This window comes from Nannobrachium achirus (genome assembly GCF_963921795.1).
Source record: "Nannobrachium achirus genome assembly, chromosome: 14".
Lineage (NCBI taxonomy): Eukaryota > Metazoa > Chordata > Actinopteri > Myctophiformes > Myctophidae > Nannobrachium > Nannobrachium achirus.
The window spans coordinates 54,602,836-54,747,014 of NC_137821.1; the positions used below are offsets into that span (position 1 = coordinate 54,602,836).

General features: G+C 42.2%; 4 protein-coding genes across 4 annotated transcripts; 1 reads left to right on the forward strand and 3 right to left on the reverse strand.

The window, feature by feature from the left end:
• Positions 1-19,548: 19,548 nt before the first annotated feature.
• LOC308298454 (ras-related protein Rab-38) lies at positions 19,549-51,583 on the reverse strand. The gene is made up of 5 exons (XM_080742049.1): positions 51,374-51,583; positions 48,860-49,082; positions 34,968-35,098; positions 31,185-31,334; positions 19,549-23,664 (listed from the first exon to the last, which is right to left on the reverse strand). The coding sequence occupies exons 1-5, from the start codon at positions 51,374-51,376 to the stop codon at positions 23,437-23,439; spliced, it is 735 nt and encodes a 244-aa protein (XP_080598175.1). The 5' UTR covers positions 51,377-51,583; the 3' UTR covers positions 19,549-23,436.
• A 5,923-nt stretch (positions 51,584-57,506) lies between these two features.
• On the forward strand, positions 57,507-70,791 carry LOC308298278 (ras-related protein Rab-39B; the record flags this gene model as incomplete). Its single annotated transcript, XM_080741848.1, has 3 exons — positions 57,507-57,721; positions 66,563-66,743; positions 70,546-70,791. 3 exons carry the CDS (start codon positions 57,507-57,509, stop codon positions 70,789-70,791), a joined length of 642 nt encoding a protein of 213 aa, XP_080597974.1.
• Positions 70,792-86,503: 15,712 nt separating this feature from the next.
• On the reverse strand, positions 86,504-95,419 carry vbp1 (von Hippel-Lindau binding protein 1). Its single transcript, XM_080741987.1, has 6 exons — positions 95,305-95,419; positions 91,613-91,737; positions 90,040-90,106; positions 89,285-89,383; positions 88,401-88,539; positions 86,504-87,420 (listed from the first exon to the last, which is right to left on the reverse strand). Exons 1-6 carry the CDS (start codon positions 95,383-95,385, stop codon positions 87,344-87,346), a joined length of 588 nt encoding a protein of 195 aa, XP_080598113.1. The 5' UTR covers positions 95,386-95,419; the 3' UTR covers positions 86,504-87,343.
• A 16,290-nt stretch (positions 95,420-111,709) lies between these two features.
• Positions 111,710-124,832, reverse strand: LOC308298145 (E3 ubiquitin-protein ligase TRIM39-like; the record flags this gene model as incomplete). The annotated part of the gene is made up of 9 exons (XM_080741701.1): positions 111,710-112,087; positions 114,297-114,472; positions 115,789-115,815; positions 118,377-118,524; positions 120,684-120,917; positions 121,665-121,760; positions 122,281-122,395; positions 123,450-123,654; positions 124,499-124,832. 9 exons carry the CDS (start codon positions 124,830-124,832, stop codon positions 111,710-111,712), a joined length of 1,713 nt encoding a protein of 570 aa, XP_080597827.1.
• Between the last annotated feature and the right edge of the window lie 19,347 nt (positions 124,833-144,179).

A 144,179-nucleotide genomic window follows, 5' to 3' on the forward strand; every position in this document is an offset into this window, starting at 1 on the left:
TCATAACTATCTGGGTGCTAGATTTCAATCTGTTAAAGTTGGGAGATCGCATGTCTCTTCGGAAGTCCCGCAAGGATCAGTCCCAGTGCTTTTTACTTTGTACATTTATTTATCAACAATATTATGTCCACATTGACTAACTGTCAGTTTGATCTTTATGCTGACGTCACAACACCGTTTTATATTGTGTTGCCGATTCAGTTGAGCTTGCTGTAGAGAATTTACAGCTGGCCTTCAATTCTCTACAGAATGCCCTGGTCAATCTAAGGCTTGAGCTTAATACAAGTAAAACTACATTTATGTTGTTCTCTAGAGCTATTAACATTGATTTTAATAGTCTACTTCTAAAATCTACTAGTGGTTCCACGATTGGGAGGGTATCTGAATATAAATATCTTGGCATCTGGCTTGATGATAAACTTTCCTTTAAATTCCGTATAGCCGATCTTGTTACTAGACTTAGACAAAAACTTGTTTTTTTTGTACAGCAAAAATCTTATTTTCCTATTTCTAGTAAAAACTAGACCAGGTCAACCTGGTTGTGCCAGACCCCCTGTCTGTCATCATCATTTATGACATCATACCTTTTGTAGGCATGTCATCATCATGTCATCATCATATATACCCTTTATATAGAAAACCCGGACCGACATTTGCTTATGTAGGCCTACCCATTTCATGGGTCTGGCAAAGATATTATCGAAGCCACATTCCTCTCAGTTCTGGATTATGGTGACACTATTTATAGATTTGCTGCTCCATTACTCTTAAAGAGCCTAGACACTGTCTACCACTCTGTCTTAAGGTGGATTACTGGTGATTCCTTTGGTACCCACCACTGTGCACTCTATGAGAATGCAGGCTTATACTCTCTGACCGAGAGGCGGGACAAACACTGTTACTTGTTTTTATTTAAAGGTATTTCAGGTATGCTCCCCTCATATATTTGTTCCATGCTAGAACCGAGTGAAAGCACATATCACACCCGCTCCAGTCATCTCCTTATGTTAAAGGCTCCTTTAGCGCACACAATACTGGGCGAGGCAGCTTTCTCCAACAACCTGGAACTTACTTAAAAAATCAAACCTCAGTTTGAAGTGAAGCGGTGAACTTTTATTCTAAAAAATCAAACCTCGGTTCGAAGTGAAGCGGTGAACTTTTATTCTATGTGTTCTAGAGTTATGAACTCTGTGATCTATACATTCTTTATATTCTGAATGAATGAATGATCTTATCTGGAGGGCCGAATTGTCATGTGAAGCTTGACCAATCCTCAAAGTATCCAATCATCAGACCGGGACGGACACTACACATATATTCTGGACGTATGGGACAGATAAAACCTGTTCCTTCTGGACTGAAATGACCATATATGGACATGAGGTTACAGATATTTTGTTTTTGATAAAACCTGTTCATTCTGGACTGAAATGACCATATATGGACATGGGACACACATTTTGTTTTTGATAAAACCTGTTCATTCTGGACTGAAATGACCATATATGGACATGGGACACACAAAGCCACTCCTTGGGAGCGGCTTTCACCACTTCAAAAATCGTTAAAACTGTCCTCCCATCTCTTTGCAGGTTCAAAGGATTGATCCTTATCACCTTTAATCATGATTGCACATATTTCACTTGATTTATTAGTTGCTGTTCTTTTGTAAATTACTCTGGTTTACTTATAATGTTTTAATATTGTGTTTTTATTGTTTTGTATTGTAACCTCGGCTACATTGAAAATGAGGGCTTGCCCTCAACTATACTTCGAGTATAATTAAAGGTGATGATGATGATGATGATGATATCCACATACCCCACTGTTAGCCGGATAGAGACAGCACCTATCACAGTATACTTGCACTCTCCGCTGGCGCACAAGTAAGCCATATTTGGACACGAGTGCTCAAAGCGCAAGTTGGCACGCTAGATTGATTAAGCTCAATTTCAGCTCTTATCACACTGCCTACAAAATGTGTCTTTCCTGTTTCCTTCCCAGCTGATGCGTCTTAACTTTGCCCTGTTAAATTGAGGTACAGTGACAACAATTATTCTAAATGTTTTACACAAAAGAAAAAAGAAAAAAGTCTTGTTTCCATTGGGTTTCATCTGTGCCTCCTTGTATCTTGCTGGTTATAGGCTGCTGAGGTGATCTAATCATTCCCACATTGCACTGGGGCAGTGGGTGAGTAAGCTAGGTAAAGTAAAAACGGGGAAAGCCCCTGGTACAGCATGTTAGAACAGTGGTACTCAAATTGTCTTTCTGGACCTGGCCTGTCAGTCCACCCTTGGTCTGATCTATTGTGTTGACTCACTTGGTTTTGGGCTCCCGTCCTTTTTCTCTGCATTCAGCCTGCACTTTGACTCCAGTGTGGATACGCTGGTGTCTCTTCAGATTACCTAAATCACTGAAACGCTTTTCACACTGTTGACAGACGTATGGTTTTTCTCCAGTGTGGACACGCTGGTGTGTCTGTAGAGAACCTAACCGACTGAAGCTCTTGCCACATTGTGGACAGCAATAAGGTTTTTCTCCAGTGTGGACACGCTGATGTGTCTTCAGGTTACCATATACACTGAAACCTTTTTGACACAGTTGACACACGTATGGTTTTTCTCCAGTGTGGATACGCTGGTGTTTCTGTAGAGAACCTGACTGACTGAAACTCTTGTCACACTGTTTACAGAGGAAAGGTTTTTCTCCAGTGTGGATACGCTGGTGTGTCTTCAGATTACCTAAGGTACTGAAACTCTTGTCACATTGTTTACAGGCGTGGGTTTTCTTTCCTCTGTAAGTCAGATCAGGTGTCTTAAATTCTTGTGGTTGAGTTAAAGTCTTGGTAGGCTGCTGACAACTGTGTTCTATTGGTTCCTCGGTGTGTCCTTGTTTCTGGCTGGTTCCAGAGCTGGTCCTCTGCTGAGGGGCTTCTGCTATCTGTCCATTCATCAGCATTTGGAAGTGGAGGTCTTTCTGGCTCCTGTTCACGTGTTTATGGAGGAAGACCTGCGACTTGAAGGAGGAGCATGGATCCTCAGAGCAGAAGACCTGAGTGTGGGGAGACTGGGAGCTCACTACTCCTTCCAGGAGTGGAGGTTCATCATCAAAGCTGCTGGTATACATTGTATGCGTGTGTATATCTACCGGGGGATGGAAAACCTTGTTCTCTCTCTCGCTCTCACTCTCTCTCTTTCTGGGAGAACTAGGTGAGTATCTTGAGATAGTTGGATGTGATGATAAGCTATAAGCTTAGGTGATCCTGGGGATAACGTCTGAGTCGAGGAATGATTCTGCTTCTTTGGTGCCAAAGGCTCCTATTTATAGGGCTCATTTGTGTACGAGGTGACATCAGCGTGATGTCATCTTGATGAGGTCAGTAGCTAGACATCTCCATATATGGGCCGCTCATTTGTGTACGATGTGACATCAGCGTGATGTCATCCTGATGAGGACAGCAGCTAGACATCTCCATGTGGAGACATCCAACGTGAGATGAGGTGAGATACGTCAGTCATCTCCATATATGGAGATTCAACTTCAATGCGCAATCATGTCAACTGTCAACTGCCGGTATGACGTGACAGCAATTGAGAGCCTTCGCAACAGCCACCCCAGATTTCCCGTGGAAATCGATACAATATTAAGAAGGCTCGAAGGTGTCTTTCATTCGGTCAGGGCCTCCTTATACAAAATACTGCTCAAATGGACTGGTTGTCCTAGATTAGGACCCTCCTCAGTGGTGTCCGGTAGGAACTTAACCGAGATGTCTTGACTCGTATGGAAGACTCTGGGTTCTCGCTGTGTGAACTAGCTAAAGGCCTTGTGATTTGGAGATGTGACTTGGAGATGTAACAAGTAGGGTATTCTGACTGCCTCTGAGCTCAAGGGATAATATCCACCCTTTATATGGTGCTTGGCCGTGTACGTGTGACATCAGAGACCGTCAGACTTATGTCAGCAGCTAGATGTCTTTGTCTCCATATATGGAGTAATAGGTCCAAATATGGAGCTTGTAAGGTCAGACCTAGTGAGATTTGTCAGGTATCTATTATGGAGTTTCAACATTCAGTGAGTAACTATGGCAACCTTTCCACTGCCCGTATGACGTTTCAGCTGCTCCGGTCCGTGAGGACAGTCGTATTAGTAAACTCAGATGAAGTGGGAGGTCTAAAGGTATTTTCACATTTTATAAATGGTTGTCCAGAGCTCTTGTGTGATGTCATGCACAACACAAACTGTTGCATGCAGGTTAAACAATGTTGATTTGTGCAGGTAGTGTTTCAGTTTGTACATGCATGTCCTGAACTTTTACACTTTCTTAATGGACTCCATCACCATATTTGGAGACAGCCCATTCATTAGAGCCTGACCCATTACATGTTTTGGAGGTTGTGCTCCTGGAAGGAGATCCTTATCCCTATAGGGTCACAATACTCAATGCCACATTTCACACTTGCATGTATATTATGTAATTTTAGTGAATTAGGCTAATATTTGCCTTTGCACAATTTTGTATACAAAAAGGGTCTTTGAGGCCCCTAAGACCAAACAGAGGGGGTGTTCAGTATGAACTTGTTATGGCCTAAGGTATATGATAACAGGAAATAATAGTGGAAAAAAAGGAAGCAGAAAAGATCCTAAGGGCTAGGCCTATCTCCTATCTAACAGGGCAACCAGACTATAGTACTTTACGACTTTCTTTCTTTCTTTCCATCTTTCTGGATACATTTTATTTTTCCACTCTACTCCTCCTAGTTTTTTTGGCACGCACTTGGGCCATATGTCGAATCGAGTGGGTTCATCGGGACTCGTCTGCTTGCATTTTTCTAAGAGATATGTTACTGTATATGTATATAGTTTAATTTATATACATTTATTTGTGAATGTTTTTTTCCATTGCCTTGAATGTGAAAATGTAAACAAACAAAAAAATCCCCAAATATGGAGATGACTGACATCATAGATGTCTGATGTCATAAACCACATGAGACTGACAAAGTATGTCCATATATGGGCATTCCAAGATATGGGCTTAATATTGATGACATTCGGGATCTCCATTCATGGGCATAAAAGGGACAAGGCCGGAATGGCTAGCACTGCTCAAATAGGGACAAGGACTGACAGATAAAGAGATATCCATATATGGGCATGAAAGGGATAAATGGTAAGTCAGGGCAACCACATGTTTTATCCAGAATTCCATCTTTCTAGTCATCTTTGTGAATGTTTGACTACATTGTTTATGATGCCAGTCGTCTATGAAGTATCTTTGAAATTCAACTCCATATTTGGCCAAGGTCCTTAGCGCTGTTTGACCTTCATTTGTTTCCTTTTGGAAGGCTTGGTACTGAAAGAGTAGGCTACAGCCGATGATGTCATCTGTGCCAAAATTTGGCGAATCCGAGTAAAAGCTATTACTTGCGCCAGCAGAGCGCGCAAGTAGTTTCATCTTTATGCTGATGACAACGTTTTATATTGTGTTGCCAATTCAGTTGAGCTTGCTGTCGAGAATTTACAGCTGGCCTTCAATTCCCTACAGAATGCCCTGGTCAATCTCAGGCTTGTGCTTAATACAAGTAAAACCAAATTTACGTTGTTCTCTAGAGCTATTAACATTGATTTTAATAGTCTACTTCTAAAATCTACAAGTGGTTCCACGATTGAGAGAATATAAATATCTTGGCATCTGGCTTGATGATAAACTTTCCTTTAAATTCCATATGGCTGATCTTGTTACTAAACTTAGACAAAAACTTGTTTTTTTGTACAGCAAAAAATCTTATTTTCCTATTTCTAGTTAAAAAGATATTATTGAAGCCACATTCCTCTCAGTTCTGGATTATGGTGACACTATTTATAGATTTGCTGCTCCTTCACTCTTAAAGAGCCTAGACACTGTCTACCACTCTGTCTTAAGGTGGATTACTGGTGATTCCTTTGGTACCCACCACTGTGCACTCTATGAGAATGCAGGCTTATACTCTCTGACCGAGAGGCGGGACAAACACTGTTACTTGTTTTTATTTAAAGGTATTTCAGGTATGCTCCCCTCATATATTTGTTCCATGCTAGAACCGAGTGAAAGCACATATCACACCCGCTCCAGTGATCTCCTTATGTTAAAGGCTCCTTTAGCGCACACAATACTGGGCGAGGCAGCTTTCTCCAACAACCTGGAACTTACTTCAAAAATCATTAAAACTGTCCTCCCATCTCCTGGCAGGTCCAAAGGATTGATCCTTATCACATTTTAATCATGATTGCACATGTTTCACTTGATTTATTAGTTGCTGTTCTTTTGTAAATTACTCTGGTTTACTTATAATGTTTTAATATTGTGTTTTTATTGTTCTGTATTGTAACCTCGGCTACATTGAAAATGAGGGCTTGCCCTCAACTATACTTTGAGTATAATTAAAGTTGGCCCACTGTCAGCCGGAGAGAGACAGCACCGATCACAGTATACTTGCACTCTCTGCTGGCGCACAAGTAAGCCATATGTGGACACGAGTGCTCAAAGCGCAAGTTGGCACGCTAGATTGATTAAGTTCAATTTCAGCTCTTATCACACTGCCTACAAAATGTGTCTTTCCTGATTCCTTCCCAGCTGATGCGTCTTAACTTTGCCCTGTTAAATTGAAGTACAGTAACAACAATTATTCTAATGTTCATCTGTGCCTCCTTGTATCTTGCTGGTTATAGGCTGCTGAGGTGATCTAATCATTCCCACATTTCACTGGGGCAGTGGGTGAGTAAGCTAGGTAAAGTAAAAACAGGGGAAAGCCCCTGGTACAGCATGTTAGAACAGTGGTACTCAACTTGTCTTTCTGGACCTGGCCTGTCAGTCCACCCTTGGTCTGATCTATTGTGTTGAATCACTTGGTTTTGGGCTCCCGTCCTTTTTCTCTGCATTCAGCCTGCACTTTGACTCCAGTGTGGATACGCTGGTGTCTCTTCAGATCACCTAATCCACTGAAACCTTTTTCACACTGTTGACATACATATGGTTTTTCCCCAGTGTGGATACGCTGGTGTATCTTTAGATTACCAGATTTACTGAAACTTTTTTCACACTGTTTACAGACATATGGTTTTTCCCCAGTGTGGACACGTTGGTGTGTCTTCAGATGACCTAATACAATGAAACCTTTTTCACACTGTTGACAGACATAGGGTTTTTCTCCAGTGTGGACACGCTGATGTGTCTTCAGGTTATCTAATACACTGAAACCTTTTTCACACAGTTGACACACGTATGGTTTTTCCCCAGTGTGGATACGCTGGTGTATCTGTAGAGAAGCTAAAACACTGAAACCTTTTTCACACTGTTGACAGACATAGGGTTTTTCTCCAGTGTGGACACGCTGATGTGTCTTCAGGTTACCTAATACACTGAAACCTTTTTCACACAGTTGACACACGTATGGTTTTTCTCCAGTGTGAACGTGCCGGTGTATCTCCAGATGATCAAACCGACTGAAACTCTTGTCACATTGTTGACAGTGGAAAGGTTTTTCTCCTGTGTGAACACGCTGGTGTCTCCCCAGGGCTGCTAAGTGACTGAAACTCTTGTCACACTGTTTACAGGCGTGGGTTTTCTTTCCTCTGTAAGTCAGATCAAGTGTCTTAAATTCTTGTGGTCGAGTTAAAGTCTTGGTAGACTGCTGACAACTGTGTTCTATTGGTTCCTCTGTGTGTCCTTGTTTCTGGCTGGTTCCAGAGCTGGTCCTTTGCTGAGAGGCTGCTGCTATCTGTCCATTCATCAGCATTTGGCAGTGGCGGTCTTTCTGGCTTCTGTTCACGTGTTTATGGAGGAAGACCTGCGACGTGAAGGAGGAGCATGGATCCTCAGAGCAGAAGACCTGAGTGTGGGGAGACTGGGAGCTCACTACTCCTTCCAGGAGTGGAGGTTCATCATCAAAGGTGCTGGTATACATTGTACGCGTGCGTGCGTATATCAACCGGGTGCTGGAAAACCGGCCGTTCTCTTTCTTGCTCTCACTCTCTGTGTCTCTCACACCACTCTCTCTGACTCTTTCTATCCGTCTCTCCTCTCAATGAGTAACTACGGCAACCGTTCCACTGCCCGTATGACGTGAGAGCAAGTGAGACCCTTCATTTCAGCCGCACCAGTCAGTGTGGACAGTCGTATTACAGTAGTAAACTCAGATGAAGTGGGAGGTCTATGGGTATTTTCACGTCTTATAAATGGTTGACCAGAGCTCTTGTGTGATGTCATGCCCAACACAAACTGTTGCATGCAGGTTAAACCATGTTGATTTGCGCAGGTAGTGTTGCAGTTTGTACATGCGTGTCCTGAACTTGTACGTTTCTTATTAATGGACTCCATCACCATATTTGGAGAGAGGAGAGAGATTTATGTTCTTTAGAGCCTGACCCATTACATGTTTTGGAGCGGTGCTCCTGGAATGAGCTCCCTATCCCTAGTTTCAGAATACTACATGCCAAGTTTCACACTTCCATGTCTATTATGTAATTTTAGTGACTTAATATTTGCCTTTGCACGATTTTGTATACAAAAAAGGGGTTTTGAGGCCCCTAAGACCAAACAGAGGTGAGTTGGGGTTGTTCAGTATGAACTTGTTATGGCCCAAGGTATACCGGTATGATAACAGGAAATAATAGTGGGAAAAAAGGAAGCAGAAAAGATCCTAAGGGCTGGGCTTATATCCCGGACTAATGTGGTTGCCCTACACTATAGTACTTTACGACTTTCTTTCTTTCTTTCCATCTTTCCAAATACATTATATTTTTCCGCTCTACTCCTCCCAATTTTTTTGGCACGCACTTGGGCCATAATTATGTCAAATCGAGTGGGTTCATCGGGACTCGTCTGCTTGCATTTTTCTAAGAGATATGTTACTGTATATGTATATAGTTTAATTTATATACATTTATTTGTGAATGTTTTTTTTCCATTGCCTTGAATGTGAAAATGTAAAAAAAAAAAAGAAACTTTCCCCATATATGGAGATGACTGACATCAAAGATGTCAGATGTCAAAGACCAACCACATGAGACTGACACAGTATGTCCATATATGGGCATTCCAAGATATGGGCTTAATATTGATTACATTAGGGATCTCCAAATATGTGCATAAAAGGATGGAATGGTTAGCACCACTCAAATAGGGACAAGGACTGACAGATAGAGATATCCATATATGGGCATGGAAGGGATAATTGGCAAGGCGGAATACATTTCCCAGTGGATTCCTCGTGACTCACGTCAGGGCAACCACAATTATTATCTAGATTCCATCTTTCTAGTTAGATTTGTGAATGTACGACTACAACGTCTATGATGCAAGTCGTCTATGACGTATCTATGAAGTGCAACTCTATATTTGGCCAAGGTCTCAGCGCTGTTTGACCTTCATTCGTGTCCTTATAGAAGGCTTGGAACTGAAAGAGTACAGCCGATGATGTCATCTGTGCCCACATTTGGAGAATCCGAGTTAAAGTTATTACTTCCGCCAGGAGAGTGTGCAAGTACTGAGTTCAGCGCTGTCTGTATCTGGCTGACACCACAAAGGCAGGCCATGTAGCCAATGAGGGAGCAGACGTCACCACCAACCAACAAGTGTTGTCACATACTCACATATCCACATACCCCACTGTAAATACAGACAGCACAGTACTTGCACTCTGCTGGCGCACAAGTAGGCAATATATGGCCAAAAGTGCACAGTCGCAAGTTGGCACTCTAGATTGATTAAGCTCAGTTTCAGCTGTTATCACACTGACTAGAACATGTGTCTTTCCTGTTTCGTTCCCAGTGATGAGTCTTAACTTATTCCTGTTGAATTGAAGTATCGGTAAACTGCTGACCACAGTAAGATATTGGTTGACTGATTGATTGATTGAATATTTCATTAGACAGAAATGTAAAACAGCACAAGTTCAGTCAAAACACTTTTGTCCATGCTATACCCCTTATCCCTAAACTTTGTTTTACTATTGCAGATCTACATCGATGCGTTGTGAGCTTGTAGATCAGCTATTTGAAATATTTAAAACTGTTTTTCAAAGTAGTCAAAAATTTCAAAAGAGTTTGGGGAAAAGTAGTCTTGGAGGATTCGCCTCGATACGTGAGCTGCAGAGGCGTTGCCACTGTTTTTTTTATTTTTTATATGGGTAACCTCTGACGGCATCTTTGCCTTCAGTTACCCATACTCAGATTCTGTGCTTGGCTGACTTTCGGCCCAGAGATATAATGGTTTCTTCCCAGAAGTTCTTTAAAAGAACATCGACAAAGGCATCAACAAAAATAGGGCCCTTAGTCTAAAAAGATTACACCAAAAAAAGTCCTTGCAGTCTTGCTTCCATTGGGTTTCATCTGTGCCTACCTTGTATCTTGCTGGTTATAGAGGTGATCCTTCCATTCCCACAAGGCACTGGGGCAGTGGGTGAGTAAGCTAGGTAAAGTAACAACGGGGAAAGACCCTGGTACAGCATGTTAGAACAGTGGTACTCAACATGTCTTTCTGGACCTGGCCAGTTCACCCTTGGTCTGATCTATTATGTTGACTAACTTGGTTTTGGGCTTCCATCCTTTCTCTCTGCATTCAACCTGCACTTTGACTCCAGTGTGGATACGCTGGTGTGTCTTCAGATTACTTAAATCACTGAAACTCTTTTAACACTGTTGACAGACGTAAAGTTTTTCTCCAGTGTTGATACGCTTGTGATACTGTAGAGCACCTAACTGACTGAAGCTCTTGCCACATTTTGGACAGCAATAAGGTTTTTCTCCAGTGTGGATACGCTGGTGTGTCTTCAGACCACCTAATGCACTGAAACCTTTTTCACACTGTTGACAGACGTAAGGTTTTTCTCCAGTGTGGATACGCTGGTGTATCTGTAGAGAACCTGACTGACTGAAACTCTTGTCACATTGTTTACAGAGGAAAGGTTTTTCTCCAGTGTGGATACGCTGGTGTGACTTCAGATTACCTAAGGTACTGAAACTCTTGTCACATTGTTTACAGTGGAAAGGTTTTTCTCCTGTGTGAATGCGCTGGTGTGTCTTCAGATTACCTAAGTGACTGAAACTCTTGTCACATTGTTTACAGGCGTGGGTTTTCTTTCCTCTGTAAGTCAGATCAGGTGTCTTAAATTCTTGTGGTTGAGTTAAAGTCTTGGTAGGCTGCTGACAACTGCGTTCTATTGGTTCCTCGGTGTGTCCTTGTTTCTGGCTGGTTCCAGAGCTGGTCCTCTGCTGAGGGGCTTCTGCTATCTGTCCATTCATCAGCATTTGGAAGTGGAGGTCTTTCTGGCTCCTGTTCACGTGTTTATGGAGGAAGACCTGAGAGGTGAAGGAGGAGCACGGATCCTCAGAGCAGAAGACCTGAGTGTGGGGAGACTGGGAGCACACTACTCCTTCCAGGAGTGGAGGTTCATCATCAAAGCTGCTGGTATACATTGTATGCGTGCGTATATCTACCGGGGGATGGAAAACCTGTCGTTCTCTCTCGCTCTCACTCTCTCTCTCTTGCTGGGAGAACTAGGTGAGTATCTTGAGATAGTTGGATGTGATGATAAGCTATAAGCTTAGGTGATCCTGGCGATAACGTCTGTGTCGAGGAATGATTCTGCTTCTTTGGTGCCAAAGGCTCCTATTTATAGGGCTCATTTGTGTACGAGGTGACATCAGTGTGATGTCATCTTGATGAGGTCAGTAGCTAGACATCTCCATATATGGGCCGCTCTTGTGTACGATGTGACATCAGCGTGATGTCATCCTGATGAGGACAGCAGCTAGACATCTCCATATATGGAGACATCCAACGTGAGATGAGGTGATATACGTCAGTCATCTCCATATATGGAGATTCAACTTCAATGCGCAATCATGTCAACTATCAACAGCCGGTATAAGGTATGGCACCAACATGACTGGTGTCTTGCATGTGCGCCCTCACAAGACACCAGTCATTTTGCCATACCTTAGCAACAGGCACGATTACAGTACAGTTTATTAATTCCTCCTGTAGCCAAGGTATGGCAGCTGCCATAGCTTGCCATACCCAATTGACGCCTCTGTTTCCACATTTTATAAATGGTTGACCAGAGCTCTTGTGTGATGTCATGCAGAACAGAAACGGTTGCATGCAGGTTAAACAATGTTGATTTGCACAGGTAGTGTTGCAGTTTGTACATGCCATGTGTGTCCTGTATTACGTTTCTTATTAATGGACTCCATCACCATATTTGACCATTTATGTTCATTAGAGCCTGACCCATTACATGTTTTGGAGGTTGTGCTCCTGGAAGGAGATCCTTATCCCTATAGGGTCACAATACTCCATGCCACATTTCACACTTGCATGTCTATTATGTCATTTTAGAGAATTAGGCTAATATTTGCCTTTGCACAATTTGTATACAAAAAAGGGTCTTTGATGCCCCTAAGACCAAACAGAGGTGAGTTGGGGGTGTTCAGTATGAACTTGTTATGGCCCAAGGTATATGATAACAGGAAATAATAGTGGGGAAAAAAGGAAGCAGAAAAGATCCTAAGGGCTGGGCTTGTATCCCGGACTAATTAGTGTGGTTGCCCTAACAACCACACTATAGTACTTTATGACTTACTTTCTTTCTTTCCATCTTTCCGGATACATTTTATTTTTCCGCTCTACTCCTCCCAGTTTTTTTGGCACGCACTTGGGCCATATTTCAAATCGAGCGGGTTCATTGGGACTCGTCTGCTTGCATTTTTCTAATAGATATGTTACTGTATATATAGTTTAATTTATATTAATTTATTTGTGAATGTTTTTTTTTTCATTGCCTTGCATGTGGACATGTAAAAAAATAAAAACACTTTCCCCAAACATCGAGATGACTGACATCATAGATGTCTGATGTCATAGACCACATGAGACTGACAAAGTATGTCCATATATGGGCATTCCAAGATATGGGCTTAATATTGTTGACATTAGGGATCTCCATTTATGGGCATAAAAGGGACAAGGCCGGAATGGTTGGCACCGCTCAAATAGGGACAAGGACTGACAGATAAAGAGATATCCATATATGGGCATGAAAGGGATAAATGGTAAGGCAGGGCAACCACATGTTTTATCCAGAATTGCATCTTTCTAGTTAGCTTTGTGAATGTTTGACTACATTGTTTATGATGCTAGTCGTTTATGAAGTATCTTTGAAGTTCAACTCCATATTTGGCCAAGGTCCGTAGCACTATTTGATGTTCATTTGTTTCATTTTGGAAGCCTTGGTACTGAAAGAGTAGGCTACAGCCGATGATGTTATCTGTGCCCAAATTTGGAGAATCCGAGTTAAAGTTATTACTTGCGCCAGCAGAGCGTGCAAGTAGTTTCATCTTTATGCTGAGGACAACGTTTTATATTGTGTTGCCAATTCAGTTGAGCTTGCTGTCGAGAATTTACAGCTGGCCTTCAATTGTCTACAGAATGCCCTGGTCAATCTCAGGCTTGTGCTTAATACAAGTAAAACCACATTTATGTTGTTCTCTAGAGCTATTAACATTGATTTTAATAGTCTACTTCTAAAATCTACAAGTGGTTCCACGATTGAGAGAATATAAATATCTTGGCATCTGGCTTGATGATAAACTTTCCTTTAAATTCCATATGGCTGATCTTGTTACTAAACTTAGACAAAAACTTGTTTTTTCGTACAGCAAAAAATCGTATTTTCCTATTTCTAGTTATTATTGAAGCCACATTCCTCTCAGTTCTGGATTATGGTGACACTATTTATAGATTCTTAAAGAGCCTAGACACTGTCTACCACTCTGCCTTAAGGTGGATTACTGTTGATTCCTTTGGTACCCACCACTGTGCACTCTATGAGAATGCAGGCTTATACTCTCTGACCGAGAGGCGGGACAAACACTGTTACTTGTTTTCATTTAAAGGTATTTCAGGTATGCTCCCCTCATATATTTGTTCCATAATAGAACCGACTGAAAGCACATATCACACCCGCTCCAGTGATCTCCTTGTTAAAGGCTCCTTTAGCGCACACAATACTGGGCGAGGCAGCTTTCTCCAACAACCTGGAACTTACTTCAAAAATCATTAAAACTGTCCTCCCATCTCCTGGCAGGTCCAAAGGATTGATCCTTATCACATTTTAATCATGATTGCACATGTTTCACTTGATTTATTAGTTGCTGTTCTTTTGTAAATTACTCTGGTTTACTTATAATGTTTTAATATTGTGTTTTTATTGTTCTGTATTGTAACCTCGGCTACATTGAAAATGAGGGCTTGCCCTCAACTATACTTTGAGTATAATTAAAGTTGATGATGATGATGATGATATCCACATACCCCACTGTCAGCCGGAGAGAGACAGCACCGATCACAGTATACTTGCACTCTCTGCTGGCGCACAAGTAAGCCATATTTGGACACGAGTGCTCAAATCGCAAGTTGGCACGCTAGATTGATTAAGCTCAATTTCAGCTCTTATCACACTGCCTACAAAATGTGTCTTTCCTGATTCCTTCCCAGCTGATGCGTCTTAACTTTGCCCTGTTAAATTGAAGTACAGTAACAACAATTATTCTAATGTTCATCTGTGCCTCCTTGTATCTTGCTGGTTATAGGCTGCTGAGGTGATCTAATCATTCCCACATTTCACTGGGGCAGTGGGTGAGTAAGCTAGGTAAAGTAAAAACGGGGAAAGCCCCTGGTACAGCATGTTAGAACAGTGGTACTGAACTTGTCTTTCTGGACCTGGCCTGTCAGTCCACCCTTGGTCTGATCTATTGTGTTGAATCACTTGGTTTTGGGCTCCCGTCCTTTTTCTCTGCATTCAGCCTGCACTTTGACTCCAGTGTGGATACGCTGGTGTCTCTTCAGATCACCTAATCCACTGAAACCTTTTTCACACTGTTGACAGACGTATGGTTTTTCCCCAGTGTGGATACGCTGGTGTATCTTTAGATTACCAGATTTACTGAAACTTTTTTCACACTGTTTACAGACATATGGTTTTTCCCCAGTGTGGACACGTTGGTGTGTCTTCAGATGACCTAATACAATGAAACCTTTTTCACACTGTTGACAGACATAGGGTTTTTCTCCAGTGTGGACACGCTGATGTGTCTTCAGGTTACCTAATACACTGAAACCTTTTTCACACAGTTGACACACGTATGGTTTTTCCCCAGTGTGGATACGCTGGTGTATCTGTAGAGAAGCTAAAACACTGAAACCTTTTTCACACTGTTGACAGACATAGGGTTTTTCTCCAGTGTGGACACGCTGATGTGTCTTCAGGTTACCTAATAGACTGAAACCTTTTTCACACAGTTGACACACGTATGGTTTTTCTCCAGTGTGAACGTGCCGGTGTATCTCCAGATGATCAAACCGACTGAAACTCTTGTCACATTGTTGACAGTGGAAAGGTTTTTCTCCTGTGTGAACACGCTGGTGTCTCCCCAGGGCTGCTAAGTGACTGAAACTCTTGTCACACTGTTTACAGGGGTCGGTTTTCTTTCCTCTGTAAGTCAGACCAGAAGTCTTAAATTCTTGTGGTTGAGTTAAATTCTTGGTAGGCTGCTGACAACTGCGTTCTATTGGTTCCTCTGTGTGTCCTTGTTCCTGGCTGGTTCCAGAGCTGGTCCTTTGCTGAGAGGCTGCTGCTATCTGTCCATTCATCAGCATTTGGCAGTGGAGGTCTTTCTGGCTTCTGTTCACGTGTTTATGGAGGAAGACCTGAGACGTGAAGGAGGAGCATGGATCCTCAGAGCAGAAGACCTGAGTGTGGGGAGACTGGGAGCTCACTACTCCTTCCAGGAGGTGAGGTTCATCATCAAAGCTGCTGGAATACATTGTATGCGTGCGTATACCTACCGGGTGCTGGAAAACCTGTCGTTCTCTCTCTCACTCTCACCACTCTCTCTGATTCTCTTTCTATCCGTTGCTCCTTATACTCATGTATACGCCTTGCTTCTACGCTGTTCCAAGATGCAGTGATAAGATGACAATCATTTGACAATAGACTTTAATAATAATGGTGATCAGCTTAACCGCAGGTCGCATTTAGTATGAGAACCTGAAGATCATGAATGGAATACATGAATGGTAACGTATCAGAGAACCAAATATTCTTGCAGTAGTCTAGACCAGGGGTCTTCAACAGGGGGTCCAGGACCCCTAGGGGGTCCCCAGAGTTAATACAGGGGGTCCTCCAAATCTTTGTGTGATAAAAACTTTTTTCTTCTTTTTTTATATTAACCACTGAACCCTAGTGTCCTTATTCTGAGAACTTTTGCCAAAATAGCAGATCTACAAGCTCACAACGCCTCGCGCTGCGAGGCGTTGTGAGCTTGTAGATCGGTTATTTTTGGTAAAGACCTTTGGTGTAGAGGGGAAAAAGAGCAGACTAAGTACAGAGTGAAAGGTCAAGTTTATTAAGTATTGACGGTTCACGTGGTTGAATATCTGAAAACACGTGACATGAATCCAAAATACGCTGATGATTGTGCTGTCAAACAATGAAACTATAAGGAATCTACGAAAAGGTTGTGGGGGTCCCTGCTTCATCTCTCTCTCACCTAAGGGGTCCTTGGCCTGAAGACGTTGAAGACCCCTGGTCTAGACTATTATGGACATTCCCTATTGATGTTCATCAAGAGAGAGGGAGATGTAGAGTGAGAGAGAGAGGGAGATTTACTTGTGGCAAAACTGAAAAGGCTCCAAACAGATACTGTCATTAATTTTACATATTTACCCTGGGTTCACATGAATGACAGTAAAGGACTTGTGAGAAACTGTGTGCTATTGTGCATTCTTAAAGAGGTGGTGCCATGATTCCCCCCCCCCCCCCCCTCTAAAACGTGATTATCAGGTATTATGATTATACTAGGAGGAAGATATTTTCCAAAAAAGTATACAGAAAGAGTTAAAATTGGGTTTTTATGACACCCCCAGTTCATTAAGTATGCATGGATGGCATGGTGGGTGGTGAACATGTAGGAGGAGGAGGATGGATCGCACACAGTGGCAAGAGTTGTCTTTTCTTTATTATTGCATTTGCAGATGAGAAACAAACGTTTCGGCTGTAAGCCTTCTTCAGTGTATCTGATACTGCAGGGTGTCTGTGGTCTATTTATATAACCTATGACAGGTGCCCAGGTGGACACCATCACTGCCAATCACCCTGTGAGGAGGATGACACCTTGCACCTGAATGGTGATTGCTATCAATGGTTAATGTGTAATAAGTCAACTCTTCTTTTCATTAAATAAACAATAACAATACATGCATTTTTCTTTAACAATGTACACAAATACATAATCAAACCATCTCATATTAAACCAATATTTGTCGCTGAGGACATCGGGCAGCAGATTGCCTTTCATAAATCAGCTTCAACCATTAGGATAACAAATGTAATTGCAATTAAACAGCAACTATAACCATGTGACCGGCGGTAAGGAAATAATGACGATGCCCAGTTGTCTTTTTAGACTATAATGTGTATATCCATTGTGCCACATTTTGTGCACCAAAGTATTGTGTCAAGGGCTAAAGAGCCACGTTATCTTTTAATATCGGAAAGTGGGCGGTGTCAATGTTTCAACAGCCGATCACAGAAAAGGAGACATGTTACATTCTTCATTCATGCCCAGGGGAAATAGTGTTTTTAAATGGTGAATCCAATAACATTCCCTTTGTAGGAGTAGTTTCTCATGATTACCACCTCTACGGTTAAGCCATACTTTTTCGATACCAATGCATTTGAGATCATCCACTTTGTGGTTCTGTTCACAGAAGTGACGCGCCACGGGTGATGTCACGTCAGCTCTTTTAATGTTGCTTCTGTGTTCATTCAGCCTTATTTTCAGCTTTCGGGATGTTTGGCCTATGTAATATTTGTTACATGGGCAGTATAGCAAATAGATTACATGAGTTGTGTTACACGTTATCAAAGACTTGATGTTAAACTCTTTATTGGATCGTGGATCATGGAAAGTGTTTGTTTTCACCATATTAGCACATGAAGTGCAGGACCTACAAGGGAAGTTACCTAAAATTATTGGTTTAGATCTGTTAGAATAACAATCAGCCTTCACTAAACGGTCTCTCAGACTGGTTGCTCTTTTGAAAGTAAACATTGGAGGGTGTTGAAAAACATTATTTAGTGATTTGTCCGACGACAGTATATACCAATGTTTAGCTACTGTGTCTTTTATCACTGAACTCAGAGGGTTATACGTAAGCACATAATTCACAGAATGAGGTTTCTTGAATTTGGTTCGCTTAGTAAATAATTCTTTTCTTTCGACTTTATTTACAGTCTCAACCGCTGTGTGAAGGCATGACTGTGGGTAACCTTTTTCTATAAACCGATTCAACATGTTATCACTCTGAGATGTATAATCTCCTTCTGAGCTACAAATACGTTTCAATCTATACAATTGACTAACAGGTAGACTGCGCTTCAAAGGCGTTGGGTGGTGGCTATCAAATAGTAACAAATTGTTCTTGTCGGTCGGTTTTCTATATATAGTGGTTTTCAATTCATTCCCCGCCTTTATGATTTCTACATCAAGGAAATGTATTGATTTCACACTCGTTTCCATTGTAAAGGAAATAGAATCTACACAAGAGTTTAAATGTTGGTGAAAGTTATGGAGTGTCTCCATGTCACCAGACCACACCATAAAAATGTCGTCTATGTACCTTGAATATTGTTTAATGTATTGGCTGTACATATTGCCATAAACGTAATCCAATTCAAATTTGCCCATGAAAAGGCACGCATATGCGCACGCTGAAGGGGATCCCATTGCAGAGCCATATAATTGTTGATAATGACTGTTTTCAAACACAAATACGTTTTTGTTGAGAATGAATTGCATCAATTCAATGATAAATTCATTCGGTGGTCTCTGCTGGTGGGTGGTGACCCAGCTGATATAGCCACACCCCACAGTGTTGGGTGAATGGTAAATAGGGGAGGAGTTGATACTGTGACACACTTAGTATCTGTGTTTTTTAACTGACACTTTTGAACACAAGGTGGCAGCCTCCAAGAGAAAACAAACAAATACTAAGAGAATACATAATTTCTCCAAAAAAACACACCAGGGGGTCTAATGAAGTACTTTCAACCTCCTAGACACATGAAAAACAGAAAAAGTACAAAACTATGGCACTTTAAAATGACATGTGGTCACTGACCCTGAGCTACACGCCCACCCTGATGAACCCATATAAAAAATTTAAAAGAATGTATTATAGAGAGTATGCGCATGCATAAAGTGAGTGGCAAATCGAGTGGCAAAGTGAGTTTAACATCACCTAATGTCGTTTAATGCAATAAGATAGGACTTTTCTGTTTGGATGTATGGGCTGTCAAGGCCAGAAAGTCGTTTTTTGCCACTCAGTAGGCGTTCCCGAGAGAGAGAGAGAGAGAGAGAGAGAGAGAGAGAGAGAGAGAGAGAGAGAGAGAGAGAGAGAGAGAGAGCGAGCATCAAAAGTGCTTCAAAAGGGCTTCAAACACAACATCTCAATTTATTTATTTATTTATTATTTTTACACAAGATAAGAAGCCTGGTAACTTAAAAAATAACCTTGTTAGCATAGGCCCGCTCTGTGGTAACAGATTCTTACAAACTCTACACTTTCACTCTGTAAACACATTAGCAGGTATGAAGCAAACCCAAATCTCATTAAACACAAAACCAGCAACGTTGAAAATAACTTTGGAACATTTCTTATAAATTGTGCCAAACTGTTAAAGTAGAATGTATTACATTTTATCAGATGACAAAACAAATCAAACCAAGCTAATTAAAACAGAATGTTAACACAAATAGAAGCCTGTTAAGAACACTCATTATACTTGCATTATTACACAAAATAATGTAATAAACATTGTAAAATAACCCCCATTGTAAATCTTGGCTGCTGCTGTTTAAGAAATAACACTTTGGGCCCTATTTTTGTCGATCTTTGTGCCATGTTTTACTATTTTGATAAACATTTTCAAATATTTCAAATAGCTGATCTACAAGCTCACGACGTGTCTATGCATATCGACCGACGTATCCTATTTATTTATTTATTTTTTTTTTCAAAATAGGCAAAAAAGTTTAGGAATATGGGGTAAGGCATGGATGAAAATATAGCTGATAATGTCTACAATGCACACAGAAAAAATAATGGTTCGTTAAAAGGATATATGGTTCCACGAAGGACCATCACCTACTGAAAGAACCATTTTGTTTAGTGAAATGGTTCTTCATGTTTATATGAAGGTCCTCCTCGTATGGTTCAGGAGAACGTTTCGTTGTAATCAAAGTTCTTTGAGGAACCAGAAATGACATCCCGATCCCTTAATAGGTGAACATTTTGGGAAAATAGCAGACATACCGGTACAAGCTCAGCTATTTCTGATGAATAGATTTGGTGTAGAGGTGGTGGTGTAGAAGTATAGAGCCCTGGGAGACATCAGTCGAGTTGTCCTTGTATTACTTATGATTGTAACTGTAACTGTATGATACCACAAAATTGACTGAAATAAACTAAACTAAACTAAGAGCCCGTTCTCACCGGGTTTTTGCAACAAGAATTCTGCAAAAGGAAAAGTCAGATGTGACTTCCTTGAAAGTAGGGATGGAGCTTGTTCATTTGTATTGATAATGAGCACCTTAACGATCCTGCTTATTGAGTCAGGCTTTTATCGAGCCCACTATTTCTAATATTTTGTGGAAAGATGTGAGACAAATTCTGAACAGAACTGGTATCATTTTTAATTAGCCAGTTGTTGTGATTGCCAGTTTGTGGCTGACCGCCACCCGTGAAGATGACAATTGACAAAAGTAAAACATGTTAAATATTGTTAAAACAATTATTCATTAGTGTGCAATGTGAGTTAAATGGCTTTATTATGAATAGTACTGTAATAACTTCTTGATCGCCTCTTGTCTTGATTGTTTAAACATGACGGCTGCTCTGCTTGATAACAAGCGTGATAAGCCCAAAGCTTATTGATACCGGGTACTCAATACATTTGTTATTGGGTTTGTAGCGGGCCCTTGATTCGAGCTCCATCCCTACTTGTAAGCGAAGCGAGACCGCCGTTCTTTTGCGGATTAGAATTGGATTTGTTTCTAGCCACACCAGAATACGCACAAGCCTTCACACTGGCCCAAAAGATGCGCACTTTCCGACAATACGCTCCAGACTTTGTTTTAATCGCAGTAAAACATTGTGGTGCGAATAATCCCCTAAAACTAAATCAAAACTAGACAGATGCAATTGGCAATTGCAAGTGTGGTTGCCGTTGACTCTAATGGGGAGCCAGTCCAGAGAGGGGGAAAGGGGTGACATCACAATATCAAGGTATCGTGATTGAGTTACAGCAGATGATGAGTAACACGGACAAGCACTTGGGTTAAACCCTTATAGCAGGGGTGGGCAACTTTGATAATGGCGAGGGCCACTATATTTCCACCTTCACTCCAGAGGGAAGGTGGAAAAAAATAAAAATAGCAGATCTACAAGATCTCGTAGATCCGCTATTTTTGCTTCTTTTGAATTGTAATCCTGAATTGTAACGTTTTTATCTAATTTCAAATGCATTTAGTTATATAGTCATGTTAACTTTATGAACCTAAAAACATACATTGGACATAAAAAAAACCTGCTAAAAAATACTACTATACTAGTCATTAAGCTACTAATATTGACTGACGGAATTAAAGCAGGTCATGTTTGGAATTGTAACAGCTGAAATCAGTAATATATCAGTATTCCGGTATTAACCTGCGGGCCGCATTAAGTGAAGGTGGGGGCCGCATGTGGCCCCCGGGGCCGCCAGTTGCCCATGCCTTAGAGGAAAAGATGATGAGATAGCCAAACAAGAACTACCCCGCGAGGTAACCACACTAATAATACAAAGATGCAATTCTGGGAAATTGCGAGTGTGCTTGCCGTGAAGCTAGTCATGTGGAATCCATCGGGGAAATGTATTCCGTCTTTGTGATGTCAAGTGAAGCAGGACTAAAAGCTTCACTTTTCTGTTGTGCAGCCGTCCAACCCGGATAACGTTACTCAACAAAGCTTACACCAGTAAGACGCCAGGGGGTCTCGACCTGCAGGCTGACTGCCGCTCACGGCTTGCTCACGTTACCATGAAATGCTTATAGCCTGGTCCTCTCCAAAGACAAAACAGTGATGCGCGACACATTGTTTTTAGATCGTTATTCACACAAGCATAAATCATGCTAAGACAATCCCAGTTTGTAGAAAACAGCAGAGCGCTTCAAAAAGACTAGCGCAACAAATATCTCTGTTCCATCTATTCTCTTCCCCCTTCCACGGGAGCCGGGAGGTTCTTGTCAATCTGTGAGTCAAGACCCCCACAGAGGTCTCGAAACGTAAGACTGACGGTCGCCTCTTGCCACGTGTGCGTGTGTGTGTGTGTGTGTGTGTGTGTGTGTGTGTGTGTGTGTGTGTGTGTGTGTGTGTGTGCGTGCGTGCGTGCGTGCGTGCGTGCGTGCGTGCGTGCGTGCGTGCGTGCGTGCGTGCGTGCGTGCGTGTGCGTGTGACTGAGCATTTGCCACAGGAAGTGACGCGTGTGCATGTTATGCAATCCTACTTCCGTGCACTTTTTACTTGTCTTTTTTCATGGAGAGGAGAAATATTGCTGCTGCGAAAATCCTGGGCTTAGATAGAGCCCGCTAAAAAAGAGCGCTTTGGGGAGAAATAATGGGAAAACACTGTGTAAAGGCACAGCTTCATAATGGGAGCGGCAGTGGTGTGATATGGATTTTAGAAGTGTGGGTCCTCTAAATTCATGACGTCATGCGCGCACGCAATTTTTATTGTTAAGTGTGTGTTTAGTGTGTGCATATGAGGCGCGCGTGCGTGCAGCAAAATAAATGTGGGCTCGCCGAGCCCACGTGAGCCCATGGCATCTCACCCCTGGGGAGCGGATGAGACCGTGGCTTAATGACGTCACCAACTCACCATCGCCCAAAGCAACATGGGAAATGAAGTTCCTGCACACCAGCGGGTACAGTAGACCGCGCTTTGATATCAAATATTAATAAGTCCAATGTCCGAACATACTCCTCAATGGTACAGAACCGCCAATGAATGAAAGTAAGAACATACTCCTCAATGGCACAGAATGTGTTAAGGGTAAGCGTTCCAGACACAACTGCTGCAGGTTTCCATAGTAAGTAGCTCCCTACGGTCGCAAAAAACACATGTTCACTTGCCCGGAAAAGATTTCTCGGACCGAATACAATAGTGCGTTGCCTATGGCAACCACCCTCATTTGCTGTCAAAATTAACACTGCAGTCCCGTTCCGCTCCTCTAGTCGGTTGCTTGATTGGTCGGTCGGTCCGTCAATCATGCCCAGCTCCCTCCCTCCCTCCATCCGTCACTCGGTGTCTCTGTCTCTCGGGGTCTTGGCCTTGCCACAGCCCCCCGAGCAGGCGGGAAGCCCCCTCTCCTTCATGTTGTAGTTGAAGCGGGGGAGGACCAGCACGCTGGGGTCGGGACCCTCGCTCTTGTTGGTGCCGCTGCCGCCGCTCGCCGCCCGCTCCTCCTCGGCGGCCATGATGCTCTGCACCAGGCACGTTATGGCCGCGTCGATGTTGGTGTTGTCCTGCACAGAGAGAGAGAGAGATGGGGGGAGAGAGAGAGAGAGAGAGAGAGAGAGAGAGAAAAAGAGAGAGAGAGAGAGAGAGAGAGAGAATTTACCAAATGTCTGTCTGTCCGTCTGACCCTCTGTCTGCATGCTGACATCCCTGATACTAAACAGTGTCGCCACCATGGTAACAGCCGCATGCTGAAACAATGCCTGACATCACTGACTGACATCACTACAGTGCCTAAATGTTGCAGTTGACATCACAGACTGGCCTGGACACGGAACACCATATATGGGCATAAAAGAGAGCCAGACACACAGACAGACAGACAGACAGATACAATGGGTATTGCACAACTGGACATCGATGGTGACTATTTTGCCCAATGGGCACCGGTCTGGGTTCTCCAACATGAGACTACTACATTCAATCTCTCATATACTGTGGACACCCCGGGCACAGAACTAGTTTTAAGTCATATTTAAGTCACCTGAAATGTTTTTCTATTAGTCTTAGTTTTAGTTGACTAAATATCACATGATTTTTGTCGATTAAATCTACATTAAAATCATTTTAGTTGACTAATGATTTAGTCAACTAAAATGTATTTTGGCGGGCCTTGATGGCGTTCGTAACACCTGATTTTTACACTTTGTTGGATAATGAAAATAGCAGATCTTTTAGCTTGTAGATCTGCTATTGTCAGAGCGCAGTAGAGAGTAGAGAGAGAGAGAGAGAGAGAGAAAGAAACAGGCAAAGGCAGAGAGATGGAGAGATGAAATGGAGGGGATGTGGTAGACTCAGTTTTCACAGTGCACTTCAAAAGCGGGCCAAATACACAAACATGTAACCAGTGAGCGAAGCATCAAATTAATATAAATTGAGGACAGCCACAAACATATGCTTCACATTAGCCGTCTTAACAGAGCGCACCCTGCAGCCGCACGGCCTTGCCAACAACACTCCCTGTAGCATTAGACAGTCTTATACATGAAACAGTCAGGTGCGTCACAAGGGGGGCGAAAGTGGGACTGAGTTACTAGGGCCTAAATTATTTTATACTTTAGCTATTTTACTTTGCTTTACTTTACTTTAGCTATTGAAAAATAGCAGATCTACAAGCTCACAGCGCGGCACCGAGTGCTGCGCTGCGAGCTTGTAGATCTGCCATTTTTGAAAAACGTGTGCAAATCTTTGAATATAATGTTCTTTTTAAGCGAACATTTGTAACTCAAATTTTGCTTCTGGGGGGGTCCCTGGAACAAAATATTTTGAGATCGGGGTCCGTGGCCAAATACATATCATTTTGGGGGTCCTGCACATGAAAATGTTTGAGCACCACTGGCATAGGAACATAAGTTTTTCACAAAACCTTAGAAGGATTTGAAATATTCAGACTGCACACATTTTCACGATTTTTCAAAAATAGCAGATCTACAAGCTCGCAGCGCTGTGAGCTTGTATATCTGCTGTTTTTCAATAGTTAAAGTACGGGAACCCTATTTTGTAACTAAACCTTTCAAGACGGGAACGCCTTTTGGGGTTCTTGCTGCTTTTTGTAATTTCTTTACAAATATTTGAAGTTTTTCAGAAAACTTCAGGATATTGAAGGCGTTTTTAGAATCAGAGTGATTTTTAATGCTATATTAACTCATTTTAATGGCGAGCCTGCTGTAACCACCTACCCCGGAATCTATGTACTTAGGGGCGACAGTGTCTCAGGGGTGGAGCGGCCGCTTGGCAACTGGACGGCTCCCAGTTCGATCCCGGGTGTTGAAGAGTCCTTGAGCAAGACTCTGAGTCCACTAATTGCTCCCACTGAGCAGGTTGGTGCCTTGCATGGTTTCCTCTGCCATCGGTGGGTGAATGTAATTCACAATCTACCGGTATGTAATGCCTTGGATAAGGTGCTATATAAATGTACCATTATACTTTGATACCCACTGCTCTAAAAGGCAACCGGGATGCTCGCCCCCCAAAAACATACTTCCATTCTTTTGTAGCGGACCACTCGCCCCGCTTATTGCCAAGTCTTGCCACACAGTCTTACCCCTGAACAATGCCAACAGGAAAGCACCGAGCCTGGAAGCTGATGCCAGATGGCCCCGCTTGGTGAGAACTTGGTGAGAACAGTCGGCATAAATTCATACAAACAGCGAGGCGGAGGATTTGAACACAAGAATGCTGCCTCTAAAATGGCTTCCGTCCTGCCAAAAATGAATAAATAAACAGCAGCTGTTCAAATGCAAAGGCTTCCCTTCGTGTTTGCTGGTCCCCAGCTGCCCCTGGGGGGCTGGCGGTGTGTGTGTGTGTGTGTGTGTGTGTGTGTGTGTGTGTGTGTGTGTGTGTGTGTGTGTGTGTGTGTGCACACAATGCAGGAGTGTTGTTAGTTGGACAACGGGTCAACCAACCTCTCTGTCCAAACAGACCACAGCACCAACAACCAGCTGCTGCTATTGTTGATTTTGTGGAATAAAATATGAATAAAACAAAAACAAAAAGTTGTTGGTGTACTACCTTTTTTCACCGACCAAAACTACATAAAAACTAAGCTGATGACTAAGATGATGACTAAATCTAAAATTGGATAAATATGTTGACAATTTCAACAAATGAAAACTAGACTAAAAAGGATTAGTGGAGAAGAGACCCAGTAGAAGTAAAATATTACATTTTATGTTTGGTTGCGCTCGGGTGTTGCGCTCACCCCAGATCATGAAGCGACGCGTTGTGAGCTTGTAGATCGGCTATTTTCAGCACGCAACCAAGTGTAAAATCAGGTATTACGAATCCATCCAGGTCTGCCGAAATACATTTCCCCGTCGACTAAAATCTTAGGATATTTGCTAAAACTGGACAAAAATATCACTAAAACTAAAATATTTTTTATTCAAAAGACTATGACAAAAACTAAATGAAGTTTTGCCGTCAAAGTCAACACTGCAACCAAAACCATAGAGTATATATCGGACAGCCCCGCCCCCAGCTATTCATTTCAATGCAAGTGCTCAGTGGCGTTTTGAAGCACCCGGAAGAAGCAGAATCCAGGTGCATTGTGGGGGAAATTGGCACATGGAGGAAGTGCCAAAATGTGTTCGAGACGTAATTACGTCACGAACGTCAATCGACGTCCATTGAATCCTATTGTAGACCCCAGCGACCCCTGGACCATAGCGCAACCAGTTGTTATGCACTGACTCATCATCACAGTAAACATCCAGTTTGATCGTGCAGTCCCTTAACCAAAAGAAACCCTATAGTGCAGTGGCCCCTAATCGTTTTAGCCCGCCACCCAAAAGAGAAATTAGACGTTTGCCCTGGACCCAAACTAGTGAAAACAGCAGATCTACAAGCTCACATTAGATCGGCCAATTTCCCTAAACATTTGCTTTCTTAGATTATAATTTTTTTAACCATGAAAATCTTTGCTTTTTTGGGAATGTTTTTTTTCTTCTCATATATATATTTTTTTTTATTGCGACCGTCAGGTCACAGTTACTATCAAAACCTCCACCGGCTGTCAGTCTGTCAGTCACACATCACGCCACACTTTTCCCTACACATATCTCCGGCACCGTTGCCCCGATCCATGCCAAACACATTTTTGAACGCTGCTCCTACAGATTTTGCCCTAAAATCACACAAAGCGGTACACCGTATGTCTAAAGTCCATGTCATCAACATGGATCTGTCCCATTTCCCATATTCCCTCCTGATTGGCTACCATTGCCTTCTAAAGTTTGTGTATGCGACGTGACGGTCGCTTATCTGCCGATTACGGAGTCTTACTGGTAGTTGTACTGGATTTAAAGTCACCTTCTGGTATGTAAAGTAACGTTATATAATACTGCATTGTGTGACCTACTGTAGTATATTGCATAGCTATACTGTATTTCTTATTGCATTGTTGCACAATGTTTATATGGACAGAGAGGCATGCCTATAAGGCAATGATTATACATGACTGTGTGATGAATGTCTGTGACTGCTGACTACCTCAGCCTGCTTAGTGTGTGTATGCACATGTGCCAAATGAGGTTCTGGGAACCTTATCTCAAACCGAGGAGCCGTGGCGATATGCAAACAAACCCAGGGCCCGTGACAAAACATTCAACGGCACGGCCCGGTTCACGGAGTTCCTGCGCTCGAAAAGACCCATACGACTAAGGCAGGGGTCTTCAACGTTTTCAGGCCAAGGACCCCTTAACTGAGAGAGAGATGAAGCAGGGGGTGCCATGGCATTGGTCCGAAGATTCATTGGTCCTTTGTTAAGAATACTATGCCTAACTCTAACCCTAATCCTAACCTTAACCTCAGTAACCCTAACTAAATTCGGACTAATGAACCTTCGGACTAATGAACCTTCGGACTTATGGGCAGTCCCCGAAGCAGGGACCCCCAATACATATTGTACCAGTAAGACTCCCTAATCGGGAGATAAGCGACCGTTGGTCGCTTATCTCCACAAATAGGCCAAAAGTTTGTTTTACCAATTATCAAGACATACGGGCAGTTGATAGTTTGCCATGGTTACTCATTGAAGTTGAATCTCCATATATGGAGATAACCTACGCATCACACTAAGTCTGACCTCACCAGCCCATATTTGGGCATGAGCAACTTATGTCTCCATATATGGAGATATGATGACATCACACAGTCCTCAGCCGATGATGTGGCGTGATGTCATACAATACACAAACGAGCCCTACAGTATAAAGGGGCAATTCTTGCCAGGAAAGAAGCATTTCTTCGACTCAGACCTTATCGCCAGGGTTGGCTTATAGCAGCTGTCGGTAGATAATGCCGGTCTTATATACTCATTGAAGTTGAATCTCCATATATGGAGATAACCTACGCATCACACTAAGTCTGACCTCACCAGCCCATATTTGGGCATGAGCAACTTATGTCTCCATATATGGAGATATGATGACATCACACAGTCCTCAGCCGATGATGTGGCGTGATGTCATACAATACACAAACGAGCCCTACAGTATAAAGGGGCAATTCTTGCCAGGAAAGAAGCATTTCTTCGACTCAGACCTTATCGCCAGGGTTGGCTTATAGCAGCTGTCGGTAGATAATGCCGGTCTTATATACTCATTGAAGTTGAATCTCCATATATGGAGATAACCTACGCATCACACTAAGTCTGACCTCACCAGCCCATATTTGGGCATGAGCAACTTATGTCTCCATATATGGAGATATGATGACATCACACAGTCCTCAGCCGATGATGTGGCGTGATGTCATACAATACACAAACGAGCCCTACAGTATAAAGGGGCAGTGTGATGTCATACTGATGCGGAGATACTGTATGAGCAGGGCAAAGGTGTGACGTGTGACGTGTGACCGACCGACCGACCGACCGACCGACCGACCGACGGCCGGTGGAGGTTTTGATACTAAACTGCGACCTTACGGTCGCAATAAAACAGATTTTCAACGACTTGTTTGACAGCACATTCATCAGTCTATGTTGGATTCTTGTTAATGTTTTTTTTCCCAGACATTTAGCCACTTCAATCGTCGATACGTAGTAAACTGACCTTTCACTCTGTACTTGGTCTGCTCTTTTAGACCTATACACCAAACCTCTTCGCTGAAATTAGCCGATCTACAAGCTGTGAGGCGTTGAGAGCTTGTAGGCTATTCCTAGTACTCCTCAGAATAGGGATGTGAGGGACGGGTTCAAAGTTTTTAATTTTAAAACACAAGGATTTGGCGGCCCCCCTGTAGAAACTCTGAGGACCCCCTAGGGGTCCCGGACCCCCTGTTGAAGACCCCTGGACTAAGGGGTACTCGGAGGTACTGCAGGGGGTACTGGGAAAATCCCCCCCAAAAAGAAAAATAGAAGTATAAATCATGGTAATATTATTCATTAAACGATTAACTACAATTGAATTAGAAGGAGAGAAAAAAAAACATTTACTGATATGTTTAATGATGACACTTGTTGTGAACCTGATAGTTGCTAACCCAAATTACCAGTACCAGGCAACTGGACTGGGTTTGAATGATGTTTGAATGTAAGTTATTGACATGAAAACTGGACTGAAATGTTAAGGCCACAGTGTTGAAAATACAGCTCTCAGAAACTCTCACTCCCTTTTTTATTTGTGATGTTATATTCTTGAAATGGAGAGGGGGGGGGGGGGGATAATAGCATCATCATATACCACTAGTTATATCATTAATTGCAGTTTTATAAGGACAATGTTGTTGTTTGGTAAAGGGGGTACTTGGAATTAAAACATCTACCGATGTCTCTGGTTGACATTGGCACATTTCACTCAGGTTTTTTCATCTCACTCATCTGTCACTTTGTCTGCTGACCTCACTCAGCAACGAAATACAAATAAAATAAACACAAATAACAATAAAACAATTCATAGGAGGCAAGCAGTGATCACCCCATGATGTGCACTGCAATGTAGTTTCAAATGCACTACATACGCACTACTTTTTGAGAGTAAAAAACGTAAAAAGAAGAACACATGTGTGACATGCATGATCTGGGCAGATTGCCCCAGGAAATGTGCCAATCTCAAAAATCGAAAAACACTGAGCTAGAGGTTGGACTTGGAAGGGAGAGAGAGAGGGAGAGAGAGAGAGAGAGAGAGAGAGAGAGAGAGAGAGAGAGAGAGAGAGAGAGAGAGAGAGAATAGAGAAGAGACAAACCTTGTTTACAGAGAGAGAATGAGAACAGCAGAGCACACGACACGGAACACTAAACCAGATGATAATAATATTTACATTCCATTCGTGTTACGTGTTTGGCTTTACGCTGATAAATAGACCAGTGGACCCCCAGGGGTCCTTGAGGGGGGTTCCAAGAGTGCCCAGAAAAGTGCATGTGTTAGCATCATGATCATTTTAACCCTTTCGTCCATATTTTATACGTTGGCTATAAAAAAAAGTAGAGCTATCTCATTGTACATCTGCTATTTTTGAAAATGTGTGAAATTGTTTTAATAAAATAATAATTTTAATATTATTAATAACATTTTAATAATTGTGCATGTCGCTTAACAGTCGTTGCATGTCGTTCTGTTAATGTGTACTTTATCTTTATTTTTCAATTTCCTTTTTATCTTTCTTGTATGTCGTATTATGTAACTTGTGATATGAACAACTGTCTGAAATAAAGATTATATATAGAGAAAGATCCTTTTGCACACCTACTGGGACAGTAGCCTCGTAAACCAGACTCTTCCAGGAGTCAGTTAACTAGGCTACTGGGACAGGTGCATATAGGATCAGGCAACCAGTGCAACGTGAAAAAATGGAAGTCCCGCACACTGTCTTCACTTACGGGACAGTGTTTTTTGCAGGTCTTTCAGTCCGAGTGTATCAACAAAGCAACTGGGTTAAGGCAGCGGAAGCTTGTGATTGTGATTTTTCAACATGTAAATGATTATGACGATCATGTCAAATAATTGCAATTAGACGATTATGTCATAATTGTGACAGGCCTAACGCACGCACACACACACACACACACGCACACACACACACATACCATGGCAGAGGTCTCGTACCAGCCCACGAAGCCGTGGTCTCTGGAGAAGGTCTCCATCTTGGGGAGCTTGGAGCACAGGCCCTGTCGCTGCTGGTCACACTTATTGGCCAATAGCACGGCGGGAACCGGCCTCCCATTGGCCAGGGCAACCTGTGACGTACACAGACCAGGAAGTAGAAATGTATTGTAAAAGAGAAAAGAAATACTCATTTAATAATAGATTCACTGATCCACTGACTCAGTCACTCATCACCCATCCAGGTAACATTCACGAGTTTCATTCCAATAAAAAAAAAAACAATGTCTGTTAATTATGTTAATCATAAGTTAACTTGTGATTAACATAATAAGTCATGTTATGACTGTAATGGTTACATAATTATGTTAACATAAGACACATTAGTCTTATGTCTATTAATTATTATTAATGTCTGTTCTCTGCTCTCTCTGTATACAAGAGAGAGAGAGAGAGAGAGAGAGAGAGAGAGAGAGAGAGAGAGAGAGAGAGAGAGAGAGAGAGAGAGAGAGAGAGAGAGAGAGAGAGAGAGAGAGAGAGTGTCTATAAACTGGCTCACAGACAGTGGTGGAAAAAGTACTCAAGTAAAAGTATCAATACTGCAATGTAGTACTTAAGTAACAGTACAAAAGTATTGGTAATTTGTTATCAAAATGTACTTAAAGTACCAAAAGTAAAACTACTCAGCATGCAGAATGTCCCATTTTCTTTGGAAAATAGTCGATCTACAAGCTCATGATGCGACGCATTGTGAACTTGTAGATCGGGTATTATCAAATGGCCGAAATGTATATAGGGCTGAGAGATAGATATAAATGTATATAGGGCTGAGAGATAGATATAAATGTATATAGGGCTGAGAGATAGATATAAATGTATATAGGGCTGAAGTTGTTAATGTATGTAATAACAATAATAATCAAGATCAACAAAAAAACTAGTAACTAAAGTTTTTAAATGTCCACAAATAAATGTAGTGGAGTAAAAGTACAGTATTTGGATCTGAGATGTGGTGTGAAGTAAAATTATTGGACATTGGAATTACTCAATAAAAGTACAAAGTAGGGCATTCACGAATAGTGATTTTTAGTATTCTAATTATTCAACCTCAAAGTATTCGAATAGTCGAATATTCGACAGGACTGGCCAAACTGTCAAATATTAAGTAAGCAAGAGGCGAACATTGTGAAAATAGCAGATTTACATGCTCACAACACCTCGCAAATATTTATCTGCGGAACCGAGTCACATTAAATGAATTACCTATAATTCCAAGTGCTTGTCAGGGTTGGGGGTCCCCAGTTCAAATATGTTTATTTTGGGGGTCATGGCCTAAAAAGGTTTGAGAACCCCTGGTATAGAGCATTAACAAATTCATCCACCAGGGGCATCGACAACTCATTCTTATGACTTCCTATCTAGCCAAGCTTTATAACATATAGGTTTTAAAGAGAAAACAATAAATAAAATAAAAAAAGCGAATATTCTACTTCGGCGAACAACGTCGAATAGTGACTTTGATATTCAAATATTCGAATATTCAAATATTTGGTGAATGCCCTGGTACAGAGTAGAGTTCTCAACGGGCCTTAAAATCAAGGCCCGGCCCTAACTGGGCCCTAACTGGGCAGGCCCGAGGCCCTACCCGGCCCGACTAGTTAGCATACATTTTAGGCCCTACCCTACCCTAAATGTCGGGTCGGGTTCGGGTATGGCCGGGTTCTCATTACTCTATCACAGATAATAGTAATAAAATACATTTAAAAAATATTTTCTTTTTTCATTTAGCCCGAGGCCCTACCCGGGCCGACATCATCAAGCCGTGACATCATTTTGTAGTCAGACCTCCAAGCAGATTTATTGTCAATATCTGTTCCTCGCTATTTCAACAGATCCGAGACAAAAATAACGACTTTAAGTATAATTCTAACACTTTCCTTTCAACAACAAAGAGAAGAAAAATGTGTAAATAGTAAAAATAGTAAAAAGATTCATGGAAACTGGGGGCAGAAATTCTCCTCTGCCTACAAAATGATGTCAGACTTAACAGCCCCATACATTTTAGGCCCTACCCTACCCTAAATGTCGGGTCGGGTTCGGGTATGGTCGGGTTCAGGCAGAATTTGAGAACTCTAGTACAGAGCAGCCATACAGTCAGGACTGTCAGATCATCAGATCATCAGATAGGAGCCTCCTGGCCAAACCTCGTCCTTTGGAACAAATGATCTCATGACTTGAGACGTGTCCTTTCAACATCAGATATAAGACCTTTCTGTTCTCCCAGACCTCTGATGGTTATAATGTGTGACTGAATGTGCGTGTGTGGTCTAATGCGTGACTGTGTGTGTGTGTGTGTGTGTGTGTGTGTGTGTGTGTGTGTGTGTGTGTGTGTGTGTGTGTGTGTGTGTGTGTGTGTGTGTGGCGTAGTCAGCCACTATGTGGGAACTGGGCATATGTGTTGTTTGTTTGTTTGAGTTTGTGTGATGTGTGAGTGAGTGAGTGAGTGAGTGAGTGAGTGAGTGAGTGAGTGAGTGAGTGAGTGAGTGAGTGAGTGAGTGAGTGAGTGAGTGTGTGTGTGTGTGTGTGTGTGTGTGTGTGTGTGTGTGTGTGTGTGTGTGTGTGTGTGTGTGTGTGTGTGTGTTCTACCTCGGTCAGAAATATTTGCGTTGCATCCAGTGATGGCCAAGCTACTTGGAAAATGTAGCAAGCTACACTATTAGTTATACTTGATTAAATATAGCTCAACTACACAGAAGCTATCCCCAGAGAAATGTAGCAAGCTACACTATAGACTACAGGGCAAAAGTAGTTAGCTACATCGACACTACACTTTTTTTCTTTTTTTAAATCAACTTCATGATCAAGAACAACTTTCACAATGTTCAAATGCTTCTGTCATAGTCTGGAGCACGGTAGCTCAAAGAATGATCAAGTGATAAAGCAGATGTAAAGATATTTTAAGATATATTTTAATGAACGGAAATGACAAACAGGTGACAGCTTCCTGTCTCGGTTTTCGGGAGGTGTAGTTCGAGAGTCTATATAGCATTTGGAGGTTGTGGAATAGTTGTCTGGCTACACAAGACTATACTCTCATCTCTTACGTCTGTATCCTTCCACCAGCCCACCAAACAGCCTATGAGCTACATTTTCGTCCATGCCTTACCCCTTATCCCTAAACTCCTTTGCATTTTTGCGACCGTATGTCGCATTTACTATAAAAACCTGCAGTGCGCGGGGACTGCCCATTAGTCCGAAGGTTCATTAGTCCGAAGGTTAGTCTGAATTTAGTTAGGGTTACTGAAGTTAAGGTTAGGGTTAGGGTTAGAGTTAGGCATAGTATTCTTAACAAATTCGGACTAATGAACCTTCGGACTAATGAACCTGGAACTAAATAGAGAGATGGGAAACAGGTTCGTCAAAAAACCTTAGAAGGATTTGAAATATTCAAAGACTTGCACAAATGTTCACGATTTTTCAAAAATAGCAGATCTACAAACTCGCGCTGTGAGCTTGTAGATCTGCTATTTTTCAATAGTCAAAGCACAAAATAATGCCTAATAATGCGTTCCCAGTCTAAATGGGTTAAACCCCTTCCCCTATATGAAGAACATTCATGGGGGGCCCGCAGTCAATCCTTGTACCCAGGGCCCAGAATTTGATGACACCCCTGCACGCACGCACGCACGCACGCACGCACGCACACACACACACACACACACACACACACACACACACACACTCCCTCGGGTTTAATGATATCATACCTTAGAGTCCAGGTCGCCCTTCCACTTGAGGACAGCCTGGAAGGTGGACATTCTGGTCATGTCGAAGACCACCAGTGCCCCCACAGCCTCTCTGTAGTACACACGTGTCATGTTGCCGTAGCGCTCCTGGCCTGGAGGGAGTAAGGAGAGATGACACGACTTAACACAACGTCGTTATAAAAGCCGTAGGCTGTGTTTAGAGTAGTATAGCCGGGGAGCCACAGGCCCAAAAGCTCAAAGAATAGGATGTTACCTGTGATGTCATGACATACTTTTAATTTTTGTTTTTTCTATTAATTTGGTCATCAAGGTCCACAGAATGAGAGGCCTGCTCTGCCGGAAATCCTGCGAAAAAAAGTTATGGCCATTTGTATATTCACTCCATCGACTTCAATATAAAGGAAAGAAACACACCAAAAAAAATATGCTTTAAGTAGCATGTGAGGGGTCAAACTAGGGATTCTTGATGATTCTGAATCCATTGCAAGCATTTGTTTTGCATGAAAAACATTCCTTGGGCTAGAAAACGGACCAAAATAACGGTGAAAAGTGATGACTCATCACTTTTCGCAGGTTTGAGAGGCTGAAATCTAGCCCAAGGAATGTTTTTCATGCAAAACAAATGCTTGCAATGGATTCAGAATCATGAAGAACCCTTAGTTTGACCCCTCACATGCTACTTTTTTTGGTGTGTTTTTTTCCAGTATAGTGAAGTCAATGGGAAACTTTTTTTCGCAGGATTTCCGGCAGAGCAGGCCTCTCATTCTGTGTACCTTATTGACCAAATTAATAGGACAAACAAAAATTTGGAGTATGTCATGACATCACAGGTCCCCTCTCATTCTGGCCCAGTGGCTCCCCGGCTAGTAGGCAAACATGAATGATGATAAGGTGTCTATGAGGTGGGGGGAGAGGGGGGAGCGAAGCAGACACAGCGACAAAGATATGAATTATGTTTTATAGCTAGCATAGCAGGCTTCTGTGGTAGGTAAACATGAATATGTGTATATGAGAGAGAGAGAGAGGGGGGGGGGGGGGGGACAGACAGACGGACAGAGGTGTGTGTCAGAGAATGTTAGAGAGGCAGGGGCTGAAATATCTAAAGGGTCCTTTTGGTGGAGATATTGAAAATAGCAGAAAGTGAGCCTGGAGGTCGGCTATTTTCAGTACTTGATACCACACTGAACTAAGCATGAAAAAGTCAATGTGGTGTATAGCATGGATTTCTACACAGACAAGGCAATTCTTTCAGCATAAGATGCTGCATTCAAGTTCAGGAGAGTTTGGACAAGGCAATACTCTTGAATGCTGCCTTCAGGTATGGCATGGAAAGAGGGCATTTGCATTTCTTTCACCATAGCAGAAACTGAATTCATTGTCTGGAGAGGGCACTTTTTACAAATGGGTAAAATACTTAAAGGAGTAGTTCACCAATTTTCAACCTGTCTTCATATAATAGGTCCTCACAGCTAGGGCTGGGCAGCTAACCGAAAATGTTGAAACCAGGGCAGGTATTTCATGGAGGCCATGAAGGCCATGGCTGCCGTTGCCCCTCAGTTTGGCCTTGTGCCCCTCAAACCAATGGCATGACCTGAGGCCGCAGTGGCCTTAATGCCCCAGCTGACTGTACCACTTTCTCCTCTGTCTCTTTCTTGTCAATATGTAGAGTAGACAGTAGACACCAGTGTCTCTTTCTCGACAATATGTAGAGTAGACAGTAGACACCAGTGTCTCTTTCTCGTCAATATGTAGAGTAGACAGTAGACACCAGTGTCTCTTTCTCGTCAATATGTAGACAGTAGACACCAGTGTCTCTTTCTCGACAATATGTAGAGTAGACAGTAGACACCAGTGTCTCTTTCTCGACAATATGTAGAGTAGACAGTAGACACCAGTGTCTCTTTCTCGTCAATATGTAGAGTAGACAGTAGACACCAGTGTCTCTTTCTCGACAATATGTAGAGTAGACAGTAGACACCAGTGTCTCTTTCTCGACAATATGTAGAGTAGACAGTAGACACCAGTGTCTCTTTCTCGACAATATGTAGACAGTAGACACCAGTGTCTCTTTCTTGTCAATATGTAGACAGTAGACACCAGTGTCTCTTTCTCGACAATATGTAGAGTAGACAGTAGACACCAGTGTCTCTTTCTCGACAATATGTAGAGTAGACAGTAGACACCAGTGTCTCTTTCTCGACAATATGTAGAGTAGACAGTAGACACCAGTGTCTCTTTCTCGTCAATATGTAGAGTAGACAGTAGACACCAGTGTCTCTTTCTCGACAATATGTAGACAGTAGACACCAGTGTCTCTTTCTCGACAATATGTAGACAGTAGACACCAGTGTCTCTTTCTCGACAATATGTAGACAGTAGACACCAGTGTCTCTTTCTCGTCAATATGTAGACAGTAGACACCAGTGTCTCTTTCTCGTCAATATGTAGACAGTAGACACCAGTGTCTCTTTCTTGTCAATATGTAGACAGTAGACACCAGTGTCTCTTTCTCGACAATATGTAGACAGTAGACACCAGTGTCTCTTTCTTGTCAATATGTAGACAGTAGACACCAGTGTCTCTTTCTCGTCAATATGTAGAGTAGACAGTAGACACCAGTGTCTCTTTCTTGTCAATCTTTTAACCAATCCAGTGACTTTGATTAGTGCAGGGCTGTAAATACCATCATTTATCTATTTCACTGCAGATTAGGTTACAGTATCATCCCTAACCCTTGAATTCAACAAATTGTTTCAATGGACTAAAATCTTGTTTTAATTGATGGCCTTCCTGGAATTGTATTACTGTACACTTCACACGCACGCGCACAAGCTCGCAACACAGCTGACACACACACACGCACGCACGCACGCACGCACGCACGCACGCACGCACTCACTGATTTGATGTCATGTCGCCAACGCCCAGCCCTAATACAATCATTCCAGAGCCTAGTTTCTATTCTTATTTTTTCTTCTTTTTAAAGGAATTGAGACCAGTTTTTGTAATTCCCCCAGTGTCAGGTAAACATCGTTATAGTGTGTTTTCATGTTCATGTAGACGGAACAGCGACAGACTTGAGGAACATTAACACATTAAGACCTGAAGAAATACCTAAAATGTCTTCTAAATCATAATAGTTTTCTGAAAAACGTATGTTTCTTTAACTGTGGGGCTTTTAATGTCAAGGACCCTTAGAATTATATGTATTTGGCCACGGACCCCCCCATCTCAAAATATTGAGTCCCTTTTATGCCCATATATGGAGATCCCTGTCTGTAGAACCAGCCACACAGATATGGGCTGTCTTGGCCATCTGTCTTGGCCATCTGTCTTGGCCATGCTGTATGGATTCTGTTAGTGTGGTATGTGGCCTCCATATACGTATGGGCATTCCTATATGAAGTCCTGTTAGATAATATTGCTTAATATTGATGGCATCAGGGATCTCCATATATGGGCATAAAAGGTATTATGTTAGTGTGGTTCCCCTGACATCACAGTGATGTCAGAGCGTGATGTCAGAGCGGCAAACCCATAGACTGTAAAAAGAAAACAGACACAGACGGAGACAAGATGTGCTAGGTCTTACAGTAATGAGTTGAAGGAATTGAGATCAGTTTTTTGTAATTTCCCCAGTATCAGGTAAACACCGTTATTCAGGGCGGTTAGGGTATTTTCATGTAGACAGAACAGCGACAGACCAGAGGAACATTGAATTAGGGAGGAGGAACAACGTGCGCTACAGGTCCCGAGCCACGGCGAGGTTAGCAACGTTCCAGAATGTACCAAACAACACCGCAGCCAAATGACGTGAAGGTTCTTTAACCACCCTGGCGCTGTAAGTAAAGAGATTAGCACGCTAACCTGGAAGCAACAGACTGTCTGCGAGGAGGGGAATCTAGGACATGAAGCGATTCATTAAACGCTAACCGTGTTGAAGTCAATTCTGCTCGTCGTAAAAGTAAAAGACAAACACGTAAAACCAAACGTGCTTTTATAACCTTTGTGGCATCAAAGGTAACAGCTTGATAGACGACATTGTGGACGTTACGGCTGAATGACACCTTTCAGAAAGGCCATTGTGTTGTGTGTGTGTGTGAGAGAGAGAGAGAGAGAGAGAGAGAGAGAGAGAGAGAGAGAGAGAGAGAGGAGAGAGAGAGAGAAATAGGTTCATGTGTACAGACTCACACTTGAGCTGAGTAGGAGTAAATGTGTGTGTGTGTGTGTGTGTGTGTGTGTGTGTGTGTGTGTGTGTGTGTGTGTGTGTGTGTGTGTGTGTGTGTGTGTGTGTGTGTGTGTGTGTGTGTGTGTGTGTGTGTGTGTGTGTGTGTGTGTGTGAGAATGAGAGAGAGAGAGAGAGAATAATATGTCCATGTGTATAAAACGCACACGTGAATAGGAAAATGTGTGTTTGTGTGTGTGTGTGTGTGTGTGTGTGTGTGTGTGTGTGGTGTGCTCGCGCATGCTTCCTATGTGTATAAATAAGCTTCTATCCTAGACACTAACTTCCCTCACATGCTCCTAATATACTGGTGAATCACACAGGAAAAACACACACACACACACACACACACACACACACACACACACACACACACACACACACACACACACACACACACACACACACACACACACACACACACACACACAGTAACCTTAACCCTAACACGTACCTGCCAAACTCTTTACCAACAGAAGAATGGCAGCGGACAAGGAAGTATCCTTAAGGATGAATGTGGTTTAAAGCTCCTCATACCTCATAGTCTCTTCCGTGTCTGCTAGCATTCTGCTGTTATGAACTCCTCTGACCCCAGGGCAAACAGACTAGCCTGTTGCTTTCGAGTTGCACTCGCATTCTTTTCAAGTTCAACTTGCCCTGTCCTTACCATACAGTTTACAGTTTAGGCATTTAGCAGACGCTTTTAATCCAAAGCGACTTACAATAAGCAGGTAATAAACATCACTATAATAAGATAATATGTCAATAATATGTCAGTACATTAACACCTTCTAAGCCAAGGGGAGCCCCTTAATGTTAAAACCGTACTATATCGCACATCCCCCCAGGGACTCTCAGCCACGTCGTACATTCCCGGACTTTGTCTTTAAAACCGGAATAAAAGCTTTTGATCCGAAAATCGGCGATCGTCTAACCTTCCCTAGTCACCACTCGTGCACTGATAGCTCATGCAGACCGTGCATGAAGCAGAGGTGACGTCAGCGCCTCTCCTTCTCCAAGGCACCTTCCACCCATCCGTTTACTGTCTACACACTCGAGCTCCTCCTGCAGCCATGCTTGGGGCTATGCTAGCGAAACTTTTCAGTTCTGTTCTTCAGTCACACATGGACTATTTGCGGGGACATTTACGTGAAAGGATCGCGCACGCGAAACGCACGGGGACATCGACGATCGGCCAAAACCCCCATTCTATCCCAACGGAAATCGAGAAAATCATGGTGAGTTACTGGCCTGGGGGGAAAAAAAAAAGAAAAAACAGCGGCGCTGTTCAAGATGGAGGGGCTGCGGGGTCATGTTTATAAACATAATATTATGTCTCAGATCACAATACAATAATAGAAATGTCACGGCTAATCTACCAACCACCATTCTATTTCGGACGTCAAGGTGTTAACAACAATATAACAAATGTATAGGAATATCAATCTAGAAAAACAATAGCTTAGGTAGACCATGCACCTAATCAGTAACAAAAAAAAGAAAAAACCTTCTAAAACCTAAAACTTCTATCTACTGTAGCTTCATTGAGGGTCATTCGTGTATGGTCATAGATAGATAGATAGATAGATAGATAGATAGATAGATAGATAGATAGATAGATAGATACCTTTATTATTGGGGAAGGGGAGTGTCACAGTAGTGCTATGAGTTTAGGTGGAGTCTGAAGAGGTGAGTCTTCAGTCCACGGTGGAAGCTAGGGAGTGAGTCTGTAGTTCTAAGTGCGACAGGGAGTTTATTCCACAGTTTGGGGGCCAGGATGGCAAATTGTCTAGGACGAGTGGATTTTTGTTCTGGGGTTTTTAGTGAGGGTTCTGTCAGCATCCCTGTGTTGGCTGATCTGAGTGAACGGGTGGGGTTGTCCAAAGAGTTGACCAAAAAGATCACAGTAAAAAGTAAAAGAGATACATACTGTATAAGAATACAGCAACACAGCAAAACCAGAGAAAAACAAAAAAACAATAGCCTAATAGACCCCCATGGACAGTCATTTAATTTAGGGCGGAGTTGACTTTAACTTGGGCAGGAGGGGGCTCATTCCAGAGTTCAGGGGCAGCAACAGAGAAGTCATACCGAACTTATCTGAGTAATTGAATCAATAGTGGTATACAGTGAGTGAGCCTTGATCAATCAGCCAACATGCAGGAACACTGTTATGGTCCTTTGCTTTGACTACACTTGGGTGACCAGGATGCCCCCGGGGTCTAAACTTGGCCCCCTAATTTCTTCCCTCAACACACACACCACATCTCTTTGCCAAAAATATAGCCAATCTACAAGATCATGCATTGTGAGCTTGCCTTGAAGACCGGCTATTTTGGGCAAATGTTCTACTTTTTTTTTTACCGAAGGTTCACGTGTCATGACATGCCCGTGGATGGGGCCACTAGGGTCAATGTGATTAACCCTTAATCTAACCTTATCTCTAGCACACACAAGCCAGTGACCTTAATAATTTAAAACACACAGAGAGAGAGAGAGAGAGAGAGAGAGAGAGAGCGAGAGCGAGAGAGAGAGAGAGAGAGAGAGAGAGAGAGAGAGAGAGAGAGAGAGAACATTTTAGATAGACATTAAACACTTCATATCTCATGAGAACTCTCTTTCTTATTTTACTGTTGTTATTATCATTACCAATGCTGCTGCATTGTCTGAAGGAGAAAAAAAGGCTGCCTGTACACAAGATGTAACAATAAAACCTAGACCTGCTGCAAGTGTGAGACACCCCAGATGTTGGGTATAAGGCTTAGAGAGCTGTTGATTGTTGATATCCTTCACTGATATCCTTTAAAATCCTTTTCCCTACAGCCCAGGGAAAATGATCACTGCATTTGTTGGGAACCAACTGGTCACAAAGAATAAAGCCTCTCCAAGAGAACACAGCCTCTCAAAGAGAAAACCAAAAACTTCCTCAAGGCTCTACAGTGCAGATGCCAAGCTTGAAAAAATCTGAACCAAGTGTGTGAAGCCGGACAGGGATATTTAGCTTAATTGAAATGGTTGAAAACAAAGCCAATCTGACCCATTTCCTCAAATGAGTTAGAGAAGATACTGTAGTTCCAATTATGATCAGGAAATTGGTATTAGTGGAGGGTTTGAGGATCCTGAAAAGGTGTCATCTGTTGCTGTGATTGATGTTCCTCAACTGCAGGCTTCATATTAAGTATTAAGAAGCTGTTACTTGCATACTGTACTTCTACATTCAGCTGATGCAACAACCAAGGCTATCAGAGGCACATCATTCTCTGCAGGCACAGATGTGCTGGTGTTAATTCTTATGTTTGCATACCAACTGAGACAAGAAATGTGGATACATGAAAAAGTTAAAGATATCAAAATGTCAAGAGAGATACTAAATGGCCTGTTAGCATTTAATGATCTCCTTGTCAGTTCACTATAGGAAAAAAGAGAGCCTGGAAATAGTTCCAGCCCTCAACTTCTCCACAACTTTGGTGAGGATGAAGTACCAAGTACAGCTACTATCTCATTGGCTGTTTGTATGCACACTCAAAATCAACCAGCAAATCAATTCATGCCGTTTTCTGTGGCCTGTTTTGAAAACTGAAAGCCAATCTTGATACATTGCCGCCAACAAGTGATGCCTTGACTCATCATTAGGACCCACAATCAACAAGGGTATCCAAAGCTACCCTCACCAATCAATTGTGGCTGGCACATGGTAGAAGGCAGGTTGGTCCCCCAGCTTTAAACTTAAGAACCTCTTCAGGCCAGATGGTTGGAACTTAGAGTTTGTGGATGCAAGGCAAGTGGAAACCAGTGCAGTACAAGGCATCGTCTCTGTCGTAAAAGAGGGATTTACTGCAGTGGAGCATATGGATGTGCCTGTGCAGCTTGGTACAAAAACTAATTTGACAATTAATAAACTGACAATGAAGAAATAATAATAATAATAATAATAATAATAATACCCAGGACGGTACAGTTTGCCATCAGCATTGAGTGTTGTCATGTTATATTCAATTGTATTGTCATATTGTCTAGTTAGCATGACACATTTTCAATGTTGTAAATGTTCTTATTCTTAGTCTTGCTGTTATTCTGTGACCTGCTATGTTATCCATTTTGGTGTGATGTGTGTCTTGAATGGAGTAATTTTTTGTATACTCAAAATGGACAAAAACGCCATTAAAGAAGTTGCCTTTTACCATAATATTTACAAATCTATTGCAATAACATTCAAAATAACTTTCCATATTGTTCTTTTAACTATTTCCTTTAATATAACATAGAAAGACATTTAAAAGTAAAGAATTAATCAAATGCATATAATGTTTAATTAAAAAGTCATTTCTGAAGCACTTTTCAGTTTTGGCCCCTTGACCAAAGGTCACCTCAAAACGAAGGAAAAGGGCAAACTGTATTTAGTAGAAAGGCAGCAGGTGTGAGATTCAAGTTAGCTTACAAAACTGCAGATGAATTGACAGAAAGGGTGTAAATGTAAAAGTGTCTGATAGGTTAATGTTTGCGAGACGAAGATAGTGAAAGAAATTGTTTATCTGCAATTGTTTCCTGATTCTTAACCTTTGACGAGACAAAAGTTATGAAAGTAGCAGTTTATCTGCACTTGAATCTGCACTCGTGGTCTATGTTTCTCTCTGTTCTTCCCTATTCCGAAACATATTACAGGTATGTTGCGAAACTCTCCTCCCGAGAAACGCAGATCGGCAAGCGACAACAGGGGCGTCAATTGGGTATGGCAGGGGTATGCAGCTGCCATACCCTGGGTCCAGGGGGCGAAATAAAAGTTACTTTTAAATATAAATGCATGAATGTCTCTTTGTCTATCTGTTCTGGTTATTATGTTGTTAAATTACAGTAAAATAACTACAAATGCAGAATTTAACATAATGGTCACTTTAACAAGATATTATAATTATATTCTCCCCACTTGTATTCTCCCCATCTTGACAAGATGGTATATTCCCAGGTTCCGCAGGTCAGCTGCACAGGTGCAATGCATTATTGTTAATTGTGGCACGTTTACTAACATGCTAAGTTTAGCTGCGCTTGAAAAACCATTCCAGGCTGCCATATCCAGCCCAAGAAACCGTAGAAACCTGTGTAAAAAACTGACAAAAGTTTATTTTTTTTCAGACATTGTGAAAATAGCGGATCTACATGCTCACAACGCCTTGCAGCGCGAGGCGTTGTGAGCATGTAGATCTGCTATTTTAACAACCGTGTTATTATCCAAAATGTAATGCCTATTTTCCATGAGCACTCCCATCTTTGCCATACCCTAGCTTTTGCTGAACTGATGCAACTGAGCGACAAGTGGAGATGTTGCCTCCTGTCTGAGACCAACCTATATTTTTGGCACAAAGAGGGCTCAGGGATAGATAGCGAGAGTGCAGCCTTCGCAAACTGGCCTCGGTACAACTTGTTGCTGATGAGTGAAGCGTAGTTTGAGCCCAGAGTCTCTGTATCACATTTAGGGATGGGACGATATCATCGCGATAATCAAAATTATCCTGGGGTGGAACATTTGCCCAAAAAACAGCAGATCTAAAAGCTTGTAGATCGGCTATTTTTTGGCAAAGACATTTGATAGTGTGGGAAAAAACCTGTATCAAGTACGTATATTCTAAGTACCTTTTACCAATTATAGAGGGTTTAAGTGGCAGCTCGGCAAATAAAAGGTGAATTGATCCCAGTCTATGACGGAGGACGATATCACGATAAATCACATCTCTACAATACGATTATCGTGAGTGTCTTTTAACACCATAATATCAATTATCGTACCATCCCTAATCACATTTCTATCATTAAATCTGTAATATTCTTAACCTTATGCTTGATTATTAAATACATATTTTTACTTTAACACTCTTGTCCTCTCCTATCTTCACCATAAAACGGACGCGCGGAAAAGGCGCGATCTGAGGGTTTGACAAATTTATCACTGCACTATTTGGTTGTATTTAAGGCTTTTTCCATCAGAGCACACTTTGACTTGAATTTTCGACATTAGCAATGAGCAGAAAGGATACAGGACACCCACACATACAGTGTAAATACAGAGCAACTAACTTATTTCCACAAGCTGACAAGGAACGCCTGCAGTGTGTATTTGTACCTACATACATGCATGGAATGTGGAAACCGCCTTTGTCCAAAACTGTTACCTCTCAGGTTCAAATTCAAAAGTAGCTTTGCGCCGCGTTTCGAACCTGCAGATCTGCTACTTTTGATGCTTTCGTTGCGTGATCAAGTAGGGCATTCATTGCGACCGTCAGGTCGCAGTCTCTATCAAAACCTCCACGCGTCTGTCTGTCAGTCTGTCCGTCACACGTCACGTCACACTTTTGCCCTACTCATATCTCCGCCACCGTTGCCCTTATCCATGCCAAACTTTGCACACACACTCATCGGCTGCCAAACCACAACCTCCCCCTCATTTCTCACATGTCCCTCTTCTAGCGCCACCGTTAGGCCGATCCTTGCAAAACACATTTTTGCACACTGCTCCTACAGATTTTGCCCTAAAATCACGCAAAGCGGTACACAGTATCTCTAAAGTCATGTCATCAACATGGATCTGTCCCATTTCCCATATTCCCTCCTGATTGGCTACCATTGTCTTCAAAGTTTGTGTATGCGACCTGGCGGTCGCTTATCTCCCGATTAGGGAGTCTTACTGGTTTATTAAAAACATTTTGTTACAAGGATTCTGACCGACAGCAACGATAATGTTCCTGTGTGTAGGCGCACACGTGAGTAGGAATAGATGTGTATGTGTGTGTCGCTGTGTCCACAATGACTCCGTTTCCAAACACTTGCAGCTAGGGCTGTCACGATATGACATTTTACATGACGATTAATTGTCACTCAAATAATTGCGATTAACGATTTAATTGTGTTTTTGTCGTTGATAATTACATGTCTGTTTGGCTTTTAGGCTTTGAAGTTGCACATGGCAGATATGACACATAACCTAAATATACAACGAAATTATGGACATATTTGACAACTTTCTGCTTAAAAAATAACATTGATAGTGGAAATAGCCGATCTACAAGCTCACAACGCGTCGCGATGCGACGCGTTGTGAGCTTGTAGATCGGCTATTTCCACATTTTTTTACTTTAAAAAGAATATATATGAAACATTTTCAACATTCACGATTATGGCGATTGTGAAAAATAATCGCGATTATGTAAAATAATTGCGATTAGACGATTATGTAATAATTGAGACAGCCCTACTTGCAGCATATATCTACAATGTCAGACTATGTCAGTAGGCCACCGGTGGGTCCCAAGTCCGCCTCTCTTTCTGTGGCTTTTTCAATGACAGTGCTGTGTCTTATCAGTCTGTCATGTGGTTAAACACCACAGCATATCGTCGTTGTCGGGTGGAAACCTTGTACGTCCAAAACCGTTCGTTTTGTATTTATCACTTTTAAAATGATTTGAACTAGTGAAAACAGCCGATATATACAAGCACACGACGCCTCCTCGCGGTAGATCAGCTGTTTTCACTACTTTTGTGCGACGGCCTTGTGTGATGAAGCAGTGCTTTACTTTAAAGGAGTAGTTCACCCCCAAAATGACTTTTTTTCTATTGATTACTCATGCCATGGAGAGTAGAGTTCAATAATATTTTTTGGTTTTTGTCACATTCCTAAGACAAAAATTTGATTTGAGTAAATTTACCCCATTGATTCCGGATGGTGACCCGTTTCGAAACGGGTCACCATCCGGAACGAATGGGGGTACATTTATTGTTATCACATTTATGTCTTAGGAATGTGACAAAAAACTAAAAATATGATTGAACTCTACTCTCCATGGCATGAGTAATCAATAGTAAAAAAGTCATTTTGGGGGTGAACTACTCCTTTAAGGAAAAAAATTACAAATTCGAAACTTGGAGATCCGAGGTTTCTGCCCGACAGTGACGATATATGCTCATCACGGAGGGAACCTCAAGGTAAAAAGATATGTCATAAATACTGTCTTTGTGTGTGTGTGTTTGTGTGTGTGTGTGTGTGTGTGTGTGTGTGTGTGTGGGGGGGGGGGGGGGGGGGGGGGGAGAGGTCGGATGGTATGTAAATCAAATTAAGTGTGGTGAGGGGAGATACTGATAAACCATTACGAAGTAGCAGAGATACAAAAGACGCATTCTTCTCCTAACACCTCCCATAGTGGACCCATGCAGGCCTGGGGGGTCCACAGATGATTAGCTTAATGTGCAACACTGTTTTCTCACTCAGCAGTAAACAACACCAACATACAGTAAGTGTGATGATAGGGTATCGGCGCATACATTGTCACTAAAGTGACAATTTAAGACCGTTTTAATACCGCTAAAATAAAATCAATAGGCCTACTATATTGCTATAGAAGTTATAGCCTATAGGCCCTACTAAAAGCTATAGCCTACTATTTAAAAAAAAAACTATATTGGACAAAATTGTGAAATATTACCAGAGAAAGAGGTACAAATTTTCTGCTGTCGGGCCGAAACCTCCTAACTCCGAAATGTTCATTTTCGGGGGAAATGAGCTCAAGTGGAGTTAGGAGGTTTTGACCGAAGGGCTTTTTACTACTTTCCATTGGTTCAATATTATTTTAACCAACACTCAGATGTAAAGGGTTCAATAGCCCTGATGTATGCCAAAAAAAAAAAAACCTCAAAAATGGAGTTCAGAGGTTTTGGCGACGAATTGCCTTTTCCCCCATATTTATCTGTGGAAACTATAGTCAAACTAAATGTAACGCCTCAACTCCTACAATTCCAAGTTCTTCAGGGTGGGTTGGGGGTGCGGGGGCAGTTCAAATATGAATGTATTTGGGGGTGTCACTAGCCTCGTAAACCCCCCCCCCATCCTACAGCTACATTCTATTAGCTCGCCTGGAAGAGGAAGAGGCAGGTTTGAAAAGGCCTGTCTGAAAAGGTTGAGAAATGAGAACCATTGCCATCGATAGACATAGCACTCCATATTGCCATGTTCCAATAGGCCAGCGGTTCTCAACCTTCTCAGGCCGCGACACCCAAAATAATCATATTTTAACTGGGGACCCCCACACCCTGACGAGCACTAAGAGTTGAGGCATTACATTTGTATAACACGGTTCTCACAACGCCTCGCAACGCGAGGCGTTGTGAGCATGTAGATCTGTTATTTTCACAATTTCTGCCTCTAATAGGCCTATCTGACAATTTTGCCAATGTTTAATTTGTCATTTTAGAGTCCTTAAATTGTCACTTTAGAAATGTGATATCTATACACTAGGGATGGGACGATATGAACATTTCATATCACGATTATTGTGACCAAAGAAATCGCGATTTACGATATTGTCACAATAATCAAAATCCATTATCCTGTGGCGGAACATTTGCCAAAAAACTGACGATCTACAAGCTCACAACGCACGTTTATCGTGAGTGTTTTTTATCACGATAAACGATAATATCGCGCGTAGTCCCATCCCTACTAAACACTTAAACTTTATGTTGGTTTGTTTACTGTTGAGTGAGAAAACAATGTTGCACATTAAGTTAATCATCTGGGGACCCCCCCAAAAATAATTTGGGAACCCTTCTAGGGGGTCCCGACCCACAGGTTGAGAACCACTGCAATAGGCTACAGTAGAAAGGGGTGTAAACTGAATGTACGCACCGGCGATGTCCCACAGTTGCAGGCGGATCACCGTCTTGTGGTCCCAGGTGATCACCTTGAGGGCGAAGTCCACGCCGATGGTGGCCCGGTAGTGCTGGGAGAAGATCTTGTGCACGTAGCGCTTGATGATGGAGGTCTTGCCCACGCCCAGGTCCCCGATGACCAGCACCTTCAACAGGCGCTCCTGCTGCATGGCTGTCTGGACTGGAGACAAGTGGAGAGTCTGTTGTGAAGGAAGCAGAGACCATTAGGAATGTATCTGTTCAGGGGCGTCACAAGTGGGACTGAGTTCCTAGGGCCCAAGGAGGAGGGGCCTTTATTATTTTATACTTTAGCAGATCTACAAGCTCACAAGCTAACTTGTCACTGTGAGCTTGTAGATCTGCTATTTTGGGAAAGTCGTGAAAATGTGTGCAAATCTTTGAATATGTGTATTTTTTAAGCGAACATTTGTAACTAAAATTTTGCTTCTGGGGGGGTCCCTGTAACTAAATATTTTGGGGGTCCGTGGCCAAATACATATCATTTTGGGGGTCCTTGACATGAAAAAGTTTGAGCACCGCTGACATAGAAACATAGGTTTTTCCAAAATATTCAAAGACTTGCACAAAATGTTCACGTTTTTTCAAAAATAGCAGATCTACAAGCTCGCAGCGTGGCACTCGGTGCTGCACTGTGAGCTTGTATATCTGCTATTTTTCAATAGTTAAAGCACACAATAATGAGTTCCCAATTTAAAAGGGGTAAACCCCCTCCCCCTATGCAGAACATTCATGGGGGGCCCGCAGTGAATCCTTGTACCCAGGGCCCAGAATTTGGTGCGACACCCCTGGAAGCAGAGACCATTAGGAATGTATCTGTTTACCCCATGGCTCACACAGCGTCTGATTGATGGATTGAGGATTTTTATTAGAGCAGTGGGTTCTCAAACTTTTTTGGCTGCATTCAGCGGTGTCGCACCAAATTCTGGGCCCTGGGTACAAGGATTCACTGCGGGCCCCCCATGAATGTTCCTCATAGGGGGAGGGGGTTTAACCAATTTAGACTGGAAACACATTATTTTGCTTTAACTATTGAAAAATATCAGATATACGTACAAGCGCACAGCTTGTAGATCTGCTATTTTTTTTAATCTAGATTTTTTTTTTAAATATATCAGTGGTACCAATACCAAAATGATATTTGGCCACGGATCCTCATCTCAAACTATTTAGTTCCAGGGACCCCCCAGAAGCAGCAACTGAGTTACAAATGTTTGCTTAAAAAATACATATATTGAAAGCACACATTTTCACGACTTTTCAAAAATAGCAGATCTACAAGCTTGCATCGTGGCACTCGCTGTGAGCTTGTATATCTGCTATTTTTCAATAGCTAAAGTATAAAATAGTTAAAGGGCCAGTTCACCTCTGGGACAACCATATCTTATTTTTATTGTTGTTTGGGACACGATCAACACAATCCTGAGATATTTTCTGTTCAATTTAGATATTTTAGTATTTCAGCATGCTACAACTGGTCATATGATGCTTTGTAGCATGCTGAAACCCCCCCCCCCCCCTGATTTCTGAAGCCGAGTACCCCCTTCCCCTGACTACAGCATTTTTCATTTATTCTCATTTTTTCTCACCTACCCCCTGCAGTACCCCCGCATTCCCTAATTGTACACGTACCCCCATTTCAGAAACACTGTATTAGAGGTTTGCATATAAAAGGTACATGACAGTACAGTTCACTGGTACAAGGTCAACTAAAAGGATATAGACAACACAAAAAAGTCTTATCGGCTTACATTGGGGTCCCTATTTAAACTCATAAATGTTATATGAGTTTAAATAAGGACGCCATGTAAGCCGATAATAACATTGAATGTCAAACACATAAAATAAAGTACCACGCAGAAAAATATCATTGGAAAAGAAAACACAGTCGTAAAACAAAAACTAAATGTTAAAAGTTCTGGATTTTTGGGTAAAGTTGTTTGATGACTGCACCATAGATTTGATTACTTTTTAAACTATTTTAAACCAGTGGTTTTCAACCAGACAGTGGTCCTTGAGGGGGTTCCAGGTGGTCCCTGGAGAGTTGTGGACACAATCTTATCCAATGACAACAAAACAAAATCTACATTTTGTGTGGGCTACCCCTTATAATCTCTTTATCAATATTTTACAATTTTGAAGAAAAAAAAACACATTTTTGAATATTTCAAATAGCTGAACTAAAAGCTCACAACATGTAGATCGGCTATTTCAAGTAGGCTATATATTTTTAATTGTTTAAAAAAAAGGCAAAGACGTTTAGGGATGGACGAAAATATAACTGTAGACCTAAATCTCATCAAATGGCTCAAATGCTGAATAAATAATGGACCTCGGTGTGAAAAGGGTTGAAAACCACTGTTTTTAAACGTTTAGAATCCCCATTTGGGACATTTTCAGATAGACAGCGATGGCAAAAGTGTAGTAGCCTATAAGCAGCATATGGTAGAAATGTGTTCCCTTTTAAACTCACCATAAAAGTGTTGCGTGCGTATTTCTTCTTAATCCGTCCAGGTCCATGCTATTGTGTGTGCACCGATCTGTGCAACAGCCGTCATGTAAAAGTAAAGTGAGAGAGAGAGAGAACAAACTGTCGTCTCGTTCGTTATCTCCTACGGCCAAGTTGTGTGATCTGCATGAGTGTGCACATCTCTCTCTGCTCCGCCGTGTCCGCTCCTCTTCGTCGAGTCGTCACTCGTAACACACAAACACACAGTTTGCGCTCCGCGCGTGTGTGTGCGCGCGCGTGTGAGAGAGCTAAATAGCCGCCCTGGAGCCGTCTCTCTCTGGGACGAACAAACACCCTCTCTCTCTCCTGACACTGACACGATACTGTGTCTGTCTGTCTGTCTGTCTGTCTGTCTGTCTGTGTCTGCCTGCCTGTCTGTCTGTCTGTCTGTCTGTCTGTCTGTCTGTCTGTCTGTCTGTCTGTCTGTCTGTCTGACTGTCTGACTCTGACTGTCTGACTGTCTGTCTTTTTCCTGGCTGTTATAGGCCTATTGAGTACTTGGAGCGCAAAGTGCGCAAGTGACTTTTGTCATTTTTTTTTTTTTTTTTAAAGTAGCCTAATAGGCTTCAACATATTTTAATTAAGTAATTACAATCAATGGAAATATGTCCTGTAAAATAAAAAATAAAAAATCACGCGCCTTTGCACTCCAAGGCCTCGATATGTTGTTTTGCATAGTAGGCTATACTGTATTTGTATATGAATTGAGTAGCCAACAAAAGAACCCCAATCAAGCCATTGTGCTTTCTTAGCAGACCTTTATCTGAACTGTAGGCCTACTGTCCTGTACTTTTCCTATGAGAACTAAAGTATTAATTAATTAATTCAATCAATCAATCAATCAATCAATCAATCAATCAATCAATCAATCAAATTCAAAGTTTTGCATTGGCATGCAGAGAAATGTATTAGCCTGGTATTTATAGCCTAGCCTATCCTACAGTATTTCTCTCTCTCTCTCTCTCTCTCTCTCTCTCTCTCTTTCTCTGTCTCTCTCTCTCTCAGTTAAAATTTCCCTCTCTCGCGCTCTCTCTCTGTCTCTGTCTCTCTCTCTCTCTCTCTCTCTCTCTCTCTCTGTCTCTCAGTCAAATTTTCCCCCTCCCATCTTGCTATCTTTCACACATCTGAGGCTGAGCTCTTCTCTGCTCTGCTCTCCCTTGCAAAATGCTCCCTCGCGCGCACGTGCGCGTGCGTGGACCCGTGCGCACATGCATGGTTACACAGCTGTAACAACTTACACACCCCCTGCCTACACAGCTCGTCGATGTGAAAGAGAACTACATCTACCGTCCTGCACGTCGTCTACTTCCGTTCCGTGACAACGCACTGAGCGATCAGTTGTTGGTGCGCACACAACGGAGAGCGAGTCTGTTCTTATATTTGAAACATTTCACAGACAATTAGACAAATAATTGGAAGCTCATATCTATATGCCTTCTTTTAAACTTCATATTTTTTTTTAATGATATAATATCAAACATTGACAATACTATAGCCTATAGACCTATCTGTGGAAAGAAAATATGCTATATTATATAGCCTTCTTCTTCATTCATTTTGATAAGTTTTTTTTTTGTCAAATGAATAAATTGAACGTTAATTGGGCATTAAACATGACGTCTAGAAATTGGAGAATTCCAATTGGCTATAAATATTTTCAGCAAAAATGTGTGGGTCCTCCTTCTTCATTCTGTGTGAAATATTTAGATAGTTTAGTCAATTGTCATATGCCAAATCAAAGTGTCTAATAGGCTTTTCAATATATTTCTTTGCACATGTTATGCCTTCAAACGTAGCCAAACGTTTACTAAATTTAGCCTAGATAACGACGCGGGGATGGGGGTCGTTCTTCTGGTGTGTGTGGGTGGTGTGTGCGTGCATACGCGTGTCATTACGGTAGTGGTACTGATGCGGGATGAGTCAGGCTATGTGATGCTGTCTGCTACTTGCTGCCATTTCATCATCATCATCATCATCAGCAAACACCTACACAAACAGCCCGTCCTGCTAGCACTACAAGTCTACAACACCCTGGGAATCCCCCTCGAACCAGCAGCAAAACACCCTGCCTCCTCATCTTGGGCTCGGGAACAGATCGGAGAAGAACCGGCCAGTAGATCCGCGACTTTGTCTTGGTTCGTGCACCTGCGCGTGTTGCCTGCTTGGCTGCTGTGTTTCGGGGCCTGTCTTTTATTAGGTCTCTTTATAGGAGGAGATCCAGCAGGATCGGGTTTTGACGGACAGGCCCACCGAGCCTGCGTTGTTTTAGAGGGCTTTAAAAAAGAGAAATCAGGCTAGCACGAAGCCTGCGTCGGACGGTGTTTTTGCGGGCGATTTCTTCTCTCTACTTTCCTCCGGTCTTCACAAAGGATACATCGGATTCTTTCCTCGGCGCGATGATGATGGAGCCCGCATCCTGATTGGGGAACGGCGCAGGTCCTGAACAATGTAAGACCATTACACTCTAAAGGCTATAGGCTAATAAGCTACAACTCATGCCATCTATTATAGGCCTATATGCGTTTGATCGCTTGATGTCTATCTATCCCTGTTGATTCAAGTCAGAGCCAAATCAATAGCAAAGCCATGCAGGCCTACGTTCTGGTGATGTGCGTTCATCACCACGAAATTCACTATTTGGAAAATAGCCTACAACAAGAATGAATAGCCTATGACTCGACATTAGCCAAACATCGCATTTGTGAATGATCCGAGCGTGCCAGTCAGAAGGACTATTATAATAATTAATGCTTTATAAGGCTGATATATGAGACAACGTTTGTTTAGCCGTACAACCAGCAAATATAGGCTATAGCCTACAATTGGCCTACAGTACTATAGTCCATGACCCCGAAGGAAGAAAAAAAAGAAAGGAAAAAAAACATAATACAGAAAACAAACTGACTTTTAGTTTAGCCTATAGGCCTATCTCCTGTTGTAACATAAGCCAATATTAGCCTAATTACATATCCATTTGCATTTGCAATGCACACGTCAGAATGCTGTCTGGTTACTAAATCTAATGGCTCTAATGCTCTAACGTGAGTGGATTATTCTCCGGGGGAATGGATGGACTGGGACCAGCGGACCACTAGAATGTTTGCATACCGACCAGGCTACGCAATGCTCCATGCTGGCACCCTGCCCACCTGACTGCTATACTACTGGGAACATTTTAGCTTTAGGCCACTGGGTCTCAAACGTTTACATTTCAAGGTCTCCCCTTAACTCTGACAGTGTATGGAACCAGACTTATAAGGGTCAATTTAGAGCCTGCTAAAAGAACCCACTTTGACAACCAATGTTTTAGGCCACTAAGGACCCCCAAATTGACACCGCGGACCCCCATTTGAAAAGATATGCCAGGGAGCCCCATTAGAGAAGATCTTTAGCATTGATTCCCAACCATTTTAATTTCAAGGACCCCCAGTTTGACATGCATTAGGCTACGGGCCCCCATTTTCTATCTCTGGGACCCCAATTTATATTGTATAAAATCAATGTTCATTTAACTCTGTACAAATGGAACCAAGTGGACCCTCCATTTGTACACTCTCAGAGTTACAGACCCATAAGGGTCCATTTGGCTCCTAACTATCATTTAGCTGGGGACCCCCTGGAACTCCCTCAACTGCCTCAAGGACCCCTAGGGGTCCCCGGACTCCACTTTGAGAACCAACAATTTAGGTTATTACCTTTTTTTTATATATAATTTTTATCCCACGATTTTGTAACCCATTTTTCACCCAGTGCCAATTGCCTATGTAATCCTGGGCTCTGCTCTCCCTCTGCCGCGCCTGGGGAGACAACGGACTGACCTCATGGTTCCTTCTATGCATGAGGAGTCCAAGTTGCTTCTTTTCACCTGACAGTGGGGATTTCCCCGGTTTGGACGTAGCGCATGGAAGGAACACGTTATTCCAACCAGTTCCTTTCCCCTCCATCAAGCGCCCCAGCTGGCCAGGGGGAGGCATTATAGAGAGACCAGGATTACTGCATGTTTTTGTGAGGGTATCAACCCTAGGAGAACATGCAAAGTCCACACAGAAAGGCCCTTTCGCCAACCCCACCAAGGGTGTGGGCGCTGATGACGCGGAGGAGGGACCACGCCCCCAGCGTCCATAGCATCCCCCGGCGGGAATCGAACCCAGGACCTTCTAGCTGTGAGGAGAAGCGCTAACCACTGTGCCACCGTGCCCCCTGACTATTACTAAGGCTGCATGGAGCTTCCACTGACTCACTGACCTATTGATTATCGATTATATTGATACACATAGGACAGCTGTGCTGTGCGTTATTTGGATTGTAAAAGCCTTTCAGGGTTGTAACAGGATAGCCTCGCTAGCCTACACACTACAAATGAAAGTGTTAATTTTTAACAGAGCAGTGTTGCAAATATTAGCCTATTTACGGATGCGGGATTAGAGGCTATGTTGGGTATTTGTTTAGGCCTTTGGAGACTTGAATTGAAAGAGGGATTATGGGCATTCCATCCATTCAAACACGTCGATTCAAACATTTGGATTTAATGCTTTAGCCTAATAGGATCATGTTGTGCATGTAATAAGTGTTTTTTTGTAATCTGTGTACTGTGTGTGCAGCACTGCAAGAAACACATGAATGCACTTTAGTCAAAATCAGGTTTAGGTTTGGAACAGACTATTATTATATTATACTTGTAGCCTACTGTTCTCCATTTATGTCTAATACAATCATAGGCTATAGGCCTATATGCATTTGACCGAGTGTGACTTTTGCTTTCACAGATAGAAACGAAAGTAGCCTTGGATCACAAGACGGCCACTCACCTGTCACGAGTCACGACCACAGTCGTGTATCAGACACGAAAGCAAAAGTCAGAATCGATAGGCCTACATACCGATGTTTCTGGTTCACACACTCAGGTTTTTTTTATCTCACTCGTGTCACTTTGTCTGCTGACTTCACTCAGCAACAAAATAAAAATAAAATAAACCAAAATAAAAAATAAAACAATTCACAGGAGGCAAGCAGTGATCAGCCCATGATGTGCACTGCGATGTAGTTTCAAATGCAATACATTGCAGAAGCTTTTTTGAGAGTAAAAAAACTATAAAAGAAGAAGAAGAAGAAGACACGTGTGACATGCATGATCTGGGCAGATTGCCCCAGGAAATGTGCCAATTTCAACCCAAAACAACGTTATGTTTCAGGGCTGCTAGATCCATACCAAGGCTAATGTATAGTGAACAACACTGTGCCATTCTGTGGTCTGTGTGTTTGTTGCATTTGCATGCACGGTGCAGAGGCAGAGTGCGCTGCAGCCACGAGAGCATAGAGAGACCTCTCTCTCTCTCTCTCTCTCTCTCTCTCTCTCTCTCTCAGGGGCGTCAATTGGGTATGGCAGGGGTATGCAGCTGCCATATCCTGGGTCCAGGGGGGAAAAATAAAAGTTGCTTTTAAATATAAATCCATGAATGTCTCTTTGTCTATCTGTTATGGTTATTATGTTGTTAAATTACAGTAAAATAACTACAAATGCAAAATTTAACAAAATGGTCACTTGACAAAATGGTATATTCCCAGGTCAGCTGCACAGGTGCAATGCATTATTGTTAATTGTGGCACGTTTACTAACATGACAAGTTTAGCTGCACGTGAACAACCGTTCCAGGCTGCCATATCCAGCCCAAGAAACCATAGAAACGGGGGGGGGGGGAAATAAAATGTACTTCTTAAAATAAATGTATCATGCCTGTTGCTAAGGTATGGCAACATGACTGGTGTCTTGCACGCGCACCTTCGCGTGCAAGACACCAGTCATGTTGCCATACCTTAGCTTTTTCTGAACTGACGCCACTGCTCTCTCTCTCTCTCTCTCTCTCTCTCTCAGTTCTGCAACTGGCACTGTGACTGACGACGCTAATCTGATCTCTGTAAATAAACACTATTGTTCTCATCGCTCTCCCTCTCTCTCTCTCTCTCTCTCTCTCTCTCTCTCTCTCTCTCTCTCTCTCTCTCTCTCTCTCTCTCTCTCTCTGACACTGACAGCTACCGCGATCAGTCAGTCAGTCAGCCAGACAGACAGACAGACAGACGGACAGACAGACCCAGTGCCATGGAGGCGATATGGCTCTACCAGTTCCGTCTCATCGTCATCGGGGACTCGACGGTGGGCAAGTCGTGCCTCATCCGGCGGTTCACGGAGGGCCGCTTCGCGCAGGTGTCGGACCCCACGGTGGGCGTGGACTTCTTCTCGCGCCTGGTGGAGATCGAGCCCGGCAAGCGGATCAAGCTGCAGATCTGGGACACCGCTGGCCAGGAGCGCTTCAGGTACATAAACACACACACACTGTGGCTGTGGCCTGTGTGTGCGCGTGTCAGAGTGACATGTTGATGTTGTGAGCGAGAGTCAGAGAGAGAGAGAGAGAGATGTAGAGAGAGAGACACACAGAGAGAGAAAGACAGAGAGTCAGAGAGTCAGAGAGTCAGACAGACAGACAGACAGACAGACAGACAGACAGACAGACAGACAGACAGACATTTCTTACTGTAATATGCCTGTTTTGTTTGTATTTGCTCACACTTGCTTTGGCTTGTTAGTAGCTAAAAAGTATTTGAAATACTTTTTTTGTATTTTGAAATATCTTGTATTTCAAATACTGCCCATTTAAAATCGAATTGAATGGAATTTAACTGAAGGAATTGAGAGAGTGCGAGAGAGAGAGAGAGAGAGAGAGAGAGAGAGAGAGAGAGAGAGAGAGAGTTGAAGGAAGGAAGGAAGAAAGACAAATATTTCAGCCGGAAGCAAGGAACCTGACTTCACACTTGTTGTTATACAGGTGCTTCCTCTACCTCAGGGGTTTTTAACGTTTTCAGGCCAAGGACCCCTTAGTTGAGAGAGAGATGAAGAAGGGACCCCCCACAACCCATAGATACCATATAGTGTCATTGTTTGACAGCACAATCATCAGTGTTTTTTGGATTCATGTCAATTTGTGTTTTCAGATATTTAACCACTTGAATACTTAATAAACTTGACCTTTCACTCTGTACTTGAACTTGTACTTTTTCCCCTCTACACCAAACCTCTTTGCCGAAAATAGCTGATCTACAAACTCACAACGCCTTGCAGCGTGAGGCCTTGTGAGCTTGTAGATCGGCTATTTTTGGCTAAAGTTCTCAGGATATGGACACTAGGGTTCAAGTGGTTAATATAAAAAAGGAGGGAAAAAAAAGCCTCTATCACACAAAGATTTGGAAGACCCTCTGTAGTAACTCTGAGGACCCCGTAGGGGTCCCAGACCCCCTGTTGAAGACCCTTGCTCTACCTGCTCTCAGAACATGAGTAAATGGCATGGCATATCATCACCTTCTTAAACTAGTTTTAAATTAAGTCACTGCAATACTAAAGTGGACACAATGGGCTACAGTGTAACAAGTAACAACTCTGCAATTACTTAATTTTCAGCTTCTTTTTTACACAGGGGTGTTAAAGCGGCACTATATAACTATATAGCATATTATGTCACACAAATTTATAAAGTTACATTTAAAAATCTATGGACTCTATAGGGCTTGACTTTATTACTATAGTGGAGACAAAGAGTTTCATTATAGCATTTGCCAAGGCACTGCCAGTCAAAGTGAAGACTGGCCAATCACAGCACGTCCTCGCTGGCCATACTTGCAGGGACTCTTGGGTAATGAAGTCAAAGACCTTGGCTCAGGCTGCATATTATCTATAAACTACATAGTGCTGCGTTAATGTGCGTTTTAATTGGAGAAGTGAATCACAACGTAGTTACTAGTCATGTAAGAGTCAGGGTTAACATTATGGTCAGTCTTTAATGTAATGTCACAGTTAGATCTGGGCATTTAACTGAAAATATATCAAAACTGATATCTAGCAGTGGTTCTCAACCTTTTCAGGCCGCGCCCCCCAAAATAATCATATTTGAACTAGGGCTGCAATGATTAATCGATTAATTGTAATCAAATCGATTATTCAATTAGTTGCCAACAAATTTAGTAATTGTAATCGGCAAATAATCGCTGGAATTTGTATTAATATCATGCAGGAATATTGGGTCAAGAACAAAGAATATGACTTGAATATTTATTTTTGGAGCTGTGTGAAACACAGGCTCCCTATACGTAGCTTTGTGGGTCTGTCTGTCTGTGTGTCTGTCTGTGTGTCTGTATGTAGCCTGACTTCGGCACGCTACTAGTCCCACAGTTTTGCCACCACACACTCGCGCCATATGTCAAATCGACCGGCTTACTCGGGAATAGTGGGCTAGTAACTTGCTAAGAGAAAGGTTCAATAGTTTAATTGATATTAATTTATTAGTGAATTAATTTTCCCCATTGACTTATAATGGCAATCGCAAAAACTCACATTCAATTATTTGTCTCTCGCAAACCATAGGGGCTAGAGTTTCAAGACTTGGAGAGGAGGTTCATAATGGTTTCAAGGATTAAATAAAAAATAATTGTGTCATTTGGCCGCATGGTGGCGCCATAACACCCCACTTTACGTTTTGGCCTGTAACTCTTGAACCGTAGGTCGGAAAATTAAAAATCTTTTTTCCCTGGATTCCTTGGGTCATGACGCATCTCCCCATATAGGCCACGCCCATTTGCGCCATGATAGATTTTCCGCCATCTTGAATTTTCTCCAAAACACACTTTTTGCTCCTTTTCCTACATATTTTCTTCAAATGTCACACAAATCGGTACACACACACACACACACACACACACACACACACACACACACACACACACACACACACACACACACACACACACACACAGCTCCACTTCACACGGGTGTGATTTTTTAATTACCTATTTGAAAAGAATACTGTTATGCTTTAGCCTGACAAATGTGTAGCTATTCTTTAATCAGTATGCAGTCAGAAAAAGTGTTTGATTTTTGTCTTTTAGTAGCAACCTAATCGGCAGCTGAGCAAAATGTAATAAATTATGTATTTTTTAATGAATTGTTCATCTTTTTTGTTAGTTAAAACATGTCTAAAAGAACCTCAAATCTAATGTATAAGGTAATAGCTAAATAAGTGCCACAATCCGATTAATCGATTGTTTAAATAATCAACCGAATAATCGATTCTGAAAATAATCGTTAGTTGCAGCCCTAATTTGAACTGGGGACCCCCCACCCTGACAAGCACTTTGAGTTAATTTAGTTTAACACGGTCTATTGTGAAAATAGCAGATTTCATTTACATGTTCACAACGCCTCACAGCATGTCGATCGGCTATTTTCACAATTTCTGCCTCTAATATTTGACAGTATGGAGAATGTTTAACGTTTGATTTTAGAGGTATTAAAAGGGTCATAAAAATCCTTAAATTGTCACTTTAGAAAGATGCAGATACCCTCTATAGACTTATACTGTATGTTGGTTTGTTTACACTGCTGAGTGACAAAACAATGTTTCACATTAAGCTAATCATCTGGGGACCCTCCAAAATAATTTGGGGACCCCCCCTGGAGGTCCCGACCCACAGGTTGAGAACCACTGATCTATAGAACCATTAACCGACTTCATCATTTTGAAACCACGTTACCAGTCTGTTTCATGGACGGTCTCTCTATCACACAGGAGAAACCTACCTGAATGCTTTCCGAGCCCGGAGGGCTCCAAAACCAGAATGACTAACTCAGCGACTTTCCTTTTGTTTGTCTATGCAAAATGAATTTTGTTGAAACAGGGACATTATTCAAAGCTAATATAAAGAAAACACAGTGTGCTTGACCTGAGCTATGAGGTCACTATCTGAGGCAGGCACGTACACACATACAGTAGTCATCAAAGAGGGGCTTGAGCCCCTGCCCTTTTATCTGTCTGTAATAACTGCCCTTTCCAGACCATAAATGCAGATTTTACTATTAAGCAAATGCCCTCTTTCCATGCCACACTTGAAGGCAGCAATCAATAGAATTGCCATGTCCAAACTCTGCTGAACTTTATTGATATTTTAACAACATAATAACCAGCACAGATAGACAAAGAGACATTCATGGATTTACATTTAAAAATAACTTATTTCCCCACCTGGACCCAGGGTATGGCAGCTGCGTAACCCTGCCATACGCCCCTGGAAGAGGGACAGGAAACAGGCCGTAAAGATTAGTCGGGCTACTGTATAGGGCAGTGATTTTCAACCTGTGGTCCGGGGACCACCAGGTGTCTTTGAAGGGATTCAAGGTGGTCCCCAGCTAAATTATGGAGAGTTGGTAACCAATTCGACCCTTATACTGTAGATCTTTAACTCTTAAAATGTCCAAAATTACTTGAGAGTGTAAAATGACCAAAACCAAATGGAGCCTTACGGGTCCATTAGGTTTCATTTTACATTCACACTGAGCACTATAACTATAACTCTAAAATACATTGGGTTTTTTTTCTCTAAATAACCGTGATATGAACTTTTCATATTGTCCCATCCCTAACTGTGACAGGCTCGACAGTTGGACAGACTGCGCTTATGAGCGAAACTAAGTGCACACATACAGCACACGGACACGCACACTCGCGTCAGTTTTAGCTCGTCGACTGCCTGAGTGCCGTGCTGCAAATTTTTTACATTTTTGAAAAGTCATGAAAATGTCAAAATTATTGTCAAATGTAGCTTCTGGGGGGTCCCTGGAACTAAGTATTTTGACATGGGGGTCCGTGGCCAAATACATATCATTTTGGGGGTCCTTCACATGAAAGGGTTTAGGCACCACTGACATAAGCCATGTTTCCATAAACTTATTCGAATTAGGGAAGTAAGCGAATTATCAGAAATACGCATTAAGACAAAGCGAATTTAGCATGTTTCCATTTGCGGGTGTCATTCGAATTAGCGACGGTTGCAAGAGTTGATCGGGCTGATTTTTTTCAGACCGAACCTGAGCACTGCACGTCTGACTGCTGTGACTCGGTCGCTGTCTAACCTCGCCGTGTTCGTTCACAACAGGCCGTTTGGTTTCCGCCTAAAGCGCGGAAACCACTAGAAGAAGCGGCGTCGCTTTGATTTGGTTCCCTCCGTTTGTTTCCCCAATCCCTATTAAAATGCTGGAGTAGCCTTGTGTAGTCTTGCCAGTCGCTAACAGTTGGACAAAAATATGCATTTACCAAACAATTTTTTCAAAAGCAAAACTACTCCGCATCACGGAGTTTATTAGGTAGGTCCTAAAAGTATGTCCTTGAGCGCAGGGGAATTATTTTGCTACCGGTTCACCGGGAAAACCGCGGTCGTGTCGCTGCACAGTGCTCATCCTGCAAGTTTCAGCGTCCTCTGGAAGGTCAGGTGGCCGATCTGCAAGCTCACAACGCGGCGCGGATGCGAGCTGCTGTGAGCTTGTAGATTGGGCACTTCAGGCACGCAACACTGTGTGATGAGGAAGGGTTCGCCACCGATGGCTTGACTCCGGGAGGTGAAAACGGGAGGAATTTACACACGGTCCGTGTCACTCCGTGTGTAACAAACAACCGGTTTGTTTTGTGGGCTAACGCTATACCATGGACGTAAAGCGGCAGGGGAAATGGACCTAGAACGTCATAAACTATTCGCATTTATTGTCTGACCCGTTTCCATTCACTTATGCGCATTTAGTTTATTCGATAAAGGCTCAAAATCCTCCTCCTCCAAGCGGATAACTTTTTTAATGAAAGTTTATTCGCATTTTGAAGTGTTTCCATAAAAACATTTTGCGAATAAGCCGTTAATGCGCAAAAAGTGGCTTTATGGAAACGCCACTATTGAAACAGGTTTTTCAAAAAACCTTGCACAAATGTTCAAGATCTTTTCAAAAATAGCATTTCATCTACAAGCTCACAGTGCCGCACTGTGAGCTTGTATATCTGCTATTTTTCAATAGTTAACCCATTCAGAACGGGTACACTATATATTTTATGCTTTAACTATTGAAAAATAGCAGATATACAAGCTCACAGTGAGCTCACCGAGTGCCACGCTGCGAGCTTGTAGATCTGCTATTTTTGAAAAATCGTGAAAATTAGAATTTTGTCCCGATTCTATGCGTCTTTTGAATCCTTCTATGTTTTTTTGGAAAAACCTATGTTTCTATGTCAGCAATCTGGCCAGCCATCGTCAAAGAAAAGGTCCTTTTCACTTGAACTGGAGCTCAGTTAGTCTGTTCTTGAGAGACTACTATGTCAGTGGTTCTCAAACCTTTTCATGTCAAGGACCCCCAAGCTGATATTTATTTGGCCACGGACCCCAATCTCGAAATATCTAGTTCCAGGGACCCCCCAGAAGCAAAATTTTAGTTACAAACGTTCGCTTTAAAAATACATATATTCAAAGATTTGCACACATTTTCACGACTTTTTCAAAAATGGCAGATCTACGAGCTCGCAGCGCGGCACTCGGTGCCGCGCTGCGAGCTTGTATATCTGCTATTTTTCACTGGTTAAAGCATTCAATAATTCTAGGCCTAAAAGCACAAAATGTGAGTGAATCCTTGTACCCGGGGCCCAGAATGTTGTGCGACGCCCCTGGCCCCGGTTCTCACCTGACAGTGTGATTCGCGTTTCCGTAGCAACTGTGACACGCTCCTCAGAGACGTGCCCGTGACTCAGGATCGCCTCTCTCCTCCTCCTCCTCTTTTTTTAATGTCATCTTCACCTCCTCCTCCTCCTCCTCCTCTTCAACTAGCAAGGACGTTAATCTCAACTGAGTCACTGTCCCTCCATCTGTAAGGTCATCCTTCCTTCCGTGTGTGTCAGTGTGTGTGTTTGTCCTCCCCCGCCTCCCTAGATTGCGTCTCTCCGTTCCTCCTACGTTTAATAGGCCTAGCATTATTGACTGCTTTAACCGTTGAAAAATAGCAGATATACAAGCTCACAGCGCGGCACCGAGTGCCGCGCTGCGAGCTTGCAGATCTGCTATTTTCGAAAGTCGTGAAAATGTGCAAATCTTTGAATATTATGTATTTTTAGAGCGAACGTTTGTAACTCAAATTTTGCTTCTGCGGGGGGTCCCTGGAACTAAATGTTTTGAGATGGGGGTCCGTGGCCAAATAAATATCATTTTGGGGGTCCTTCACATGAAAAGGTTGACATAGTAGTCTCTCAAGAACAGACTAACTGAGCTCCAGTGAAGTGAAAAGGACCTTTTCGTTGATGATGGCTGGCCAGATTGCTGACATAGAAACATATGATTTTTCAAAAATAGCAGATCTACAAGCTTGCAGCGCGTGCTGTGAGCTTGTATATCTGTTATTTTTCAATAGTTAAAGCAGTCAATAATCCTAGGCCTAAATGGGTTAACCCATTTAGACTGGGAACGCATTATTACGCATTATTTTGTGCTTTAACTATTGAATATACAAGCTCACATTGAATATACAGGCTCACAGCGTGGCACAGAGTGCCGAACTGCGAGCTTGTAGATCTGTAATTCTTGAAAAATCATGGAAAGTCTGTAGGTTTTTTGAAAAACACATGTTTCTACGTCAGTGGTGCTCAAACCTTTTCATGTCAAGGACCACCAAAATTATATGTATTTGGCCACAGACCCCCATCTCAAAATATTTAGTTCCAGGGACCCCCCCAGAAGCTAAATCTGAGTTACAAATGTTCACTTAAAAAATACATAATATTCAAATATTTCAAAGATTTTGCACACATTTTCATGACTTTTAAAAAATAGCAGATCTACAAGCTCGCAGCGCGGCACTCGGCACCCTGGGCACGGCCATGAAGTCTTCCTCATCTTCTCTGCTCTTCTTCACACCTCCCCTGTCGTCTGTCATCCTCTCTTTCTGTCTCTGTCTCTTTCTCTCTCTTCCATCACGTTAATAGGTTTCTTCTGGGCCTGTCATCGGGGTGTATGTGACTGTGACATATCACCAACACCAACATCCCTTAATTCTCTCTCTCTCTCTCTGGCTCAGCCTCTCTCTACTTAAAGCCTACGTTTTCGCGACCAAGGGTCGCGGTTTACTATGAAACCCGGTTAACCGGCAGATCCTGTCAGTCAGTCCGTCTGTACGCCCATATAGACTGTAGAAAAATATGGACGAAGCGAAGCTATTGGTTTCTATGCAGCACAAATGGCCCTTTCTACCCCTTGGAATGGGTGTCGCCATCATAGAATTGTAAAGGCATCAGAGATGCTATTGGCTGCCAACGGTCACGTGCAACGCAGGGATACATGGGAGAATGTGGTCGGAGCCTCCCGAAATACAGCACACGAAGAAGAACACAGCCGGCTGGTATCAGTTTAGTTGGCCACGCCCCCCGCAACTTTATCATTTATTTTAAAATACATTGGACCACATTTCGACAAAACGAATATGATGGTGATTGAAAGGCAATGTTTAACTAGCGATAGGAACCATACAGTATTCATGAAAATGTTAATTAAGGTTAGAAAACGAAAGGGGAAAATGAATGGGATCCAATGGAGAGCAATTCCTTTTGTGATCGGCCGGGGGGGAAAACAGCGCAACTAGCGGCCAATCATAGGAAGTTTTAGTTCCGTATTGGAGTCATTTTAAATCGGCAGAAACTATGCCCCTGGTAACGCCTCAATATCTATAGCTGACCTGTTGTGACGTCACATTGTTGACTGTCACGCTCCGTATATGACCAAGACAGCCTGTTCTGGCTTATTGCTTCATTGCTTCATGAGAGGGCACTTTTTACAGACGAATAAAAGGACAGGGGCTCAAGCCCCCTTTGATATCTATAGCCCCTTTTCCACTACAGGGTCGAACTAGAGCTTTCCAGAACCTGAACCTATTTTTTTGGTTCTGGTTTTCTTTCCATTGCGCACAGCCCGGTTTCAGACAAGGTTCTGGGAACCTTTTTTAGGTCCTGCTCCTGATGTAGTACTAAACTTGAGTTCTGGGAGCCTATGGGCGGGGCCAGCAGCACTTACCCTCCTGGTTAGGTCTGGTTATATGGAAACGTAAGCAGAACCTGGTCCCGGAACTTCACAGGTTCTTGGAAAGTTCTAGTTCTAGTTCTGGTTCAGCCCTGTAGTGGAAAAGGGGCTTATGTGTGCACGTGCCTGCCCAGTGTGTTCCCCCACCGCTAACTTTTTGTATCTTTTTGTCCCATCTCTCTCTCTCTCTCTCTCTCTCTCTCTCTCTCTCTCTCTCTCTCTCTCTCTCTCTCTCTCCAGGTCCATCACGAGGGCCTACTACCGCAACTCGGTGGGCGGGCTCCTCCTGTTCGACATCACCAACCGCCGCTCCTTCCAGAACGTCCACGATTGGCTGGAGGAGGCCCGCAGCCACGTCCAGCCGCACAGCATCGTCTTCCTATTGGTCGGCCACAAGTGTGACCTGGAGGCACAGCGTCAGGTGAGGGGGGGGGGGGGGGGGGGGGGGGGGGGGGGGGGGGGGGGGGCGCTGCGCCGAGAAATATGTCGAGGAGAAGTGACTGTTCGTACGCATGTTGGTTTAACTCTTGCGAGTGTAAATGGTGCCTACAAAGGTTCCGTCATACATATTATATACATGTTTATTCATTTTAGGCTTAGGTGTTGGGGGCTGGGGGTGTGGGGGCTGGGGGCGTGTTCTCTCCTCCGCGTCATCAGCGCCCACACCCTGGGTGGGGTTGGCGAAAGGGCATTTCTGTGTGGAGTTTGCATGTTCTCCCCGTGTCGCCTATAGGGTAGATACCCTCACAAAAACATGCAGTAATCCTGGTCTCTATACTGCCTCCCCCTGGCCAGCCGGGTTGCCTGATGGAGGGGAAAGGAACTGGTTGGAATAACGTGTTCCTTCCACACGCTATGTCCAACCGGGGAAGCTCCCCCCTGTCAGGTGATAAGAAGCGGCCTGCTCACTCCTCATGCACTGAGGGAAGCATGAGCTCGGTTCAGGGCTCTCCCCAGGTTGGCAGAGGGAGAGCAGAGCCCAGGATTACAGCTTAGGCAATTGGCACTGGGTGGGAAAAAAACACCAAGTAATCACCATGCAGAGATTCAGATGTCACAGTAGCAACAGCAACCAGTCAGAATGAAACAGCTAGAAGGAACAGGAAGTGATGACCTTCACGCAAGGGCTAGTCTCAGGTCCTTATTCTAATCTGTCCTGTAGTCTCGCGTAGCCAGACAACTATTCCACAATCTCTGAAAGCTATATAGAGTCTGGAACTACAGCTAGGAGTACGGAAGTAGTCACTTCTGCACAGAACTGTAGTCCCATTGGAAACATAACAGAAGCACACTAGCACAGACAGTCATTCGAGCGACATATTCTTGTTATGTGTGTACAGTATAAGAAAACATTTGAAAACATAATGGAAGTAACTCCAACAACACCAGAGAAAGACAAAATAACGCCCCCAAAAATAGACATAACACTTCCAGTAGGATTTGTTATCGCTACTGCACCAAGGGAGCGGGTGCGTCACATCCGCCTCATCCCACTGATTATGTGAGCAGTGTTTCTCCTGATGCTGCCCAACAAGAATCCGAGGATCTCATGGCAAGAGGCAGAGAAAACGGTGAAATCAGCTGAGGCGGTGAAGTCAACACGACCGCTGTGGCCGCGGACCATATCATATTTCTGAGGGCGTAACCAGGGGCGTCACAAGAGGGGAAAAGGTGTAGGGGCCTGGAATTATTTTATACTTTAGCTATTTGCGAGCTTGTAGATCTGCTATTTTTTAAAAGTCGTGAAAATGTGTGGAAATCTTTGAATATATGTATTTTTCAAGAGAACATTTGTAACTCAAATTTTGCTTCTGGGGGGTCCTCAATATTTTGAAATGGGAGTCTGTGGCCAAATACATACAATATATTTTTGTGGGTCCTGCAGATGAAAAAGTGAATGAAAAGCACCACTGACATAGAAACACAGGTTTTTTCAAGAAACCTTAGAAGGATTTGAAATATTCAAAGACTTGCACACATATTTTTCAAAAATAGCAGATCTACAAGCTCACAGCGCGACACTCGGTGCCACGCTGTGAGCTTCTATATCTGCTATTTTTCAACAGTTAAAGCACCCAGGACCCAGAATTTGGTGTGACACCCCTGGGCGTAACTAAGGCTATAAACTGAGGGGCCGTGGCTGTCTGAATGGCACTCTACAAATCCAAGTCCTTGTAACTGTTAGTGACAAAGTAGTGCAGAGTCCAATTAGGAAATGAGAGCAGGGGGAAAGAAATGAACCTGTCTGAATAATGTAAAAAAGGAAAACATGTCCAATTCATGCAGTGAACCCACAATTTATTTTGTTTTAAATGGACTTGTTTACGCTGTAAACAAGTAAGTCACTTTAAGACGAAAGAAAATACATGTATTCATCCGTCACGTCTCGAGAGCGACTTGTTATGGAGATTATGTATGTTTAATGCATACAACAGACGCTCAGGTGGTGCAGTGGTAAAGTCCCTGCCCACAACCACGGAGGTTGTCTGTTCGAATCCACTATGGTGCGTCCGGCTTTGTCGGGCTTCTATGTGGAAACAATTGGCCTGTGTTCGGGGTAGGGAAGCCGTGGAGGGTGATAGATATTGGTCATTGCATGTATTCCTGCGGGCGGGTGGCACCTGTCAGCAGGGAGTTTTACGTCCTCCCGGTGGGGGCTCCTCACTGGCAGGTGAGTCAGTAGCATACGACAGCAATGTGTGTGGAGGAGGAATTAATTGGCACAAAGAAGAAGGCACAAAATATAAAAACTACAACAGTGACCAACTACAACTACAATTAGTACACTACTACAACTACAGTACAGGTCCCTGGCTCATTGGCTGTGAGTTGAAAGGTCAGTGATAATGAATGGAAATGAATGGTAGAGGCGATAATGTGAATGGGCCTTTAGCAATGAACTTCACTTCATATAGGCCGCGTCCTACGGAGGGACTGTACTATAGACAGCCTCCATTTTGAAACAGTAGCATTCGAGACTCACCAGGACAACCAAATCATAAACCATTAGGGGAAACTATAGAGCGTTCGTGCTGGCTCAGTGACCACTTAGTATTGATCCACTCGTGATCGAACAGCAAATGAGATTTCAAATAAAAAAGCTGCAGTGTTCTTTAAAGTCTGCGTAAGATAACTGCAGTGTAGGAAGGTGCTCTTTGGTTTGATCCATGCTTGTACACATAAAGTACCTGATGTCATGGACAGGACGGACCATACAAGAAGATATGCACATGATGTGGTGGAAAAAGTACTCAAATGTTTTATACTTAAGTAAAAGTATCAATACTGCAATATAGAAATACTCCGTAACAAGTAAAAGTCCAGAATTCAAAATTTACTTGAGTAAAAGTATGAAAGTTTTGGCATCAAAATGTACTTAAATTACCAAAGTAAAAGTACAAAATGTTTGAAAATAGCAGATCTACAAGCTCACAACGCATCGCAAGTAACTAAAGTTTTCAAATAAATGTAGTGGAGTAAAAGTACAATATTTTAATCTGAGATGTAGTGGAGTAGAAGTAAAAGTATTGGAACTTGGAAATACTCAAGTAAAGTACAAATACCTCAAAATTGTACTTAAGTACTGTACTCAAGTAAATGTACTTAGTTACTTTACACCACTGTGCACATACATTGGACCCCATTCGTTTTCCCCTTTGATTTTCTAACCTTAATAAACGTTGTCATAAATACTTTATGGTTCCTGTCGCTAGTGAAAAACTCCCTTTCAATCACTATGATATGCGTTTTGTGCAAATATGGTCCCATTTATGTTAAAATTGATGATAAAGTTGCGGGGGGGCGTGGCCAACTAAGCTGATACCAGCCGAGCCGGCTGTGTTCTTCTTTGTGTGCTTTATTTCGGGAGGCTCAACACAACATTCTCCCATGTATCCCTGCGGTTCCACGTGACCGTTGGCATCCAATAGCATTCCTTATGATTCCTGGGGTACCATTCAAACAATGATGGCGACACCCATACAAGGGACAAAAAAACATCATTTTCGCAGCATAGAAACCAATGGCTTCGCATTGTCCATATTTTTTTTACAGTCTATGGTCTGGTGTGATTTGATATCTATGATTGCCATCCCCTGATGACCCAAATGACACCGTCTCTCTCTCTCTCTCTCTCTCTCTCTCTCTCTCTCCCTCTCTCTCTCTCTCTCTCTACCTTTCTCTCTCTCCCCCTCTCTCTCTCTCTCTCCCCCCCCGCCCCCCAGGTGACGCGCCAGGAGGCCGAGAAGCTGGCGGGCGCGTACGGCATGCGCTACGTGGAGACGTCGGCGCGCGACGCCATCAACGTGGAGCACGCCTTCACCGAGCTGACGCGGGACATCTTCGCGCTGGTGCGCTCCGGCGACATCACCATCCAGGAGGGCTGGGAGGGCGTCAAGAGCGGCTTCGTGCCCAACGTGGTGCACTCCTCCGAGGAGGTGACCAAGAGCGACCGCCGCTGTCTCTGCTGAGACCCCCCACCGCCGCCACCGGGACGGGGATGATGAGGCAACGGACGGGGGGAGGAGGAGGACATCACAGGAGTTTTTTTTAAGAAAACGTCATATATGCTGGAGTTTTTTGGGAGCGCGACGATGAAGGAAGGTGGGGGAAAAGGAGGGATTGGGGAAATCTCGCTCTTTCGACAACGCAACATTTCGACAACGGAGCGTCGGCAGGATAGCGCCTCTCCCCACGGAGGTTAGGGTTAGGGTTTGGGTTAGGTTTGGTTGTCGAAAAGATGACATGTAGAAACAGCGACACGCTCCCGGAGGGATTTTGGGGGGGGTGGGGTTGCGGTTCCAGGTTTTGTATGTATACCTGGGGAGGAGGGGGAGATCCTGGACAGTAACTCGTTGGCCCCCCTGGCCTGGTCTGGCCCCCCGCCCCCCCCCTCGCTCTCTGCCGTCTTCTGTTTCTGAATGGGGCGTCGAGGGGGGAAAGGTCGATGATGGCGATGATGGAGGCGATTCTGGAGGAGATCGGTTGATTTAAGGCTGAGATAGAAGTCGAGGTGCCTTTTGTCTACGCCAGGGGTCTTCAACAGGCGGTCCGGGTCCTCAGAGTTACTACAGGGGGTCCTCCAAATCTTTGAGTGATAGAAACCTTCTTTCTCCTTTTTTATATGAACCACTTGAACGGTTGAACCCTACTGTCCATATTCTGAGAACTTTAGCCAAAAATAGCCGATCTACAAGCTCACAAGATCGGCTATTTTTGGCAAAGAGGTTTGGTGTAGAGGGGAAAAAAAGCAGACTAAGTACAGAGTGAAAGGTCAAGTTTATTAGGTAATGACAGCTCAAGTGGTTAAATATCTATAAACACAAATTGACATGAATCCAAAATGCACTGATGATTGTGCTGTCAAACAATGAAACTATGAACAGATCCCTGCTTCATCTCTCTCTCAACTCTCCAACTAAGGGGTCCTTGGCCTGAAAACGTTGAAGACCCCTGGTCCACGCTGTTAAGTCCGCTGTTTTGGGGCCGCGAAGAGGAAACGGGTTACGAGAGCGGTTCCAGACTCTTCTTATCGCCTGCCTGGTTTATCCTTTAGGTTCACGTTTAGTTTTATTTTGGCCCTGCTAAACCCGAAGATCTGTGCTGGCTGACAATGGCACTGGGAGAAAAGAGACATTCATTTGGTGCAGGGAAGGGGAGACCTGCCTTTGGGACGACGGTTCACGACTTGATACATTTAGCTCCATCCTTCTCGTTCTCACTCCCTCATCTCTCTCTCTCTCTCGCTCTCTGTCCATCTCGCTCTCTCTGCCTGGTTTCCAGTAAGGCACAGAATATCCCCTTTCCTTTCCGTCAGCCTCCCTTCCCTCCTTCATCTCCTCCTCTCGTCCCGATATGCAATTTCAACAATCACGAGCGAGCAGATGGCACGTTCCTTCGCGGCGAGAGACGGCATGCGGCATCAACTCTTTAGTAGATATTAACCTGAAGATGCATATTAGTCAGCAATCTCAGGTTCAGCCTCTCCTCTGCGAATTAGGTTTCCTCTGCTATACTGCACTGCGCCCCCGCATACTATACCGTACCGTTGTTTTCTGTTGAGATTGGCACATTTCCTGGGGCAAGCTGCCCAGATCACACATGTCACACAGGTCTTCTTATTTTTTCACTCTCAAAAAGCGCATGCAATGGAGTGCATTTGAAACTACATTGCAGTGCACATCATGGGGTGATGATCAATGCTTGCCTCCTGTGAATTGTTTTATTATTTCTTTGTTGCTGAGTGAGGTCAGCAGACAGAAGTGACGTGATTGAGATGAAAAAACCTGGGTGAATTGTGCCAATCTCGACAGGAAACATCGGTATATTCCACCGTCAGAGCTCTGAGCAAAGAAGAGTTCTGGAACGAAAACAGTTCTTGAACGGAAGATAGGGCTCTGAAAACAGAAGGTGTTTTGGAATGGAATTACAGGGAAGGATGAGGTTAACGCTTCCTCACATGACGGCGTCGTGCGGCGATAATAGCAGACCTAGGAGCTCACGCGTCGACAGCTTGTAGGTCGGCTGTTGCCGGCGCTCGACGACGCCGTTGTGCGACGAAGTATGAGGGAGGGGAGGGTGGGTTGGATGTACAGATCCATCTAAAAGAAATTGAATATTGTGTAAAAGTTTTTCTTTTAAACTTTAATATATCTTTTTGAAACTTTCATATATTCTAGATACATTGCACATTCAGTGAATTATTCCAAACCTTTTTTTTGTAAATTATTTTAATTTTCATGGCATACAGCTCATGAATGTCAAAAGTCCATATTTCAGAATGTTACAATATTACACGAGACCACTCAAAAACAAGCATTTTAGAATAGAGAAACATCAACCTTCTGAAGTCAGAGTTGCTTGAAGTCCAGTGGGAAGTTTCCGCTGTCAGTTTTGGGGTAACCTCGCCTACCAGGCTTTCGGTGTTCTTTTACAACAGGCCGTTTGGTTTCCGCCCAACGCAGAAACCACTAGAAGAACGTCGCTTTGATTTGGTTCCCCCCGTTTGTTTCCCCAATCCCTATTAAAATGCTCGAGTAGCCTAGCCTTGCCAGTCACTACGAGTTGGACAAAAGATATATATACCAAACACATTTTTCAAAAGCAAAACTCCTCCTCATCAAGGAGTTTATTAGGTAGGCCAAAAAAGTATGTCCTTGAGCGCAGGGGAATTATTTTGGGTTAAAACTGTTTCCGGCTGGATAGTTCCGGCCAACATGTAGTCTTTGAGTAGTACAACATGGCGTGTTGTGGTTTCCACTCCCGACCAGATACAACCCTGAAAAGTGATCCCAGACTAGTTTTGGGGTGCTAGGGCATCTGCAATGCTTTTTTACACAATATTCTCTCTCTTTTTTTTTTTGATGGATCTGTATGTGTGTTGGGGGGGAGGGTCAAATTGCCTTCACTTCCCAGAAGTAATCCTATTGTCGCCAGACATTATTACTCACAGAACTCCCCCGGAGCGAACTATTCGAGCCGCCAGCGAGTCCCAGCCGTTGGATAAAATGTCCGTTTGTCATTCAGCTTCGTCGCTATTAAGTAATGTGGCAGTCGCCGTAAAGCGGAGATCCACAAAGGACCGCGTTGCCTAGGGGACAACCGCCGGCCTCCCCCTCCCCCACCCAGGGCAGTCAGTGTACAAAATAAATGGACCAAATAAAAGGCGGTATATGTGGACCTGAAAGTGCCACCCGCCAGGGGGTCTACCTTCAAACTGGCCGGGGACTTGTTAACGTGGACAGACGGACAGAGACACCTAACAGCTTACAGTTGGATGGCATGTGTCCAACCTCGACAGTGGACGTTTGTTTGGAAAACTTTTGAGGGATGGGAAAATATCTCACTTTACAAAGGTTTCGAACGTGGAACACTGGAAGTATACCGGACCGGATCACGCCAGAGGGGAAAAAACCACCGCGACAGCATACCCGTACGAGGAGAACCCGGACGAATGAACTTACCGCAAAATAACACTTACATTGCACGCATACTCATACGGATAGGACGCGTGTGTGTGCCGTTCCCAAGCCAATAGCAGGGGTGGGAAGAAACACTCCCACATTGCTGTGATTATAACAAGGAGGGAGCGCTCGTTTCGGTTCACGCTATAACTTGTCCATCGCAGGTTGCCCACCTGTGACGTCCTCTGCCGCTCTGCACAGGCAATCGTCTAGTGCAGTGGTTCTCAACCTGTGGGTCGGGACCCCCAGAGGGGTCCCCAAATTATTTTGGGGGGTCCCCGGATGATTAACTTAATGTGCAACAATGTTTTCTCACTCAACAGTAAACAAACCAAAATGCAGTTTTGAGTGTATAGAGGGTATCTGCACATTTCTAAAGTGACAATTTAAAGACTTTTTAATACCTCTAAAATGACAAATTAAACATTGGCCAAATTGTCAAATATTAGAGGCAGAAATTGTGAAAATAGCCAATCTACATGCTCACAATAGAACCAACCGTGTTATACAAAACGGAATGCATCAACTCGTTAGTGCTCGTAGGGTGGGGGGGGTCCCCAGTTCAAATATGATTATTTGGGGGGTCACGGCCCGAAAAGGTTGAGAACCACTGGTCTAGTGTCTCAGGCACTCTCGGATGTTTTACTGATGTAAAAGTAACAACAGCAGAATGTAAAAAACTGTTTGTTACACGTGAAAGCCTGTATTCAAAAGTGCATCATACTATAGGCCTACTTACTGTACAGTACCAAAGTGAAAGTACTCAGAGTTAACCTTATTTATAAAATTGGTTAATGCATGTTTTATAATAATAATCTAAATCTGCAACGTAAAACATAATCCAAACCTGCACAGTAACCGGTAACTAACGTTTTCAAATAATTGCACCCGAGTGAAATGCGCAATATTTGCCACGGACATGTAGAAGTATAAAGCATTGCAAAATGGACACACTGAGGAAAACCTCCGAATTATAATTTCACTAAAGTACAGTTCCTAAGTGGTTTTAAAAGTCACCCATGTGTTGGACAACATTGCACATACACGCAGGACGTCGAGTGAACCAAAACAAGCGCTCCCTCCCACCCACCCCCCAAACTATTTGCGTGGGAACGGCATAGCCTACACGCTGGTAGAACGGAACCACACTGTAATCTTTCAGGGAAGCAAAGTAGGAGGAATATTCTGTACATTTCAACAAAACCAACAACATAGACATAAGACATTGTATCTCCTTTCATTCTCTTCTGAGTGTGCGTGTGTGTGTGTGTGTGTGTGTGTGTGTGTGTGTGTGTGTGTGTGTGTGTGCGTGCGTGCGTGCGTGCGTGCGTGCGTGCGTGCGTGCGTGCGTGTGTGTGTGTGTGTGTGTCTGAGACATTGTAAAAAAAGAAAGAAAAAAGGTTTCACACACTACATGGCTTGTATCTAAATTGTTAGGTCGATATTACAGAGATAGAATGCCATTTCAATTGGACTGATGATTTTATGAGTCATTCATTACAGGGGTTAAACTTGACATTTCTTACAGGATACAGAAAGAGTGGGCACTAAGGAAGAGTGGGCACTTCGATGTAAAATGTGCTATTTTGTCCAAAATATTAACCAATTTAGACCTGGAATGCATTATACTTAGAACCATTGTTTTATGCTTTTGAAAAATCATGATAATGTGTGCAAGTCTGAATATTTTCTACCCCGATTCTACAAGTGTCTTTTAAATCTTAAAGGTTTAAAAAAAAAAAGAAAAAAAAGAAAAATCATGTTCATTTTCATGTCAAGGACCCACAAAATTATAGGTATTTACAGTGGACAACACCCATGTTCCAGGGACCCCCAGTAGCAAAGGTTTGAGTTACAAAGGTTTGCTTTGAATGATATATTCAAAGATGACACAAAAGTCATAAAAAGGATACATGATGTGAACATACACGGTACATCATTGTCAGACTTTAATGTTATCCTTCATCTTGTGTATGCCCTAAAATGATTGGATATACTGGTTTTAGAGCAATTTGTAGCAATTGTAGAACTATTAGACCTTAATTGTTGAATGTTCACTCACATTCTAATCATGTATACTGAACATTACTTAAGACCATTTTATCCAGATATATTTATTTTCTATTCTTTGCTATTTCGGACCAAATAGCCAATTTTACTTCGAGGTGCCCACTCTTCCTGTTACTCTTACATGTTCCAAAAACATCGAAGCTGAGGTTCAACACTTCAAAGCAGCCTCAAATGTGAAACATTAGGGAGTTCAAATGTTAAGCTTTTGTTTATTTTAAATGAAGGGAGCTGTTTTCCGTTTAGACATACAGTTGACGGCCATATGAAAACGATTAAAATATGGCATACACTGACATACTGTACCGCAATATTCTCTATCGTTCACTTTATGAAAACCTTAAAAAAAGAAATGTCCAAATGTAAGATGCCGTCGTGAAGAAGTACATTTCCTTCAAGCAATGCTTAAATTCTATCATTAAACATTTTAACAAATGACAAATTCTGTCATTATTATGCTTTGCTGGGCATGTATAGTGAGGGCAGAGAATGTAGGTTTCAACTTCAATTTATGAACACAACAGACATTTAAGATGTTTCCTTTTCTTCACTTCCTATTCGTGCTCTTTCAGGACTGTGTTTTCCATGACAAATAACCTCTACATTCGTCTTTAATTAAGTATTTATGTTGTATTGAAAGGTGGTACAACAGACAAGAGCTATCCTAAAATGAAAGCAAACTGAAAATGATGGACAAAAATACATACAAATTTAAACAGTTTTTACTACTGAGTACCTGAGACAAAAAACTGTCAAAGTCCATATTTCTTTTATTTTGAATAGATTTTTTTCCCCATTTACCAGACTGTAAACCACAAACTAGAAACGTAATGCACTCCCCCCTCATTTTGTTGAATTAGATTATTTCTTTTTTTACTTAACTCATATATTTATTAGGAATTATAAGACACAATAATTATGGAAAGTGGAAAAAACTGTATTTCTCATACAGTTTGTGAAACAACAGTATAAGTCCGTACAAGCAATATACAGCAGACAAAGGTAGATAACATTAAAACAGACAACTGAACAAAATGAGGGGGGGAGTGCATTAACAATTTAACAGATTAAAAATGACTAGTTTGTTGTTTGCAGTCTGGTAAATCAAAAAATATCTTTTCAAAAAAATTAAAATATAGACTGTTATTCGTCTCTGGTACTCAATTGACTGAGTAGTTATTCAGACATTAGGGCAAAAGTCACCTTTATTTTGGTCTTATTGTATTTATCATAATATGTAACCCTCTCAGTAGGTGTCAGGAATAACATGTGTCCTCCTGTGAAATCTATACTGTCATTGTCATTTTTCACATACAGTAGTATAGTATGCCTTCTAAATTAATACTCATGTTTCCAAAGACAGTCTAGCTTGTGTTGTGAATTTGTATGTGAATGTACCACAGACGCAAAAGGCTAAAGGGAATGTAGCGTGTGATTATGTATGAGTGAGTTCCATTGTCATTTCCAGTTCAGGGGACATGTCTGTGCCTCAACAAGAGATATCTGATTGTTTGCAACTTGGGACTTAAGAATTTCATTGGAACTGATTTGAACGACATTCTGGTTCCTTCCATGCTTCACAGTATTTCTCTCGGAAGCCTAATTTATATTTTGTCACTCAATGGTGTATAGCTAGGCCTGGTATGAATACGTTTCAACCTCACGTTCCTCTTTTGGGCATAATTGTTTTAAAAATAGCTGATCTACAAGCCCACATTGCATTACGGTTTCTATTAGGGGTGTAGCGGTACATTTCAACAACGATGCGATACGCATCACGATACATGGTTGACAATACGATACATGGTTATTGGTTTATTAAAGACGATACGATACGATTCTGTGTGAAACGTGTCAATAGTGCAGGTTTTAAGGGAAAAAAATATTATGTCTAAGAATAAGTAAACACTGTGATTCCCTAGCAAGGGGAAATCTCACTCTTTCGAACGACCGTCATTTCGACAAAGGAGCGTCGGGAGGGTTAGCGACTCACCCCACGGAGGGTAGGTTTAGGGTAAGGGTTAGAGTTGGGTGTCGAATAGCCCCTCTCGGAACCCCCAAATCACCTCTTTTTGTATTTTGAAATCGGTGGGGTCCCTTGCATGTAGATTGGGTGCGAAGCGGCGTTAATCGGCGATGCCGTTAAGTATCATTAATTTATCTGTGAAAATTTAGCAGCTTTTTCCAAACTGTATCTCGCTTCCACATTACGTCACATGTCCCGCATCCCCGCGGTGTGGTTGGCTACGTTCCTGCCAGTTATCTATCAGAGACAGGCTGACACTACCAGCTAGCCAAAAGACGCCTCGGGGAGGCGGGACATGTGACGTAATAAGGAAGCGAGAGACAGTTTGGAAAAAGCAGCAAAATATTCACAAATAGATTAAAAATACATAACGGCATCGCCGATTAGCGCCGCTTTGCACACGTTTCCGCGCTCTCCTAGTGCAGTTCTGGGTATCTTTAAAGAATCTCAACAACATCTGAGCGACGCTGTATTAGTCCGAGACCAGACAGTGGTAGCGTTGCGTATCAGAGAGACCCAATCTACAAGCAAGTAACTGTATTTACCAATATAAAATATCAAAATAAAAAAAAGGTAAATTCAAGAACGAAAGGAGCTATGTGTCGAACAGATGCCACGTAGTAACAGCGAAACGCTCCCCTCTAGCAAATACATGGACATTATATTTCATCACATATGGACAAGCCTGCACCTTGACAAGAACACAGAGATTACACACATTTATCGATAGACCAAAGCTATCTGGAATGGAAAAGTAATTAGACCCCTCTTTTTCATTTTCCTTCTTAGAATTGGTAAATACAAGGCACAAATACTTAGTTTCATTACAATACATTATTTGCATTGCAAACGATTCAATACTGAGTATCTGCATTGCAAAACGATACCAAAACGATACAAAGCCAAACTGTACGATATTTTGCTTTTGTATATCGATATAGTAGATCATTGCAAATTGAAATTGATTTTTCGGTTACTATATTGTTACACCCCTAGTTTCTATGTAACACTGTTGCAAGAGTATAAAATAGGCCATGAGTGGTTAAGGATGGTAGCAATTAAGCCATCAAAGGGTGAAATACTGCATAAACAAAACGTGCATCTTCAATGTGTATAATTCTTAAAGGGGCACTCCACCACTTTTCAACCTATGTTCATATAATTGGTCCTCACTCAAAAATAGCTTTTTTCTTTTTCTCAGAGGAGGGCTGTGGGCAGGTCAGAAACCCATAGTCTTGTGACATCATCGATTGTCAATCCAGCTTATAGAAACTGCAGGCTTTCTATTCCTGAAAAGTTGCAATTTTAAAGTGGAAGCCATTGTTCTCGCGATAATAAAAATCTAAATGTTTTTTTCAAAAATATTGATTAAATTTTTTTTGGGGAAAATGATGATGTCACAAGACTATGGATTCTGAACTTCCCACAGCTCTCCTAGGAGACTTGGACTGAGTAGAAAAAAATTGTGATATTTTATCATGAACATTAGTGAGGACCTATTATATGAAGACAGGTTGAAAAGTGGTGAACTACTCCTTTAAGCATTGAAGAAAAGGGTAATTACCTTTTCATTTCACACCCATGTGCTTCATAAATCATACAGAGATGTTTCAACCGGTTGCAAGGGCCCGAGGGTCACGATGATACTTGCTAACACAAAACTATGTAAACATTTGGCTACATTAAAACAAGGGACGAGATAAAAACTTTCAGTTACATTTGAGTTTTTAAAGGGATATTCCACTTTCAAAAAAACTTTTGGTCATTTTATTGTCTAATCAGGCGTTTATGAACACCCTGAACAGTTTTTAATTTGCTTCATTCAATATTTAGATATTTGATGTAAATGTTACCAGGCCCTCCAGGCCCAGGGCCCCTCCCCACACACACCCATTGTAACTTCAAACTTCATTTTAACCATGATAAATTCATTAAATACACCCATTATTTTTTTCTGGTGACTCATATTACCCTCCTAATATGTGAGCTGGCCGTGTTTTTTCAATAACTTTTTTCATTTATTGTTATATGAGACTAGATATCATATGGGATTTGGGATATCTTAACCTTATGATATAAGTGTTTTCTTTTCCTGGCTTTAATCACGAAAGGGATAGCTCACCGCAAAAAAAGTACTTATTGTCTATTGATTACTCACCCCATGGAGATTTAAATACATTCTTTTGTTTTTGTTCGCATTCCTAAGCCAATAATTTGATGACTAGCAGTTGTTCCCTATGGAGACACAAAGAGTCTCCTCAAATTATTGGCTTTTGGAATGCGACAAAAACAAAAATAATATCCATGAATTCAAGTCTCTGTGGGGTGAGTAATCACCCCCAAAAAGCTTTTTTTTTTTTATGTACAGAAGAATTAATATATTTACAATATTGATCTCAAGGTATTTGGTCAAACTAAATTACATTTCCCCAAACTCATCATTACCAACACTTTCCAACTGGAACTCGTTTTCCAAACTCACTTGAGTCTGGGATGAAACTGGGACAGTGAAGACCAGAGAGAGTTGGACAGTCTTTTACACAGTAATAATCAGCTTGACATGAAATAGTTTGAGAACCACTGGTTTAAACAACGTTTAAGAAATAAGCCCAAATATGCTACTACCGATATTTACAACCAACTTTGTACCTGATGATGGTGGTGGTGGTGGTCCATTCTGGTGCATAAGCCCTCGCCTTGACTCCTTATATTCTCAATGGATCCAGTAGGATCCATTGAGCAGCACCCGGTTGGACAGCTGTCCTGTACCTTCTAGACGTAGTAGAATAGATCTTCTATTGGTTCTTAACCATCAACACTTTGGCTGGGGACTCCCTGTCAACTCTCAAGGACCCCTGGGGGTCCCCATGTTGAGAACCAGTGTTTAAATAGCTACTGCATGACTAGGACAGGATTCTCCATCCTTATGGTTCAGCCTGTGGTTGCCGTTGATAAAATATCTTGCGTTTCTACTAGGCCAGTCCTGGCCTCTCAAATTCATGTGAGTGTGCTTTTGTACAAGAAATCTGGAGAATAGCTCAATTTGGTTTGTCTTTTCATATGTACTCCTCTCCTATCTGACTGGTTGGTAAGCTACATTTAGATTATGTGGTCAGTGTAAAAGTCCCTAATGAATAGACTATGACTAGTGATGGGACATTAAGAGATATTATCGTTTATCGTGATAAAAAACACTCACGAAAATCATATCGTGGAGATTTAATTTATCGCAAAATCGTCCTCCGTCATGCACTGGGATCAATTCACCTTGTATTTGCCGAGCTGCATATCCGGTACCACTTAAACCCTCTATTGGTAAAACGTACTTATTATAATAATAATATACGTTCTTGATAGTCTTTTTTTCACTTGACTAAATTTCTTTGCCAAAGAATAGCCGATCTACAAGCTCACAACGCGTCGCAACGCAATAGTATATGTTAAAACAGCACACAGTGACCATTGTGGCCAAGTAGAAGTATCAATACCCTAGCAGAAATAGTTGTTACAAGTTCAGTATGTATCAAGTTTATTTGAGTAAATGCCCATTCCCACTGGGCCAGATAAACAGAAGTGCATTGAAGTGGATGGTAAGATACAGATAAAAAAAAAACATCTGTGACAGATATTTTTTATCTGTATCTTACCATCCACTTGGATGGAGACAGATATTCTTTATCTGTTTATCTGGCCTAGTGCATTGGAACGGGCCTTAAAAGTACTAAAGTATTGGGCATGTATGTTCAACAAATGAACAAAAGTTTTTTTCTTTTTTGTAGTGGAGTAGAAGTAAAAGTATTGAAAATGTGAAATACTCCAGTACAGTAACAATACCTCAAAACTGTACTCATGTACAGAACTCCTTTACCACTGCTAATGAACCAAACAGGCTTGGTGACAAATAGCTAATCCCTGCAGGGACAGTTTAAACATTAACACCAGCTTTGAGCAGAATGTTCCAAATAGTTAGTTGTAGCTGCAGGCACACTGGCACACAGAAAACTCATTAGGATAGGCCTACATTTATAATAGGACAGACTTACATTTTTGAGCGGTGGTCACAACGCTCCTATACGTGGCCGTGTGTGTGGGTCTGTCTGTCTGTCTGTTTGTCTGTCTGTCTGTCTGTCTGTCTCCGTGTCCGTAGCCTGCAGTAACCTTTTCTGACCACACATGTTAAGGGAGGGGCGCTGTTGCACACACACACACACACACACACACACACACACACACACACTCACACACACCACCGCTCAGTTCACATAAGTGTGATTTTTTTTTTATAACTTTGTATTAATTAACCAGATGGCTCAACTTTTACACTTCCGAGGTAGGCCCTAATGCTGTCACAAACCCATTTTGGTCATGAAATTGGTGATTTTTTTCATTCTTATCTATTTGAACCCATTTAGGCCTAGAATTATTGAATGCTTTAACCAGTGAAAAATAGCAGATATACAAGTTCGCAGCTTGTATATCTGCATATCTCGCGGCTACTCGGTGTAGATCTGCTATTTTTGAAAAAGTTGTGAAAATGTGTGCAAATCTTTGAATTTATGTATTTTCAAAGCGAACGTTTGTAACTCAAATTTTGCTTCCGGGTGGTCCCTGGAACTAAATATTTTGAGATGGGCGAGATAGAAACCTTAGAAGGATTCAAAAGACACTTATAGAATCGGGTCAAATTCTAATTTTCACGATTTTTCAAAAATAGCAGATCTACAAGCTCGCAGCACTATGAATGGGTTAAGGTGAAAATAACAGACCTTAAAGCATGTCACATCAAGCCTAAGTTACATTAATATTGAGGATTTTTATGTGGAGCATGCACTAGATTCTCTACATCAGCGCTTGTCAAACCTCTTTGTGGTAAGGACCCCCATATTTATATGTAGGCCTATTTGGCTGTGGACCCCCATCTGACAACGTATTGTGCCAAGGACCCAATACAAGATGTAAGTGGTTAAACTGATTTAGATATGCATTAACTAATTTAGCAGAGGACCCCCTGAAACCCATTCAAGGACCCCTGGGGGTCCCCGATGCCTACTTTGAGAACCCCTGCATTCGACCACGGACCACCATAACTCTGAGAGCTGTTTTTGTAACACTGCATTTGAAGCAATGTCTATGATGCTTTATAACCATATTGTATTGTCACTTAGAAGTCTGTATACTTACACTTAGTTATAAGAACTCATACATTACTTAACACAGTGTTTCTCAACCTTCTTTCTGCATGAGCACACTTCTCATGTCCCAAGAATCCATGGGCACACCAACATAATACGGAGGTGTAAATATCATCACTGTCGGGAAGAAACCTTGTACCTCCAAGTTTCAAATGTGTACGTTTCTTCGCAAAGTAAAGCCCTGCTTCATCATACAAGGCTGTCGCACAACAGTAGTGAAAACAGCAGATCACAACGAGGCGTTGTGTGCTTGTAGATCAGCTGTTTTCACGAGTTTAAATCATTTTTAAAATGATGAATACAATACTGGCTTTCAAGCAGTTTCAAGGGGCACACTTGACCCTTCTCAGGGGCTCACCAAAGGTCCCCAGGCACAGTGGTTGAGAAACACTGACTTAACGCATTGTGTGAGACTATGCTGCAGTGCCACATAGACCCACTAGGTGGCCTCAATACACCACCAAACCGTGTTAGAGAACAGGAGATTCTACATGAAAGTAATGATTCACAACTGCAATTTAAATGATGTGTGTAAGCATATGCTACTAGGCATAACTGCAGTTGAATTACTATATAATTTAGACCTTTTTGTATTGAAGTTTAAGCTTTTTTTTTTTTTACATTATTCATCCAGGGAGTTTTAAAGTGCCTGGTCTTCAGTAATGCCTGGCTTAACACTTTAGTTATGTTGACCTCTGAACAGCTTCACCGGACTGCAAAAGAAGCATTTAAAGGTTGAAATAGTAACAAAAATCTGTGTTTTAAAAAACATGTTTGTTATAGACCTTTTCCCCAGAGCGCTGCCGTGTAGCTGCGGTTTCGCCACACACACACAACACAGCTCTGACAAACCTGTCTGTAGTCACATAAAATTGTACTGATATGGCATTCTGATTGTTTTCCTCACGTGATGTTTATATACCTCATACTCCCATATGACCACATGAAGTTCCAGATCGACATTAAGCCGTATCGTTACTGACCCCGTCTTGTGACGAGTAGGCCTCGTTTCCATGTTGAAACATTTTCACATTACAAAACATAGCAGATCTACAAGCTTACAACACTTGTAAGCTTGTAGATCAGCCATTTCTATAAAATATAAAAAATATATATTATTAAATGTCAGTAATGTATATTTCTATTTAGGTTTCATCATATATGCCCTGTGCAATTTTGTGATTACAAAGCCTAAAACACAAATTTAAAATGATATTCACGTTCCAACGTTTAATGCAAAAACACTATTAAACTGTTTGTGTGCAATTAATCGTCGGCTAAAATGTTGTAATCGTTGACTGTCCAGGCGGTGATGAGACAAACCAACTTGACGCCTCCAAAAACCTCAATGAAGCACACAGACAACACGCGACATGTTTGGATTTCTTTACCCCCCAAAGTTTGTGTATATTTTACTTCCATCACAGGTTTCCAATGGGTACAGTTTGACTGAGCGACAAATAAATTACAGACAAGACCAGTGGCAGAGAGAGAGGAGAGAGGCAGACCAGAGAGGGGCGAGGACGACACGCTAGAGGAAAAGACAAAGACGGGGCAGATTGAGAACGAGAACTACGGATTTTAACCACTTTAACTTCATACTTAAGCTATTCAAAAATAGTAGCTCTACAAGCTCATAGCGCGGCACCGAGTGCCGCGCTATGAGCTTGTAGATCTGCTATTTTTTGGAAGAATCCTGACAATTTGTGCCAAGTCTTTGAATATATTGACTACAAATGTCGTCTAAATCCTTCTAAGGTTTTTGAAAAACCCATGTTTCTATCGTCAGCAGTTCTCAAACTTTTTCATGTCAAGGACCCCCAGAATGATATGTATTTGTTCCAGGGACCCCCCAGAAGCAAAGATTTGAGTTGCAAATGTTCACTTTAAATCACATCAGACTTTTACACAGTGGGTTAGGGTTTAACCCATTTAGGCCTAGAATTATTGAATGCTTTAACTATTGAAAAATAGCAGATATACAAGCTCACAGCGTGGCACCAAGTGCCGCGCTGCGAGCTTGTAGATCTGCCATTTTTGAAAAATCATAAAAATGTGTGAAAATCTTTGAATATCTCACTTTTAAAGTGAACATTTGTAACTCAAATATTTGCTTCTGGGGGGTCCCTCATACAAAATATTTTTGAGACAGGGGTCGGCAACCAAATACATATCATTCTAGGGGTCCTTGACATGAAAGGGTTTGAGAACACTGACGTAGAAACATGTGTTTTTAAAAAAAAAGAAACAGGATTTAGAACACACTTATAGAATTGGGTCAAAATCGGGTCAAAATACAAATGTTCACGATTTTTCAAAAATAGCAGATATACAAGCTCGCAGCGCGGCATTCGGTGCCGCGCTGTGAGCTTGTAGATCTGCTATTTTTCAATAGTTAAAGCATAAAATAATAATTAACTTCTGATCTGCCTCTCCCGAGAGCGACGGAAAAGAAAGCATGTAAGCAAACCACACGGTCACGTCCCCCAAAATAAAATAAAAACATCTTCCATGGAACATAACGGGTAAGAACAAGCACCAGAGTTAAAAAGAGCGGGGAAATTAAGAGACAAAGCAAAAGAGAAAGCAGACTCTCGTACACAACCTTCCAAAAATAATATGCATATAGATAAAAAAAATAATAATACAAAAAGAAAAAAGATTTTTTTGTTAGATTTTTACTTGAAAAAATACCTTTAAAAAGTAACAAATCAACAGAACATTAGTGGCTAGACGTTCCGAGCTTCTAATCCGACATTTTCCAACAACAGAAAAAAGAACAATGACGAGAATCCGTTCCGAGGTGCGCTTGATTTTTAGCCTGCCTTTACATAACGGCACTTGCACTTCGCAAGCCCCATACAAGGCCTTGGCGACCACAAACCAAGCGCAACTCAACGTGCAGTAGAGGCGTTTTCAGAATGTGCCTTCCACCTACTGTACGTAGCTCCGGTGTGAACGTAAACATGACGTGGTGGGAGGGTGGGGGGCTCTGGTCCATAGCGTTAGTGGAGTTCTCCCTAACGCTATGTTCCTCTGCCTCCCAAATCCTTGGCAAATCCGGAAAGACCCGTCGTCTGGTCCGAAAATAACACAAACTGTTTCGCCCCTCACCAAACCAAAGGTATCAGTGGACAGTTGAAAGCTTACTCTACTTAGTGGACGCGGTCTGAGCCCCATACCACACAATTAAAATACATTTCTAGGGCAAAATGAAAAATATTCTACCAGATGGGGACTCCATTTCTTCTAGTTTTTCCACTATTTGTCGTTGGCAACAAGGTGCCAACTCACTACTGCCGCACAGGTCAGAGGACCGAATTACACAGAGCATTAGTCTCATTGGGTGTTATTCAACTCTGCAACGTTGGAAGCGCTGTTTCGTAAAAACAAGTCTTCAACCAGGAAGACTGTCTTCATCCGGTGGATTATTTTTCATTTTGCCCTAGAAATGTATTTTAATCGTGTGGTGGGGGGCTCAGACCATGTCCACTAAATAGAGTAAGCTTTCAACTGTCCACTGATACCTTTGGTTTGGTGAGGGGCGAAACAGTTTTTGTTATTTTCGGACCAGACGACGGGTCTTTCCGGATTTGCCAAGGATTTGGGGAGGTAGAGGAACATAGCGTTAGGGAGAACTCCACTAACGCTATGGACCAGAGCTAGGTGGGGGGCAGGTTTTATTTATTTATTTCGCTAAGGGGAAAGGATTGTTTGGAGGGAGGGAGTGTGGATGCTGTCCTATTATCACGGTTATGTATTATTGTTATTAATATTAAGACTTGTCGGCTAACTTGAGGAGGTTGTCTTTGCTCCTTCTCTTCACGTCCCAGTTGTAGACTCGTGCCATGTCTGAAGAGGACGGGGTGGGTTAAGGTGCAATCATCCTAGAAATGGAATATTTACTGGATACTGTAGTATTAACTGTGGGAGAGGTAAAAAACTAAAGCATAATCATCACAACAGTACAATACAAATAATTGCCCCCTTCATAAATGTGGGAGTGGTTCCACTAAAAGCAATTAAATAATTATTCTAGACAAAATATGGCAGTGCACTCTAGGGCAGTGATACTCAAACTCCGGCCTGCGGGCCACCTACAATTATGACCCAGCTTAATGTCCTCGTAGTCACGCATCCAACAAGCTTTAAACTGAGCAGATTGGACCTTCCGTTCCAGAGATAATGGCCAAAACATATTTTTTTTTCAGTGGCTCTGTCCAATAGAGTAGCATACCCAAAACGTCATTGTAGTCCTAATGCAAATCAAATGGAAGAGAGATGTACTGTAGCTTTACTTACAGTAACAACTGCATCATTAGCCATTTGGTAGCTAAACAGTCTGGGTAATCTATTTTAAGTAGATTGTTTGATTTGATTTTCCTTAGCCAAAACTATCTATTTTCACAAGTTTATTTTCTGTAAAATGCCATTAGTGTTGAATGTGGGCCGAGTCATAAATGACATGACTCAGAGCCAATAGAGTCTGATTGCAGACCACGTGGATGCAGACAGGCCAATATGAGTGGTTGGAGTTGGCACTCCCAGACTGTGATAGACAGACGGCCACATCCAATCACCTGCTAAAGAATTTGAAAAAATGGCCTGCCCCTTACATCGGGTCTGCCCGAGAGATCCCAGATGATGGTAAGCAGAGCGGTAAGCAGCCAGGCATACGCACTGCTGCCATTATTTGGTTGTGGGGGTCCCTGCTTCATCTCTCTCTCAACTAAGGGGTCCTTGGCCTGAAAACGTTGAAGACCCCTGGCTTAAAACCACAAATGGTAGGCACATAAACGGACGAAGACCCTGTGTTTACGTTGGAAGGATACTGACTTCGGTGGTGGTGAACTGGTCTCTCAGGAAGTCCAGGTCTTCCTCGAGAGATTCTAGATTACGAGACGCCGTGGAGAAGTTCTTTTCTAGGAGGGCCTGTGCCTCGTCGATGTCGTACTCTAGCATGACGTTGGCCTTCAGAGAGGGAGAGGAAGAGGAGGGGAGGAACGAGGGAAGACAAAGGAAGGTTGAAAAGATAATGTTTCTCTTAGTTGTCCAGTGCTTAGCTGTGGCAACAACCGAAAGACAGCACTTAGGTTTTAGCGTTTAGTGGGAATATGATGAACGAAGTGAGGTCACAATTGAGAGCTACTTATCTACATTTAGGGCTGTCACAATTATTACATAATCGTCTAATCGCAGTTATTTTTCATAATCGTCAGAATCGTTTCCATGTTGAAAAATGTTCATATGTTTTTTTTAAAGTAAAAAATAGTGGAAATAGCTGATTTCTATTGTTTTTTTTTTAAAGTATAAAGTTGTCAAATATGTCAGTAATTTCTATGTATATTTCGGTTATGTGTCATATCTGCCATGTGCAACTTCAAAGCCTAAAAGCCAAACAGAAATGTAATCGTCAACGACAAAAACACAATTAAATCGTTCATCGCAATTATTTGAGTGAATCGTCATGTAAAATGTCATAATCGTGACAGCCTTATCTACAGTTAAATTCAATCGTTTAAAAAAAAAAGCTAAAAAGACCACTAAGCCCTTTTCATCTAGCAAAGCTGCTTAAAGACGTACATTTGTACAGCATAAATGTGACCCTGTTTCCTTTTTCATGGGTTTCATTTTCTGCTCATCTCTCTTGTCTACAGTGCATCTGAAAAGCTACCATCAAACCCCACGCATGTGAAATCAGGGTTGATATACTTACACCTAGCCACAAGCACACTTTGTCAGTGGGTGGGACTGACGCCTTGCAGTAAACATTCTCAGCCAATAGGAAGTGTGTGCTCATTGGTTCCGTGGTTTCCTGGTTTAAAGAAACAAAAACAAAGTAAAAATAATGTTATAGCCGTTACAACAGGATTTCACATTAACTTTTATTCATCGTTCCCTTATCTATAGCTATAAGTAGTAGTCACAATTTCGTCTTCAAGTTCATCATTTTCCATTATTTTAATTCATGGTCTGAAGGGATGGGACGATATGAAAATGTCATAATCACGATTATTGTGACCAAAGAAATCACGATTTACGATATTATCGCGATAATCAAAATCCATTATCCTGGGGCAGAACATGTGCCAAAAAATAGCTGAACTACAAGCTCACAACGCGTTGCAAGGCGACGCGTTGTGAGCTTGTAGATCGGCTATTTTTTCGCTAAGACATTTGATAGAGTGAAAAAAGGTCTATCAAGTACGTATATTATAAGTACCTTTTACCAATTATTATAGAGGGTTTAAGTGGTGCCGGATATGCAGCTCGGCAAATAAAAGGTGAATTGATCCCAGTGCATGACGGAGGACGATATCACGATAAATGTAATCTCCACGATACGATTATCGTGAGTGTTTTTTATCGCGATAAACGATAATATCGCTTATGATCCCATCCCTAATGGTCTGGTTAACCTGTGACATTCTCAGAATTCCTCAAAACCCACATATTACAAAGCTTGATTACCTTTTTCTTCTGCATGTGTAGTAGGATTTCTAGTGTCTGCTTGATCTGTGGGATCTGATTTTTCAACCTGAAGAGAAGACAGTATGTGTTAGGCAATTATGGAGTCTTCACAAGTCAACCATGGTATAATATAAGCTTAGTTGCAACTTAGCTGCATTATCAGGCTCCAAAAATAACCCATCTACAAGCTCGCACAATGCAGGCAAGTATAAATCAGGTAGCCATACGTGATAACGCTCGAAGACTAGTCAAGTGATTTCCAAACTAAAAAGCAGTTATAATTTCAAGATATGAGTATTTGAATTAGCCATTAGCTATGCCCCTCCCGAAAAGCTTGTCCAATGCTCGAAGACTTCTGTAGACGTTTTCTCTGTTATAAAGGACAGAGATAGGGGTCTGCTGGTAAGCCCGTTTGAGTCCCTTACTGCTCCAGCAAAATATAAGGTAATTAGGAACCTCCAATATGTCTTTTCCAATAAAGAAGTGTTTTACACAAGCTTGTATCGGATTCGGAATCTCATTGCTTTTCCTCGTCAGAACTCTTCCTAGTATGAGCTAATAGGGAAGGGGATCAACGTCAACGCCATGATCAACCAACATTGTAGCAATGAGATTCCGAGACAACCTTGAGTAAAACACTTCTTTATTGGAAAAGATATGAACTTACACATTCCTTAGAGATTCCTAATCGATAGATTACACTTGGACCAGACGGTAAGCACCTTATATTTTGCCTTTGTACATGTTTGGAGCAGTAAGGGACTCAAACGGGCTTACCAGCAGACCCCTATCTCTGTCCTTTACAAAAATAAAAGTCCTCTACAAATGCTATAAATCAGGCTAGGGGTGGGCGATATGGAGAAATATGCTATCACGATATGTTTCCAAGCTGTATCACAATACACAGTCTTACCACAATTCTTTTTCATGTTGTTTTTATGGTTATTTTTCAAGTTATATTCATTGGAGGATGGATCGCACACAGCCATCTTCAGTGTATCTGAAGGCTGATAGCCGAAACGTTTGTTTCTCATCCATGTAATAATAAAGAAAGAAAAAACAACTCTTGCCACTGTGTGCGATCCATCCTCCAATGAATACATGTTGATCTAAAGGGACACCGCACCAGTCGAGTCAGAGCGCAGTGGTAACCAAAAAGTCTATTTTTCAAGTTACCCAACAGTACAACCACCTGCAAGGTAACAAAAACTAAAAGAAAAAGGAAACCATAACAGACCATTTAGACCAACGGTCCTCAAAGTGGGGTCCAGGCACTCTCTGGGTTACTTTTGGGAGGTCTAAATCGACCCTTACAAATGGACCCGTAAGGGAAGACCGTGACATTTTAAAGTTTGAGAACTACTGATTTAGACCAAAATGCAGGTTTAAATGGATTCTGCAATGAATCTCTGTATTAACAATTCAACAGGATTTTTTACAAGGCTCCCTTATTGTATCACGATACATACGATATCTCTGAAAAGGCAATATCATGGAGACATTGTATCGTCTTAACGATATTTATCACCATATCGCCCACTCCTAAATCAGGCATCGCTATCGGTGTTGTTACCTGAGCTTCTTTTGGCCCAGGTTGACTTCCATGTACTTGTATTTCTGGTACTGCTCGTCCAGTTTCCTCAGGACCGCATCTGCCGTCTCGTTGCCTGGCTGCTTCATAAACGATTCCACATCCTCCTGAAACAGCAACAAAGAAGGCAGGCAAGCCGTGATGAGCTTAAGACGATACAGAGGTTGTGTTTTAACACTTATGTTGCAATGATTTTTTTCTCTTCAATGTCTCGCGTTGCCATGGTTACCATAGACTTCCATGTAATTGTGCAATTGTGTAAAAAGTGCACGCCCATGCCTAGATGATGCACCACGTGTGTAGATGCTGTTCACAGCTTTCAAACAAAAAAATCTGCTTGGAAATCCGTTCAGGCATTCATGATTTATGGGCCATTATGTTTTCTTCAGATGTAAACAAACATGGCTGCCATGTTTGAAAGAATGGGTTGGTATGGGGGTTAAACATGCAATTTCGCGATCGCGATCATGCCTAACACATTTCTGGAGGTCCAAAAAAAAATTGAAAAAATTTTTTTTTGAAAAAAAAAAAAAAAAAAAAAAAAAAAAAATCAAAAACGGCCCAAACTCGGGAAACTCGGGGTTGGCACAGCGTTGGTATCAATACAAACTCGGGAAACTCGGGGTTGGCACCAGATGTTAACAGTGTGTCACAACTAAGCGGATATGCTTCAGACTCTATGGGGCTCTTAAACCCATATAGGCCTGAACGCAAATCTGTGTCACATTGGATTTGAACCACTTTAACCATTATTTTATGCTTTAACTATTCAAAAATAGCAGATATACATTACAGAGCATGGCACGAGTGCCTCACTGCCAGAAGATTTGTGCAAGTCTTTGAATGGTTTTCAAACTTTTTCATGTCAAGGACCCACAACATTCCAGGTATTTGGCCGCCCCCCCCCCCCCCCCATCTCAAAATATGTTGTTCCATTGACCACCCAGAAGCAAATATTTCAGTTACAAATGTTTGCTTTTAAAAAGACATATTCAAAGAAAATCATGATTTTTCAAAAATAGCAGATCTACAAGCTCGCAGCGTGGCACACATCTTAAATCTGAGGCTTTAATACATTTTAAATCATTAAAAAAAAAAAAAAAAAAAAGCTGTGCCATGTGTTCCAAACGACAAAAATTGCTTTTAGTTTCAAAACCTTTATACCCGACGACAATGTGACAAAGCTCTGTTTACACAATGCAGTGCCCCTTCCAACTGTATACGTTCCCCATTTTCAACAGTTTTTGTTATATTTTCACACTTGCGTTGGCAATGTAAAATGTATGTTTTTGTCGTACGGCCCCTCTCGCCCAAACATTACTTGAAGTCCGTACACAGAAGTCCCCGGACGGGTGCTTCTGCGTACGGACTGTGGTACTGAACATCAGCCAGGATGAGCACATTAAATACCAACAAGCGTCTGTACGGGGCACTACAGAGTATCAGAGGATGAGACTAGCTGGCCACTGCCACCGACACCAAGAACTTGCGGTCCAAAAAGCATGTACTGTGGGAACCAACACACAGGGCATCGATACAGACGTCCCATGCCTACCTATGTGGACGTACTAAAGAAAGATGCTGGGGCAGAAAGCACAAATGAGCTGGCCAGATGTACAGTTGTGCTCGTAACATTAAAGATTCACATTCTTCCGTGGACGCATCGATTACCGTAAAAACACACCTACAGGGGCTGCATTATGACGTTGAGAATCACTTCACTGCTGTCCCTGGTACTTTGTCATCACAATCTGGGAATTGTGCTGAAGATGCCAGGAAGGAATATACTACGGCAATGTGCAGAACAATAACATAGAAAACAACCACTTAACCAAAAATCTGTCTTTTTAAAGCATCTATACACCCGGTTCCCAGAGAATTTACTGTAGCATTATCTGTGGGACACTTCCGGAGAACAGCAGACATACAAGCTCATGTCGCGTCGCAGATGCAACCGTTGTGAGCTTGTAGATCATTCACGGCTGCGACGCCGGAAACTGCCGCACAACTTCTGCGCAATGGACGACGGGACGTGGGAAAGTTGTGGATACAAACACATTTGACCCCGATGACTAATAGTGGACTGTCCAACTGAGGAGTCTGCCCTGTGCCCTATTTAAAACACATTCCACTCTAAGATGTGGGGTGACTGGGGTCTACGTCAATTACCTTAAATACAATCTAATCAGAATGAGCTTTGTCACATCACTGTTTACAGAAGTAAAGAAGAATAGGTTATAGCAGAACTACTCTGTTAAAAGTAAAAGTTTGGAATTTAAAAATGTACTTGAGCAAAAGTACAAAAGTATTGGCATCAAAATGTAGGCTACTTCAAGTACAAAAACACAAAGTACTCATTATGCAGAATGTACTATTTTAAGTTTATAAAAGATTTAAGTGTGTAAAAATCTTTTGAAAATAGCAGATCTACGAGCTCACAATGTGTCGCATCAAGATGCATTGTGAGCTTGTTGATGTTATTTTCAAATGGCCAAAATGTATATAGGGTTGTGTGGTTAATGTATGTTTTGTAATAATAATAAAATGTACAAAGTAACTAGTAACTAACGTTTTCAAATACATGTAGTGGAGTGAAAGTACAATATTTGGATCCGAGATGTAGTGGATTAGGAGTAAAATAATTTAAAATACTCAAGTAAAGTACAAAATTCTACAAATATCTCAAAATTGTATATAGGGACAGTACTTTAAGTAAATATACCTAGTTACTTTACACCAGTGGATGACTGACACTTCTATGATGATAGTATGGATGGTTAAACATTTCTGGGGTGAGTGATAGAATTCCACAGGTCACCACTTTCTGTGCAGCGCCCCAGCCCAACAACAAGCTGCATTCAAGCACATAATGTCCCTAAATGGACACGCAGTAACGTTAAAGCATTAAGTGTAACTGTGTGTAATTGTTGCCTTGCTTGGTCAGCTAGCTGCTTAGCTAGTAGATGGGATTTATGGCTCTTTGAAGTGAGCCGGATCTCTGGGATCCGTTCCTTTCAAAGAGCCGCTCAAAAGACTCATTCTAGTTACTGGTTACTTTGTAGATTTTGATTATAATTACAAATAACTTCAACCCTATGTACATTTTATTTCGGACATATATAGCCTAGGTGCATACGCATACCTGCCATTTGAAAATAGCCGATCTACAAGCTCAGTTGCGACGCATTGTGAGCTTGTAGATCGGCTATTTTCAAATGATTTGTTCAACATTTTATTCTTTGGAAACCCTGTGAAGCAGGACATTCTGCATGATGAGTAGTACTTTCTACTATTAATACTTTTAATTACATTTTGATACCAATAGGCTATTGTACTTTTATAAGTGCATTAACATTCCAAACTTCTACTTGTGGCAGAGTATTTCCACATTGCAGCATCGATACTTTTAGTAAGAAATTGAGTACTTTTCCCACCACTGTTCATTTAGAAAGGAACGGCTCCCTGCTGTGAACAGGATCCCATCGTTCATTTCAAAGAGCCGTTCAAAAGACTCGATTCGTTCTTGAACGTCCCACCTCTACAAGCTAGCTAGCTAGCAAGCAAGCATGACACCCATGCAGCACACACAAACAGCGTATAAACTTCAAGTCATTCGTCTATGCTCCGCCGTCTGCTAACCCATCTTTGGCCCCCGAGAAAGCGTTAATACGCACCACGAATATTGCTTCGGGGATTCCCAAGTGCTTTTTCTTGGTCGCCTGGACGGCATTGCTGTTTTCTATGGTCGTCGCCATCTTGGAGAGAAACCAACTCCTTCCTTCTTTGCCGTGCAAGTGCAACTGAAGGCGTTGTGCGGGTCCCATGCTCTGGAGGGACGGGCAGCGGCGCTGTGATTGGCTAGGGTCGGTTGCTAGGCAACCGTTGGTCTCTTCGGCTGCGTTTGTGCGTGTGGGTTTCCCAACTGGTCTGAGGCCTTATTGATTGAAGACTTTATTAGAAGTTTGCATAGGAAAAGGTACAGTTTCATGACGGTACAGTTCACTGGTACAAGGTCTACTAAAAGGAGATCCATGAAAAGACTAAGCTTATTTCCACAGGAAACCATTTAAGTATCTCATATAACATTGAATGACAGACGAATAGAACAGTAGGCTACTATGCAGTAGATATGTAAAGAAAAGAAAAATGAGAGAACAAAAAAAAAGAGTCTAAATAAACAGTAAGTATATACAAAGAAGGGGCAGGGGAGGGTAGGGTTGGGCTAGGTTAGTTTTTTTTTACCAGTTGCGAACGGCTGCTGCCTGTAAGTGGTTTTTCAGGGCAATTTTAAAGGATGCTAGTGATCCACACTCCTTTATGGCCTTTGGTAAGGCATTCCACATTTTGGTGGTATAGCAGAAAAAAGAGTTTGACCCTTTGTTGGTTTTGACTCTGGGTTGAAAGTGATCTGTGGCGCTGCCTCTGGTGTTGTAATTATGGACATCCTTAACTCTTATACTGCTTTGAACGTTCCTGTTCGCCCCAATTCTTGAGGTCGAGTAGGGCCAATACGGCCGTTCGTTCGTTTGATGTTTTTTATGGATTATGATAAAAGACGTCCTTGCGCAACTTTTGAATGCATAATTGGTCGTCGGTCGTTTTGAGGACAGCCGGAAACCGTTCATAAAAAAAAAAAGTAAACAGACTGTCCTGGCTCCGCCTGCCCAGAGCGACTCTGCGCCTTCCTAGCTGCCAGGGGCGTCAATTGGGTATGGCAGGGGTATGCAGCTGCCATACCTTGACAGGGGGAAATAATAAAAATGTACTTTTCATCGTGCCTGTTGCTAAGGTATGGCAACATGACTGGTGTCTTCACCAGACACCAGTCATGTTGCCATACCTTAGCTTGTTCTGAACTGACGCCACTGCTAGCTGCTAGCAGCCTTGTGGGACTATATTGTTTTATGCATCGGGCTGTTAGTAGAGAAAGAGAGAGAGAAACGTTGGTAAAAGCGATCATTTTGTCGGAAATCAGTTGTTTTATAGTATTAGTAGTATAGTAATTGTAGTAGGTAGTAGTATTTAGCAGTACTAGAATATTGAGATGTATTAGGCCAACTCAGCCTCAACTTGCTGGTATCATTCCGCCGAAGTGCGACCCTCCCCCCCTGGCCGGAGCAGCAGCCAGCAGCAGAGCAGATCCACGGATAGAAACAAACTTTGTTAGAATTAGGATTACAAACCTACCCGCGTTGGTGACTCAGGACCAGGCAGCGCCCACGAATGGTGGTGGTGGTCGTGATGATGATCATGATGATGATGATGATGAAGAAGAGAAAAAGATCACTGTAGCCGTTGGTATTGAAGATAAAAAGATTGAAGATGGTGCCAGTCGCGAAGAACCGGGGTCCAGAAGTGGATCAAGAGCCTCGTGATATTGTGGAAACCGATCCCGACGGAGCTCGACCCCCGTGTAGGATGGATCCCCCCGCCCGGGGGCTCACATCGCCGCAGCAGCAGAGACCCATGTACCGCCGCCACCGCCGCGAAGAGACAGACGAACTGGGCGATTTGGCCAATGAAGAATGGCTTCCGCGTAGAGACCCCTCGGAGAACAGAGGCCACGATTCTACTGTCCAAAGTAAGACTTCCAATCCAGTGCATGTATGTATTGTATAGTTGTATACTGTATATAGTTGTATACTGTGTGATAACAGAGCATCCGTGTGGAACTGGAAGCCTAGGATGGGGGGATGGTCAGTGATCAGTGAGATAGGGTAACGGTTTTCCATTGCGACGTGTTGCCACTCCGACATTGGGATCCGGTCTAGAGCCCGCCTACTGCATCCGGCTATTTACACGTACACATACATGCAAGAAATGTTTCCGTATCCGGACCGGATCAGTAACTTGATCCAAGCAGTTAGGATCCACGTGCTTGGTTTGTTTTTGTCGCTACTCAGGACACACGTGGAGTTCCTATCACGCGCGTGCACGTACCGCGTGTAGTGTACGTGCACTGCACAGCCTACTAGGATTATTGCCAGACCCATGAAATGGGTAGGCCTACATAAGCAAATGTCGGTCTGTCCGGGTTTTCTATATAAAGGGTATATATGATGATGACATGATGATGACATGCCTACAAAAGGCATGATGTCATAAATGATGATGACAGACAGGGGGTCTGGCACAACCAGGTTGACCTGGTCTAGTTTGATGGGAATTTAGGATTTATTGGCTTAGTTTGTGTGTGCGTGCGTACGATGCCTGTGTGTGTGAGAGAGAGGGAGAGGTTTCTTTTTATCGTCATCATCATCATCATCATCATCATCATCAGTAGCTGATGATGTAGCTTTTCAGTTCAATTCAAAGGAGCTTTATTGGCATGAGAAAACATACGTTTACATTGCCAAAGCAAGTGTTACAAATAAAAACTGTTGAAAATGGGGAACATATATACAGTTGGAGGGAGTACAGCTTTGTGTAAACAGAGCTATGTTGCATTGTGACATTTTATATAGGTATACAGGGTATAAAGGGAATTTCACTGTGACAGTAAATGCATGGTAACTATTTACTATAACTGCATTTTATGTTATATATGAACTTATTGTAAGTCATTTGCTAAATGTCAAAATTGTAAATTGATTTGTTTAGATATAAACTATTTGATATTTTCCTGGCTATGATTTTAGATGATGAGTCGACGATGATGATGAGCCTACTTCTTCATTTCCACATCGTGGAAAAACAAACTTTTTTCTGTAAATCAGACTTAGCACCATGCACATGCTCACATAGACATCAAAGGGGGCTTGAGCCCCTGCCCTTTTATCCATCTGTAAAAAGTGCCCTCTCCAGACCATGAATGCTGTTTTTACATAATTACTATATATATATATATATATATATATATATATATATATATATATTTGTGTGGTAAGCAGGAAGTGCATAGAATGTTAGAGAGGCAGGGGTTGACATTTCTAAAACGGCCTTTTGATGAAAATAGTAGGCCCCCAACCTCCACGCATTCTGCTGTGACGCGTTGTGAGCTTGAAGGTGTACTATTTTTCATGTATTTTATAGTAATTATGTATTTGTATAATTTACAGATCGACCATGGGCTCGTGTACGAGTTCAGCAGACCCGGTGGAGCCCTTCCGGAGGAGCCTGGCTGGAGTGAAACAGAATGGAGCCCCAGGCCCTGTGCAGGCTGAATGACACACACGCACGCACGCACGCACGCACGCACGCACACACACATATACACTCTGTACTGTAGACATGTAGTGTCACAGTAGTGTCACAGTGAGATAAAGAGAACCCTGAAAGCTGAAGCAGGATTCAGGCTGAAGCTCATGTCACTGTGTCAATGTTCTGCACTGCTCTTACTACTGCTCTTACTTCTCTTACACACTAAAAGTGTGTAAAAAGACACTTTTTCTTGTTTTTATTTTTTTGAATTTGTTTGTAAACAACCACTGATCATAGGTGTGATGTTACTGAAGCCAACAATAAAAGGCTAAAGAGAGATTTCTGCCTGAAAATGTATTCTTCACAAAAATGCATTTTTCTCAGCTTTATGTTCTCAAAGAGCTGTTTTTAGGCCACATTCTGCAGCTTCTAGCTAATGAACAGAACAAGATAAAAACTCGAAATCTTTTTCTGTTGCAAAGTAGACATTCTATTCTTCGTTGCCATATAATTGTTGTCTTTATAGTCAAAACCAAATTTCTCCAGTAGGCCTTCAAAGATGAGCGACAATTCTCAATTTAGCTGGCAGTGGATTGAGCTTTTTGTTCAATTATGTGGCAGTAAAAGAGTTAATGTTCATTTGGGTCTCCATCTGGAATCAATGGGGGTACATTTCTAACATCACGTCACCAGTGGCATACCTGCCAACCTCAGACCATCAGAAAACAGGAGATCTCAGACACCTTTCAACAAAAAGAACGATCCGTATGGCCCTGGTGATTTGCATATCAAATAGCCAAGGAACTATAATGGCTGTGGCTGCATGCTTATCACACTAAAAGTGTGAAATCCCCCCAAAACAGGGGAAATGCTGCTGCAGGCTAAATGAACAGGAAAAAAATGAACAGGAGACTACTTCCAAAGCCAGGAGGGTTGGCCGGTATGAAAAAGGGTGAAAATCCCCCAAAAAAGGAGAAAGAAATCTCCTGTTTTGGGGGACATTCTGGAACAGGAGACAAATAACAGGAGACTTCTTCCAAAAACAGGAGGGTTGGCAGGTATCAATGTAGTTCACCCCTAACCTCGCGTTTACAACAGACCGTTGATCCGTTCTAAGCGGAAACCACAAGCAGAATAAGCGGCATGCCGGCGTCGCTTTGTTTTGTTTCCCCAATCTCTATTAAAATGCTCGAGTAGCCTAGTGTAGTCTTGCCAGTCGCTACGAGTTGGACTAAAAGATGCATGTACCAAACACATTTTCCGAAAGCAAAACTACACCGCATCAAGGGGTTTATTAGGTAGGCCCTAAAAGTATGTCCTTGAGTGCAGGGGAATATTTTGGGTTAAAACTGAATCCGGTTTGATAGTTCGGGCCAAAGTTTAGTCCGTCTAGGACTACAACATGACGTAGAGGGGTTTCCGCTCCCGACCGGATCAAACCCCGAAAGTGAAGGGACCCTAGGCTAGTCACCCCCAAAATGACTTTTTCTATTGATTAGTTACACCATGGAGACTTGAGTTCAATTTTTGAGCGGTGGTTACACCGTCTCCTATACGTGGCCGTGTGTGTATGCGTCCGTGTGTGTGTGTGTGTGTGTGCGTGTCTGTATGTAGCCTACAGTACCTTTTGTGACCACACATGTTAAGGGAGGGGCGCTGTTGTTCAGGCCAGGCCAGGCCAGACACACACACACACACACACACACACACACACACACACACACACACACACACACACACACACACACACACACACACACCACCGCTCAGTTCACACGGGTGTGATTTTTCTTTTTTGTATTTGTCACATTCCTAAGACAAAAAAATAAATAAGTACATTTACCCCCATTGATTCTGGATGGGGACCCACATGCATGGGTGATAGTGCATGCACAAATCCACTCTAGCCCAGGTGCTGGACAAACGGCAATACAAGAGAAAGACAGAGTCTGCAACACTGGTAATACTCAGCTCTGCTTTATTGCTTCAACGTTTCGATCCGTTTGGATCTTCTTCAGGAATAATACAGGGAAATGGGTGTGTGTCCTTATAAAGACTAGCTTCCACAATGATTGGCTGACCCACATGCATGGGCATGTGGTCAATGGGTGTAAATTTAGGGTCAAGGGTCAAGTACATTTACCCCATAGATTCTCACAGAAATGCATTTGGGTCCCCACCCAGGGCCTTGTATTTGGGTCCCCATCCAGAATCAATGGGGGTAAATTTACTATATTTTTTGTCTTAGGACAAATACAAAAAAATGTTGTTGAACTCAAGTCTCCAATGGTGTGATTTTGGGGGTGAACTAGTCCTTTAGGTTAGATGCAGAATAGATCCAAATTTAGAGTGAACATTTTAAACTAAAAATCTTTGCTTCTGGGGGGTCCCTGGAACAACATATTTTGAGATGGGGGTCCGCGGCCAAATACATATCATTTTGGGGGTCCTTGACATGACAAAGTTTGAGAACCACTGTAGCAACATACGTTGTTTTTTTTTTTTTTTTTTTTTTTTAGAAAACGGTCGCAAGCATTATTTAACACATGGTGGGGGGGTTGTTCATATGTTAATTAAGGGGCGCAATGCGATGACATGCTATTATGAACCTTGACTTAAAAAAAACATACCGTTTAGAGGTGGTCAGACCAGCTTTTAAGCGCAAAAAGAAATCTTTATTTGGCAGGGCTGGAATTGATGGAGTTGTGGCTCAAAATGTAAGGCCTGAGCTGTGCGAGCAGACAGCTCAGATGCAGACAGCTCACTAGTATTGACCACAGCATCATGATCCATATCTCCCTCAATTCTCAACCGATTCTTTTAATTAAAACATCCCCAGATTAGTTGGGATCCCGAATTTCTTTTCCGACACTAGCTGCTAGCGAAACATGAGGCCTGTGATGCGGCGTCCCCCACTCCAATTTCAATCCACGGGCCAGTGGTCCGTGGACCTCCAGGGATCCTTGAGGGGTTTCCACGTGGTCCAGCTAAATGACAGAGAGTTGGTTACCAAATGGACCCTGTTAGATCTTATAACTCCTGAGAGCGTAAAATGAAACCAGACGGACCGGTATAATGTTGGGACACTAGATGACACATTGTAACATAGCCCGGCTTTCATTGTAAGAACAACAACAAACAGTCCTTTAGAGCAGCTCTTAAGGCTCTTAAAGGGATCCCTGGCCAATACGACGAATATGCCTTAAAGGAGTAGTTCACCCCCAAAATGACTTTTTTTTTTCTATTGATTACTCATGCCATGGAGAGTACAGTTCAATAATATTTTTTGGTTTTTGTCACATTCCTAAGACAAAAATTTGATTCGAGTAAATGTACCCCCATTGATTCCGGATCATCCGGAACGAATGGGGGTAAATTTATTGTTATCACATTTTTGTCTTAGGAATGTGACAAAAAACTAAAAATATTATTGAACTCAAGTCTCCATGGCATGAGTAATCAATAGAAAAAATGTCATTTTGGGGGTGAACTACCCCTTTAATATACATTATAATTGTCCTCTATAACTACTGTACATGTAAAATTAAAAACACCTTAAATATTGTATTTCTTCTAGAAATAGCTAATCTTTCACTCAATAGGGGAAATGCCCGTTGCAAGTTGATGATGTCATAAAACCATGTGTGGTCTATCCCTATGGAATTTATGGCATTCATGTGCAAAAAAAACCCATACACACATTTTAAATATTGATTTGATGCTCATATTAGCCATAGGAAGTATTAAGTTTGTTTTTATTTTCACATGCATGCCATAAATTCCATAGAGATTGATCACACGTGGTTTTATGACATCATCAACTTGCGACAGGCATTTTCCCTATTGAGTGCAAGATTAGCTATTTCTAGAAGAAATAAAATATTTAAGGTGTTTTTAATTTTACATTGTAGTTATAGAGGACAATTATAATGTATATTAAGGCATATTTGTCGTATTAGCCAGGGTTCCCTTTAAGGGATTGACAGCCGCCACGTTGATTGGTTGGATTAAATTAACGGCCAGACACGCCCAAGACTAATTCAGGGTCTTTCGCCTACATCACCTTCCCGTTGTGCGCACAATACCACACTCATAACAGAAAGATGGTAATTATTCACGCCTCCACCTCATTATTCTCAAGGTGGAATCTCCTTAAGAACTTATTTTTTTAACGCCAACGTAACGTCAATAGGGCCCACATGTCTTCTGTATCAGTCTCATGTGGTCTATGATGTCATTTTTGCATTCTCCCATTCAAGTCAATGGAGAAATAAAAAATAAAATTACTCACTAATCAGTAATCACAAATAAATGAATATATAAATAAACTATATAATCTATCTCTTAGCACCCAGATGTGTCCTGATGAAGCCAGGACATAGATAGATAGATAGATAGATAGATAGATAGATAGATAGATAGATAGATACCTTTATTATCCCAAGGGGGGAAATCAGTTGCCCAGAGGCAGCACAGCAGTATAAGGTTATTTACAAAGTTACAGAGAAGTAAGTAAAAAAGATAAAAGAAAAACAAGAACAGAGTACAGTAAAAGAGCAAGGTACACCAAGAGAGGGAACAAATAATATATAAATACATATATACATATATATATATATATATATATATATATATATATATATATATATATATATATATATATATACATAAAGTGTCCTTAAGTACAACTATCAAAATAGTACAGTGACCATAACAGTCATCAATGCTAATTAGTGCAACAAGTATCTCACTGTCATGTCAAACACAAGCAAAAATACGCAAAACTACTAACACAACCTAATAGTGCAGTGTCAAAAAAGTCAGTGCGAAAAAAACAACTCCAAAGGAAAATAAACTAGAAAGGGTGTCACAGCCAGACGCACATGAGCACCCTCCCTGGAAGGTCCTTGGAAGTCAGTACAACTATAGTTCCGTCATCCTAGGTTAGGAAGGTAGTCCTCCTCAATCGACCATTGTGTGTCTCATTGTACAGTTTAAGGGCAGCCGGTACAAAAGACTTTCCAAGTCTCTCGCATCTCCGTCCTGGAGATGCGAGGCCCAAGAGCCCGCCAAAACTGTGGGAGTAGCAAGGCAAAATACATTTTATCTGGAAAGATGGAAAGTAGGAAAGATTCTGACAAGTACTATACTGTCCTACAAAAGTGCAGTAGGCTAACTACGTTTTCGAATTGAGATAAAGACATAAAAGTGATATTACACTGATTGTATATTTGTTCTTGAGCTAATTGTTCCTCCCCCAATATCATGAAGGCTAATTTGACCTTTGGGCGACACAAATAAGTCAGTGTGTCCGAAAACGTAGTTACTGCACTCTGCCTTTGTAGGGCAGTATAGTCTGGTTGCCCTGTGAGGCTGTGAGGGCACCCACACTAATGATGTCATCACGCAATGACATCACAGCTTTGTCATGACCACCAATGTAACTGTCCTTTAAAAGTAATCGTCCAACTAACAAAGTGTCATTCAACAACTTGTTCCAACTATTTAAGCTGTCGCTTAACGGCTTATCCTGTAAATTGGTTTCTCTTGTTCTCGTTAGTGCTGCCGTATGAAATGTTTCACTGGACAATCCATCTGAAAGGAGGACCTAAGAATGACGTATGTGCTGCTGCGGTAGTCGGACACAAGCTGTACTCATTTGGAGGATACAACAACTACATGCACAACAGGGATCAAATTGAAGTCCACATCTTCAACACATTGTCTTTGCGTTGGAGGAAGTTGCCCAAAGTGACAAATGGAAGAGGACAAAGTCCCATTGAGGTTCCCTCCGGGCGCTATGGCCACACAGCTGTGCTGGTTGAAGAAATTGTCTACATCTGGGGAGGATGGTATTCTTACTGCAATGTGCTTTATGCCTTTGATGTCGACACCCACAGCTGGTTCAAACCCAAGGTTACTGGGACTATTCCAGGAGCAAGGATGTTCCACTCAGCCTGTGTCCTGGAGAAGGTCATGTATGTGTATGCAGGAGACACCCAGCTGACTGGCTATACTAATGACATGTACAAGTTGGACACCACCATAATGGTCTGGTCTTTAATTAACATCAGAGGAACTCCACCACGACCTTCAAGAGGTCATCACTCTGCCACCATCATTGGAACAAAGATGATTGTATTTGGGGGCGTTGGGGGGAGCGGCGGCTACTACAACAGCTTCAGAGTGTTTGACACAGAGACCAACTGCTGGTTGAACAAGCCGTCTGGACACCTCCTCCCAGAAGGACGCTGTGGTCATTCAGCCTTTGCCTACAATGGAGAGCTGTATGTATTTGGTGGCTTCGGAACCAGGAACCAGTTCTTCAATGATCTGTGGAAATTCAGTCCAGAGACCTTTTCCTGGAAGCAGGTTGAGCCCAAGGGGAAAGACCCCTGTGGGATGTATGGGATGTGCTGTTGCATGGTGGGAGATCGTATCATCATCTTTGGAGGATTCAAAGCAGGCTACAAACCTGTTGATGCCCGGTACATCTTAGATTTACATCCTACTTTGAAGACATTATGCAAGCTATCAGTTATTCATTATGGCCTGACGTAGTCTGAACTCCCACATGACATCAAGTGGGAACTGGCAACTATGACGACCAAATACCAATAGCAAAATAAAGAAATAACATAGCCCATTAGCCCACATTGCACGTGGAGTAAGTAACAGATTTAGGTTTTTATTTTAAAGGAACCCCTGGGGACCCCCTGGAATCCCTTCAATAGCCCCTGGGGGTCCTTCCCTCCCCAGACTTTGAGAACCACTGCATTAGGCCACAAACCTTATGGGGCACCAATGTACACAGCACACTTACTGAGGGGCTTCATGCGAAGCTCAACCAATAATCGAGCTAGCACCACTGCCATTGATTCCCTATCAAGGTAGAACCCTATTCACAAATGAAGTTTCTATAGAATAAATTAAGTTTCCCCCAAGACTATAGTGTGTTGCCCTGTTGGGCAACTACAACTAACTAATGAAAAGCACCGCTCACTTCACACTGGGTGTGATTTTGTTTTGTCATTGTCGTTCTTAATTCCTCCTCTGCGAGGAGGAAGTGGAAGCTTCCTATCAAGTCTTCCTGTGTTTGTTGTCTTGGAGGGGACTGAGGAAGCAATCAGGCAGGGCTGCGGGGGAGGAGGGGGGGAGGGGGCATCCAGCAGGCTGTTAGGGAGGGGTGTTGTGTGTGCGTGTTTCCTAAACCCACCAGGCTTGAGTTAAGACCCGCCTCGCGGAATCGCCCCTCTCAATAATCTTAAAGTGCATATATGAACGTTAATGCTCTTAGTGCAAAGCAATACTGTACACTAGTACCTACCGATCCATTACAATAATACATGCAGCATAATACGCCCAAAGCCATATCCAAACTATAACAATCAATGTAACTGATAATCAGTAAGAGTTTTTATTTTGAGCACAGTAGTGACAAATTAATAGCTTTCTCAGTACGTTTTTCTCTTTTGCAAAGTTACAAAGTTTCCCTTTTTTAAGCACAGTACAAAGAAAGTTTCAGGTTTTTTGTTTAGCACAGTTTATTTTGAGCACCGTAGTGACAAATTAATAGCTGTGCATTGTGAAAATGCAGGCTTTTCTCAGTACAAGTTTTAAGATTGTCTTCATGCCTTTACTGACTTTATCCACCCTCCATGTGTCCAGCAAGGATTTCAGCCACTAGAAGTTCTCGCGTTTCCGCGAGGCGGGTCTTAACTCAAGCCTGGTGGGTTTAGGAAACACGCGTTGTGCGTGTGTGTGTGTGTCCTGCGCTGTGCATCTACCAGCAGAGTGCCAGTTCCCAGAACAGAGCTCAGGGTGAACCAGGAGCCGCGAGGACCACATCGTGTTAGCGTCAGTGACGGGAGATCCGAGGCCGTCAGGGACAAGGTTGACCTTAAAGAACCATGGAGGCATCATGCGGCGTCCGGACATGGTGGTGGATGTCCGCCCTGTGCAGTCTCATCCTCTGTGGTCCACTCGCGGGCTCCGGCGAGCCCGCTGGGGCGCGCTACGTCGCGCACGGCGACGCGGTGACTTTCGACGCCGCCCTGCGCGAGTGCTCCCTCTCTCGCGGAGGAGGGGGGGTCCTCACCACGCTGGCCACCCAGCGGGAAGTAGAGGACGTCCTCGCCGCTGCGTCTCCCTCGCCACTCGGCCGGGACGCTGAACCCCTCAACTTCTGGCTGGGTCTACGGAAAGCCAAGGACGACTGCACGGTCCCCAACCTCCCTCTGAGGGGCTTCAAGTGGGTGAAGGAAGGCAGCGACGACACGCAGGTGCACGGCTACCGGTGGAGGAGGGAACCTCCGGGTACTTGCAACCTCCGCTGCGCTGTGCTCTCCGTGGTGTCCGAGGAGGACTGGGGACTGGTGGACAGTAGCTGCAAGGTGTAGTAGATTAGAGTTTATCATGATTGATTATGTGTGACGTTATAGAGTAGATCATGTGTTCATTGATTATATTAATAGCTAGCTCTTTTGATACATCATTGATACTGGATAGCTTGTAGTATAGTCTAGATGTCGCACTAGGACTGAGTAGCTAGTGTTTTGGTAAAGCCTATCTTGTTGTGGTACAGCTCGTCCCAGAGGCCTTGGAGCCACACAGTATAACTTAGTGTCTGACCATTATTCTTGGCAGAACTACTTTACCACTGACCAGAGTGTTAAACTGTACTTCTGTCCATGATATCATGTTACATAAACTTGACCACCACCACCACCACCACTTAATACATTGTCTTGTCTCCTCATTTTCTCATTGATTATTGATTGATCTGAATTCCACCACGAAGGTCAAACACCCCTTCATATGCAAATACGAGAGAGACGGACAAGACGCGACACGCGATGAAGAGGCAGACTCTGTGGCGCTTTCATCCGTCATGCCTGACCCCGACACCAGACCAACGATCACATTAGCACCGACACCAACACCAGCAGGGGTGTCGCACCAAATTCTGGGCCCTGGTAAGGATTCACTGCGGGCCCCCCATGAATGTTCTTCAATGGGGGAACTGGGAACGCATTATTACGCATTATTTGGTGCTTTAACTATTGAAAATAGCAGATATACAAGCTCGCAGCGTGGCACCGAGTGCTGCGCTGCGAGCTTGTAGATCTGCTACTTTTGAAAAATCTTGAACATTTGTGCAAGTCTTTGAATATTTCAAGGTTTTTTGAAAATGGCAGTGGTGCTCAAACCTTTTCATGTGAAGATCCCCCAAAATGATATGTATTTGGCCACAGACCCCCATCTCAAAATATTTAGTCCCCAGAAGCAAAACTTTAGTTACAAATGTTCGCTTAAAAAATACATATATTCAAAGATTTGCACACAACGACTTTTCAAAAATAGCAGATCTACAAGCTCGCAGCGCGGCATATCTGCTATTTTTCAATAGCTAAAGTATAAAATAATTAAGGCGTCTCCACCTTGGGCCCTAGTAACTCAGTCCCACTTCCCCCCCCCTTGTGACGCCCCTGAACACTAGCACCAGCATCATCGGCACCAGGACAACGAACACATGCACCTCCTCCTCCTCCTCCATCATCATCGGCGCCATCGCGACCACAACCCCTTCCCGTGGTGGACACGGGCGACTGCAGAGCCCCGTTCGTCAACTGTCTGTCTGACTGCCTGTCCGTCTGTCTCCGTTAATGATAGATCGATCGGTGGTCTTCCGTGACATCATTTCATACTGTATAGATGGCTGTCGACATCCATTTGAATATAAAGCATCATTTGTAATCAAGAGACGCAATGTTATAATTTACCAACGGTTTACTGCTGTTATATACATTTTGAAAGAGTGAATGTATGTGTGTTGGCGTATTTTGTACATAAATTTCATTTATCTGCCTGCCAGCCAGCCAGATAGACAGACAGACAGACAGACAGACAGACAGACAGACAGACAGACAGACAGACAGACAGACAGACAGACAGACAGACGTTGGCGCATTACACAGAATAACAACAATATACAAATATAAATAAAAATACATAAAGCACATTCCATTAAATTGTGTGTGTGTGTGTGTGTGTGTGTGTGTGTGTGTGTGTGTGTGTGTGTGTGTGTGTGTGTGTGTGTCATTATTAGGAACGGGAAACAAATTACCGGAAGCAAATTACTCTTTTATAAATAATATGCAAATAGCGTTTATTTCTGTCAGTAGCTTCAGTATACAAAGCACATTTCCCCCTTTTTTATTGGCGCACACCAACACGAACGCTTACGTGTTTCGGCCATGAACAATAATTGAGCTTTGTTTGTAGATACGTTAAAACGTGGAGATATTTTCATCACCTAGATATTTTCAAGTCTAGAATAGAGACCTGAAGGACAGGTGTGCATGGTCGCAGGATGCAGTCATTCATAAACAACACAAGAATAACTGATTCACTGATCACTGGTGCTACAGTATAACTAGGCTACTGGGAGCTGGTTATAGGTGTTGTGCTCCACCTCAGCAACTGTATGTTTAACCTAACCTCAGTAACCAACGCTGTGACGAGTAACTAACCTGCCGATGCTAGTAGGAACAGCGGCATATTGAGCCGACCCCGTTCTAGGCCTACTACAACCACGCTGTACAAAGACACGTGAATTGAACAGTAAGCTGATCAAGTGTTTAATGCAACATCAATACACCATACCAATAGAATGAAGGGCTTTGCACACAGGCGCGATTTTCAACCATCGCATTCTTTCCGTTTGCTATTAAAACCAGTGGTGTGTTCTAGACTTAAAACGCATTGGATTTGGTGTGCAAGGCTGTGCGGAATCCACACTCCGAATCTGAAAAGGAGTAATAAAAGGAGTTAATGAGTTTTTACCGCGTTGCGACAAGCCGCACAAATCGAACTGGGTTCGATCGGGGAAAAAACGCACTGCCGCAGTCACCTGCCGCATGGCAAATTCAGAGCCGGTGTGCATGAGGTCATAGAGAAGAGAATCATTGTTTTCTTTAAAAAAATTAAATTGTCTTTTTTTTTTGTGCGAAAAAATAACGTGTCTCTGTGCAAAGCCCTTTAATCATTCTCACAATATTTCACAACAGGCTATTTTCCATCCAGGTCTTTGTTGTAATCAAGTCTGAAAAAACATACACCAACAATAGAAGTAACAAGTATGGATGTCCATCTGAACATGAACTTAAAGGCTGGCTTTGTTTTCAAGTTATTCACTGAACAACAATGGAATAATTCTATCAAAGATCCTTATACCAGATTAGCCAATCCCACGCCTCGCCACTGTAGAACACAATTGGTCTCCAAAGTGGGCGTGGCTTTTCCACTTCCCCACGGTACCCTAAACCCTCGAGACACGGATACAGGAAATCAATCCAAGTTGGCCATGTCTTGGTTTCCCCATTTTGTTTTTGATCAACAACTTTATAAGGCCACAGTGTGCCAATGTTTAAAGTCTAGGACCCCTAGAATTATATTTATTTGACCGCAGACCCCCATCTAACATTTTTTCAAAAACAGCAAATCTACAAGCTCATAGAGTGGCACTCGGAACCGCGCTATGAGCTTGTATATCTGCTATTTTGTAATAGCTAAAGTATAAAATAATGGTTAAAGTGGTTAAAATCAAAAGTGATCACTTTCCAGGTCCAAATGGGATAAGAGATTAATGTTCTACTTCTGGTCTCTTGAGGCCTCTGACAGACATTTAAAGCATGTGCTTGGTGGTTTTGATGGTTTTGAAGAAGTGTGTCTGAGACCTGAACCCACAAGACACAAATAAAGGAAATCAATTGAAGTTGGCCAAGTCTTTCATCAACAACTTTACAAGGCCACAGTGTGCCAATCTTTTTATTTTATTTTTTAATTTTTTTTTATAACATTTTTATCCCACGATTTTGTCACCCAGTGCCAATTGCCTTAACTGTAATCCTGGGCTCTGCTCTCCCTCTGCCATGCCTGGGGAGACAACCGACTGACCTCATGCTTCCTTCTATGCATGAGTAGTCCAAGTTGCTTATTTTCACCCGACAGGGGGGATTTCCCCAGTATGGACGTAGCGCGTAGAAGGAACACGCTATTCCAACCAGTTCCTTTCCCCTCCATCAGGCGCCCCGGCTGGCCAGGGGGAGGCAGTGTAGAGACCAGGATTAATGCATGTTTTTGTGAGGGTATCAACCCTAGGAGACACGGGAGAACATGCAAACTCCACACAGAAAGGCCCTTTCGCCAACCCCACCTAGGGTGTGGGCACTGATGACGCAGAGGAGGGAACACGCCCCCCAGCGCCCACAGCGTCCCCCGGCGGGAATCGAACCCGAGACCTTCTATGTAGCTGTGAGGCGACAGCGCTACCAACGGAGTCACCGTGTCCCGGAGTGTGCTAATTTTTTACCCATTTAGAACGGGTACACATTCTTGTGTATCATTATTTTATGCTTTAACTATTGAAAAATAGCAGATATACAAGCTCACAGCGCTGCACCGAGTGCCGCGCTGCGAGCTTGTAGATCTGCTATTTTTGAAAAATCACGAAAATTAGAATTTTGACCCGATTCTATAAGTGTCTTTTGAATCCTTCTGAGATTTTTTGAAAAACCTATGTTTCTATGTCAGCGATCTGGCCAGCCATCATCAAAGAAAAGGTCCTTTTCACTTAACTGGAGCTCAGTTAGTCTGTTCTTGAGAGACTACTATTTCAGTGGTTCTCAAACTTTTTCATGTCAAGGACCCCCAAAACGATATTTATTTGGCCACGGACCCCCCCATCTCAAAATATTTAGTTCCAGGGTCCCCCCCAGAAGCAAAATTTGAATTACAAACGTTCACTTTGAAAATACATACATTCAAAGATTTGCACACATTTTCACGACTTTTTCAAAAAAATAGCAGATCTACAAGCTTGTATATCTGCTATTTTTCACTGGTTAAAGCGTTCAATAATTTTAGGCATAAAACGGGTTAACTCGACGTCTCCTCGTTGACGGCGGTGATGACCAACGGGGCCGTGTTCCTCCCCTCGTCGCTGACACTCGGGCTGAGGAACGGGAAGAGCCTCTCGGTGAAGCGGTGCCCGGCGAAGGAGTACATGTGGGACTTGTCCTCCACGTTGAAGAAAGACACCGTGCCGTCCTCGTAGTCCACGAACACGCCGACCGTCCGCGGCTTCCCCCGCAGACGGAGGAGGACCGAGGGCGACTCCAGGGCCCGGTACTCGTCGCCGCCCCGGAGCCTCACCGTCCAATAGCCGTTGTCCGGCGTGGACGTGATCATGCCCTTCCTGTTGATGGACTCTCTGACCACGCCCACGTCCCAGAAGGTCTTTGCTCCCACATGGACCTGATGGAAGATCAGAGAGAAAGCGTCAATGGCGGGGACGTGCAGGGAATGTTAGAGAGCTGACGTTTCTAAAAGGGCCTTTTGGTGAAAATATTGAAAATAGCTGACCTCCAAGCTCACAACGCGTCGCGCTGCGACGCGTTGTGAGCTTGGAGGTCGGCTATTTTCGGTACCTGATACCACACTGAACTAAGCATATCGTCGTTGGCGGGTGGAAACCTTGTATGTCCAAAACCGTTTGTTTTGTATTTATCATTTAAAAATGATTTAAGCTAGTGAAAACAGCCGATCTACAAGCACACAACACCTCGCACCGCTAGGCGTTGTGTGCTTGTAGATCAGCTGTTTTCACTACTTTTGTAAGCAGGTCTTTACTTTGCGAAAGAACATACACATTTGAAACTTGGAGATACGAGGTTTCCACACGACAACGACGATATAGTGAATACTGGAGATGTGGCGTAACGGCATGGATTTCTACACATGCAGAGATGGCAATTCTTTCAACATGATGCCGCAAGTTCAGGAGAGTTTGGACCAGGCAATTCTCTTGAATGCTGCCTTCAGTGATGGCATGGAAATTGAGAATTTTAATTTCTTTCACCATAGTGAAAACTGCATTCATGGTCTGGAGAGGGCACTTTTTACAGACGGGTAAAAGGGGAGGGGCTCAATCCCCCTTTGATGGCTATGTGTGCACGTGCCTGGTCAATGGGAACTGCGATCTACGGTCAGAGTTGATACAACGCAGTAGAGTCTGCATTGTTGATAGGCTCAGAGCAGGGATGATGCATGGAGACATGGAGTGAAAATGTGAACCACGACCATATCTATAGGCCGGCCTTCAATTTGTAGATATCAACCCCCTTTCCGAAGACAATTTCGGACGTCGGAAGGAGTATCGAGTATGTATGTATGTATTACACTTTCGGTCTGAGAGCTAAGAAGGACTTAGTCACATTAAACCGATGCTCTATGTTGGGCAGATTGTCAAGTATACAGTATTTCGTTATAATATTCATTCATTTTGTTCTCATTTCTTTTTAAATAGTGAAAATATCAGCTCTATTCCTTGCCCCACAACCAAATATAAAGGTAAATTGAACCCTTCCAGAAGGCTGACTGTGAACTGCTTCAGTGCCACTTTTTAAAGACGACATGTGCAGCGGCTATGAACGGCAGCGGCCGTGCGCACAATGGACGCGTGCAGCGCGCACAGACCGATCAAAAAGCAGGTAAATACAATTGATTTAATATTGGCAATTAATCGCCATTATTTATGGAAACCTCTGGCATCCATCGTGTTGACAAACACTTTAGAGCACGGTTCACCTAAAGTCTCACCTCACCGTGGCCACTGCGGCGCTTCCTATTATTCACATAGATTCAGCGAAAGACTTTTAATAATGAAGAACCTCATTGGAGCCTACAAATAGCCTCCCAAGTGGGCGCCGGTTCTGACGGCAAATCTCGCGAACGTCCTGTTTACTGGTGCTATAGATCCCGCGAGAGTGTGTTGCCGGGACAGATAAGTAAAGTTGATTTTCTCCTTTTTTGTGTCGCTGAAAAAAGCCACTTTAGTATGACAATGTTGTTAATATTATGTGGCTTGTGACGATCGGGTCCAATATTTAGTTCCATTTAGTGACCATGGAGCAAAATAATAGTTCAGAAGCTGTGTTCACGTTAGCTCTCTCATTGTAAATGAATAGACTCCAAACATGCTTCCGCCTCCTAAAAAGGCATCCACCTACGTCACGCAGAAACGGGAAGTACGGGTCTGTCCCGCCATAGACATAGAAAGGTAGACGCCTCCTTCGGCTAGGGAATCGTCATCGCTTCCGTGTTCATGCTTCCGCGTGCGTCACACATACGGAAGTCGGTAAGCCAATCAGAGGCAGGTGGGGGCTGGTCTTTACGTATGCAGCCTGTAAGAACAGCTGAGCAGCGCAACATCGGAACTGGCTCTGGTTGAATTGAATTGTGGTCCTTGGATAAGTCCCGGAAAAGACACGCTGTGATTGGCCAGTAGTCACTTTGACTGATAGCGTTCCCTTAGTTTTTCCAGGAAGTTCGGACTAGAACTTTTGCACATCGCTCCAATTAACTGCAGAGGCAAACGAGGCATCTAGCTCTTTATATCTGTGTGTCCCGCCCTCTTGCTATCGCCCTCTTGGATTCAGCTTGAGGACCAAAGAACGACACTGACCTGGAAGTAGAACCTCCCAGCCAGGAAGCCCCTCTTTCCCAGAATGCAGAGCACGGGGTCAAAGCGCTGGGGGTTGTCGGGCAGGACGTGCATCAGGTCACCTCGGCCCACCTGCTTCCCGTCGGCCGACAGCACGATGTTAGGGTGGGCTGTGTCTGGGTCCAACACCACGTCGACTGGTGGGAGGCATGAGGGCATCGGATAAGTGCATGAATACATGCTATGCATGGGTTGAATTTGTGAATGAAGAAATGCATGGAAAAATTCAATCAATCAATCAATCAAGCAGTGGTGGAAAAAGTACTCATATTTTGCTTAAGTATAAGTATCAATACTGCAATATAGAATTACTCTGTAAGGGTGCCCTCACACTAAAATACCTATGAGAGTGGAATCCGCGTTCTGCCGATGCATTTCAATGAGAGTGAAGCGGTTTCATGCCAGCAGAGGATTTCCGCAAAAAACGCTCCCTTATCATTGAAATGCATTGGCGGAACGCGGATTCCACTCTCATAGGTATTTTGGTGTGAGGGCACCCTTACAAGTAAAAGTCTGGAATTCAATATGTACTTGAGTAAAAGTATGAAAGTATTGGCATCAAGATGTACTTAAAGTACCAAAAGTAAAAGTACAAAATGTTTGAAAATAGCAGATCTACAAGCTCACAATACGTGGATTAATGTATGTTTTATAATATAATGATTAATATCTGTAAAGTAACGTTTTCAAATAATTCTAGTGGAGTAAAAGTACAATATTTGGATCCGAGATGTAGTGGAGCAGAAGTAAAAGTACTGGAAATTGTTCATACTCAGATAATTCAAAATTCTACTTAACTACATTACTTAAGTAAATGTATTTAGTTACTTTACACCACTGTGCATTGGTTGATTTTGTGAATGAAGAAATGCATGGAAAATGTCAATCAATCAATCAATCAATCAATCAATCAATCAATCAATCAAATAATGTATGGAATGAATGAATGAATGACTGAATGAATGAGTCAAAATGTTATAACAAACAGTGGGCCCTATTATGATCCAGGTCTTATGCCTTAACTTCTTTACCTTTTTTTCACTATTTTGAAAAATATTTTTAAATACTTCAAATGCTGATCTACATCTGCACATTGTGAACTTGCAGATCAGCTATTTGAAATATTTAAAAAACAAAAACAAAATAGTAAAAAAAGGCAAAGAAGTTAAGGCATAAGGCATAAGATCTGGATCATAATAGGGCCCTTTGGGCCTAATGTCACCATCAATCAGGGATGATGTTATGAGGAATGAACAGATCAATTATTGAATTAATTTCCCTCAAATAATTGGTATAACAAATACAGTGGGATGTAATGAGTGCATGTAATGAGTGAAAAAATGAATGAATGAATGAAAGGTTGACATCATCAATCATCTCATATTGTGAGTACAACAATGACACATATAACATAACACATTTGATAAATAAATGTTTTGAAATTAAGTCATACTTGCATATTTTTGCATCCTCTTCAACTCTGCCATAAAAAAAAGAATATGTAATCCCTCAGAAACAGAAACCATGAATAAAACATTAAGCATTAACATTTTAACATCCAGGTAGATCTACAACTGACCACTTTAGTCACACAATGGTGGTGCACACTGCACACCATAAATAGCCGATCTACAAGCTCACAATGTGATGCGATGCGTTGTAAGCTGGTTGATATTGCTTGCTATTTTCGCTATTCTCAAAATGTGTTGGCATTTTTTAGACATATTTATAACATGTTTTATGCAGACAAATATTACGAAGAAAATAGAGCAGTACATCCGCAGAGCTTCCCAGCAAATACCAGTAATGTCGCCGGAATGAACGTCGCCGGGAAACGGGGGGTGCGTTCGGAAATGCGCACCGGGTGGGGCAGCGGTGCGCTTTTTCAGTCTGAGCTTTTCAGAAGGTAAACCTTCTGAAAAGCAGCAGTTGCCCTCTATGGTCACGGTATCACATGTTAATGCAAGCAACAAACATGTACAGTAGGACACACAATCACAGTATGCCTTCTTCAGTATCAACATGAATTAATATTCATTTTATAATTTACCCCAGAATTAAATTCAGAGTTCAGAATGAAAAAGTGCACCGAACACACCCCCCGTTTCCCAGTGACCTTCGTTCCGGCGACATTACCGATTACCTTCCCAGCAAGCACGGTCAGGACCTGGACCAGTCAGTGACGTCTCGATTGGGGCCAGATCAAGTCAAACCATGTCTGATCTAGTCAGATCTGGCCTAGAATATCACCTGATTTCCGATCGAGGCCAGATAAATTATTATAACTGGTCAGATATGTCCCAGAATATAACCTTGCATGCTCATATTTCAACCCACATTACAAACAATAACAATAATCCTATAGTCCATATGAGGTCCTGGTAATGACGTCAAGATCATCCCCATATGGGCTGTGATCTGGCCTGGTTCTGAACGTCACCGGAGTCACCGGAGGATGATAATGTCATCATGACGTCATTTGGCTTGCAGGGTTTGTATTGTTTTGTCTACCTCTGTAAGTTAGGAGCTATATCCATGGGTGCTTCTGTTTTTTGGGGGGACGGTACATGTTCCCCTATCCTCAGAGGCATCGGGCATGTCACCGTTACAATGTTGCCAGCTACATAGTTGCTGCCTTATAGACATCATTTAAATCGCTGAAATAAGGAACCTTAATGTGGCTACCTTATGCAACAGAGGTAAGTGCTCCATCGAGTGGCTGGAAGTTGTCTGTAGCACCTTTAATGTGGCTAAAGCAGTGGTTTTCAACCAGTGGTCCCCGAGGAGCAGTGTTGGGAAAGTTAAAGTTACATGTAACTGAGTTACGTAACTAAGTTACATTTTGCTGTAACTTGCTGGTAACTGAGTTACATTCATATTTCTGTAACTCATCAAGTAACTAAGATACTTTTTGGGTCATTTTTTGCTGAAGTTACAAGTTACACGAAGTTACAAGTGAAGTTATCTATACATACATTTTAGAACTGCAGCCAGCGGTATTTATTTGTTTGTCAGACACGACCAAATGCAGCACTCCAATTGGCTAGGACTGATCACGTGGCACACAGAGTTCTTAACCGGAAGTGCGTCCGGCGGTCAAATATGTCCGACCGGAAACGTGCTGCGGCACAATAGTTCCGCCACAATAGTTCCCCCCCCAAAAACATTTTTTTTTTAATTTATTTATTTTTTTTACTTTTTTTTTCAAAAAACATTTTTTGTTTTTTGAAAAAAAAAAAGATTTTTAGTAAAGAAGCGGGCGTGGACTCTAGATGTGAGCGGCCCGAAGGGCCGTGAACCTCTAGTAATTTTACATTTAAGTTTTGTTAAGTGTCCTCAACAGATCATAATTATTTTTGTTTTACATTATTTTAGGAACACAGATGATTACTAAAGAAAATATCACCCCTTTTGAAATAAAATATAAAACTCAGTTGAGAGGCATATTTCTGCTGGCATGTGACTTTTTTTGTAGGATATTATATTTTGTTTCATGTACACCAAATGTACATTCTCAATTACTCAAGTTACTCAAGTTACTTTTTACTTGAAACTTTATAAGTTACATTTCTCCAGGGGTAGGCCTATAACTTTAACTTGATCAAGTTACTGCCATGGTGAGTTACTTGTAACTGTACAAGTTACGCTTTCAAAGTAACTTCCCCAACACTGCTGAGGAGGTTCCAGGTGGTCCAGATCTCTTGCAAGTGTAACATTTTACGCTCTCAAGAGTTACATTATTGTTAAACATTGTTAAACAATTAGAAAAAGTAGAATTGTCATTTCGATCAATGTTTGTCTGTCATCTCTCCTATGGTACCAACATCAATACAGCATAGAGGAATTGCGGGCAAAACCAACGACAACAAAATATTCTATTCTAAGCCTTGGGTCTGAGAGGCTAAATCTCATCAAAATCGTGTTCCGCTGCTCAAATGCAGAATAATTAATGGACCTTGATGTGAAAAGAGTTGAAAACCACTGTGCTAAAGTCATGCGCTACCCTTTGAGCTGCACACAGGACCACATGACCATCCTCACCTTGGTCCTTCAGCCGCTCCAGCTCGTTCCTCAGTGTGTCGTCCATCTTGGAGACCGCTCTCCTCACAGTTCCCACGCACAGGTCAGAGCTGACACCAGTCTCAGCCCATTCTCTGGAGGGAGGAAGTGAGCTGAGAGACGGGAACCTCTGTAACCGAGCATAAAAGAGTGAATAGGCTATAAAGCATGCATTAACAAGGTATCAAGTGGTGTAAAGTACATTTACTTAAAGGAGTAATTCATCCCCAAAATAACTTTTTTTCTATTGATTACTTAACCAATGGAGACTTGAGTTCAATAATATTTATTTTTTTATTTGTCGCATTCCCAAGGCAAAACAATGATTTTAATAAATTTACCTCCATTGATTCCGGATGGGGACCCGAATGGATTTGGGTCCCCATCCAGAATCAATACATTTATTGTAATAACATTTTAGTCTTAGGAATGCGACAAATAAATACAAATATTATTGAACTCAAGTCTCCATGGCATGAGTAATCAATAGGAAAAAAAATCATTTTTTCCTTTTTTTCCCTGTTGATTACTCACACCATGGAGACTTGACAATAATTTTATTAAAATAAAATTTCCCCGATTGATTCCAGATGGAGACCCAAATGCCTTTGGGTCCCCATCCATGGGGGGTAAATTTACTATATCGCCGATCTACAAACTCACAACATGTCGCACTGCGAGACGGCGTGAACTTGCTGACCGGCTATTTTCGGAGAGTGACACCAGCACAGAACCAAGCATAAAATGACTTGTCTTTTTAGTTCTACTGGATCTCCTCTCCACTAGTCACTCTCTAACATTTTAGTCTAGTTTTTATTTGTTGACGAAATTGGCAGTATATTTAGTCTACTGTATTTAGTTTTAGTCATCATAGCTTCATTTTTATTTTGTTTTTGTCAGTGAAAAATGCAGTCGACGAACATTTTGCGTCATAGTTTTAGCTGGCAGAATCAACATATCCTGACAGCAACATTGGGGACTTGAAGCTCTGACGATTGTCAGGATGGCAACGCCAGGCGGAGTACGGCTGCTATGACGCAATCGCCGTAGCAGTCAAAATCGTTAAGCAAACAGCCGTCGGCGACGGGTTCCCACCCCTTTTACTGAACTCTTTGGTTCCCATGGCGACGCGTCTATGCAGAAGACACTGTAGCCACTACGTGGAAAGGGAGCTTGTGCCGTTGTAGGGACGGCTGCGACGGCGAGATTGATGGAGTATTTTATTAGACAAAAATGGAGAACAGTACAAGTATAGTCAACACAATTGAAATGTAGTACAGTCCAAGTACAGTTAAACACCCTGCCTAAAAGGAACATCCCAAATAAGACCTTTTACAGTCTTTTTTTACGTTGGAAGCCCTCTGTATTTAATTCATGGACATAATAAATAGCACGCAAAGAAAACATTAAATAATATCGCAGTTATAAAAACACTTTATGTGCAGGATAGGGGAAACAAGGGGTGGGGCTCACTTCTCGCCTGTATGGGAGAAGTGATAACTACCTCCGTCTCTGGCCTCCTGAAAGGTGAATTTTCAGGGCAGTTTTGAATGATGGCAGCGAGCTTCATGTTTTCAGGGAGGTAGTCAAGGTTTATCTATCGAGCGCTGATCATTTCCGGGTTGCCGTATAGCCATCTGCCGTAACCGTCGGAGCTTAAACGATTCAGAAACGGTACACATTATTGTGTATCATTATTTTATGCTTTAACTATTGAAAAATAGCAGATATACAAGCTCACAGCGCGGCACCAAGTGCCGCGCTGCGAGCTTGTAGATCTGCTATTTTTGAAAAATCATGAAAATTTGAATTTTGACCTGATTCTATAAGTGTCTTTTGAAACCTTCGAAGGTTTTTTGGAAAAACCCTATGTTTCTATGTCAGCAATCTGGCCAGCCATCGTCAAAGAAAAGATCCTTTTCACTTAACTGGAGCTCAGTTAGTCTGTTCTCGAGAGACTAACTATGTCAGTGGTTCTCAAACCTTTTCACGTGAAGGACCCCCAAAATGATATTTATTTGGCCACGGACCCCCATCTCAAAACATTTAGTTCCAGGGACCACCCAGGAGTAAAATTTTAGTTGCAAACGTTCGCTTTAAAAATACATAGGCCTACGTTCAAAGATTTGCACACATTTTCACAACTTTTTCAAAAATAGCAGATCTACAAGCTCGCAGCGCGGCACTCGGTGCCGCGCTGTGAGCTTGTATATCTGCTATTTTTCAATAGCTAAAGCATTCAATAATTCTATAGGCCTAAATGGGTTCGCTAATTTCTTTCCCATGTACCTGCAGCAGGTGGAGGTGGTCCTCCGTGTGCTGCAGCAGCTCCAGCTCTCCGCTCCTCCTCTGGAGCTCAGAGATCTCCTCCTCCAGCTCCACGAGGAGGCCCTCGGCCCTCCTCTCAGCCTCCCTCTGCTTCTCCTCCATCTCCTCGTTGGCCTGCGCCTGGCTGCTCTCCACGGCGCTCGTCAGAGTCGCAAAGACGCGGTCGCTGTCCACCTTCTCTGCCTTTGCGCTCGCCTTAAGTCGGGAACGGAATCGTTGTTATTCTCAAAAATGTCACTGTATTATAACATTATCATCCCCAATAAATCTAGTAAAGTTATTTTTATCCATGAAATAAATATTGAAATTATTTGTGTTATTTTGATGTAAAACAATAAGAAAATCTGGTGATTTTGTGCTACTGTATCATACTTTTAAATGGTAAATGGTGCATATATATGTGCGTGTGCGTGCGTGCGTGCATGCGTGCGTGTGTGTGTGTGTGTGTGTGTGTGTGTGTGTGTGTGTGTGTATTAACCACTGAAACTAGTCTAAGAATTAGAGAACTGTACTTCGACTAAGGCTGGGAAATATATCGAAAAATTATCGATATTGAGGTATCAACATACGAGGTATACATGCTTGCACACTATGCATGCACTTAGCACATGCAAAAAAGCTGTCCATCTGTAACCAGGTGTGATTATTTCAATAAAATCATTGTTGGAAAATGGAAATAAGGCATTTCATTTCTTTATTCTATGTGCAGTGTGCATGCATGGCTAAGCTATTCATTATCTGGGTTAGGCAGGCAGTGGACCTAAAGCACTAATATTGTGAGTAACATTATTAATATTGAAGGCTTTCCTAATATCGCCCAGCCTTAACTTCAACCTCTTTTTTCTGCTTTCCGTGTACACCAAATCTCAGCCAGAAGAAGGCGATCTAGGAGCTCACATTTATACAAGTGTAACAGTGGGAGAGGTTCAGACCAGAACTCACTCTGCTCTGCTCCAAACATTGTTTAATCTCCTCTGCTTTCTTCAGTCGGTCCTGGATCAGCTGCTCAAACTCGGCTTCCTTCTCCTTCATCTGAACCTGAACCACACACATTGCTCTCAGTTTTATTAAATTGTTACTGTCGGACAGAAACCTCTTATCTCCAGGTTTCAAATGTGTAGATTTTTTCGCAAAGCAAAGCCCTGCTTCATCATACAACGCCGTCACACAACAGTATAGTGAAAACAGCAGATCTACAAGCACACAACGTGCGAGGCGTTGTGTGCTTGTAGATCGGCTGTTTTCACTAGTTTAACTAATTTTTTAAAATGGTAAATACAAAACCAACGGTTTTGGACATACAAGGTTTTCACCCGACAGCGACGATATCCATAGATATGATGGATCTCATGTATGCTCATGTGCTGGTGTGGCGACCACCCAGAAGCAACATCTTAGTTACAAATGTTCGCTTAAAAACCTTTAGACTTTTCCAAAATAGCACATCTACAAGCTCGCAGCCACGCTTGTGAGCTATAGTAGATCTGCTATTTTTCAATAGCTGAAGTATTAAATAATTAAGGCCCAAACATGGAGCGATCCACAGTGATCTCCGTACCTTTATCTCCCCGCTCTCCTCCTCTATGGTGACGGCGCGATGGCTCTTGTGCTCCGTCTCCGTGCAGAAGCGACACACGCACGTCCCGTCGTCCCTGCAGAACATCTCCAGCAGCCTGGAGGCAGGGGTGGGAGATATGGAAGATATCACAATATTCTTCCAAGCGGTATCGTGATACACTGTCTTATCACGATGTTGCTTTTTATGGTTATTTTTCAAGTTACCTAACAGTACAACCACCTACATGGTAACAAAACCTAAAAGAAGAAGGGCCATTTAGACCAGCGGCCCTCAAAGTGGGGTCCAGGGACTCTCTGGGTTACTATTGGGAGGTCTAAATTGACCCTTACAAGTATGATTATTAAACCACTAAATACAAATTAAACCAAATGGACCATTACGGGTCACCACCACAAGTATGTAACTCTGACAGTATACAAATGAAACCAAATGGACCCTTACGGGTCCATTTGGTTTCATTTGTATAATGTCAGAGTTAAGGGGAGACCGTGCCATTTTAAAGTTTGGAAACTACTGATTTAGACCAAAATGTAGGTTTGAATGCATTCTGCAATGAATCTCTTTAACAATTCAACAGGATTTGTTTATATAATTAAGGCTCCCTCATTGTATCACAATATAAACCAGGGTTCCCCAATAGGCCGCGGGGGGCTACTGTCTGGCCCACACCAACCCCAGTAATAATGGTGTTATAAGAGCAGCAACAACACTAGTATACTGTCGTTGTCGGGTGGAAATCTCGTATCTCCAAATGTGTACGTTCTTTCGCAAATCATACAAGGCCGTCGCACAAAAGTAGTGAAAACAGCAGATCTACAAGCACCCAACGCTTCGCGCCGCGAGGTGTTGTGTGCTTGTAGATCGGCTGTTTTCACTAGTTTAAATCATTTTTAAAATGATAAATTCAAAAGGAACGGTTTTGGACAGAGATTTTCACCCGACAACGACGAAAACTGACGCTGGAGTAGCGGGAACGCCAGCGTCGCCCCCTGCAATGTTGTGGCCCTCGGCTTGGCACCCTAGACATAATTCGGCCCTTGGGAAAAACTAATTGGGGAACCCTGCTATATAAGATATCTCTGAAAAGGCATATCGTGGAGACATTGTATCGTCGCAACAATATTCATCACCATATCGCCCACCCCTACCTGGAGTGCTTGGTGCAGATCCTGTCCTCCAGGTTGTCCACGGGGTCGATCAGCTTGTGGCGAGCCAGCGCCGCCACGTGCCGGTGAGGCTCCAGGTGGTCGTGGCAGTACGACGTCAGACACACCAGACACGACTTCAGGGCCCGGAGCTGCGCCACGGTCCCCGCCAGGCAGACGTCGCACGCCACCTCGCCCGGCACTAGGGCTGTCACGATTATGACATTTTACACAATGATTATTTGACTCTCAAATAGTTGCGATTAACGATTTCATTGTGTTTTGGTTGTTGACAATTACATTTATGTTTGGCTCGTAGGCTTTGAAGTTGCACATGCATAGAAGATATGACACATAACCTAATACAAAGAAATGACTGACATATTTGACAACTTTATACTTAACAAAGAACATTGATAGTGGAAATAGCCAATCTACAAGCTCACGTAGCATCACAACATGTTGTGTGCTATTTCCAAAATTTTTCCACTATTTATGACGATTATGACAAAACAGGGGCGTTTTTATAGGTGGGCCTGGGTGGCACCCATCAATTTTGGCCAAAGAAAAAAAAAATATATATATATTATACAGTATGTTTTTTTTCTCTTTCATTAAATAAAATGTTTTTTTTTTGTTGTTGTTGTTGTGTTTTTTGTGTGATCATCGTCTTGCTTAATATGAATAAATGAACAGTACTTTACAACTGTCGCTCCGATGATGCATGTTTTACACTAGCAGCAGTTGGCTACTGCGTGTTTGGAGGTGAAGTGTTAGTTTATATTTGGATATTAATTATTGTTTATTGATAGTGCCACCCGCACCCGTTTTAACCACCAAAAACCCTAATAATTGACAGTAAAAAAAAAATCCAAAATGTCTCGCCCATGCCGGGCAAGAGTCCCCCCCTGTGCCCACCCTGAAGTTGCCAGGCCCAGCCTATTTCTCTGTTCTGGCTGTCCCCCTGTGACAAAATAATTGCGATTATGACATATAATTGCGATAATTGCGATTAAATGATTATGTAATAGCCTAATTGTGACAGGCCTCACCTGGCGCGACCGTCTGCGGCGGCGGAGGTGCGGATAGCAGCGGGGCCGCCGCCACAGAGCCCACGGCTATCGTTCCGAACATGTCCACAAGCTCTTTAAAGGCGGCGTTGACGCTTATGTCCGGCCGGGAAGGGAACGCTCTTTGACACGCGGGGCACCGGCGGGGACCTCCACCGGCGGGGACCTCCATGCCCGGTGCGCCTTCCCAGGCGCCTCGGAGGCAGGCCTCGCAGAAGTTGTGTCCGCAGGGCGTGGTGACCGGGTCGCTGAGCACCCGCAGGCAGATGGGACACTGGAACTGCTTCTCGCACAGCAGGCTGTCTCGGCTGGCCATGTTCTGACTGGAAAGCGAAAAGAACATCAAATGGGAAGCGTTGAGCAAGTCATTGTTTGATAGGGGAAGTGTAGAGGATACAGAAAGGTCACCGATAATACTGCAATATACACAATGCCAAACAAACAACAGTGACTTTGTGAGAAGAACTCTATATGGTGAAGGTTGTTATATGTTATGGTTAATGTGACCGCCAGGTCGCAAGTTACTATGAAAACCTTCACCGGCTGTCTGTCAGTCCCTCTGTCAGTCAGTCCCTCCGTCTGTCCGTCACGTCACACTTTTGGCCCTTCTCTTATCTCCGGCACCGTTGCCCCTATCCATGCCAAGCTTTGCACGCATACTCGTTCGCTGGCAAACCACAACCTCCGCCCCTGATTTCTCAAATGCCCCTCTTCTAGCGCCACCAGGAGGTTGCTAAGGCCAATGTGTGCATACATGCGACCTGATGGTCGCTTATCTCCCGATTAGGGAGTCTTACTGGTAGTACTTAGGCTACTCACTGATTTCTGTCACAGGGCATGGTTAAGGCCAAGTTACCAAGGTATTTAATAAGATCTCAATCAAGCTGTGTTGCTGACGGCCGAGGCAAACAGTTTTCAACTGTGTTTCATGTGAGCTGTGGTCTGTATTCATGCCTTGCTGGTTGATCTTTTATTTGTATGCTAAAGTATAGGACCTGTGACAATAAATATAATTTGTTGACCTATGGACACGTTTGGACACACAGCTTTATTTGATCACACGTTTCACATCATCTTGGCCGTCGGCATTCAGTAGTGGACTTGGGCACTACACTCACCTTTAAAGGAGTAGTCCAACCAAAAGAATCACTTAAGTTATTTTCTATCAATTACATACCCTATGAAGACTTGAATTCATGCAGATATTTTTCTTTATGTCGCATTCCTGAGCCAATAATTTGATGACCGGGTCAACGGAGACTCCGACGGTTATCAAATTATTGGCTTAGGAATGTGACTTAAACAAAAACATGTGCATGAATTCAAGGCTTTCATGTGTAATTGATAGAATATAATAAATATTTTGAGTGAACTACTCCTTTAAGACATTGCATTTGATTTAATATTGCCTCATATCTTCATCTACCGGCTGTACAGAGCATGAGCAGGCACGTGCACACATAGACATCAAAGGGGGCTTGAGCCCCTGCCCCTTTATCCGTCAGTAAAAAGTGCCCTCTCAAGACCATGAATGCAGTTTTTCCATGCCATACCTGAAGGCAGCTTGTCCAAATTCTCCTGAACTTGAATGCAGCATCTTATGTTGAAAGAATTGCCCTCTCTGTGTAGTTACACCACATCTCCACTTCTCTAGTATTGACTTGATTGTGCTTGGTTCAGTGAATCAGTGTGGTATCACGTAGGGCGACGTGTTGAGAGCTTGGAGGTCTGCTATTTCCGATATTTCCACCAAAAGGGCCTTTTAGAAATGTCAGCCCCTGCCTCTCTAACATTCTCTGCACGTCCATTATCAGTACAGTAGCGGACGGATGTCAGACAGCGAGACGGACAGCCGAGAGTTAGACAGGCCTGGGTGTGAATGGAGAACCACCCCTGTGTTCTCGTTCAGCACCACATGCCTGCCTGCAGTCACCTTTCAGGACACACATGATTCCTAGGTTGTATTGTTGTCTTCTCCCAGGTTACTAACCCAGTTGCTGCGTTGGTCAGGCTGTAGTACACACCTTTATTTTCCTTACCAAATGCACACACAGGCACACCCTCCACTGATTCCCATTTAAGCAATGAGCTCAGCACAATGACGTCTACACCAGGGTAGTGTATGTTTTTGCTAATGATTATGCATTACAAGTCTCGTGCTCTGTATTCCTAGGGGTAAAGTGCAATAGGCATGTCCACCGAAAGACATAATAAGTCATTCTAACAAGTCCTCGGCTGTGTTATCTATTATAAACGGTGTTTACTACACAATGCAGTAGGGCTATTCATCAACCATGATTAAAGAATGGAAAAGAAAAAAGAAAAAAAACACACACACACACACACACACACACACACACACACACACACACACACACACACACACACACACACACACACACACACACACACACACACACACACACACACACACACACACACACACACACACCTAAACCCATTACAGACTCCTATCCTAGAAATGCAAAGCCCTTAATTTGAACACTGTGTATTGGATGAAAAATTAGTTACCATACAGTTACCATGTTTCATAAATCTTACAACAGATAGCTTATAGGCCAAAATGCAAAACACTGCAATTGTTGACCTTTTTACTGTTTTAAATTCATTAGAGCAAGACATTTGTAATGGGCTCATACTAGTTAATGGCGTTAAAGTTTGTGCTGAAACTTGCTGGTGTAAAACAAATAAACATCTTCCTAATGCTACAAGTGCAAATGAAATCCTTTGCTTCTCAGGTCTTCCTGATTCCTCCATGCACATAGTTAGCAGGTGAAGTTATGGCAGATCATCAGTTTTACATAGGCCTAATAGCATTGTGGAAAATAACACATTTCTTTTTTTTAATCCTGTGACAATGCCCCTGGTTATTTGAAGTACAACAACATCAACTTGATTTCTCATCAACATGTACCAGCAGGTCAAATGTCTATGATAACCTAGAACTTAAGAGGTTCGGTAAGAGTTCCTTTAATAAATAGCATACTGTATTTGTGTTTGGAATGACCTGCCTCTCTTGGCTAAAAGTACCAATTTGATTTGTGTCTATTTCATACTGTTAGTCTGTTGCCTACCACTTGAACAAAAGAAAAGCATAAATACATTGAAAATCCAGGTCTAAATAATAATCTAAATGCAATTGCAGATCAAGGATTCTCCTACTCAAAAACACTTCATAAATAAGTGTTTTACTAACTACTACTACTACTGTGTTATTGTACTTTACTATGCAATATATTGTATATTAACACATAATCAGTTATCTCCAAACTTACACACTAGCTTTCGGTGATGCCAGGTCTCCTGTGAATACTGTATAGCAGCTGGTGGTTGGCAGGTCTTTCCACACCGTAACACTGCAGGTTGACTGTCTCCGCGGCGGTGTGCGGAACGATGAATGAATGCTCATTCAGTGTGCTCGTAAAAACAGGAACATGAACGTCAACAGTCACTCAACGGCTGTTGTGCTCGCAGCTACGCCTCCCACTCATCAACAAGCCATCGTGGAGCCTGTATGTCTATCTGTCCATCTGTCCGTTGTCCTCTCCTCCACTGGCTCAGCATGACTAATATACAGTAATGACCAGGGACGTGCTGGGCCCCTGACTCAGCCCGGGGAAAAAAGTTGGAGAGGCACTCATTGCGCGCCACAGAGAGAGATCTCTCTCCATAGCGCTGGTGCTACTCAAAGATTTGCCATTTCAGATCATGACAAGTGACAAGCCAGTGGGCCAATTACTGTACAAGAGTTATATTTCGTCGTTGTCGGGTGGAAACCTTTTATGTCCAAAACCGTTTGTTTTGTATTTATCATTTTAAAAATGATTTAAACAAGTGAAAACAGCCGATTTACAAGCACACAACGCAGGCGTTGTGTGCTTGTAGATCTGCTGTTTTCACTACTTTTGTGCGACGGCCTTGTATGATGAAGCAGGGCTTTGCTTTGCGATAAAAAGTATAAATTTGAAACTTGGAGATACAAGGTTTCTACCCGACAGTGACAATTTACTTGGTTGGCCGCCCAGCCCCCAAAATGGAACGAGGAAGCCGACATTTTATTTTTACATTTTTCCTAATGGCCGGCCTGGACCGGCCGGGAATGAACCGGCCGTTCGGGAGTTGTACCGCTTTTCCCAATGGCCAGCACGTCCCTGGTAATGACTGATGTCACTGTCTATTTCTCTGTCGGTCTACACCTTCCTTCCTACAGTGGAAACAGTTACCACAAGGCCTGTTATTAGTAGTTTGCATATAGTGTGTTATCATACACATAACAGTCGTTTTCTCACACTAAACAACTCTGTGTGTGTGTGTGCGTGCGCGCGTGCGTGCGTGCATGTGGCTATGGGGCATGTTTAAACAGCATTACCGCAAGATAATGTGTGTTTTGCGGGATGGGTGTGACCGAGATACGGTTCAAAGTTTAACATTTTCCATTGGACACACCTGAGAGGCTTGCCAACCACCTGACCTCAAGAATGCTGCAGCTCTGCATTACACACACACACACACACACACACACACACACACACACACACACACACACACACACACACACACACACACACACACACACACACACACACACACACACTCACACACACACACACACACACACACACACACACACACACACACACACACACACACACACAAGCAGTGTAGTACAGTACAGTACAGTACACAGGCAAACATATCTGCATGCCATGCATTCATACACAAATCCATGCTCATTTGTAAACATGCCATGCCTACTGTATACTGTATGACGGGACTGTACCTATGTTCCCCAGGTTCTATGTTCCCCAGGTTCTATGTTCCCCAGGTTCTATGTTCCCCAGGTTCTATGTTCCCCATTTACCCCCCCAAAAAAGGTTCTATGTTCCCCGCTTATCCAAAAAAGGTCTTATGTTCCCCAGGTTCTATGTTCCCCACTTATCCAAAAATGCAGGAAACATTCCTTTATAATTATTAATAACAACTCAAAACACCCAATAATGGGGAGAGATTACGAATACTAGTGGGACAGGGGGCACTAGGGACATCTGGACACCATACTTTTGTTATGTCTGGGCATCTGCATGAGTGGGCACCTGGACATCTGGGAAATAGGGACACGTGGGCATTTGGACGAGTGGGCACATGGACGAGTGGACACTTAGGGGTGGAGACATCTGGGCACCTGGGCAAGATGTCCCACCATTTCCTGCATTTGAGAGGGAAACATAAATTTTTTTGTGGGGAACAAACAGTAGATCCTGTTTTTGGTTGAGAGGGGAATATAGAACCTTTTTTTGGGGAGGGTGGGTGGGGAACATAGAACCTGGGGAACATAGAACCTGGGGAACATAGGGTGGACCCCCTGTATGACCATGCCTGCAATCAGACTCACTTACAGGCACACAAGCCATATAGGGCCGCACATTCAAAACCAGATGAGCATTTAGCTCGATTTATTGGTAACCGGTATGCTCGCCCCAAAACAGACTCACCCTTGATTTAGGAACAGTTTTAATCAGGTTGAGTTTAGGAACAAGGAATTAAAGTTGCTGTAGTTTTGTATTTCTTTATGCCTTAATGTCTGTCCCCACTAGGGCAGACCTGAGCAAGGCTCACACCATTCTTTAACTTGACCCTTCTAGTTTATTCGTTGAAATTCCCATATAGGCCTGTGTTCATGAGATCATATGAGATGCATGTGATGTGAATGCTTTTACAAGTCTGTAAAACAAAGCACAAAACGGAACCAGCAGCCATACCTGATCAAAGGTTAGACTGAAAGTCTGTGGTTGAAATACCACATCCCCTGTTAAAACACAGTCACCCCACAACTTGATGGATTGTATGAGGATTTTATTAGAGGCTTGTTTGCATAGGAAAATGTACGATCAGGGCGCTATTGATTTTCCGTCCCTCCACGCACGCACGCACGCACGCACGCACGCACGCACGCACGCACGCACGCACGCACGCACGTACGCACGCACCCACACAGAGCAATTGCACTGCGCACCTGCTCGATGTTTTCAAGGCTCAAGGCCTTTTCACACCACGCTGGTGCTGCGTGTGTGAGCGCACGAATCCCATTCATCTCCAACGGAGGCTGGCGTATCGCGCTAGACGGGCTGTAATTGCGCGATGCGGCAAAAAAAACGCCCGATTTCACGCTGAGCGCACGCATCAGACCGACTGGCGGGACACACTGAATTTGAATAAAGCTCGACACGACCAGCTTTATTCAAATCTTGTGCATGTGTGAGCTCTTGAAACGATGCGCGGAAATATAGGGTACGCCTGGTAGCTAAGGCACCCAGTTACAAAACCATTGATTTCTCGCCAAAGAGAGCACACGTTCGCTTTGTCCCTTTCATTTGAGGAGAGCTCGCACAGCGTCAAAGCCCGCCCCCACATTCCTGGCTGTATGTAACCTACTACAGTACACAAAAAACAAACAGAGCAGCTAGCAAGTTTACTATATATATATATATATATATATATATATATATATATATATATAGCAGGCTTTTTGCCTGATGATTGTCCTATGGCATGAAACTCTGAGTTGCAAAACCATGTGAAGCTGTTGTGGTCCTTGAATACACTTCTATATATATATATATATATATATATATATATCGTATATCTACAAGCACATGTAGAGCGGCTGTTTTCACTAGTTTAGTTAATTTTTAAAATGATAAATACAAAACGAACGGTCTTGGACATACAAGGTTTCCACTCGACAACGACGATATATATATATATATATATATATATATATATATATATATATATATATATGTGGCGGAGAGAGTCGCAGCCCCAGCCTGAAGCCTCAAAAGTCTAGTATCTGCCCTCGTTCCATAGGGATGCCCCTTTGGAGTAATGGTTAAGATATTGGACTTTCACACAGGAGACCCGGGTTCGAAGCCGGGTGGGGAGGTTCGGATCACCTCCATTACATTGGTGCCGTGACCCGGATCTGGGCTTCCCCGTAGGAGGAGGTCAAAGGGGGGTGAGTGTGGCGGAGAGAGTCACTGCCCCAGCCTGAAGCCTCAAAAGTCTAGTATCTGCCCTCGTTACATAGGGATAACCCTAACCCTTTGGAGTAATGGTTAAGATATTGGACTTTCACACGGGACCGGGTTCGAAGCCGGGGGGGGGGAGGTTCGGATCACCTCCGTTACATATATAATATATATATACACACAATGTGACATAGCTCTATTAATGCTGTACCACCTCCAACTGTCCTATACTGTATATGTTCTTTGTTCTCCCTTATAAACTGTTTTTATTAAATTCTTTTGACACTTGCTTTGGCAATGTAAACATATGTTTTTTCACAAAATGTCATGATTAACAAAAAGTATTGAAAAACAGTGTGTATGAGGTAAATAATAGTTTGACAATAACAGCAACTTGAATGTAGTGAGGAACACTGCTGATTTATCACCCACGGATTATGTCTACTGTTAATCTGTATGTACCCCCTCCAACGGTATACATTTTCCCTCTTCTCAACTGTTTTTATTTTATTTTGGACTCCTGCTTTGGCAATGTAAACGTATGTTTTCTCATGCCAATAATGCTCCTTTGAATTGGCAATTCAAAGGAGGGCACCCATTTGAACATTGAAAGATCTACGCCCATGCTTGAAACCAATGAAATCAGTGCTGCTCTGCGTGTGGGTGCGGTTATGGGATACAAATAGGGAAGTGAAACAAACAGCGCGCCTTTACAAACATGACGAGTATACCAGAGAAACTTATCGCGCTGGTATCCAACTACCCCTATTTATATGATGCCACGCATCATCTGCACAAAGATTCAGACGCCACCGCCCAGGCATGGCGCCTGATTTCAATTGCTATCTGTTTAGATGGTAGGTTGTTTGATAAAGTTTTAATGTTTCCCAGTGAATGTTAATATTAGCTTGTTTCACTATATATATTTCCCCTTTAGGCTACATGAAGCTTATCTTATATAGTAACCTATAACACAACGTCACTTGTAAAGTATTATTTATCAATGAAGATATTCATATAATGTCAATATGAGCTATCAACTCCTATCAACTAAAAGCAGATATAAGAGCATGCTAGACCCTGAGATCATATGATCAGTGGTTCATAAACTTTTGAAACTCTTGAAAATAGCAGAGCTACAAGTTAACACTGCGGCACAAAGCGATGCGTTGTGAGCTCGTAGATCTGCTTTTGTCACTATTCTTATTTATTATCATTTTGTATTTATTTTATTTCTTAGATGTGTGTGTTTGTTTGTTGGGTAAAATGGGATTTTTAGGGGGGGGGGGGGGGGGGTGGGGGGTGTTTGGAATATATTTTTTAAACATACAGTAAAAAAGCCAAAAGGTGCAACAAGAATCAACCATGATAGCAATTAGAATTAGAATAGCCTCGAGCTCTTTGTTTTATTGATATACATACATACCAACAACCCCATTATATTTCTGCATTACTGTATGTTCGCCACTAGGGGGGCCCGTGGGTTTATAAAACCCATCAACCCTATATAAATTATACTGACAGTTGAATAATGTCAACACCACTGATTAAGTACTTCTCCACTGTTCAAAAGTTTTTTTGAATGGCTTGTTATTAATGTAATATTGTCTTCTCTCTTCACTATAGTGGACACCTGCAAAAAAAAAAAGAAAATGGTAGACCCTGAGGGGCACCTTTGCCAGGGAAAAAAAAAAGGTTGGAAGAGTCACAGAGGAGTGGTGCTGGGGCCTCCTCCAAACCCATCTGGCATCTGTACTCACTATTATCCTTCCTCACAGACCACATTCAATCAAGAACAACACCATCCAATTTAAACAGGACAATCCCATCATCTGCCACCCTATACGCCACCTATCCCAACCGTCTCTGCAACCCAGCCAGCCAGCCCAACAGTCTCTACACCCCAGCCAGCCAGCCCAACAGTCTCTACACCCCAGCCAGTTAACCCAACAGTCTCTACACCCCAGCCAGCCAGCCCTCAACCTACCCCCGCCACACAGGATGACACCCAAGACAACTTCACTCTTTTTCTGTCACAACTCAGCCCATCCTAGATATCTCATGTATCCGAAGATGCAACATCCATCCCGCAGTTCCACCTCCCATCACCCACAGTGCCTCCAGAACCCATTTCCCCCCCAGTACAGTTTGGTGAGGAGGAGGCCCCGGCATCATCGGCAGGGGCAGGGCGAGGTAGAAAAAGGACTCAAAAAAGAAGACACACAATGTCTGCTTTTGAGCAAAGGGTGGTGGAATCACTGACACGATGTGGCAACCCCCCACCTCCACCCCCACCCCCACAGCGAGATGCTGATGAACTATTTTTGTTAAGTTTATTTAAAAATCACCGGATTTTAATATGTTCCCCTAAAAATATCAGAACAACAGATGCAAAATGGCGACACCCGCCAAGAAAACGAGATTGGACGACATTACAGAACAGACAGACACCGGTTTTCTTTTCAAAGTCACAAATCAAAAAATCAGTCGTAACAATACAAAATATTTCAATTTCATACTTCAAACCGGAGATGATCAATACCACCGAGGAGTTTGTTTCACAGTTAACAAAACACACCGCCTTTGTCAATGCAGAGAAAAATGGAACCCGGTCAAATTAACAAACATTGTCAAATCCATCAAAGGTAAGATAACCTATGTCAACGTATTTGATTATTTCATCTTCATTAGTGCTAAAAAATATGAAGTCTACCATAAGAACTAAGCTTTTATATTTGTATTACAGACGGCAATAACTATGAAATCCAGGTCAACTTCAAGAGCAACATACAACCCACCACCACCGCCATATTCATCAGGACACCTCCACCAGATCTAAAGACCTACACACTCAGTGACATCAGTCAAGTGAAACATCTCGACAAAGTAAGTAGGCCTAACATGCAGTATTCTCATCATTAGACTATTTCCTGTCAGGGCACGTACAATCATACTGAAATTCAATTGAATTCAATTGATTTTCAATATGAATAAGCCTATAACGTTTAGAATAATAAACAATAAAATCTGGAAAGGTGCACTGCTAAAATCCCTTCCCTTTAAAAAATATGGTAGGCCTATCTGTGCCCTTAGTAGGCCTAGGCCAATTTGTTTAAGTTACTATGGTCTTTCAGCGTTTGTATTTTTCCATTGTTCTGGAAAATATTGTAATTTCGAATATAAACTATTTGCAAGATTCTATGACCACTGGTTTTTAATTGTTAATTTTAAGTGCGACTGGGAATGTTGAATAACTTACAACATTAACCATTGGCTATTGTAGGAAAGGCGTGAATTGTTCTCTTTCTATCTACAATGTGTTTGTTTCATACAAACATTATGATGGCTATTGGCCACAAAGTAAAAAACGATATAAAAACACCGTGGACTCTTTTATGAAAGAAAAGCGTTGCAGAGGAAAGAGGACAATTTAAACGTTCTATATGGCCGCAAATGTTGGTTGTTTGAGTTGTTAATATAAATAGCAACAGACTAGCCGCACATTGCAACACTAGATTCTTTTGTTTTTTGCTTTGATTGTATTAAACTACTTCAAACTCACCAATAGTGTGGCTGTATGGAAAGCCTGGAATTTACTCTTGGTATCTGCAAAGTGTTTGTTTTTGAAAAATCCACCGTTGAATTGTTATGATTTTATTTTCTGTCAAGAAATCCGAAGACATGTTTTTTTTTCTAAGTCTTGGACTTCGGAAGTGCTCGTCTTCTATAACACTACGTCCCGCTGCCTCCTGCATTAGGCTATGTGACAGAATCAGCTGGTACACAGGATTGCTAAGTGACTTCCTACGAGCGCTTCTAAACTCCAGCATTTAGAAACCCGATCACCCGAACTGAATTTCTTGACAGAAGATAAAATCACAACAATTACACTGTGGATTTTTCAGAAACAAACACTTTGCAGATAGCAAGATTAAATTCCAAGCTTTCCATAGAGCCACAATATTGATGAGTTTGAAGTCGTTTAATACAATCGGATAGTAAAATCGGTAGGGGCTTTGTCCCTACAATCATGCGTAAGCTACAATGGTACACAATTTACTTTGGGAAATTGGTCTTCAGAGAGTAACTAAGTAGATTTCCAATCATTTTACTTACTCCACTACATCTTGGATTCAATTAGCCGCAAATTGCAACACTAGATAAAAAAAAAAACGTTATTTTATTGCGGCTCTGCGGTAAGCTTGAATTATCCTCCTTACATCTGCAAAGTGTGTCAGAAAAATCCACCGTATACATGTTATGAGCTACTTACTTTCTGTCAAATTCGGTTTAGGTGATAACTGATAACTGCTGAAATTTGGAAGCACTTCTGGGAAATCACTAAGTGGTTCTAACCATCTGGTTCTAATTTGGAACCATTATAATGCAGGAGGCCGCGGGAAAATCTTTATAAAGGAAAAAAAGAGCGGGGCGGGGGGGGGGGGGGAACATGGTTGGATTTATAGACATAAACTAGCTCATAGTCATAACGTGTCTATGGTGGATCTGAAACAAATAATTAACAGATGGAAAGGGGATAATTCAAGCTTTCCATAGAGCCATTGAGTTTAATACAATCAGATTGCAAAAAGAAAAAAATAAAAACATTTTGATCCATTTAATATATGGGATTTGCGGCTATAGGGTCCAATGATTGTACTTTTAGTCCACTACATTTATTTGAAACCATAGTAGCCTATAGTTACTTTGCACATATTAATTACAATTAGGGATGCCCCGATCAGGTTTTTTTTGCTCCCGATCCGATACCGATCAAATATTATTGCTTCCGATTCGATCCCGATCTTTCCCGATCCGATCTTTTGGCAAGGCATTAAGAAGAAAAAAAAATTCTATTCATTCTATCACTTGGTTCTCAACCTTTTCAGGCCGTGACCCCCAAAATAATCATATTTTAACTGGGGACCCCCGACCCTGAAGAGTTGAGGAAGTATATTTTGTATAACACGGTTCTATTGTGAAAATAGCAGATCTACATGCTCACAACGCCTCGCAACGCGAGGAGTTGTGAGCATGTAGATCGGCTATTTTCACAATTTCTGGCTTTAATATTTGACAATTTGGCCAATGTTTAATTTGTCATTTTAGAGGTATTAAAAAGTCCTTAATTTTTCACTTTCGAAATGTGCAGATACCCTCTATACACTTAAACTTTATGTTGATTTGTTTACTGTTGAGAGAGAAAACAATGTTGCACATTAAGTTAATCATCTGGGGACCCCCCCTGGGGGTCCCGACCCACAGGTTGAGAACCACTGAGCTAGTTGACAGTGCAGAGAGACATAATTGCCTTCCTTTGATCCATTAGCAAGGGGCCAATTACTACTTATTGGCATCAGCTGCCAGCTGTACACAGAGTCTGACACAATCACCTTCCCTCTGCAGTGCTCTGTCTGTCTCATTTCTCCAAAAGCCCTTGAATATGATTGAAAATGATTAAGGATTACTGTGATTATGGTAAGCTTACATTTCATATCGCATTCACCTTACCTGTAACTTTCAGTACTCCCAGAAAATATTTTTTTGAAAAAAAAAAAAAAAAAAAAAAAAACTTTTTTTTCCCCGATTTTTTTTCCCCGATCTCCGATCTTATAAAAACGGCCATATCGGCGGCCGATCCGATCACGTGATCGGGATCGGGCAACACTAATTACAATGTTATAAACATGCATAAACCACGTTTGCCCTATTTTATATCTAAGCTATGTGATAATGGCCGATCTACAAGCTCACAACACATGGCATGACAGTGTGTTGTAAGCAAGATCTGCTATATTCAAACATTTTGTACGTTTGTTACTTTTAACTAGGTATGTGTGTGTGTGTGTGTGTGTGTGTGTGTGTGTGTGTGTGTGTGTGTGTGTGTGTGTGTGTGTGTGTGTGTGTGTGTGTGTGTATATATATATATATATATATATATATATATATATATATATATATATATATATTAATCTCTTGTACCCAAACTAAATATATCTTTTGTCTTTCCCCATCAGATTGGACAAATCACAATAAAAATCCTCGACAGCCAACCAGAAGAAACAGTAACCACGTACCAAGGACTCACAAAAACACAACAATTTGAAATTTCCGATCATACCGAGAAACAGCTGCTAGTAGCCTGGGGAGATCAACTCCCCAGGCTAGAAATTGGCAAATCATACATCATCACTAATCTCAAGGTCCGTCATTACCCAAAACATTCCATCAACTGCACCACAGAAACTACAATAAACTCATCCGAAGACCTGGACATTCCCCAAGCCATCACTTCATTATGTTTCAAAAGGATTCCACAACTGCCCAAGGAACAATTCAAGCCACACACATCACTTCACGTTTCACCTGCAATCACTGCAAAAAATTTCAACCGGTCACTTTTAATTTGAATGCAAAAACCACCCGCTGTACACACTGCAATATGCTCCAGAAAACGACAGCCTACAAATCAACTACATCTGGGACACTCATAATAAACACGGACAATACAGACATTAAACTATCTACAGTACACCACATTCCGTCATAATATCATACCTCACCAAAAATAACCTCTCACACATTTCTGAAAATGCAAATCACATCGAACAACACTTCATAGAACAGGAACATTTCACCTTCACTTACTCCCTTGCATCACTCACCTTAATAGCACTATCACCAGTAACCCCACACAGCACTCCAGGACCATCATTGCCAAGCTCTTCAGGACCACCATCTCAAACATCACAACCATCATCATCACCAGAGTTGGATATTGCAGACTTGCTTAAAGGACAAACATGGAAGTAATTGTATTTTTTTTTTCTGTTTTTGATCACACTATGAAATAATACATTTTTCTTTAAGACACATATTTTGTATCTTCATTCTTTAAAATGCAAATGGATGTTCTAGCTAACTCAAACTCTCAATTCAAAGCATTTGTTAAATCTATCTAAGTATTCAAGACATATTACGAAATGCCACATAATCTCAATTTTACCTGTTAAACCTTGACCAAATGGTTGTTTTTGTTGTATGCTTTTTCTTCCCTGGGGGAAGTTCTCTCAACGTGATACAAATAGATTTTTTTTAGAAGTTTAATAGAACTTAAATGTATTATGCGATAATTAAGTACAACCATATTAGACAGGGCTAACGGTGTAAAAACCTGATTAAAGGTTGTACCAAACTTTTCTAAATTGATTCTTATGTATTTTTTCCTGTAGAATCCATTTCTGCAATATACATTTTTATATCGCGCATAATTAATGAGATAATTAGCATTTTTGACTAATTATGCTAATTATCTCATTAATTATGCACAATACAACAATATACTTTTCAGAAATGGATTCTACGGGAAGAATTACATAAAGATCAACTGAGAAAAGTGTGGTAAACCCTTTTATCAATTTTTGATGAATTCTTTCCCGTTCTTTCTGCCCATGTGTCAAATTATTTGTAACATGGGTGGAAATGACAGGACAAACCCTATTTAAAAAATGATAAAAGGGTTTACCAAACTTTTCTCTGTTGATTCTTATGTATTTTTTCCTGTAGAATCCATTTCTGCAATATACATTTTTGTATTGTGCATCATTAATGAGTTAATTAGCATATTTGAAGCATATTTGACATATGAGGGGAAATAACACGAAAAACCTATAACAATTTGATAAAAGGGTTTAACAAACTTTACTCAGTTGATCCTTGTGTATTTTTTCCTGTACAATCCATTTCTGCTATGTACATTTTTGTATTGTGCATATTTAATGAGATAATTAGCATATTTGACACATCGGTGGAAATAACAGGGCAAACCCTATATCAATTCTTTCAATGGACTACAGTACTGTAACGAGTACAGTAGAGTACAGTAAGTTACAGTACAGTAAGGTACGGTACAGTACAGTACAGTAAGGTACAGTACTGTAAGGTACAGTAGAGTATAGTACAGTAAGATACAGTACAGCAAAGTACAGTAGGTTACAGTACAGTAAGGTACGGTACAGTACAGTACAGTAAGGTACAGTACTGTAAGGTACAGTAGAGTATAGTACAGTAAGATACAGTACAGCAAAGTACAGTAGAGTACAGTACAGTAAGATACAGTACAGCAAGGTACAGTAGAGTACAGTACAGTAAGGTACAGTAGAGTACAGTAAAGTACAGTAAGGTAAAGTACAGTACAGTAAAGTACAGCAGAGTACAGTAAAGTACAGTACAGTAAAGTACAGTAAAGTACAGTAGAGTACAGTTGAGTACAGTACAGTAAGGTAAAGTACAGTAAGGTACAGTAGTGTACAGTCAAGTACAGTACATTAAATTACAGTAAAGTACAGTAAGGTACAGTACAGTACAGTACAGTACACACAGGGTATAGCTGCTCAGATTCACCGCTCCACTGTACCCTACCTTACTGTACTTTACCTTACTGTACCTTACTGCGCTGTACTGTACTGTACCTTACTGTACTGTACTTCGCAGTACTCTACTGTACCTTACTGTACTGTACTTGACTGTACCTTACTGCACTTTACCTTACTGTACTGTACTCAACTGTACTCTACTGTACTTTACTGTACTCTGCTATACCTTACTGTTCTGTACTCAACTGTACTCTACTGTACTTTACTGTACTTTACTGTACTCTGCTGTACCTTACTGTACTGTACTCTACTGTACCGTACCGTACCGTACCGTACCGTACTGTTTTGTACTGTACTGTACCTTACTGTACTGTACTTTAATGTACTCTACTGTACCTAAGAGTACTGTAGTCCATTAAAAGAATTGTTATAGGGTTTGCCCTGTTATTTCCACCGATGTGTCAAATATGCTAATTATCTAATTATATATGCACAATACAAAAATGTACATGGCAGAAATGGATTCTAGAGGGAAAAATACATAAGGATCAACTGAGAAAGGTTTGTTAAACCCTTTTATCAAATTGTTATAGGGTTTGCCCTGTTATTTCCGCCCATGTGTCAAATATGCTAATTATCTCATTAATGATGCACAATACAAAAATGTATATTGCAGAAATGGATTCTACAGGAAAAAATACATAAGAATCAACTGAGAAAAGTTTGTTAAACCCCTTTATCAAATTGTTATAGGTTTTTCCTGTTGTTTCCCCTCATATGTCAAATATGCTTCAAATATGCTAATTAACTCATTAATGATGCACAATACAAAAATGTATATTGCAGAAATGGATTCTACAGGAAAAAATACATAAGAATCAACAGAGAAAAGTTTGGTAAACCCTTTTATCATTTTTTAAATAGGGTTTGTCCTGTCATTTCCACCCATGTTACAAATAATTTGACACATGGGCAGAAAGAACGGGAAAGAATTCATCAAAAATTGATAAAAGGGTCTACCACACTTTTCTCAGCTGACCTTTATGTAATTCTTCCCGTAGAATCCATTTCTGCAAAGTATATTGTTGTATTGTGCATAATTAATGAGATAATTAGCATAATTAGTCAAAAATGCTAATTATCTCATTAATTATGCGCGATATAAAAATGTATATTGCAGAAATGGATTCTACAGGAAAAAATACATAAGAATCAATTGAGAAAAGTTTGGTACACCCTTTAATCAGGTTTTTACACCGTTAGCCCTGTCTATATAGCCTAACAATGATTAAAGTATGCTACCCATCAAAAGCAAACTTAGAGGGATCATTTGTTTTAAAGAAAATAAATACTGCTACTACGAAATTGATGAATTGGGACATGCACATCACCAAATGTTACTTCTACCAAAAGTAGCCTATGGATCAAATCATTGTCATTCACAAAATGAATAAATCCTTATAGATAGGCTATAACTAAATGTTGATCTGATCGTTCTTGGCTTCTTTTTTTTGATACATTCTTAAACAGAAGTTACATTATATAGCTTAGTGATGCATCAGTCAACAAATGTTGACTGAAAACTCAATGTCAAGTAAAGGTGAAACCGAAAATGGACCAACAGACATACAAAGTATTACATTATATCTATTAACGTGGTGTAGGCCTACAAATGACCAATAATTGACAAACATGGTAACCAAAGACACACCCAACACCTCATGAGTGTGGCTACTTAAACACTGATTGTGTGGTGGCTATAAAGGCCCACAGTCAGTTCCCTCATGATCATACTACAAAACAATTAAATGAATTAACTCACTTAGCGCCGAGCGACTTTCGGGGCGACTAACTAATGATGGCGTTTAGTGCCGAGCGACAAAGAGCGACTTTTATATAAAAGCATTGTTTAAGCTTTTAATTTGGGTTGATAGACGGAGCGGAACGGTTAGCTTACCTTCGACTAGCATACAGACGAAAACCGTGAAAAAAAAGGATACGATTATGACGTCACCTTTAAGCCATAGCTTCCTGTTTACGTAGGCCTCTGTTAGCCGCTAGGCTCAATGCAAACCATCCGACCCTCACGTAGCTTCACTAGGTCGGATTTTGATTCGGAAACTTTCTGTGTGGCATCTATATACGTTCCGATGCCCATACCAATGGTGGTTTGAGACGATCAAGCACGAATTGAACAGTATTGAGCTCAAATGGCGGCCCGCGGCCTGTCCATTGAATGTCAATGGAGAGCATGTCATCGTACCATCCTGTTATGTCCTGAACCTTGCTTTTATTCTGACTTAACATGGGACCATGCAAAGTCTATGGGCTATGGCTCACTCTAGTGGTCATCTTGTGGTATCCGCAGGCACGGGCACCTGGTTATGTAATGTGATTTTGGGGATTCAATATAGCTATTTCCTGGCGTTATAAGCGCAGATTCATATTGAAATCTGGCTCGCTCTGCGCTAAGTGAGTTAGCCAGAGGACAACACTTAAATTATTCAGCCAATGGTGTTGGGTTACAAACTGAAGCTCAGAGCAGAGGGAGGTTATTCAGGCAAAGTTTTTCTTCAGGAAGTTGATAAGCCTGTTGGAGGAGGAATCATGGGACGTGACTTCAGAGTTATCTTTGGGCTCTGGTTCGATCTGCTTGGCCAGCTGCTTGCCTAGCTCGACCCTATGGGAAGGGAAGACAACAACTTTGTCAAACAATCCAAAAAACACATTTCAAATGTTGAACAAAATTCTTTTTTATATATATTTTTTACATGCAACAAAACAGCTAAGGCCATCCACACCAATGCAACGCCTTGCAACTACAATTGGGGGTAATGGTTGCGAGTAGTTGCATGTTGCAAGGCGAATCATTGGTGTGGTTTGGCTTAAAGATGTTATTTCCAATTCATCGTCATAGTTGATATGTCCTCAAAAATATTACAAGTTTACCCAAGATTCGTTAAGTACTGTATGTAGTTTGTATAATTTATGTGGCTGGGTTTTTAACTTACCCCCACTGGTCATAGCAGTTGATGTCTTTTTTTGTGCTCATACATGGCTGTAAAACAGGACATCAGATCAGAGGTCCTCCCAGGCCGCTGGCCTCCAGCTCTTTGCAGGCCTCATCTGAGGTCTTCCCCTTCATCAGCGCTTTTGTCTGGGGCAGAAAGTTGGCCACCAGGATCTGAACAACCAAAGAAAGAATCAGAACAGACTATTAATTTGAACACATAAGTTGAACTGGTCAAAGATAACGCATAGGAAAAGTGACATTCACAAAGGTCCTTAGGAATTTACAGCAGTGGTCAGCAAGTAAATCTGACCTCAGGCGAATTATTTTCTAAGCCATTAGATGGCACACAATCTATACTATAATTTTGCGAATGTCTGAGTGAGTGAGTGAGTGTCTGTCTGTCTGTCTGTCTGTCTGTCTGTCTGTCTGTCTGTCTGTCTGTCTGTCTGTCTGTCTGTCTGTCTGTCTGTCTGTCTGAAACAGCGTTTCTCCTCAGTGGCTGGAGCAATTGATCTGAAATCGCATCACCATTAGCATATGAACACACCTGACATAACTGTGAAGCCCGTTTGTCACTTTCACAAATCGTATGCTGTATATTAGCATTTTTATGGTGCACAGCCTGTTCAGCTCAGCCTGTTGTCAGGGTTACGGTCCGTTCCTCCAGGCCATGGGATCCCAGAGCCCCACACACACCTCTCTCACAGTTAGGAATGTTGCAGTGAAGAGACACACGCTCTCGCTCTCTCTCTCTCTCTCTCTCTCTCTCTCTCTCTCTCTCTCTCTCTCTCTCTCTCTCTCTCTCTCTCTCTCTCTGCATTCATGGGTCATGCATGCACCGGGTCATCTTCCAACGGGTATGGAAAAAACTATGTGGAGACAGTAAGTGCATACATCCCCATACCTCTATTCACCTAATTTTGCTGTTAAATTATTTGTATCCATCATAAATATACACTCCTCCATGGGCTGCTCCTTACATTATGATGCTCCCACATATTCTCACGCATGCACCAGTTACAGTAACTTGGAGCACATATCTTTGAACGGGCAAGGTCTAGTCAATGGCTAATTTAGGAAGTGGAACATGCTACAAAACATCTTATATACACAACAACTATATTGCTATAAAAAGGTTTATAAAAGTTTGTGTGGTGGTAAAACTAATAAATGTGTGTGATCAAAATGTTATAGTTGAGGATAGAAAATTCTTGTGTAATCATTTT

What these genes read in the sequence shown, in the direction of transcription:
- vbp1 (XM_080741987.1), bottom strand. Translation starts at nt 95,385, where the DNA reads ATGGCGACGACCATAGAAAACAGCAATGCCGTCCAGGCGACCAAGAAA. An exon ending in TACACATGCAGAAGAAAAAG is followed by an intron (nt 89,384 to 90,039) that starts GTAATCAAGCTT and finishes TCTTTAAACCAG; the next exon opens with GAAACCACGGAACCAATGAG. An exon ending in AAGTGTGCTTGTGGCTAGGT is followed by an intron (nt 88,540 to 89,284) that starts GTAAGTATATCA and finishes CCCTCTCTGAAG; the next exon opens with GCCAACGTCATGCTAGAGTA.
- LOC308298454 (XM_080742049.1), bottom strand. An exon ending in AGGGCGACCTGGACTCTAAG is followed by an intron (nt 31,335 to 34,967) that starts GTATGATATCAT and finishes TGTACGTCACAG; the next exon opens with GTTGCCCTGGCCAATGGGAG. An exon ending in GGTACGAGACCTCTGCCATG is followed by an intron (nt 23,665 to 31,184) that starts GTATGTGTGTGT and finishes CTCTCTGTGCAG; the next exon opens with GACAACACCAACATCGACGC.